Below are 101,666 nucleotides of genomic sequence, written 5' to 3'. Positions count from 1 at the left end.
GATATTGATTAAAAAGCAAAAGTTATGAGATTAGGGTAATTTTGGCATTGCAATACTTATGTGAACTTTTTAAAATCAAATGTCAATATTTTACCTTTTGCTTTTTTTACAATGTTGATTAAAATGAATAGGTTAATATTTTGATTGGTCTTAAAGCATTGGATTGGTAGCTAATTGCAAGATGTATGTTGTATTTGATTTTTTTTTTTTAATTTTCAATATTTTACAATTTTGAATGATAATTGTATTACTTTAGTGGAGTTTGAATATCTTAGATATTCATTCGTAGTGAAGTAGGTTCTGAGAATTCTGTGTGCTGCGGTGATAACGGAAGATTGAGAACTTGCATGTCTTAGTGAAGTAGGTTCTGAGAATTTTGTATGCTGCGGTGATATATGGATGAAAACTTGTGTGTTGTTTGATTTTTTTTACATGTTGATGTTGAATGTGACAGATGGCTAGGCTAGTAAATTAGGGGATATGTTGTCCGATTTTTTATAGATGGTGACATGTTGGCTTTTCTCTTTTTCTTCTATTTTTAGTGCAAGATGTGTATTTTACCGTGTTTTAATTTTCATGTAATATGTTTTTTTTTGTAACCTATTTTTTTGTTAAATTTTCATGTAGTATATTTCTGTTAATTGATGTTGTGCTTTGCTCAGTCAGATTATGTTGTGTGATTATATCATTATAGTAATTTATGCATGTTCTACAATTTTCTTGCATAGCACCTTTGAGCATATTTAGACCAAGCCGGATATTTTTGCGCCTAACAGTACCTACTTCCAGTCTTCCACTTATACAAAGCCTTAAGCTCTTCTTTTTTATCCAATGGTTCCTCATGCAAGCCCAAGGCCTTTCTTTGTCTCTTTTGTAAACACAAATTTTTTATTTAAATTGTTTTTAGCAAATTTATGATCATGAGTATCATGTGGAATGTGTTCAAGAGAGTCCATGAGTTTTAGTTAGCCAGTCGTGGTTGCTTAACTAACTTTGTTACAACAGCCATGAGATGGATTGTTATTTCCATTTTGGGTTCTTGAGCTTTATATAGTCTCTTGTGCACTAATGAGAACTAACTTTTTCTATCTTTTCTCCAAACAAAACAAGAATGATATGAGAATATATATTGAATTATTTTGTATATTTTACTTAGAACCGAACAAAACAACTCTAATTACATGATCAATCAACAAAAATTATTGCATATACTTACATTACATGATCAATCAACAAAAATTATTGCATATAGATTTCTTTTCAATCAATACTCCATTTCTTTTCATTCACTATATCCACACACATATATATATATATATATATGTAGGAAAAACATAACTTATATAATACTTGAATAAACGCAATATGATAAATACAAAATTTATATCTACTAAATTAAAGATACATAAATATTATAGATATAAATAACTTATAATATATATAACAACATAATATTATAATTATAAATAACTTATAATATATATATAACAATATAATATTATAATTATAAATAACTTATAATATAACAATATTATAATTATAAATAACAATATATAAATAACTATAATATAAATAGCAATTATAAATAATTTACACAATAATTATAAAGAACAAAATTAAAAGCCGAGGCCTGTGTAACACACAGTTTCCTTAAAACAGATTCGTCGCCTCTACGAGGTTTCGACGTCTATCTCCCAGGATACAACGGTGAACGACAAGTAACTCAATTACTTCGCCGAACCAAATATGCCCGAACTCTATCACACTAGAACAGATCTAAGAACTATAAAGAGTAAAAGAGAAAAACAATATTGAGAAATTATATATATCTTTAATCTTCAAAGGAAGATAAAATATATATAAGAATATGTTTTGGTGTAAAAATAAACTAAGACCACTATGGTCTATATATAGTTTCTAACTATGGAGATTTTTCATTCACAAACATTGTGGGACAAATAAAAATTACTATTCACTATTGATTTTTCTAACAATCCCCCACATGAATGAAAAAACTGACTCAAGAAAAATCAACAGATGGTTTAGACCTAGGTGTAGAGTTCAACGTTAGAAACCCGCATAGGATAGGTAGGTGTTACCCTTTGAACCTTCCCTTGTGTAAGTATATTTACTTTACTGGCTGATCAGTAGACGCGATGTCTTTGAACTGTTCTGCCGTTCGTGTAAACGATGATATACCACACACAGGAATCTTCCTGACATATATTGGTTCTCAATATTATGTTCGTTTTGGCCCTGAACATTTCCCTGGTTCTGCAAGAGATATTCTAGGAATTGAGCCCTTATTCAATCCCTATAGAAGCGGCCCATCTTCTCTCTCACATAGGTGATTTTCTTAATTAAGAGTAACCCGTATTACTCTGCTCGACATTTCGACGCATAAGAAATCATTAAAAGCATAGCTTAACCTTTTCCTTACGGTTATCACTGTTTCATCATAGGAATGGACAATGAGGATAACCCCCACAGTGATCCAACATAGTCTTTACAGTTTTAGTTGTCCCTTTGAACCTAGATCTTGGGATCTCCAGTCAACTAGGTGGGGTGTCTACTGTATTGACTTAATTCATTCATGGGCTTTAGACCCATTCCCCTCGATGATTTTTCAACCAACTCTCTATTTAACCCTTTGGTTAGCGGATCCGCAATATTATCCTTTGACTTCACATAGTCAATAGAGATAACTCCAGTTGAGAGTAGTTGTCTAATGGTATTGTGTCTACGATGTATATGTCTAGACTTACCATTATACATATTATTATGCGCCCTACCAATTGCAGATTGACTATCGCAATGTAAGCCAATAGCTGGCACTGGTTTAGGCCATTTTGGAATATCTTCTAAAAATTGACGAAGCCATTCAGCTTCTTCGCCACACTTGTCTAAGGCAATAAACTCAGATTCCATCGTGGATCTAGCTATTACCGTTTGTTTAGAAGATTTCCATGATACAGCTGCACCACCGAGTGTGAACACATATCCACTCGTAGATTTTGAATCTTTCATATCAGATATCCAATTAGCATCACAATACCCTTCAAGTACTGCTGGATATTTAGTATAGTGCAGCCCATAGCTACGAGTAAATCGTAAGTACCTAAGTACTCTTGTTATTCCTTTCCAGTGGCCAGACCCTGGATTACTCGTGTATCTACTCAGTTTACTAACTGCGTAGGCTATATCAGGTCTTGTACCACTCATTAAGTACATTAGACTTCCAATAATTCTAGAGTACTCTATCTGAGAGACACTCTCCCCTTTGTTCTTGAACAAATGTAGACTTGAGTCTATAGAGGTTCTGGATACACCAGAATCTTCTTTGTTGAATTTCTCAAGAATTTTGTCCACATAATGTGACTAATTTAGAATGATCTTATCAGATGTCCTTGAGATTTGAATCCCCAAAATGACATCTGCTAGACCCATATCTTTCATGTCAAATTTCGAGTTCAACATACTCTTGATAGATTTGATCATCTTATCACTGCTTCCAACAATGAGTATGTCATCTACGTAAAGACACAAAATGACATAGTCATTATCTGTTTCTTTAACATAAATACATTTATCGCATTCATTGATTTTGAAGCCATTTGCCAACATAGTTTGGTCAAATTTCTCATGCCATTGTTTTGGTGCTTGCTTTAAACCATATAAAGATTTCACCAATTTACATACTTTTCTTTCTTTTCCTGGGGAGGAAAAACCCTCGGGTTGTTCCATATAAATTTCTTCATTTAAATCCCCATTTAGAAAAGCAGCTTTCACATCCATTTGATGTACATCAAGATTGCGTAATGCAGCAATAGCAAGTATCATCCTAATGGAATTTATTCTCGTCACAGGAGAATAAGTGTCAAAGTAATCAAGGCCTTCACGCTGCTTATAACCTTTAATTACAAGCCGTGCCTTATACTTATCAATTGAACCATCAGATTTCATTTTCCTTTTGAAAATCCATTTAGCCCCTAAAGGCTTACATCCTGGAGGAAGATCTACTAACTCCCAGGTGTGATTTTGAAGTATGGATTCAATCTCACTATTAATAGCATCTTTTCATAAAGAGCCTTCAGTGGAGTTCACAGCTTCATCAAAGCTTTGAGGTTCACCTTCTAGCAAATAGGTCAGAAAATCTGGACCAAAAGATTTTTCTGTTCTAATCCTTTTGCTACGTCTAGGTTCATCCTCACATTCTTGACTTTGATCTTGACTATTTTCAGCAATAGTCTCATGTGTTCGTTTCAACGAACTTGAATCCTCTTTTGATCTAAGAGGAAATACGTGTTCAAAGAACGACACATTTCTGGATTCCATTATCGTGTTTTTGTGTATGTCAGATATTTTAGACTCATACACCAAAAACCGATAAGCACTACTATTATGTGCATAACCAATGAAAATGCAATCAATAGTTTTTGGGCCTATTTTTACCATTTTTGGTAAAGGTACAGCCACTTTGGCAAGACACCCCCACACTCTTAAGTATTTGAAGGAAGGTTTCGTTCCTTTCCATAACTCATAAGGGGTCTTATCTTCTTTCTTTTTGGGTATCTTATTTAAAAGATAATTAGCTGATAAGATAGCTTCTCCCCACATGTTCTACGACAATCCAGAACTAATCAACATCGCATTCATCATCTCTTTCAATGTACGATTTTTTCGTTCAGCAACACCATTTTGCTGAGGTGAATAAGGTGCAGTGGTTTCATGGATGATTCCATTTTTTGCACAGAATTCACGAAATGGTGATTCATATTCACCACCTCGATCACTTCTCAACACCTTAATCTTTTTGTTAAGTTGATTCTCAACTTCGGTCTTATAGAGAACAAATTTCTCTATAGCCTCGTCTTTGCTTTTCAGCAAATACACATAGCAATATTTCGTGCTATCATCGACAAAAGTAATAAAATACTTATTGCCTCCCCTTGTTTGAACAAATTTTAAATCACATACATCGCTATGGATTAAATTTAGGGGTTTATTATTCCTTTCAATCGTTTTGAAGGAAGACCTTGTTAGTTTTGCCTCAACACAGGTTTCACACTTATGATTTGAATCAATGTGGAATTTTGGTATGTGATTCAAGTTAATTAATCTACGCAGAGTATCATAATTAACATGTCCTAGTCTACCATGCCAAACATTGGAAGACTCAAGCAAGTAAGTAGAAGAGTTATTAACTTTATTGATGATTGGTTTAACAACCATTACACTGAGTTTAAACAACCCATTAGTTACATAACCACTTCCCACATACATTCCACTTTTGGACAGAACAACTTTGTCTGACTCAAATACAATTCGGAATCCGTGTTTGTTCAACAGTGAACCAGACACTAGGTTTTTTCGGATCTCTGGTACGTACAGTACGTTGTTTAGAGTCAGCTCCTTTCCAGAAGTCATTTTTAGGATCACACTTCCTTGACCCGCAATTTTAGATGTGGCAGAATTTCCCATGAAAATCTTCTCGCCATTATCTACCTGTTCAAAAGATTTGAACAGACTCTTGTCTGAGCATACATGTCGAGTGGCACCAGTATCAATCCACCACTCCATTGGGTTGGAATTGACTAGGTTTATCTCAGACACCATGGCTGATAGATTTATTAGATCAAACTTAAAGAAAATTCTTAGGTTAGCCTGGAAGGGTAAAAAACCCAACCATTCGTGGTCTAGCCTCTCGTAGAATATTTCTATTAAGTATTTATCCAGCCTCAAATATCTCTACTAGATAATTTCCAAAGAACACTAGAAGAAGGGTCTAGCCCCTGCCTCAGTAGTCTAGTTTCTTTGAAAATATTCAGTTCCCAGAACTTCTCTAGTGAGATTTAAGTTCAAACGAACTTTTCGCAATAACAATATCTTTCAATATATAGATATAGAAATATCACTAATATATTCAAATATTATATTTAAACAATAATCTGTTTTAAGATTGTAGGAAAAACATAACTTATATAATACTTGAATAAACGCAATATGATAAATACAAAATTTATATCTACTAAATTAAAGATACATAAATATTATAGATATAAATAACTTATAATATATATAACTATATTATAATTATAAATAATATAATATAAATAACTTATAATATATATAACAACATAATATTATAATTATAAATAACTTATAATATATATATAACAATATAATATTATAATTATAAATAACTTATAATATAACAATATTATAATTATAAATAACTATAATATAAATAGCAATTATAAATAATTTACACAATAATTATAAAGAACAAAATTAAAAGCCGAGGCCTGTGTAACACACAGTTTCCTTAAAACAGATTCGTCGCCTCTACGAGGTTTCGACGTCTATCTCCCAGGATACAACGGTGAACAACAAGTAACTCAATTACTTCGCCGAACCAAATATGCCCAAACTCTATCACACTAGAACAGATCTAAGAACTATAAAGAGTAAAAGAGAAAAACAATATTGAGAAATTATATATATCTTTAATCTTCGAAGGAAGATAAAATATATATAAGAATATGTTTTGGTGTAAAAATAAACTAAGACCACTATGGTCTATATATAGTTTCTAACTATGGAGATTTTTCATTCACAAACATTGTGGGACAAATAAAAATTACTATTCACTATTGATTTTTTTAACAATATATATATGTAATTAATTAATAATGGTCACATCTGTGGAGATTCCCATAATTTTCCATGAACGATCGAAAGGTTAGAGTTAGAAGTATATATTACTCTAACTCAGAATCTTATATTTTATATACTAATTAAGTATTTTTTTTAGGGAAATTATTCTGAGTTATTATTATCATGATTTTATTAGACATATCATTATCATCTCAGTTCAGTTATAATGTATACTTTTTTTTATTCATGAATTGGTGAAAACTGAAAACAAAATAAAGTTGGGAGCGTTTGGACCACTATATATATAAATATATTCGGTACATATATTACTTTATGTTTTAATTTAAGGCATTATTAATCACACATATAAGTCTCCAAAACTGTAGAAGAACATCAGGGAAGGAATGTTTGGCATAGTATACTCAAAAATTGCTTTTTATTATAAAAAACAAAAAAATATTCTTGGAGAGAAAATTAGAGTGTTTAACATCATTTTGAGATAAATTTTGTATAAAAAAATAATATGTAAATTGAAAAAGAAAAAATTATTTATGTGTTTTCCTGGAAAGCCTCAAAAATTATCTTTTACATGTATGGGCTTTCAATTATTTAATTGCTTATGCAATTTTTTTTTTATTATGACTGGGAAAACTTTATCATGAAATAATCTATTATGTAGTATCAAAAGAAACTCGTTTCTTTAGTTCTGTTTTGTGCCATTGGATCTAATTGTTTGATTGGTTTGATTTTATTGAGCTTCTGTTTAGTATACAACCTTATATGCTCATTTTCAAGTTTCTTAACAAATCTGAAAATGTATTCAAAGTTCCCAATATTTGTGTTGCCAATGAGGCACATGTGAACTTTGTACAATTAAGAATGACATCTTTACTGATGGAAAATGATTCTCTATTTTATTTGTCTTTCTTTTACTTTTGAAGATAAATTTACATAAGAGAGTGTTGTTGAATAACTAATAGGCTAGTATATTTGTCATGGTTCCATTTCATTGTGAAAATATTGTTGGATATCTGTATCTATCCTTTCTCTAAATTTGTGAATGATTGTAGAGGTTTGCCATGTCAAGCCCAACACTTTTATTTAATCTTGAACTTAAGACAAAATACGGTAATCTTTAAAAAGGTATTGAGTGACTCTTATTTCTTTTATTGTTATTTGTTCTTACTTGCATCAATTTGCATTACTCTCATGAATATCAATTTGATGTATCATGTTGGCTTCTTTATTAAAATTTGTTGTGCTGCACTTTTAGATTTTTGGTGCTTTTCTTGCTTAGTGCTGCCCCATAAATGTTATTAGATGAAGACCACATAATGGGCTGTAATGAGAAAGGAATTATCTTGAGTATTTTGCTTGTTATGCATTCTTTTGTTTACTTAGATATTAAGAAACAACTATTATTAGAATAATTGGGAATGGAAACCATAGATTTTTCTTCATATATATAGTGCTCCACCATTTCTTTCTTTCTATTATTATTTCAGTATGAAGTATTATTCTTGGGATTCAAAAGGGTGAAATAAAAATATCACTTAATTAGACTATGTTTTTTCATTTATTTGATAAATAAATACTTTATCTTATATAAATATATATGTATGTTATTTACCTATATTATTCTTTTTATTTTGTATTTAATATGGCAATATAGGGTCCAAATTTTTTGTTTTGTTGTTTTTTTAGTATTTTTTTTTCAAATTTATTTTAATACATTTTGGACACTCAAAGGGATATATTTTTTTAAATCAAAATGAAAATTGTAACAATTGTGAGTAAACTTATTTATGTACATTACAATAAAAATCTAGTTATAATTTTTCATGTTCGGTGTATTATAATGTGATTTTTCATGTTTCAGGGATGATTTTAGAAAGAAATTCATGGCAGCCAATTCTTACTTTGGAAAGACAGTGACAAGGGTGAGTACAAGGACAAGAAGAAGAAATATATGTTGTTTGACAATGAATTTAGTGTTTTATTATATTTGTAATTTTTATTAGAGTAAATGATTCTTGTTTGAATGGTTAATTATTTACCTTGAATTTCGTTATATATTTTTTAAGGTCAAGACAGTTATACTTTTAATAAGTTTTGTTATTTTAATCTATAAATTTTTAGATTAATTTGTAAATAAATGTTTAATTTAAATCATAATTTTTAATTTAAAATAACAATAAATAATTTTTTTTAAAATTAAAAATATAACTTTTAAGGGCACCCAAAGAGTCCTAAAAACCTTACTTAAAGGCACTCAGCAAGATCTTTTAGGACTCGCGGACATTCTTTTAGGACTAAGTGTTTTAAGGATAAAATACAATGAGGGGTAAAACGGTATTTTAGTCTTGTCTCATTATAGACCGTCTATAGAGGATTGAGTGACAATTATGGTTGTAACAATGGATAATTAATAGTGTATCTATATTTTTTATAAAGTGATTGATGAATTCAAGAGTGCAATTCTGAGTCTTTAATGGAGTCACGACGAATTAATAAGTTAGTAAATTTATTTGTTAGATTTATGATAACTTATTGGAGCTTGATTTCATAAGCCCATGGTCCCCACTGTACCTTGGATAAAATCATCTAGATAGTCTCAATTAATTGATTTAATTATCAATTAGAATTATCAAAGTTGACCAGGTCAATTTTGGATAGTTTCACAGAGTTATGTTATTTTGAGAAGAAAAAAGAAATTATGGCATATTTATTAATTAAGATAAATTGGTATCTAAATTAATAAATAAGTTTAAATCAAGGTTCAAATTATAAATAATTAATTTGATAAAGGATTTAAATAATTGTTTAATTAATTAATTCAATAGAAAATAATACATACCTTGATTTTAAGTCCAATGGGCCTATAATCAAATGAGAACTTTCACGAGCCTAAAGCCCATGATAATTTTGACCGAGGACTATTAATTGGCTAATATTTTATTGATTTTTTAATTAAATAAATGATCTAAATGAGTCTATAAAAGGAATATTAAGTGAGAGTTGAAATCAGATGACAGACACTGGTTTTCTTATAGGTTTTAGATTCTCTCTAAACATAAGTCATTTTGTAAGCCTCATTGTTCTTTTCTCTTCTTCTCTTTGTGTCTATCTCATGTGTTGAGAATTGTTCACTCTAGTCTAGGTGATTATAAGGATACTTTGGAAGGCTGTGAAGAAAATTGAAGATCGGTTCAGTTTCTTGGTAATACTCTGCGACAGAAATGATACAAGGGTTAGAGAAACTGAAGGAATGACTCTATTATTCCGCTGCGTATAATGTAAGTATTCTTATCATTATTTCTCTTTGAATTCAATTTTAGAAACATGTTATAGGTTGTCTCATATTAATTTGTTTAATATTAGATCTACATGAAAATAAATGAAGATCTTGTATAAGTTTTCCCAACAGCTAGTGCCCCAGAAACTAAAATATTTATGCTAGAGCGACCACGCCAAATGCCCCGAAAATGTAGTTTTATGAAATTTTGGGGATTTAGCTTGGGCCTTCTAGGATCTAATTTTGGGGCCTACTTGGGGGCTCGATGGACGATTCCATTACCTCGTTGAATGGAATTGGAGGTCCCGAGAGCTAGGGTTTAATTTTGGAGCCCGTCATTAGACTTAGACCCCATTAAGCATACCATTTATATGTTGTGACTAGGGTTCCTGCGAGGGTCGGGAAAATGAGTGCACTTGAGGTTGTCCTGTCTTAAACACGAGACTCGAGGTAAGAAAATTGGCACATGCACCTAGAGTAGGGCATTGGCCCTGACCCTTGAACGAGGTTATAACCGTGCGCTGAATTTGGTTAGGGTTATGTACTCTTGTTTTATTATTCTATATGTTTGCCTTATAATTGTCTATGATTGCTTGACATGGGTCGTATTCGGCGATAATCATGCAGAATGTAGGCTGTTATGGTAGAGCCACTATAGGGGTGCGGTACGCACTCACTCGGCATAGACCATATAAATTGTTTAAAGATTGACATGAGTTTGTTTATAATATAAGCATGTTGTTTAATATTTATGTTTAATTGAATATTTATTATGCCATGATAGTTTTCTTGTTGGGCCTTGACTCACAAGTGATCTATGGTGCAGGTAAGGACAATGGAATACTTTTGAGGGACTTAAGGTATAAGTTTAATTTTGTCTCTTAGGCCGACTAATTTTGTAATTTTGGTTGTAACTACACTTAGTTTAAAACTCTTGTTGGGATCCCCGGTAAACATTTAAAGTTTTAATGGAAAAAATTTATATGTTTTGACCAAAATTTTTAATACCTAGGGCATTGCATTATTCCAATTTTATAACGAGTTAAATACCATTTTAAAAACACAATATAACGGTCATGATTACAAGGTCATCAATTACATTATTCTTTATACTTTATTTATTATTATTATTTTCTTTTTAGAAGAAGAAAGGGTGGACTGGGAAGGGATTAGGTAATTGGTGAGGGGTTGTCTGGAAGGGAATCAGATAGGCGGGATGGAAAGTACTGGGCTTGAAGGAAGATGATAAAGAGTATAGGGGTAGCCATAAACCCCTCAGATTGACTTTGACATTGTCAAATGCAAACATCAATGCCTATAACCACAACGATCACAACTATCTTAACTTCTTTCAATTTTAATATTTCTCCAATTTCAATTGTTTGTAGTATAGTCATTCATATTATATATATATATATGTATATATATTAAATTATAATAAAGAAATGAGAATTTTGTACACACTGTTGTGGCCACTCAAATAACAAGGTTTAAGGAGACCCGTAAAACTCATCAGAGAAGATTACACTTGATAAACCAAACACCATATTTATATTCTCATCCAAAATCATTTCGTTTGGTTGGCTGAGTTGAGTTTGAGACACTGCAAACCAAGTTGATAAACAAGAGATAACAAATCAATGAAAATAATGATTCTGGTTGGTAGTGGCTCCGCCTCATTCTCTCTTCCTTGTCTCTTTTTTCCCCTCAAATTCATTTTTAAAAGAACCCAAACCTCCCGCTTGGAACTCGCACCCTTCCCATCACCGGCAACCTCTTATTTGTACGAAAATAATTCTCCAAGCTCGATCGTCCATCCTCCGCAACATTCACCCCAAGTACAAATGGATTTGTGTAGAAATAGAGAATAGATGAGATCAGACCAGATCGAATTGGAAAGCTTAGAAATGGTAGCCATGGCAAAAAGGCAGAGAGAGAGAGGAGTAGAAAAGGGTTTGAGGAGGAGATGGTTAAGGACAACAGTTTGAATCCACTGGAGCACTGCCTGAAGATGAAAGGCCTGTTGACAAAGACGACTCTAGGCTAGAAGATAGAGGCAAATTAGGCAATTATTAGAAACGGCGCTGCACACTTTTACTAGTGTGTGTATAATATCATTCAAATATCAGCGGTCTAAAAAACAGCTGCACTGATGCAGTTATTTCTCACGCCCGTAATTATGTATATACATTCTCCCTCGTGAAAGCAATGCAGTCAATCAAAGAGTATTCATTAACAAAACCACTTTCAGTTATGAATTGTTTTCTTAAAAAATTATTTTAAAAATGACACACAGCATGTATGTATATTTTTATTCAGTAACCATTCATTATAAATAATACTCCGGTTAGAATGTGAAAAGTGGTGTATGATAAGAAGTATGAGGTTCCATCTCAAAATCTATTTGTAAATGATCATCAGTTGATATAATTAATTAATACTTCGAAACGATATTTAACTAAGTATTAATAAACATATCTGGTCTAATTTTATATATTCTCTAATATATAAAGTACATCCACTAAAGTGTCCTACTACACTAGTGATTTAGATCTAGATCACATGTATTCATAATATTAGTGGTGCTATTTTCGCTCACCAATCTTGGACAGCTCGATCGTAAGTGGTTCTTTCACTCTTTTGGCTCACTATCCCCAAATCACAAGAGCTCTTTTTGGCTCTCTTTTTAGATTTGGATCGTGTTTACTCAGTAGAGTTTTCTTTGGCTCATGATACCATGTTAGAATGTGGAAAGTGGTGCATGGTAAGAAGCATGAAGTTCCATCTCAAAACCAATTAATGATGAGTAGAGTAACCTATACTCTTATAAATTGTTGAATATACCCACATACTTTCCATGTGGGATATTTTCTCTAACAAGCCCTACCCTTACTTAATAGCCATTTGAATTTTCGTTGTCACTTTTAGAGCAATCCTACTGTTCTAAAATTATGAGGAATCACATTCCTCAAAATAAACTCACTTTATTTTATACTTTTTAGTTACTAAAAATAATAGGGGTATTTGCGGCATAAATACCACATGTTTTTGGTTTTATAGACTTATATGCCACATCTTTTTTTTTACGGATTAAATACCGAATGTTACGTTTTTGTTACATTCGTCACTACCAAGTTCGGTAAGTGCTGACATGGTTGTTATGATGACACGTGTCTCACTACCATTCGACCACTTCATAATAATTTTTTTTAATTATTAATTTATTTTAAAAATAAATGTAAAAAATAAAAATACTAATCCATTAAAAAAGAAATGACTTTTATGATTAATAAAAAATAATTAGAACATTATTTAAAATAAGAAAAATAATAAAAAATAAATGTAATTAATTAAAATCAATTAATCAATAAAAATAAAAACTAAAACAAAAATCTAATTAATTAAAAACAATCACTAAACTTTCTTCTCCTTTTTGCTCTCCTTCATCACATTAATTCCCATAACCAAATAATAGAAACCATCATCTTCATCAACAACAAATTTCCAACAAAGCAACAAACCAAATTTAAAACAACAATCATCTACCTATTTTTTACCCAATAGATCTGTTCAACCTTGTAGAACTAAAAAAAATAACCAATTTCCAACAAAGCAACAATCATCTACCTATTTTTTACCCAATAGATTTGTGTCAACCTTGTATATCTGAAGGAAATAACCAACAAGCAATTTCAGCAACAATCATCTACCTGTTGTCGTCCTTGAACCCCAGCCTAGCCCCGCCGTTGTCGTCCTTGAAGCCTCCTCGCCGTTGTCGTTCTTGAAGCCCAACCATTGTTGTCCCTGAAACCCAGCCCCATCGTCGTCTTCCCTAAAGCCTAGCCCTGCCGTCGTGGATCTACCATAGACGCGGATGAGGTTGAGATGTCGGATGTGAAGTGCAAATCAAAGAGAAGGGGTCGGGGTTGTCACGATTGAAGAGAGAGGAAAATTTTGAGGTTTAAGCTTTTGGGTTTGGGTGATCTGCAGAGACCACAAAGAAAAGAAGAAGAAAAAGAAGAAGAAGTCGGGGGGAAGAATTGAATGAGAGAGAAAAGAGAAAAAGAAAACGGACGAGGAGAGAGAAAAATAAAAAGAATATTTATTTTTTATTTTTTGAATGGATTAGTATTTTTATTTTTTACATTTATTTTTAAAATAAATTAATAATTTTTTTAAAAAAATATTATGAAGTGGTCGAATGGTAGTAAGACACGTGTCATCACAACAACCATGTCAGCACTTAACAGACTTGGTAGTGACGGATGTAACAAAAACGTAACATTCGGTATTTAATCCGTCGAAAAAAAAGATGTCGTATATAAGTCTATAAAACCGAAAACATGTGGTATTTATGCCGCAAATACCCCAAAATAATAAAAAGTAATGATAGAATTATTTAAAAATAATTTGACAACGAGAACTATAAATAGTTATATATATCCTTCTTTTTTCTTCTGTCCGCCAGCCACCAGTATAATTCTCCTCTGCCATTGCTGCCCTCGCCCCTTCATATGCCGCCACTATACATTGATGCTTCCCATCGCCACCACTTTAGTCATTGTAACGCCCTAATTTCTTGAAACGTTAACTGATTCTTACAATAATTAATTTTGAAATAAAAATACCCTTTTATAGAAAATTCATTGTTAATAACAAACCAAACATTTAAAAAAATGAAACTCTGGAATTTCGTAATTTTCGTAAGAAAATTAAATAAAGCAAACTTTATTCCGAACAATAAAACTAAAACATCATTCCAAAATACTTAATAAATTTCCTTAGTAGACTTGATCCCTTATGATCGTTGCATCCTTGACATGTACGCCATTCGCCAAAACTCTCCAACTTATTGCGTTGTAATCACATATTTGCCTTTACCTGCAGCACTGTGTACCCATGAGCCAAAGCCCAGCAAGAAGAGTTGTGTAGGACGCACCCCATAACTTTAACCAGGAATTTATTTGAATAATAACAATAAAGACGAACATAACATAAAATAAAATATCACAGCCCAAGTTGAGTTGGACAAGTGCAGTGAGCACATTATAACGTAAGCATGCAATTCCAACATATCATAAGCATGGAGTTTCATAACGTAGACATACATTTTAAAACGTAAGCATGTCATGCAATTATCACATATACATACAAAACAAATAAACCACAATTACATGTAAGCTTTTAACTATAATCATACTCTAACATATTCATTCATTAACATAAACATATCATATAAGACAAATTATACCATAAAAGTTGTTAGGCTAATTTTAGCCTCGTTTAGAAAGAGTATTTGAGTTCAAATTAAGGTCGTATTGAGTTGTTTTGGAGAGATTTTATGCTTGTTTTGCTTTGTTTCAGGCTCAAGCATGTTTAATAGGGATTGGAGTAAAATGTGTAGAAATCATGCGAATCTGAGTGAAAAATGTTCAATTTGACAACTTCGGGAATTTAAGATACTTGATGGATGCTGATTGATTACTCGGCGTTGGTTCGGGCTCGAAGTTGCAAGTTTTGGCGAAGAATGAATTTGGGTCGCGACGCTCAGGTTTTGAGCCGCGGTTGTCACACAGTTAAGGGCCATGACACTGAAAAGTCCAGAAAGCAATATTCAAAATACAATTAGAGCCGCGAAGCTATGTTTAACAGCCGCAACGCTTGGGGAGCCAGAGACAACAAAAATTCTGGCATTCAAAGTACGGCCGTTGTAATGCCCAAAATTTCCTAATAAGGTTCAGGACCTTAATTAGGAGGCCGGGAGGGCCATAATTGATTTATTGTGCTATTAAATGATTATATGCATGTTTAGGTGTATTAAATATGCATGTGAACCCATTTTTGAGTAATTGGGTGATTTTCATATTTTGGCCATTTCGGGCATATTTGGCATATATGTGATATGTGTGTGGTGCTTTATTATTGTTTCGTTATGTCAGGGTTACTCAACACGAGACGATCCTAGGAGGTAAGCTAGTGGGAAAGTCACAACGGGATTTATGCTTGACTCGGAGTGAGTCAAGGGGTATTTAGAGCAATACCGGGTTATTGGGTAATGAGAATGAATATTTGGTGATGAATTGGGAGTTAGTAAGATTAGGGGGAAATTCTGGAGGTTTTGACTATTTTGTCCCCGGGGGTGTTTTCGGGACCTCGAGCGTTAGGATTTGTTTGAGGCTACTTAAGCTTGAAGTAACCTTTTAGGAAATAAAAAGAATGTTCTATACGTTCTCTCTCCCTCTAAGTTCCATTTTCATCTCCCGATCGCATTTTCAATGGAAACTTGAGTTTTAGGACTTGGATTCAAGCGAGGATCGAGGCATAGCGATCATAGGAAAGATTAGAAGATTTTTAGCCAGAGGATTTAGTTGGAAACAACTCAATTGGAGGTAATTCAAGTTTTTAAGTTTTTAAAGATTTTAAGCTTGAATTTGACTTTGTGTTTTGATGAGTTTTTGTTAGATTTGAGGCTTAGGTTTTGTTGGTTTTGGATGATAAGGATGTTTGGGAACTTTGATTTTTGAGTTTGGAGATATTTGGATAGGTTTTTGGAATGTTTTAAAAGGTTGAAAACGGGGAAAAATGGTTGGTCCGAGGTTGGGCTGCAGTCCTGTTCTTGGGCGCTGCGGCCTAGGCTTGAAGAAGCAGGTGGAGGTTCTATTTGGCCTGAGGGCCGCGGCGCTTGCCGGGAGGGCCGCGGCGCTTGATGTCATTTTTGGCCAAATTGATGTTTTGGTTAGGGGAACTCAAACCATAGGCCTCGGGATCGTTCCTACTACCTGGTTTAGTGGAATTTGATGTCTCGGAGGCTAGGTCTTGGTTCCGGGATTGGTTTTAGAACTTGAACTCATTGGATCACCATTTGTGGTTGTGAGTAGGTTTTCACTAGAGGATTGGAATCAGGATCGTGCTTGTGGCTCGTTTATTGGTAACTTGTGCTTGGACCAAAGGTAAGAAAACTACACCCCATATGTGACATGCATGGTTATTCTTGATGCATGTTGGATGTTTAAATGTGAACATTGATAGCATATCAATTGCTTAGCAATCTTGCTCATTTGTGTATGGTTATTATTGAGGCATGTCGGGTGTTTAAATGTGATGCATGTAATGCACAAGAAACATATGTTTAGGGCATGCCATGAATGTTGAATATGAGATTGATCAGAGCTTGAGTCTCTGTATTTATGCATGATCATAATTGTGCTAGTAACTGATAAGTAAGCATGTTGAATGCCCTATGTTTGGATATTTGACATATGATATATGCCCGGTAGCATTGCTTACTTGTGCATGGCACTGACTCATTAGTCAAAACTGGCAATGGTGTCAGTATCAGCTGTGAACCTGTGACTCATTAGTCAAGTTCGGCAGTGGTACTGAACACTAGTCACATGATATTGACTCATAAGTCAAGAACGGTCTTAGCGTGTTTAACGCAAACCGATAAAAGATTATATCTAATCGACATCTTCATTGAATGACTCGAATGAGCATTAATGCCAGACTGACCTCAAGTTCGATGAAAATTAAAAGCGCTTGTCTAGTCTAAGGGCTAGTTAATTAGAGCCAGAGCCAGAAAGGCTAAGGTGACCTACATGTCACAAGGCTAGGAGTGTAAGGGACCTCCAGAGTGTGACTCATTTGTCACCTATACAGGGTATGACTCATTAGTCATCCACACAGAGATAGACTCATTAGTCATCTATACAGAGTGTGACTCATTAGTCACCTAGACAGAGATGGACTCATTAGTCATCTACACAGGGTATGACTCATTAGTCATCTATACAGAGTGTGACTCATTAGTCACCTATGCAGGGTGTGACTCATTAATCACCCACTCCGAGATTGATTTACTAGTCATCTATTCAGGAAGCAGGTCCCCAGAGATTGATTCATTAATCAACTATTCAGATGCAGGACCCCATAATCATTTGTTTGCACCTGCTTGCAGGCATGATGAAGGCTATTATTGCTAGGCATGCACATTATGATTTTATGACATGTTAATACTATTCATGAGCATATTGAGTTTTCTTGCTGGGCTTCGGCTCACGGGACCTATGTGGTGCAGGTAAAAGCAAAAAAAAGCTGGACCATCCTTGAGTTGGAGAGCTTAGGTGACGACGTGGATATATGCGGCTGCTCGACCGCCACGAGCGAGGGTTGAAAGAGGAACTAGGGTTAAACCATGTTTTGCCGCTTAGATCGGCTGATTGTAAATATTTTCTTATAATAAACCTCTAAATTATATTTTTGGGATCCCAATGTATACAGTAAATGTTCTAGTGAAACGTTACATCTTAACCAAAAATTTTAATCCCTAAACCGCTAATCATACCTAGTTACACGTTTATGGCCAAATGACTCGATTAGCGAGTTTAGCACTGTTTATAATGTGCACCGTAACGGTCCCTGAAGTTTAGGGCGTTACAATTTTGGTATCAGAGCATGCCAAGGTTTATGGTTCCTGAAGGCAAGCTGGGCATGTACACTCGTCACTGAAGATAGCTTCACTCAGGGAATGGTAACTATTTCTGTAGTTATGTGCTTAACTGGTTAAATAGAATGCAAATGCTTTACCTACACATTGTATTAGAGATCATGAGATTCTGATAAAGCCTGGCTCTTGACTATATGATTATATGCTTCGTGAATATATATATGAATTTGATCATATGATTACCTGCTCCATGAATATATAATTGTGATATTTGCATGCTAAAATTGGAGGCATGGTATGAATGTTGGAAGAGCAGGGATTATGATTGATGTATGAATGCCATGGGCATGTTTATAGCACTGCAAGTGATTTGTGAATGTGGTGTGGTAAGATTGTTCCCGTGGGGAAAAGTTCTTGATATGCTCATCATGATTAATGGGTCGGGTTATTGACTGTAGATTCAAACAGCAGGTTTATAGCCAAGGTAGATAATGAGGCATGGTGGTGGTTATACTGAGGCTAGGAGTTTCAGCCAGGGTTTTAGTTCTTCATCTGCTCCTGTGAATTTTCAGCAGATGTTCATGGATTTGTAATCAAGATTGCAGAGGCATGAGGAAGAGATCAGGTGTCTGAAGTAACAACGGAACCTGTCGGGAAATACTTCTTCCTTGGTTGTGCCAGGAGTGGCATCAGCTTTGGCTTAGCCTAGGGTTGAGAACGGATGGGAATTTCTCTATGGAAGATTCTAGGAGTATTACCCTCTAGTCTTCAAGGGAGGTCTAGATCCATTCAGAGTTAAGCAATGGATGGGCATGATCAGTTCCATTCTTGATAGTATGGGGCTGGTAGGTCATGATAGGGTGACCTGTGAGACGTGTGTATTTCGGGATGATGCCTGGACATGGTGGGAGGTAGTATCCCAGACACGAAACACAGAGTGTGACTCATTAGTCACCTAGACAGAGATGGACTCATTAGTCATCGACACAAGGTATGACTCATTAGTCATCTATACAGAGTGTGACTCATTAGTCACCTATGCAGGGTGTGACTCATTAGTCACCCACTCCGAGATTGATTTACTAGTCATCTATTCAGGAAGCAGGTCCCCAGAGATTGACTCATTAGTCAACTATTCAGATGCAGGACCCCATAATCATTTATTTGCACCTGCTTGCATGCATGATGAAGGCTATTATTGCTAGGCATGCACATTATGATTTGATGACATGTTAATACTGTTCATGAGCATATTGAGTTTTCTTACTGGGCTTCGGCTCACGGGACCTAAGTGGTGCAAGTAAAAGTAAAAGAAAGCTGGACCATCCTTGAGTTGGAGAGCTTAGGGGACGACGTGTATATATGCGGCTGCTCGACCGCCACGGCCGAGGGTTGAAAGAGGAACTAGGGTTAAACCCTATTTTGCCGCTTAGATCGGCTGATTGTAAATATTTTCTTGTAATAGACCTCTAAATTATATTTTTGGAATCCCAATGTATACAGTAAACGTTCTAGTGAAACGTTATATCTTAACAAAAAATTGTAATCCCTAAACCGCTAATCATACCTAGTTACACGTTTATGGCCAAATGACTCGATTAGCGAGTTTAGCACTATTTATAATGTGAATCGTAACGGTCCCTGGAGTTTAGGGCGTTACAGTCGTGGCGCCACTTTCTTGAGCCACGGAGCAATTTTTTGTACGTGCGTTTTGACTTTATTTAAGCGAGGGAAGAATGGAAATTTTGACGAAAAATGATTGTAAAATCTAAAAGTATCGCTTTGGAGACATATAGACTGGTTGGACTCAGAAAATAGAAGGTGGAGGCTAGAGATTGAAGATTGGGTCAGATCTAGAGTTATCTTCTTCTTTCTTCAATTATTTTTATGTTAAAATGTCAGTTTATGTGTTATTTTAGATTGACTATGAACTAATTCCTTTATTAGGGTTTCTAATTGACTCTCCTGAAACTCTATTATGATTTAATGTATTTGTCTATTTCTTCTTCATTTATAATTTACTCAATTTGTGTTTATTATGTATGTGATTGATTGCGCACCTTTTACATACGATTAATGAATTTGAATCAAAAACTGAAAAGTGAAATTTGAATATGCTAAAATTGAGTAGACGTAGATTTTAATTTAGAACGAGAGTATCAAATTGGTCTATGTGATTTAAGGTTGTATTTATTGCTTCCTATTGTTTGAATTGACCATAGAAATATAGGGAATTCACATTAGGTCGAGTTTTCTATTTCTTAATTTGAATAGTTAATACTTTTATATGCCTATCATTTTAGTGAGAAGAATTTTTAGTGGTAATTGCATTAAAGAATAATAGAGTGGATAGTAAGGAAGATTAGAATTCCTAATTGTTCTCGTTTGTGAATTTCATTCTTGTGTTCTTGTTGTTAATTTATTTGTACGCTTTACATTTATTTATGCTTTCTTGATTTTAAATTTTACAAATCCAATTTTCGTCGCCAAATAGAAATCGAGAAATAATTAATTGATAATTGATAAATTAGACTTCGTGGGACGATACTTGGTCTTACCAAGATTTATTCCAAATTGCGATTACGTATACTTGCGTAGCATAACATCCGCAACAAAAGTACGTCAAGTGTACATCCTGTGTACAAGTATCTACTCTTCTTACCTCAAAAGCAGCAGTGATCTACACACCCTAACGTGCCTCTTCAAGTATCCTTAGTGACCCTAAACATGACACATAACATCAAAGTTTAAAACCTCAAACCAAACCATATTAAGATACACTCATATTCTTTTTAAGGCTAAGTCATCTCCATAATACCATTAAGAAAGTCTTAAAACTCTACTGCATATAAAGCTCCAAAAAGGTACAAAACTCATATCTAAAGGGTGCGTTAAAATCCCCAAAATTCGTGTTTCTGGGCAACTGGCTCGGTCAAGCTCACAGAGTGCTAGGACTAACTAGCCAGGTAACGCGATCTCACTAGGGCTGGGTGCGGTCGCGCTAGGTCCTTATTTTGGAAATCGCAGATGGGATTTTTAAACTTAGAAATCAACCCAAATCGCAAAATCTGACTTTGAACCACTACCAAATCAATCCTAACATGTTTCTAACCTTAATAACTCGTAAAGATTCAACTCTAGACATGCAACGAACCTATAATTCTCATCTAACACCATTGATAACCCATTCTACTTCAAACCAAAATTTAACAAAAACTTAAACAGTAAGGTTTGAACACTTACAAATCAAAATTCAGCCACAGAGCTTAGATCCTTGCTCTTTGTGAGATCTTCTAGCCCTTCAAAACTCAGATCAAGAACGAGAGGATTGTTCTTGGTTTGTTATCCTTTCTTATATCGCAAAAACCAGAAGTCTGAAAAATTCGTACGATATCTAAATCTATTTTATTTATTATTTATTTATTTAATATGATTTTAATCGTATAAAAACCAAATTACATCACTATCCTCAACCTTTACATTGTATTACGTGACCTCCAAAGCCCTTACTTGTCTTTTACTTAAACTAATAGTTTTACTTTTTCTTAATTACACTTTCTACTACAAATACTTATATTTCTACTTTGACCCCCATATCATAACTATTATTACTATTTGATCCTCTAATACTTGAATAAACAAATGTGTGTGTAATGTCTGACAGAATACATAAAATAACATACGCCATAATTCATACATATCATAGTTCATATAATTAAACATATAAAAACATACAATTTACCATAATTCCTTGACTAGGAGAATCAGATATTACAGTTGCTGTCGTCCCCCAAAAACATCTATCTTCATTTTCGCTCTATATATGGTCCATAGTTAAAAAAGGAAAAAAGGTGATGCTGCAACCGTTTCTTATCATTTTTTTAGAGTAAATTGCGGCTAAAATATCCAATGTTTTTAAAATATTGCACTTTTATACTCAATATTTTTTTAGTGGTAAATATAGTCAATATCTTTAAAATGTTGCACTTTTATAACCAAAATTTTTTTGCGGTAAATATTCCCAATATTTTTAAAATGTTGCATTCTTATACCTATTTTTTTATTATATTGAGAAATAATAAGAAAATAAAGGAAAAATATAAGTTTTTAATTATTTTTTAAAATTTTAAATTATTTTCTCTTTCTTATTCTTTCTCAAAATAATTATTTAATTTAAAAATTAATAAATATTTTATTAAAATTAATAAAAATAATTAGAAACGTATATTTTCCATCACTTTAAAGTATATTTTTTTTTAAATAAAGTGAAGGAAAAATATAAATTTTAATTATTTTGATTAATTTTAAAATATTAAATTATTTTTTTATTATTTTGAAAAAGAATAAGAAAGTGAGATTAATTTAAAATTTTAAAAATAATTAAAAACTTATATTTTCCCTTTACTTTTTTATTATTTCTCAAAATAATAAAAAAATAAGTATAATAGAACAAATTTTAAAAAACATTAAGTATATTTATTGTCAAAAAAAAATTTGGGTATAAAAGTACAATATTTTGAAGATATTGAATATATTTACCGCTAAAAAAAGATTGAGTATAAAAATGTAACATTATAAAAGAAACACCTTGTACACATACAAAGAAAAGATAAGAGTTGACATATATTTATAGGGGAATTCTCCTATAACGGCTTCATTTTAAGCCCTACCGGTAAGACTCTCAGTGTTCTCAACTCGTGAATAGTTTTCGGTGCGAATTTTTTTTATGACCTTGTATATTGTAGCTATTTAGAGCATCCTGCAAATTTTCATAAAATTCCGAATAATTTACAGTACCGAAAACTAGGTTCAAACATGTGCACGCGTGACTAATTTTTTTTATGCGTGTGGAAAAAACCATGTTAGAACCTAGTTTTTGGTACTGTAAACTATTTAGAATTTTTTGAAAGTTTGCAGAATGCTCTAAATAGCTACAATATACACGGTCATAAAAAAAAGTCGCGCCAAAAACTATTCACGGGTCGAGAAACACTGAGAGCCCTACTGGTAGAGCTTAAAGTGAAGCTCGTAATTGTCCTATATTTATATATGTATTTTAAGAACCTTAATTAGTTGCGACGGCATTAAGCTCATTGACTAGCTTTGACTAGAAACATCATCTCTGGTTTTTGAAGCAAAATCTTGAGCATTTGTTTTTTTTTTCATGTTTTTTTTGTTACTAATTTGTAAAGTTTATCAATAATAAAGCCATAAGATTTTTTCTCTCCTTTAATTTTTTAAGAGCTTTTATTCATAGTAAAGCTAAATATTGCATAAAAAAAATGGGATTACATTATTTTGGACACTATGTTTTCACAAATTACTTTTTAGATCTTGTATTTTACAAAATAATTTAAATAATGAAATAAGACGTAAATATACATATTTTCCTATTTTATTATTTTTTTTGTAAGCAAGCAAAATTCATTAATCAATAACCTCCAATACAACCTACAGCAACCCAAAAGGGAAACCAGAGCAAAAAAAAACAAACAAATTCTATATAGTTAACTCCCCAAACCAGATTTTATCTATCTCAGAAATTCTATTATGCAAAAAAAAATATTTCCTCTAGTTTTAATGTCCCGTTTGATATGTCTAACTGTACAATCAACACTCAGAACTAGGACTGGCAATTTTCGATACGACACGATGACACGACTCGAAAACGACACGAAATAAATGGGTTTGGGTAACACATTTAATTTTCGTGTCATAATCGTGTCGACACGTTTAACACGTTTATTAAACGTGTCATTTTTGGGTCAACCCGCTTAACCCGAAAATGACACGTTTAAGATTATATAAACATTTTAATTTATTTATATTATGTTAATCGTGTCAATTTCGTGTCGTGTCATTACATGTTTAATTGTGTATTAATCGTGTCAGTTTTAGATTTGTGTCAAATGAAAAATTTATTAAACGTGTTATCGTGTCGACACGTATGACCCGCTAAGATAATCGTGTCGTGTACGGGTTTGGATTTCTGACACGAATAATAATCGTGTCGTGTACGGGTTTACTCTAATCGTTTCGTGTCATAATCGTGTCGACACGATTATGACACGATAACACGAATTGCCACCCTTACTCAGAACTTTGTCCTCCCACAAAGCAGTGTTTCACACTCTTCACAAATAATAGGTAGTTGCAGCCAAACTAGAGGCATAAATCTCTCTCCTAAAACGGGAGAGACCCTTCCCTCTAGCTAGCCATCTCAGAAGGCCTTCAAAATTCTCAGAACTCGAATGCCAACTCAGCCAATGTTTTACCTCTGTGATACACTTCCTGCTATAACAACAAGAGAAAAATAAATGAAAATTATCTTCCTTAGCAGTGTCACAGATCAGACAAGATGATGTACTCGCTATTCCAATGTGATGTAATCTAGCCCTTGTTTTCAATCTATTCAGATTAGCTAACCAAGTAATAAAAGCATGCTTAGGCACTACACAAGCACTCCAAATAAATCTGGTCCAAATCAAGTTCCCATTCTCAGTCAATCCCATAAATTTGCCATAAACTTCTTGAATGCTATACCGAATAGAGATAAAGGAGTGATAAGAGTAGTAGTTTTTCAGCCTATTCTTTACTGCTACCATTTTCTTCCAATACCAGCTGGAATGTATAGGAGCCTCATACTCCCACCAATTCTCTCCCCTAAGGTACACCGAATGAATCCATTTAATCCACAGGTTCTCCTTATTTGTTGCTATAGCCCAAACATATTTTCCCAAAGCTGCAAGATTCCAAATTTCAATATTTCTAATGCCCAAACCTCATTTTTTCTTGCTTTTACACACTTCTTCCCAGGCCACACTTCCTGGACCTCCATAATCAGCCACACCCTTCCATAAAAAGGCTCGACAAACCTCATTAATTATACTAAAAACTCTCTTAGGAAGAACTACAATTTGAGCCCAATAAGTGTGCAAAGAAACTAACACAGAATTTATGAGGGTAAGCCTCCCAGCAAAGGAAAAAAGTTTCTAGTTCCAAAGCCTAATTCTAGCCTTCATTTTGTCAACTAAACCTTCATAATCACAAGATGAAATTCTCTTTGCATTAATAGGGATGCCAAGATACCGAAAAGGTAAGTTACCTGTCTTCAACTTGGAAATCGAGAGCATTCTTTGGATCTCCTCTTCTAAAATACCACTGCTAATGAACTCTGATTTGCTGTAATTAGCTTGCAAGCCGGAGGATTGAGAGAATAATTCAAACCCTTGTAATAATCGATATACTGATTTAAAATAACCATGAGAAAATAACACCACATCATCAACAAAACACAAGTGAGTGAGTTGAAGGTCCATGCATCTCTCTTGGAACAGAAAGTCTTTTCCCTTCGCAATTTTCTTCAGAATTCTAGACAAATACTCCATACCCAAAACAAACAACAGAGGATACATCGGATCCCCTTGTCTCAGCCCCAGATTAGCATTAAAAAAACCATGCAAGGACCCATTTAGCATGATTGAAAACTTAGGAGTTCTCACACAAACCATAATCAAGTGAATAAAGTGATGAGGAAATCGAAAAGCCTCAAGCATTTCTTCAAGGAAATCCCATTATACAGTATCATAAGCTTTTCTAATGTCCATTTTCATAATGCAATTCGGCTTACCTCCTTTCCTCCCATAATGTCTAATTAAATCTTGACAAACCATCACATTATGCCCATTATATCTGCCTTGAATAAAACCTCCTTGATTGCCCGCAACCAGGTAAAACTTTTCTCAACCTACTACATATATATAAGCTTGGCAGCCACTTTATATAGCACATTGCAACAAGAAATAGGCCGAAAGTCACTTACAATTTCAGGACAATTAACTTTAGGAATTAGAGTAATTGCGGTGGCATTAATCTCCTTCAACAAATTACCAGTTGCAAGAAAGGACAAGACTGCTTTACTTACCTCCTCACCAATTAAATCCCAATGATGCTGAAAGAAAAAACTACTTAAACCATCCGGGCCCGGAGCTTTGTCACCAGGGATCTCAAAAATGGCATCCTTAACTTCTTTCTTCTCAAAAGGTTGCAAAAGTGTTTGAATATTAGCTGAGGAAAGAATTGTCCCTTCATCCATGACACAGCTTTGCACACGCCTTCTTCTATGACACTTCCCGCCCAATAAATGCTGATAATAATCAAGAAAAGCATTTTGGATTCCCATTTGAGTATCATGCCACTGACCTTGTTCATCGCGAATAGCCATCATAGAATTTTTCAACCTTCGTTGCCGAACCCTCCGATGAAAAACTTGAGTATTAGCATCACCAAGCTGGATCCAACTCAACTTCGCCTTTTGACTCAGAAACTCTAGATACGCATCCCTAAGCTGAGTATGCCCCTGCCTGCAATGCAATTCCTCAGTGATAAGTTGAGTATTTTGAGGGTCATCATGCACTTGCTGTTGAATTTTTTGCAAAAGTTGTTCAGAATGAGAGTAGGCAACACCAATATCTCTTACTAAACAAGTATTCAATTGTTTCAAACCAGCCTTGACATGCTTGAGTTTAGTCACCACTTTGTACATAAGAGTGCCATAGACCGGAATTTTCCAAGCCTCACTAACACATTGTTGGTAACTCGAAAACCTTTGCCACATTTTGAAATAGCGAAATGGCTTCTTCCTCAATTCCATATTCTTACTCAAAGAAAGGACAACCGGCGAGTGATCAAACAAACCTTCCGGCAAAAAGCAAACATCCGCATTCGAAAAAACTTCCAGCCAAGTTTGATTACCAAGCACTCTATCTAGTTTTGCAACAATCCGATCAGGTGGAGTCTGCTTATTATTCCAGGTGAAGAAACAACCAGTATAAGGAATTTCAAGAAGATCACACTCTATCAAGCACTCACTTATTTTATCATTTAGTTTTTCTTAATGTGAAATGATTTATTTTAAGGGAAATATCACATATTATGCATACAAATAGTGTCCCTCTAATTATTATATATGCCATCGTAACTATCAATCCTCAAAATAATTCATTTTGTAATTATTGGACTTAATTGCCCATCCCATTAACATCCTCAATTTCTCTCCCTAAAACTATCTCTCAAACTCTCTCCAGTCCTCTCTCATTCTCTTCCACAATGACACCACCACAAACACTTCCTCAAGGCGGTTAAACACCACCACTCCACGCCGCCATTAGCATCGTCCTCTCTATTGAAGCCGTCAACATCCACCATTGACGACGCCAACTCCACCACCATTAAAGCATCCCATCCAAGCTCTCTCTATTTTTTTTAATTATAGTGATGAAAAATATAATATAAAATATAAACCCAAGAAAAAAATGACTTAAGATACTAATTTATAGATTTCAAAAAATTATGTACAATATTTTTTAGTTTTATACACTATTGAGACACCATGCTAAAGATCGGCTCACGCCAAAATTAGTGTCGGTGGTACTTAAAATTCATACTTGGATTTGCACAAGTAAATACAAAATTGATTATTTAAATAATAAACAAATTAAAAATAAAATTTTCCGACAAAAAAAATAACATTAAGTTTCTTTATTGAAAAAGTTACGCTACAAAAATAAATATATAGAAAAAGTTAAAAGAAAATTGATCATAAATGTGATATTAAACCTAGCATTTACTAAATAAATAAATGCTAGCAAAATATGTAGTTTTTCTAAAAACAATTGCACATAAAAGAGAAGCAAGACCATACATACAAATTTCCAACTAAAAGATTGTAAAGCCCTTTACGCATGTTTACATGTTTTGTAATGATTCTCATTTACTATTAATTAATAATATGAGAATTTTGTGGGATTTACTCAATTAAGGAAAAATGAATCAGAATAGTTTTTTTCCATCTTTTTGGAGAAAGACATTATCAATAAAGTTTTTTTTTTCTTTTTTAATAATTAAAAGTTAAAAAACAAATTTACCCTAAAAAAATCTATCTCATCTAACTCTAAAATAAAATAATATTTACTCTTCTTCTCCATCTTCACTGGGCCTTCTTTTAGCAAAGTTTTGTAAAAATCTACTTAACTCTTCTTTTCCATCTTCATTGTGCATTCATTTATCAAAGTTGTGTAAAAATCTACTCAACTCTTCTTTTCCATCTTCACTGTGCATTCATTTATCAAAGTTGTGTAAAAATCTACTTTTACTCCAAAGTCGTAATTTTTTACAAACATCTAAGATTTTATAAATTTTTCTCAATTTGAATGATGTATATTCTAATTTTTGATAGACTTAATATATATTATGTTTATTTATTGTATTGATTTATTTCCCTAAAACGCCATTGAATGAATGCATTTTCATTGCATGTTTTTGTTTTATTGATTATATCTTGAACTTGTGCCTAGGAATTTGTTTTATATTATCTTACAAAAATTGGCTTATGCTAGAGGAGAAGATGAAAATGTAGTTTTCGTTAAAAATATAAATATATATATTTAAGGAAATTTTTATACTATAGATGAAGATTTCTTTAAAAAAATAACTTAATAATTTTACTATTATTGTGTTCATATATATATATATATAGGGATATTAGTAAACAAGATAATGCTAATAACATTCTCATTCAATTTATTTCTTCACGACGTAAAGGAAACATGTTTTATTTTAATCAATAAAAAGGAGAAAAGAACAAGTCCCCAGTTAAACCTGGTTATATAAAGTATCAATAACTTCCTCCCGACAAAATATCTACAATAATAAAAAGAAACATCAGTAAATTAGAGAACAAATTAAAGTTAATAAAATTAGTTTTTATCAATATATATAATAATCATAAAATAAAAAACATCAGTCCATTAGAGATCACATAGAACTGTCAGCAGACTAAGATATAATGCCAATAAAAATTAGCTTTCAACTTCCTCAACGTAAACGACACATGCAGGCTTACAAAGCCTATATTTAATAATCATTCATTTGTAATATATATGCGAGGTACGTACTATTGATAACTTCATTACAAAAGACACAACAATAATAATAATAATGATAATAATAATAATTCAGTAATTAACCAAAAGGTGAGTTTTATATAAGCAAGTAAGCTTCACAAATGCATATGGGATTAATTGCGGATAGAACAAGAGTAGTTTAGGCATATAAAAACTACTACTTCTTCAGAGCAGAGAGGGAGCAATGTCCATAGGAAAAGGGTTCCCCAAAACATTGTCCATGTAAAAGTGATGAGGATGAGCTGCATCCATTACCACAAACTGCATATCTTCCGAAGGTTTCCAGTGCCTCTTCCTTTGGTTTATGAACCAATTGTTTATTTGTTTCTGATCTAGACCAGTGGACTCTGCCAGGGCCAGCTTCTGGGACTCCTGCACCAATTAATTTTATTGTGTATTAAAGTACGTAGTTATATTATTAGTAATCAACAAGGGACTTGATTTACTAAAAAATGGCATATTAGATTATATTATATATACTTACCGATGGATAAGGCCATTTGTAATGCCTGCTCCACCAGTCAAGCAGCTGTTGCCTGGCTTCTTTAGGCAGCTTCCCTTTCTTCCTTTTCTTCATGAACTCTTGTTTGAGACTGCCTAAGTATCCACTATACTTGCGTAAAAGTTGACCTTTGAGTTCTCGATCTTCTGCTTGTGGATCTATGAAGTTGTTGTTCACATCAATCTCCTCTTCCGAAGATCCATTCTGATCCATATTTCCCTCTCGACAACCTGATAAAACATAATGAGATCATCCCCACACACACACACACACACACACACACAAAAATGCATTGTTGGTATTTGTATGTTTTACCAACTTAAATTAATTTGGTACAGCTAGTACTACTAGCAACATGTGTGTGTACATGATAGTCCTAGAAATAGCAAAAATGCATGCATGCAACAATGTCAAAATAATTTCATTGAATAAATAACATTGCATTTGCACAAGGCATAATTAATTGAATGTAGTTAGTTATTAAGTTCCTTCACATTTTGTCCTCTTCTCATCATTAAGAGAATCTAACAAAATAATTAATTGACAGCTGGCATAATAAACAAGTAATTAACCAAAAGGTGAACTTTATAGCTGTCATCTTTATACATGTCAAGTGATCATCAACAGAAACTATGAGATTTGCCACTGTCGAATCAGATGTGCTTTTTTCTTCATTAATTTCTAATAATGAGAAAACAAAAACTTGTATCTACCAGATATAAAGTTTGTTTCACGTCAGTTAGTCAGTTCATATAATGCGTAATATAGTCACCACCAGCACATATTATTTTTCAAACATTTTTCATACACATAACATTACGTGGAAATCTCAAGATTAAAAAAGTAAGGAACATATATCAAATTTCAATAGTTTCTGAGAACATGCATCATATAAGTTTTTTAACAATAAATTATCCGAACTACGGATTTTCTTTACCCTCATAAACGCATATTATTTTCAAAACTTTTTAACTAAATTACAGGAAATTTATAATGAATAAACCAAAAAATATATTTTCTAATAATTAATTTTTGAAAAGTGTCTGATAGAGACAAATTAAAGCTTTGGTAGAGAGTGAATAAACTCATGTTAGAAACATAAATTTACGCATATGGATACGTGGCATTATGTGATCAAGGGAGTCATAATTTGAAACAGAAAAACCAAAACCAAAGATGCCGACAATTGTATGCAAGAGACTGTTAACAATAGAATTCAGCAAAATTCAAAACAGTGTGAAGGTTAGAATCTACATACGAAGATTATATCATGGAAGTAACGAACATATACTTACCACTTTTAAGATATCATGGTAAAAAAGAAAAAAAAAAGTGAAACGAATCAAAGAGTTCAGTACAGTAAACAAATTCTTTAGAGAAAATAAAATAAAATAGAGAAGATAACATCTTGAATACATCTTTTCCCCTACCTTGTTTCACTTTCAAAAAAGAGAAATCAAGTTAAAGTGTGTCCAATTAATATGGACTTTAGTACAAGTGATCTAACATATTTGCCTTAGTCATAGGCGTATATGCAGAGACCAAATAAACAATAATCCTATTAATTCAATCAAAAAAAGTAACATAAAGAGTTTAAAATAAAACAAATCTCATATTAGTTCTAATTAATCCATAAAATCTAACATTTGACGTATTCAATTCCACATCTTTAATAACGTAGTAGAGCACATAAGATTACTTTTATTACTATATCACAATGAAAGCATATTAGTACATAGACACTGAAAAAATATACAAGAATCAATAAATACATATATCCCAGATATAATATCCAAAGAGATACTAATGCAACAAATTATTTTGAGATGAAATTTCAAAACATGTACAAGTTAGATTCCAGGTACTTTAGTAAAAGGATAGAAATTAACAACTTGTACTATCTAAATAATGGTAGTTATAATTAGGGCTACAAAAGCATAACCTATCTTTAAAGTTTGTCCCATTGATTTTCAATGTCCAACTCCTTAACTTGTACTCGTAATGTGCCGCTTACAGTACCAAATTAAAGAATAATAATACTTAGCTTTACTCAAGCTCATGTATTCATCTGGATTAATATCTAAATACCTACAGTACCAGAGAGCTTTCAGCTTCGCATGATCATTATAACAAATTCAATGATCGATATTAATATGTAAATACCTAGCAGCATCACAAGTGCTTCGAGTTTCTACCCTCGTACTGAAATACAGATGCAAAAAGAAAGCAAGACAAGAAAACAAAACAAAACGAACCAAGCAAAACCAAAAGGGAAGAGACTAGAAATAGAAAAAAAAGAACAAGGCAGTCAAGCACCAGCTTCGCGGAACAATCTTTTCAACATATATTATTAAATTAAACCTATATATATATATGTGGTTCTTGGAAACAGACATACCTAAATGGCTACTGGCTAACCACTCAAAAATATTATTTTATATGAACCAAGTAAATATATCAAAGTCAGTCAAAAGTTGGAAATCTACCAAAAACAAAATGCTAATAATTAACCAAATCAAAGAGATGGGAAGTTATATGATCACCAGAATCCGAAGAAAGCGAAAGAGCTTTGAATTGACACTCGACCCTCTGAAGAAAAAGCATGGCTTCCTTAAAGGGTTTTGAGAGCTCTTGCTCGTACTTGGTCAACATCTCGCAGTATGCCTCCATGAACTGATCCAAAGCCGGATCTTCGCCGATGCAGCCGGTGCTCATGTGGCCCATTGCGGCTGCTGATGAGCATGCTTCTTCCAGTCTAGCAACCACCTCGGGCGGTGCTCCAACCTTTGTATATACACATATTATTGAATCTATCAGTGTGCTTGAAAGGGTTTTTAACTTCCACAAGCAGTTCCATTTTTTGTTTTTCTTTTATATTGGCATTTTGCTCCTAAAGTAATTAGTACTCAAAGGTGTGACAGCAACCAGACTCAAGAATTTTGATCATAAATGTTGATGAATTAGTAAATCTACACTTCCAAAAAGGAAAAAAGCATGCAAAAACATGGAGGACATATTAATATGTGTAATACATATATAGTTCTTCCTTCTGTTTTTTCACCTTCTGACAATTGACATAAGCAGCCAAGAGACGGGGATAGTGAGGATGAGCCATGATCTTAGCCTTGAAAGAAGAAATATTGTTGGAGTCGTTGTTGTTGTTGTTGTTCTCGGCCATGAAATAACACCCACCTGTAGGATTAGTATTGGTATTGTTGTTTTGATGTGAATCGTCGACCATAAAAGAAGATGAACCGCTACTAGTGCTATTACGGTTTCGATGATCTTGATTGTTGGGGGGTGGTAGAGGAAGAAATATTGGACTGCTTGAATTAAGATTAGGATTGATAGGATGATGATGATGATGATCACGATGATCTTGATGACCATGATGGGAAGTCATTAGAGGCATCATCATCATCATTGGACATATTCCATTACTGTTTTCTCCATAACCCATCATGCAAGAAGTGCCATTAGAACCACCTTCCATTATCTCTCTCTCTCTCTCTCTCTCTCTCTCTCTCTCTCTCTCTCTCTACTCTCTCTCTTATCCTTAAAATTTCCTAAGTTTCACTACTACTCACTTTCACACTACTAAGAGACAAGTCCTTTTTGCTCTAAAGATGCAGGGGTGAGTGAATATGATCTCCAGGGCTCTCCCGGATTTTAAGCTACACAAGTTCCAGGCTTTTTCGCAGGAAATATGCATAGACAAACATATAAACGTATCCCAAACAGTAACAGTGGTCAGTTTAGGTTAGTATTATTAAGAATTTTCTTTCTTGGGTCGACTGGTCTGGCAAAAGCCTGCCCTCTCACATACATTTTTTCCTTCGGAAAAAGCAAAAGAAAGAAAATGCTTGTCTAGTTCTAATGATAAGCTAATGGCAGAATATTTAAACTCGGTCGAAACAGAGATCAGTAGAGTATAGATGATAATAAGTAGGGCTTAAAGAAAGAAAGAAAGAAAGATACAAGGAATATATTGAGAGAGAGAGAGAGAGAGAAGAGGGGCTGTCTCGTGTGAATGTAGTAGTAAGTGGTGTGTGCAAAGCTAATTTTACCTTCCCGATGAAAACTCTCTCCCTCTTTTCTTGCACTGCAACTGAGGCACTGCCATTACTGGCAAAGAATAAGAGAGAGAGAGAGAGACGAACGATCAAATCGAGGGAAGAAGAGTCCAGGCGTCAACTGGTGGTGATGGAGAGAGAGATATAGAGAGTAGGCTAATGGTTCTTAGGGGCACGGAACCACTTCTCTTATTATTTCTCTCTACTGTGCCTTAATTTGACCCCTTTTTTTCACAATAATAAAAATATATATATAATTATTAAAAATAATTTTGTTTACTGCTAAGCTTTGATGGCAATCTGTCCACTCGTTTTTTTATTCGCACTTTTGTGTGTTGTCTTCATTCTCTCCCCCATTCCCAACCCCAGTTAATTCTGCCCCACTTTTTGTGCCTCTATCTCTCTTTCAAAAATACCGGTAGGGTTTTCTGATTTTAATCCAATTTTTTATATATATTTTTTCTTCACCTTATACATTTATAATAAATTTTATTTACATGCGAGATTTTCCTTTTGTCTGAATCTTATATTTTAAGAAGGAAAAAAAATCTGAAAGATTTAAATAAAAAAACCCTATCATCTAAAATTTATAACAACTATTTCAGAAAAATCTTATAGAAATTTTACAAAATTACTGTTTTTGCCCTTTTCTTTCTTCACACAAAATTTGTCTTAAAATTTATAGATTCAAGCCTTTGTGTTGAAAGATTTTCATTTGAGCTTCATTCAAAATTGAGTCTATTTCTTTATTATATTTATAATAGGTAGTATTTTATTTTATAATTAAATGTTTCACACTCATCTTTATAATTCTCAACTCAAACCACATTATAATCTACACTTAGCAACTTTTACACTAAATATATTATTTAGAAAGAAAAAAAGTCTCAATTTTAGAATTAGGATAGAAAAAAAAACATGATGGGAAGATTCAAATATAAGCAATTATTAATACAGATATATTTTTGGGGAATTTTATAGTGCACTCCTTAAAAATAGATATATCAGTGCAATCATTATTTTTTGGTACTATTTTTTTTTTTATGAGAGTATACATTAAAATTATTTAGAATATCATGTATAATTTTTTATAAAATTATAAATAATTTATAATATAAAAAACAAGATTCAAATATGCATACTTCTTTTGTAAAAAAAACATGCATGCTTTTTTTATAAAAAAAATATAAACATAGATGTATTTTTCTATGCCCATAAAAAAAATAATGAATATAATAAATTTTTTAATTATTTTTTTATTATAAATTATATAAAATTTTCTAAAATTTTATAAAATACTTTAAATAATTATAATGTACATTATTATATAAAAAAATTAAATTATAATTATTCAATATCAAAATCACGTAAATATATATATACTTTAATGTATACCAAAAAGATGGTAAATGCCCCATAGGTAGTTTTTTTAATAAAGAAAGGAGAGTGGATAAGAAGAAGTAAAGTGTTGTTAAGAGAAAAACAAGGGGGTAATACTTGTTTAATCTTATAAATCATCATGAACTGTTAGATTGCAATAAAAGTAGTATCCAAAAATATTCCTCAATTAGAATATAAAAAAAATAAGATAGAGAGAGTGCCTTACCATATAATTCTCCCGTATATATTCGTTGTGCGTAATAATTAGGAGGTTAGACAATTAAACATGATACTTATTTAGCCCTATGAAAATTCAACGATATACCCTTTGAAACATAAGAAAAAAGATTTTGCCCCAGAATTCCTGATTTTGCCTAATGGTTCTTTGTTCTCTCTCTTTACTTCATGGGGTAAAAATGCCAAAGTTTATACTGACAAAATCTCTTCCCAAGTAGTAGTCATAGTATAAATATCTCTTCTATATCTCATTATTAGTCACAGTCATAGCATCTAATCCGTAATTATATACCATTGAAAAAAAAAAGTAATGTTCTCAGGTTAAAAAAAAAAAAAGCTGATAAAGTTAGTGGGACAGTCCGAATGTCTCTTCCTCAATCTCTCTCTAGTCTCTATATCTATAGGCTTCATATTTTCTCTCTCCCATTAAAGGTGAAAGGCTGAAAAGCTCTTTTTCACAGAATTCACAGGAAGGAGTCCCTGGTGATAGAAATTGTGTCTATCTATACATCAATCCTACCTATACCAACGACATCATAAACCCTTATCATCTCATGTGTGTTTTCTTGTTTAATCCATAATATATGCACAGCTTTAAAGACGTTAATTAATTATTTATTAGTAACGTGTAATGATTGAGTTATAGTTTTAAAAAAAAAAGTCACATAAAAGAAAAATATTATATAATTACACTTGCAAACAGGTACACATCTAGAAAGTAAAGAAGAAACAATATGGATGTAATACTCCCTACATTAAAGGCCTAATTTATAGTGCAGTGGAGCTATGTATGTAATAAATAGTAATAAAATAGCAAAATGGGGGCACTTCTCTGCAATTGTTTTAATTTTTTTTTTTTTAAATAGCAAAATTTGCTGCTTATAAATACCATAGTAGATTTGAAGGAGGTCCTTTCTTTTGGATTATCTAACTAAAATCATCAAGTCTGAGTTTGGTTAATCGGGTGGTACATAATAAAAGATTTCAGGGAGATCGATCGATTCCGGCCAGTAATAAAAAAAAAAAGCAAATAAACAAACAAACAAGAAAGATATATATATATATATATAAACGTATATATTTTTAAATCAATCATCAATATACTGTTTCTGCTCCTCTATGTTGTCAGCCATGTAGATTATATGGACATTTGAAATACGAGATCTAATATAATATACAGCTCAAAGATTCTTGTCGTATTCTGGCACAATGCCAAATTTGTCTTGCAATGGCAAAAGAAACTGTAAACGACCGATGTCGTAAAAGATCAAAGAATATATTGTTCTTAACACGTAGAGAAATTTTGCTTTAGTAACTTCATATCAGTAAAATTCAGAACACTGGATTTCATTGAGTATTGTTCATTCCCAACAACAGAAACTAAACACGAGTAAAGCGACGTGAGTTCAGTTCTAGCTACCACTTCAAAGATCTTGTCCTAGATTTTTTTTTATGTGTGTTGTTTTGTTTCAGAATACTTTCATGAGCATATATTTCTGTCAAATTATTATGTTCAATTTAACCTAAAATTAATTATTATAACAAGTGGTTGACCAAGATACGAACACTTGACCAGTGGGTCCAAGATCTCCTGATGAGAAATTTCTACAGCTGGAGTGCAATGTGCAAATGAATAAACCCATGAAATCAGCATAATTATTAATTGTGACTTGACATTATTAATAAACAATTTTTATATATATTTTTTTACTCAAGAAAATGGAGTCGTCATTCAAACTGATTTTAAAATCCCTATAGCCTCCTTTGCAAACAATTTTGTTTTTTTTTTTTTCATTGGGTCTTGAAAATGGTACCGTATATATTTTAGCGAAATTATTAAGTTGAGGTGTGATATATAGTATACATATGGACGGATGGATGGTTAGGGTTTAGGGTTAAACAGTTATAAAGGGACTGTAGTAGCTTCAGTCAGTGATGACTAGGTTTAGGGTTTGTAAGGAAGAAGAAAAGAAAAGAGTACGCGAATCCGTCACAACAGCGTAAGAATAAGAAGCAAGCAAAGCAATTAAAGCAAAGGTGCAATTGAAAAGCATCGAGAGACGTCAGAGTGAATAATGTGGATGGAGGCTATTGGCTATCGTTAGACTACTTTAGAGGGACAAAAACGCTAGCCCTACCCTTTTCCAAGCCAAAGTTTTTTATTTTTCTTTGCCTGATTCACTTTACGTCACGTCCATCACCAGTTGCATGTATATGTCTTGAGTGTTTAGATGTTATGTGTATAATATATAATATATAATATATATATATAAGAAGATAAAATAAGATGATCATGGTAGCTACAATATTGTGTTTTGACAAAACTTTGATGATTAGTAAATATGAATTTTTATCCTCTTTATCATGGCTATATAGCGACCCTTTTTCATGTTTTTCCTTTTGTTGGAAAAGTTTAAATCTATTAATTATATAACTAGTGAGTTGTTTATGTTGTCACTTAATTTTTATAAAGTAATTAATAATACCTCTTTTGGTAATATTATTATTGCCTAGCATCAACTCATCACTTTTCGCGTTCCAAAATTAGAAAGGAGCTAGATTGATTAACTATTATATAGCACTTTTGTTTTGTTGTTTTATTAGATAATACACATACTTTTTTTCAATTAGATTATCATTAACTTTAATCGCAGTGCTCCAGACAAGATGATGAAACTATGCAAGTACAACAATATCTGCTAGATTCTCAGACTGGGCGAAGCAACAATATAGTTAAGTTTGCACGTTGCAGTAAAAGATCAAGAAAAGGGTAAGTTATTTTTTTAATATTTGACTACATTATTTTTTATTATTTATGTAATGTCACACAATGCAAGGCATACGCCTAACTATATATATCTATTTATATATGACATGAATCTCTCTTATGTTTTACTCTAACATTTACTATATAAAGAAATGACAGTTTGTATAATTGGTTGAATTGAAAGAATGAGAATGACATTGAAGCTAAGTGATATGATGGAGAATCTTTATTTTTTTTACACGTTAGGTCAATTTATATAATTTTCTATGTTCTTAACAAGTCGACATTTATAGTACCAATATGCATTGTTTATGAGTAAATATATACATAGCCGGCATTCTTGCTTTCTATGCCTTGTTGTGGCAGTGAGATGCTGTCAAAATTTGACCGGCACAATCGGATTGGCTTAATATAATAAACAGTTTAGTTATAAGGAGAGTGGTGATTAAATGATAATAACATAACCACAATCCTATCTATAATATTGAGTCAAATTGTGCAAGTGACTCGTCACTGCATCAAACAGTTATCGATCGATGAAGATTCGTACGAAATCACAGCTATTTCCTTATATTTTTCTTTTCAATCTCTTCATCAGGCTTTTTCATTTTTTTTTTGGGTTGCAAGTTCTAGCCTTAATTTGGCTTTATCTTAGCTTGTACTTTGGTCACAAGAGGAAATAAAAAAAAATGTAAAATACACTCTCTTTTGTCTTTTTTTTAATAAATAAATGACTTGTGTAATCCATTAAAGATTTTAAAATTTATTAAAATACAAAAAAATTTAATAATATTCCCATATTATGTTTGGATAAAAGAGATTATAAGAGATAGCGCAATAGAGAATTTCATTACCACTCCCCTCGATCACATTAGAAAAAGAGATTAAACCTTTGGTTTGATTGGATGGTTGGTGGAGCACTATTTATGAGTTAATTACAATGAATGGGGCACATATAGGTGTAGCTGACTAAAATGAAGTTTATTTTCTATAACAAGATGTAAATTTTCCATTATACTTTTTTTAACATGCGATATAATTTATAATATTATCATAGTGGAATATGTGTACCTATATATATATATATATATACACTTTCAATGCTCCTAGCTTTTTATTGTAATGTATATATATAAATAAAGGCTCCATATATCCAAGTCTATAGAAATTTGGAGAAATGAAATTAGGTGCATGTGAATAGAATATAAGTAAAGCTTATCTTCACTAATTGCTATGATATTAAGGTTTTTGCAGTAAAATTTACTTGCAACTTTTTTTTAACCATTTTGTTCATTTATACAGAAAATTGTTTAAGTGACAGTAAATAAGTAGCTAGGTAAATTTAGTTTTTATGATGGGTGCTCATCGATCAAAATAATTAATCAGAGAGTTAATAATATGTATACAAATTTTTTAACACAAAAGTAATAGTTAAATTCAAAATAATATTTTAATTTTATATAGAATACAACACAGCACAGCACATGTTTTAGCATGAAGGCATTAACATAGATCGGTAATATATATACATATTTAATTATATATAAAACAATATTTATTATATGAATTCAATCTCAATTTGATAACTGGCAACCTCATGCAACATATGTAGCGTCCTACTAATCTATGAGTTTACATTGTATGTTTAAAATAGTATTTAACTCGTTAAGTAAGTCATTTGGACTAAAACGTATAATTAAAATTAATTAAAAGTTAAAATGCTAAAAAATTGGTCAAAAGATTTTAAACTTTTTCATTGAAACTATCAATATTTACAAGTGATCTCATAAAGAGTTTAAACAAAATATTATTACATCATTGTTCTCAAAATGAGTCGACCTAAGCGACAAAAATGAACTTTTTGACCTAAGTCCTTCAAATAACTTGTTGACGTCGTTTTTCGTCAACTTAAATCTGAAGAGCACTAAACAAAGATTTAGAAAATAAGAGAAGAACAATAAGATTTTTACGTGGTTCAACAGTTAAAATATGCATAGTCCACGAGTCAATTTTATTGATTCGTGATACTCTCTTAAAGCTTTCTCAGAGCAATTCAACAGAGTATTCTCAGTACAATATTGTGCGTGCCTACAAATGAAAAATACCAAGCTATTTATAGGCCTGGTTAGGAGAATATAATCCACTAATTCAAGGAAGTTACATTCAATTATAGAGATTTGTAATAAATATAAATAAATACATTAAATGCATAATATCCCATGATAATTGGGATTTAATACCAGATAACAACAAATCTCTAAGGAATAGGGATCTCCTAACAGTTGTCGTGTGCCGAAAGCGTTGCTGGCCTCAAATGCAAGGCTAACGCGCTTTCGAGATCGACTAATACTTCGAGCTCGCTATTCCAGTCAGCCTCCTCCTTAGCCAATGATTTCATCAAGCTTAATCTTCGGAGACCAATATCAATATCTTCGAGCTTACAACTAAAGCTCAAATAACACCCTGTGCATCGGAGAAGATTTGTTCTTTCGGGTTTGATGCTTAAGCTCGAGCCTTTTAAACTTGTGCTCGATCGCCAATAAGAACAAGTTAGAAATCATGCAAATTTTACAAGTGTTCAACCATTGATTGTTATCTTCGAGCTTATGCTTTACGAGCCTACATTTCGAGGCTCATTTATGATGATGTCAAAATCTGGGTGTCATATTTTGCTCCCTCAAAAGTGTTGGTTCGAATCTTATGAGAAGGAAACTTTTGAACTCCGTTTTCGGGAATCGTGTCACCTACCACACTCGAGTGTGGACAATCGTCACTTGGGGATTGAATACCCAGAGTACTCGAGTACTCTATTTTTCTGCGCACGTCCCTTCCAATTCTTTTTGCCGCCATATTTCTAGAATCAAACATGATCCCTTGGATCGTCTTCTGATGCAAACCATCGACCCAAATCGATTCAACTTTTGGAATGCTGACTGGGGTATATATATACCACTTCTCCATCTTCTCCATTCCCACTTTTATTCATCAGAGAGCACGGACCAGAGAAAAAAAAAATAGAGCTTTCTTTGCATGTTCTCCAAGCCTAAAAAGCAAAACACTCTTTCAACATTTAGTTCGATGAGATCATTCCTGCAACCACTCCTTCAATCGGCAATCTCTTCATATTCTCGGTCTTCTTCGCGTAAGTACTTTGATCTTTCTTTGTTATATACACATTTTTTCCATTTTACGTGTTTCTTCTATCTATGTGGATACCTCTCGTTTTTTGCCAAATTGTTATGGCTATTTTCTTGCATTAGGCAAGTTTTTTTATTTGAATAGTTTTGGCATGCTTAGAATCACGATTTAAGCTAAAAAAAAATCTGGTAAAAATGGAGTTTTTTTGGTAAGGGAGGTTTTTTGGTCATATGTTTCGTGTAGCTTAAGAAATAGGGTTTTAGTTTAGGGTTTAAATGCACGAATCGCAAAAACATCGCCTTTTTGCGTAACTGTCAATTTTTTCCCTAGAAATCTGGTATTCTTTTAAATCGATAATAATCGCCCCACTCTCACGTGGGTTCACTCTCGATGTCCGGACTTTACAACAGTTCGAGATAGAATTCTGAGTCAATCTCGCTCTTTCGAGCCTTCAGTCTCGATTGAGGCAATCTCGTTATCTCAAGCTTTCGAGCTCGAGTTATCAAAATTTTAATCCTTTCTTATTATTTTCTATATGATGAGCCCTCACCTTTTTCTTCCTTGCTAGGTGTTGCAGTACTCTGAGAATCAGTGGGGGCCTAAGTTTGCTATCCCTTACCACCCATCAACTCCAAGTCCTGAATCGCCTTTCACTCGAAACCAGTGATTGATCCACGAGCACAAAGAGCGGTGTGAGCAAGAAGTTATACGAGACCATTTTCAACGTCAGATCGACGAGGTCGAAGAGAGAAAAAGGAAGAGACTCTGAGTGGCAGCTTTCCTTACCCAAACCCTGAGATCAGGCCTATCCCACTAGATCCTAAACTTAAAGTCACTGTAGCCTTTCCACCTGGTGAGCTCGTATTCAACTTAATGGACGGTCCTTCTAACGAACCACTTAAAGTTCCCAAACCACTTTCCATCCTGGTCTCAGAGAGTTCTTTCTTCGAGGTTAGACATTATCAAAGTTCCATAACCTCAACCCGAAAAATTTCCGAGCTCATTTATCTCCACGGGTTGAAGCTCTCCGAAAATTTGCTTTCTTGACTTGCCAGCTCCGACAAGAGAAGCTACTCTGCACCTGGGGAAGACAGCCCAGATAGAAAGGTTAAGCTGTGAGCACTTATGAGCTGGGGCCTTGATACCCCTAAAGGAATACTTCCGAAGCTTTCTCGACTATGCCGGCATAGCTTCATTCCAACTCCAGACGAACCCTTATAGGGTTCGATCTATGCTGGAGTCATTATACAAGGAGATGAAGTGGGAGGATCCCACAGCACACGAGATCTTGTGTCTCTTTTGTCTTAAAAGCAACCCTTCCAGAGCTCATGGCGGGGATGGGTTCTACTATCTGTACAACTACCCAAAAGAGAAGTGCCTGTTCGAGGACATTCCAAACCACCATCCGAACTTCAAGATCGCGTTCTTCTGGACAAATGGTCTCGCTCCTTCTCTTTTCTACTCCTTCTGGAGAATTCGTAAGTCCCTCGTATTTTTTGGCTAAATTCTCTTTTAATTTATGAGCCCTGTTGACTTACTTAAATCTTTTATATAGCCATCTACCACCGTCCTCAGCCTACGGATGCCATGTAGGAACATAAGGAAACCATCCTCAAGCTTCACTATGGTCGACGATCCCTCTCTTACCTCCTTCACGAGGACAAGCTTAGGCTGTGCAACCTCCTAAAAGAAGGCGAAACCACTGACGACTCCAGGAACCGCAAGTATGCGAGATGGGAGGACATACCTGTGCCCACCACCAAGCTCCCTGAGAGAGGTAAACATGCAGGTCAAATCTCTCGGGCCCACCGATCTCATCCTTTCGAACACTGAGGCTCGGGAAATGAGGCACAGGATGAGGCCTCAACGAGCTCATCAGGAGGTAAAGTCATGCTTGATTCATCCATGTGGTCTCCTTCATTACTTAAGCACGAGCCTGACGTAATGATCCTCTTTGAGGACCCCAGGGATAATTTTTTTAGCATGGTCGATGGTAGACCTTAGGGTTCGTACGTTTGATAGCTGGCTAGGTAAGTACCAAACCATGTATAGCCTAAAAAAGGTTTGGGATGGGGTAGCAATGCAATACGACACAAACGATTATAAGGACCTCTCAAGGATGTCCCCCACTTTTAGGGAGGGGACTCCCATAGCCTCATCGAAATAAAAGAGAATTTCCTGGTCCCCAGGTTCGAGCTCTAGTGAGTCTTCTTGTTAGGTTCTTGTCACTTAGTCATTTTTACTTATAAAAATATGTATGAATTTTTTCTTTCCCGGCTTGACAAATATACCTCATATTCTTTAGGTGACATGGAGTCAGATCTGGACAGCCCCCCAAGCCTCGTGGAACCAAGTGAGGTCACGTAACCTCAAAGAAAGGGGCCGCCTCAAAGTCGGCCAAGATTGATGAGGGTTCCTTTCCTTCAATGCCCGCCTCTTCCGAGCCCAAAGCCCAAGCTTTTGGAGCTACAGCTGTGGTATTTGACACTGCCCTCACGACCTCGTCAGTTGCCACCACCGAACCCCTGGAGGTTATGCCACCTCCTCAACATGTTGGGGACAAAGGCAAACAAGTCGTACATCCTACAGCTCCCAAGCCTACGGGTGCCCTGACGGTGTTCGAAAGTTTGTGGCGTCGTCCCACGTTCGAGAGTACCCTTTGGAGAACGTGGCAGGGACCTTAGGAGCTAACCTGTGCTCGGATATGCTGTCTCGAGCCACCCAGGCTTGCAGCAACGTCGACGCCAATGTGTGGCAATTTTTTAGAGGAGAAAATCCCACATGCTTCACTAACCAAACGATGGAGCTCTCGGTCTCAGTAAGTCTAGTTTTCTTGTCTTCTAATTTCTTTGGTCATTTGTTTATTTTCTAACCCTTACAAACATTTTTTGTTCCAGGCCCTTCTTGGTGTTCTTTTCCAAAGTTCAGTGTTCTCCATGAAGATGGCAACAGCGGAGACCCTGGTTTACGAAGCAAACCAAGCTCTCATTCGAGTCAAATATGGTCTGAAGGAGGCCAAATGAGCCCAGACCAAAGCCGAGGCTGAACGCCTGAGGGAAGAGAAGGATTCCGCCTTCAGAATTATTGAAGACGAGAATAAGCACCAAACCGAGGAGTTCAAGACCAAGAAAGATTGGGCTATAGACCAAGCTATGTACATGATATGGTCTTTGAACCCCGACATCGATACCTCGTTCCTTCAAGATAAAGAAAAGGAGTTCATCTCCAAATGGAAAGCTCAGTTGGCTGAAGACGAGGTCATAGCTATAACCTAGGATGGCAAAGGCAAGGAGGCTGAGTCTGGTTCAATCGATTAACAGTGAACTACTTCAAACAAGGCCGCTTCCCTTAGAATTTCTAGTAATTATATTTTTTGTGCCCTTGGGGCAATGAAAACTTACAGCTCGATTCTGAGCTATTTTAATTATCTTATGACTTTATATTTTAACAGTAGTTTATATGCTTTCAACTTTTTGCATATTAACTACCTTTAATTTTTTTCCTCAATACCATGCATCATATTTTTAGGTCGAAATATTTCGAGCATTTTATGTTTAAGGACCTGCTTTTTGTAACACCCTGGTTAGTCAAAGACCGTCACATTGTGTACTTTAAATAGTGCTTAACTCGCTAAACGAGTCATTATGTTATAAACGTGCATCTAAATGTTATTAATAGGCCAGGGTAAAAAAAATCGGCTGAAAGGAATGGATATACTTTATTTAAAATATTAAACTATACATGGGATCCCATAAAAGTGTTTATAAAGTTATTTACAATCCGAAATGGTCATTACAGTATAAAAGTTACAACCCGTCGAACTAAGCGGCAAAAATAGGGGTAAACCCTAGTTCCCCTGAGAAACACCTTGGTCGTGGTGGTTAAGCGGCTGCATATGTACACATCGCCACCTAAGCTCTCCACTCAAGGCTGGGTGAGCTTTTCTTTCCCTTTACCCGCACCACATACTAAGTCTCTCAATCCAAATTTCCTATCCCAGACCCTCTTGTTATAATATCCCGTAGCCTTTTGCTGGTATTCAGCGTTTTTCAACTGGGCTCCATCTCATCTTTCTTCGATGAGGTCTAAACTTTCTTCGAACTGGGTTTGGTTCGAGGTTTAGTCATATACGTCGCGCCTTATGGTTGGGATTTCAACCTCGATGAGCAACATGGCCTTGCACCATAAGCCAGGAAAAAAGGGGTATGCCCCGTCAAGGTTCTTGCCATTATTCTATATGCCCACAGGACTTGAGGTAGCTCCTCTGGCCATCTCTCCTTTCCTTCTTCTATCCTTTTCTTCATAGAACTTTTTAAAGTCTTGTTCACTGCTTCAACCTGGCCATTTGCTTGTGGATGGGCCATGGAGAAAAAATATTTTATTATCCCATTCTTTTTGCAAAAGTGTGTAAACAAACCACTGTCGAACTGAGTCCCATTATCCGACACAATCTTCCTGGGCATCCCATATCTACAGATGAATTTTTTCACTACGAAATCTAGGACTTTCTTCGAAGTGATGGTCGCCAAGGGTTCGACTTTGATCCATTTTGTGAAATAGTCGACAATGACTACAACATATCTTACTCCACCCTTTCCAGTTGGTAAGGAGCCTATGAGGTCGATTCATTATATCGCGAATGGCCATGGGGAGCTCAGCATGGTAAGCTCGGTGGGTGGGGCTCACGGTATCTAGGAAAATCATTGACACTTATCACAGCGTTGGACGTACTCTAATGAGTCTGCTTTGACTGTTGGCCAGAAGTATCCTTAACTAATCACCTTTTTTGACAAGCTATGCTCCTCATTGAAGGACCCATCGACGTAAAATCTCCACACCTCGCGGGTTGGGGTTACGACTTCCTCGTTGGAGATCCCTGTACACTTGACAATGAAATCTTTCAAAGCATGTCCTTTGATCGTTGTTGTAGGTTGATAGGTGATCTCGAACAGTACGAGCTCAACAACCCATTTCAACAATCTCCCGGATGCTTCAGGCTTGGATAATACTTGTCTTAACGGCTAATCAGTTAACACAAGGATATGATGTGCTTGAAAATAGAGTCGGAGATTTCAAGATGCATGCATTAGGCTCAAAGCCAGTTTCTCCATCAGTGGGTACCTCAATTATGCCCCCAATAATCTCTTGCTGACGTAGTAAACAGGCTTTTGTACTTTCTAATCCTCTCGAACAAGTATTGCCCTAATCGCATGCTCGGTTGTGGCGAGGTATAGTATAAGACTTCCCCTGCGAATGGTTTTGACAAGATCGATGGTTCGAAAACGTGAGTTCACACTCGTCCGACCATTCGAACTTCTTGCCCCCTCTCAAAAGTAAAGAATGAAAGACACCGATTTGTAGATTTCGAGATAAACCTACTTAAGGTCGCCATTCGTCCAGTTAACCTCTGAACATCTTTATGTTTTCACAGTGAGGGCATGTCAATTAACGCTTTGATCTTGTCGAGATAAGCCTCTATACCCCAAGCATTCACTATGAATCCAAGAAACTTACCCGAGGATACTCCAAATGAGAATTTTTGTGGGTTGAGTCTCATATTGTATTTTTGGAGCACAGTAAAACATTCATCGATTTTGTCTCCATGGTTACTGTTATATTTGGACTTGAATAACACATAGTCCACATAAACTTCCATGTTATTCCCTATCTTCTCAACAAACATCTTATCTACCAATCTTTAGTATGTGGCTCCAGCATTTTTTAGACTGAAAGGCATTACATTGTAGCAGTATAAGCCTTTATCGGTCACGAAGCTCGTATGTTCTTGGTCAGGTGCATGCATGGCTATTTGGTTATATCCAGAATAAACGTCCATGAATGATATAATGCCATGGCCTGCAGTGGCATCTACGAGCTGGTCGATTCGGGGAAAGGGAAAGCAATCCTTGGGATATGCCTTGTTGAGGTCCGAATAGCAATGCAGGTTCGCCACTTGTCATTGGGCTTCGGGACCAGCACAGGGTTGGCTATCCAATCAAGATAGAAAGCATCTCGGATAAACCGATTTTCTTTTAACTTTTCGATCTCCTCTTTCAAGGCTTTGTGTCTATCGTCATCCAGGAGCCTTTATTTTTTGTTGCTTCGGGGGAAAGCTCTTATCTATGTTGAGTGCGTGACTCATAACACTCAGACCAATCCCTACCATATCTATGCACGACCATGCAAGCACTTCCTGGTTTTCTCTTAAAAATCAAGTTAATTGCTATTTTGTATTTTTGGAATGATTTTTCCCTATTTTTACCACCCTCGTGGTATCTTTCTCATTAAGCTTCACTTCTTCAAGCTCCTCCATTGGTTTGAGATCGACCCTCTCTTCAACCTTAAGGTCGATCTCTTCTTCTATCTCAAAGACAAACTCGTTCATCTCTACAATAACCACAAGTGATTTTGCACTTGTTTGGTTCTTCCCTCTCATGGAAATGCTATAGCATCACTGTGCAACAAGCTGGTCTCCCTTCAGCGTCCCGATGCCACTAGACGTTGGGAACTTGATGGGCAAATGCCTAACAGACGACACTGCCCCAACCCAATCAGGGCTGGTCTCCCAAGCAATACGTTGTAGGCCGATGTGTTGTCCACCACCACGAACTCCATCATTTTGGTCACCGAGACTGGATAGTTTCCCAAGGTTACGGGGAGTTCGATGGATCCCGTACAAGCAATCCCTTCCACTACAAACCCATACAATGTTGTTGCACAGACTTTTAAATCTCGAAGCGTAGGTCCCATCTTTTCTAGAGTGGCTTTATAGAGGATATTTATAGAGTTCCCGTTATCTATCAAGACTCTTCGCACCCTTTTGTTCGCGAGCTAAAGTGTGATGACTAGGGGATCGTTATGGGGAAACTGGATATATGAGGCATCTTCTTCTGTAAAATTAATGGGTTGAGATTCAACCCTTTGTTGCTTTGGAGCTCGTGGTTCAAGTTCGTAGGGAGAACCGTCTCCAGTCTTGAGCTCGTTTACATATCTCTTCTGGGCATTTATGCCCGATCCAGCAAGGTGTGGTCCCTCGGAGATGGTTACCACATCCTCCCCATCTATTGGGGGAGGTTGATCATCCTTTCTTGCTCGGGAATTATTATTCTGGTGGGCATGTTACATAGACGCTACCCTCTGTCCAGACGATGCTTGATTGGTATTCTGGTTTCAGATTAAGCATTCAATCTCGTCTTTCAGTTGTCGACACTCATCAGTGGTATGTCCGACGTCCCAGTGGAATTTGCAGTACTTGTTGGAGTCTCTCTTTGACTTCTGATTTCGCATTAGGTCAGGTCATTTAAATGGGACCTAATTCTCATTTGCAAGAAAGATATTTTTCCGAGTCTCATTGTGCTCGGTGTAAACTGTATAAACGGAGAAACACTTGTCTCCCTTCTTCTTTTCCCCCCGTCTGACTCTAAGTCATTCTCTTCATTTTTCTTCCTTTTTGAAGGGTTATCTCCTGAGGGTCGTGACGTAGATGGGGTAACCGAGGTCGAGGTTGAGTTAACATTCGTCGTTGTAGTTATTGTGGGTTGAGGGGTCAATTTTAATGCTGACCCCGCCTCCTCTACATTGACGAATCTCTGAGCCCTTTTGTTGAACTCGGTTCTTGTTCTTATCGGTTTTCTCTTAATATCATCCCAAAGAGGACTTCCTAGTAATATACCAGCTAGAACAGCCATAAGATGACCATTGTCATCGACATTGTGGGCTCGCACCACCTCTATGTTAACCTCGCGATATAACATTTTAATGATTCTCTTGGTTGTTGTCTGACATTGGTCAAGGTCGAGGCTTCAGGCTTGACGCCTACCATGGCTTTGAACTGATTTTTGAATTCCTTTGCCAAATGATCCCAAGATGAGATCGAATGTCTTATTAATTTTTAGAACCAGTTTTTTGCTGGTCCTATCAAAGTGGTTGGGAAGAACATGCACTTAAGCTTGTAGCCAACGTTGTTAGCTCGCATGATGGTATTAAATGTGCTCAGGTGGCTGTATGGGTCTGATTTTCCGTCAAATGGAGCTACGTGGGGTATCTGGAACCCATGAGGGAATGGCGTGTTTGAAACATGTGGAGTGAAAGGCTCGAGCTCCTCATCAAAGTCGTCGGCCTTGTCCCTGTTCCTTTCATCGTGAAGGAGCCTGAACGCTCTTTCGAGCTAATTAATTCTCTCCTGGACTAAGTCCACTGGAGGTTGATCTTGTGCTTGGGTTAGCCGGTTATTGTTTATAAAAACTCCAGCTCCATGCCCCGGCATAGGATTATATTGATTCCCATATACTGTCTGCACAAGTTCCTTTCGGCTATTCAAATGATCGCGTAAATCGGGGTTCGCGATATTGGCCTGCCCCCGGTTCTGGTTCATATGATCTTGAAGATTAGGATTATTGCCATAATTCCCAGTATTCCTGGGTTCGGTATCATATACGCTTACAGACCTAGTGAGGTCTAAACTCCTACTCATAAAACCAACATTTCTTTCTGGTTGATGGGCTCAATGGTTACAAGGTGGATCTTCCACCGGCCCTCTTGCTCCAATTGTTTGCGATCTTGACATATGGCTTCCTGCTGGTTGGGCAGCCCTATGTCTTCTGGTCGCCTCTCGCTCGCCCCCGTGTCCAAGTCGAATTTGACAGTTCCTGTCTCAGCTGCCACTACGAGATGACCTTTGTGGTGCAGGCTCCCCTGCCTAGTTCCTATGAGGAGCTCGCTTAGGTGCCTCTCGGAGTAGTGAGGGGTACCTTATAGAAGATGGTGGATGCCTTATAGGCGATGGTTGTGACCTCCCATTGTTGGGCCTGGAAGGCCCAGAATTGGCTTGGATTGGTTCTGTAACGCCCTGGTTACCACAGAATAGTTACGATGAACCGGAAATTTGACTTGCTACCTGAGTCCTTTGGTTAAAAACGTGCATCTAAGTGTTATTAACAGGCTAAGGTGGAAAACCAATTAAAAGGAAATGATATATTTTATTAAATACATAAAACTGTTCATGGGCCCATCAAAACATTTATAAGTTATTTACAACTCAAAACGGTCATTACTGTTTCAAATTTACAAACTCCGCCGACCTAAGCGGCAAAAATAGGGTAAACCCCCTAGTTCCTCTAAGAACTCCTTGGCCGTGGTGGTCAAGCGGCCGCATATGTACACATCACCGCATATGGTCAATCTCTGACCGCTTCAATCTTTGCTGGATCTACCTTAATCCCCTCCTTACTGACAATGTGCCCGATAAAGGATACCTGAGATAACCAGAACTCACACTTCTTAAACTTTGCAAATAGTTTGTGTTCTCTCAGTCTCTGTAGAACCAACCTCAGATGCTGTTCATGCTCTGACTCAGACTGAGGATATACCAGAATATCATCAATGAAGACAATCACAAACTGGTCCAGATAATTCTTGAACACTTGGTTCATCAGATCCATGAAAGCAGCAGGGGCATTAGTCAATCCAAATGACATAACTAGAATCTCATAATGCCCATACCTGGTACGAAAAGCAGTCTTCGGTATGGCTCCCTCCTTGACCCTCAACTGATGATAACCAGAATGAAGGTCGATCTTTGAGAATACCTTCTTACCTTGCACTGATCAAACAGATCATCTATCCTTGGCAAAGGATACTTATTCTTAATCGTCACCTTATTCAGTTCTCTGTAATCAATACACATTCTCAGAGAACCATCATTCTTCTTTACAAATAGAACTGGCGCACCCCAAGGTGAGAAACTAGGTCTGATAAAACCCAAATCCAACAGTTCTTGCAACTATACCTTTAATTCTTTCAACTCAGCTGGGGCCATTTTGTAAGGTGCTCTAGACACTGGCTCTATCCCTGGTGTCAGTTCTATAACGAACTCAATTTATCTGTGTGGTGGAAACCCTGGCAAATCCTCTGGAAACACATCCAGAAATTCACAAACTAATCTGGTATCTTCTGGTCTCACTGGCACAACATGAGTGGTATCAACCACATTGGATAAGAATCCAATGCAAAATCCTTGCAATAAATCCCTAGCCCTCAATACAGAAATCATAGGTATGCGAGGTCCATGCACAGCACCAACAAACACAAAATGATCCTCACCTTCAGGCTCAAAGGTGACCATCTTCCTTCTACAATCAATGGTTACCCCATACTTCCCTAACCAATCCATACACAATATCATATCGAACTTAGTCATAACCAACTCTATCAAATCCACCAACAACTCTCTGCCCTCCACTGTCCCTGGCAAATACCTGACCCATCTCTTGGATACCACTAATTCTCCAATGGGTAACAAAATTCCAAACCCCATAGCATAAAAATTACAGGGTCTACACAGTCTATCAATAATACTACTAGCAACAAAATAATGTGTAGCACTAGAATCAATCAATACATTATAAGGGGTTCCAGCACTAAGAAGCTGACCTGTAACAACTACGGGAGAAGCCTCAACTTCTGCTTGTGTCAATGCGAACACTCGAACTGGGGCCGAGCTGTCCGCTTTCTTGGGTTCTTCTTTTCATGCCTTAGGGAAATCCTTCTTAAAATGACCTACTGCTCCACATAAGTAGCAGGCCTTTGCCCTACACTCTCCCAAATGACGCCTTTTGCATCTAGGGCATTCAGGACAAGTCTTCCAGGCTTCACTACCACCTGGACGACCCATTGAAATCCCACGGGGCCGCCTATCAGGACCTGGAATTGGGAAGGTGTCAGGAACCTTCCTCTTCTGCTTACTCGGGCCTACACCCCTACCAGAACCCACAAATGGAGAACCTGTCCTCCTGAAATCCTTTCTGGCTGCACTGTCTCGCCAGATCTTGTTCTCTACACTCTCAGCTGTGAGTGCCTTCTCAACCACCTGTGCATAGGTAGTAACCCCAGCCACAGTGGTGATACGTACATCACATGCTAATATGGGTTGTAGCTCCTAAAGAAATCTCTCTCTTCTGGTCCCATCAGTGAGTACCAGTTCCATGGAAAATTTCGCCAAACGATCAAACTTTAAGGCACACTCAGTGACTGACAAACTTCCCTGAAGCAACCTAATAAACTCCTCAGCTTTAGCCGCCCTGATGGCATCATTGTAGTATTTCTTGTTGAACAGAGTCTGAAACTCTTCCCAACTCAGGGCATTAACATTCTTGGTTTGGGTAATAACCTCCCACCAAATCCAGGCATCCTCTTGAAACATATAAGTGGCACAGGCCACCCTCTCATTACCAGTTACCTTCATGAAAACAAGGATAGTGGTAATCATACTCATCCACTGCTTCGCCTTGGCAGGATCTGCACTGCCCTCAAATACTGGAGGTTGCTGCTTCCTGAACCTTTCATAGAGAGGTTCCCATTTATTTCCAACCTCAGGCAACTGCTCTACTACTAGCACTGACACAGGGGGTGCCTCTAATACCCTGGCCACTACAGGCGCTTGCTGCTGTCTCAGGAGACGAAGCTCTTCTCCCTATCTCAACATTGTTTCTTGCAGATCATTAAACAACTGCTGCCAGTTTACAGGAGCTGGCTGTGGAATCTATGACTGGTCATTTTCCTGACCCTGATTATTGTTATTATTCTGGCCTTGATCACTCTGGCCATCTGGAGTACTTGTCTGCCCTGGATTCATTCTTATCTATTATACCTTGCTGAAACAACGATCAATACGGCCAGTCAGGTAGTAATAACTAAACCTCTTGCCGCCTTACGGTCCAAGAACAAGCAGACAATTATCATATTCCACGGTCATACAATTACACAAGCAGATACATGTTTATAGCATTTAGCACTCTGCATGTATCACATAATAATTCACAATCAACCATACTAATAAGTATGTTCCAGCAATCTCAGTACTAATTAGCACACATTTGCTGAGGATGTGATATTCCAGGGCACAAGTTTAACATGGTGTCTCATGCATACAGGTAAAGCATATATATACTATATTTAAGCAGTTATACATATAACTACATAAATAGTTACCAAACCATGAGTCGAGCTTGACTTCAGTGATGTGTGTACATGCACAGCCAGTCTACAAGAACCTTAACCTTGGTAAGCTCTGATACCAAGTTGTAACGCCCTGGTTACCCTAGAATAGTTACGGTGAACCGAAAATTTGACTCGCTACCCGAGTCCTTTGGTTAAAAACGTGCATCTAAGTGTTATTAACAGGCTAAGGTGGAAAACCGATAAAAAGGAAAGGATATATTTTATTAAATACATAAAACTGTTCATGGGCCCATCAAAACATTTATAAGTTATTTACAACTCAAAATGGTCATTACTATTTCAAATTTACAAACTCCACCTACCTAAGCGACAAAAATAGGGTAAACCCCCTAGTTCCTTTGAGAACTCCTTGGTCGTGGTGGTCAAGCGGTCGCATATGTACACATCACCACCTAAGCTCTCCACTCAAGGCTGGGTGAGCTTTTCTTTCCCTTTACCTGCACCACATAGCACCCATGAGCCAAGGCTCAGCAAGAAAACACAATAATGCAAATAGATATTAACAACTAATTATTATTATAATCACACAGAGCTTATGGCTCTAAACAGATGAGTGAATATTACTTGAGGTTCTGGTAAACCATACTGAGTGACTGACAAGCAAGTCACTATTTTAAGCAGATGAGTGACTGCTGGGTAAGTCACTAGCCTTAACAGATGAGTGACTGCATGGGTAAGTCACTAGCTTAAGCAGATGAGTAACTGATGGATAAGTCACTAGCTTAACAAATGAGAGACTGATGGGTAAGTCTCTAACTTAACAGATGAGAGACTGATGGGTAAGTCTCTAACTTAACAGATGAGTGACTGATGGGTAAGTCACACAAGCGCTATTTAGTTTTCATCGAACTTGAGGTCAGTCCATCATTAACGCTCTTCTGAGTCATTTAATGCAGATGTCGATTAGATCTAATCTTTATTGGCTTGCGTTGAACACGCTAAGACTGCCCTGACTTATAAGTCAACACTGTGTGACCAGTGACCAGTGCCCAGTACCACTGCCGAACTTGACTAATAAATCCCAGCTTCACAGTTGATACTGACACCTTCGCCAAATCTGACTAATTAGTCAGTACCATGCACAAGTGAGCAAGATTTGCTAAGCATTCAATAATCAATCCATGTCCACATCTAAACATTCAACATGCCTCATGAACAACCATGCATATCACATATGGGGTGCAGTTCTCTTATCTTTGGTTCGAACTAGAAATATAATAAGAACGATCGACCCTTTTGATTCCATAGCGGTTACCTAATCATAACCAATTATAACCTCCATTAATGAAAATCAACAATGAAAGGGTCTTAACCTAAACCCCACTCTCGGGACCTCGAAACATGCCCACACGGTAAATAGATTTGATCCCGGGCCTTAAGGATTGAAACCCCGAGCCAAAAACCCTTCAAACACTCAAAACGAGATTCTAGAGGAACAGAGTAGTGCTACAACGCTGCTCCCTAGCGCCCCAGTGCTATACTCAGAACCCCCAAACCGCCCACAGAAATCCTGTGTAGCGCTACAGTGCCCTCTGATGGGCGCTGTAGTGCTACCCTCAGACCAGCTTTCCCATGAAACCTCCTTCTTTGACTCCTTCAGTTCTAACTCGATTCCAATGCTTCCAAATCCAATTTTTGATGCCAAATGAACCCAAAACCATCCTCACATACCCTAAACATCACAACCATAAGAACCCTAGCCAAAACTCCCAACAAAACCAAGCATCCAATATAGAAACCCCAACTGAAAACCAGAACTAAAACAGGGCAAACCAGGGAATTCAATGGCTAGAAACTTACCTCAAGCTCATATTATGATGCTAATCAATGGTGGAACACACTCCCAAACTCCCAAGGTTTACTTTCCAAGCTTAAATCCTCAAGAATGGCTCAAAAATCACAAAGAGAGCTGAAGGAAAATAGGTACGCGAAAGCCTAAAATGGCTTATATCTATCATAGGGGTAAAAAGAACAAAATACCCATTGGTCAATTAAGGGTTTCTAGAGGTTCCCAATGGCAAAATTGGTATTTCCCACTTATCTTGTTAATCATAATTAAAGCTTTCCAATTCTCGCTATTCTCAATATTCTCAAACACCAATAATTCACATCCCGTTACCCTTTAATTCCTGGTAATGCTCTAATCATTAAAACCACCCCGAGACTCATCCCGAGCCCGAGACTTAAACCTGTTATAACTAGACCGCTAATTAATATTCCAAGATCGCCTCATGCCGAATAGCTCGAACAAACCACATTATAATGTGGTCTCAACAATAGGTCACCGACATGCATACAAATATACAATTATGCCCTCGACGGGCCAAATTACCAAAACACCCCTGAAATGAAATGTGGACCCACATGCATGCATTTAACATTATATGATAATATAATTCACATAAACATGCATATTATCATATAATGGCATAATTAAACAGTTATGGACCTCCCGGTCTACTAATACAGCCATTAAACCGCATTAGGGATTTAAGAGGATTACAAGTTTCGGGTTATTCCTGACAGATTCAGGGTTAAAGCTCTAGCTGCTGGGGGAGCTCGGTTATTCCCTGTTCCTGCAGTTACCTCCATAATCGGGTTGCCAAGAGTATTGGCTTGAATATTCCTTCTAGGGCGTTCATCACCAGTATTTTCCCTTCGCCTTGGCTGGGACTGTTGAGTCTCTTGTTCGGCCCTTCTGGCGGTCGTACTCCCACTGGGACATCTTTTGAGCCTTCGGGTTGGTGCTTGGACCATAGTGGCCTACCTGGCCAATTCTTCATTGCGCCTTGTGGCCTCTACCAATTACTGACACAGTTGGTGATTCTCCAGTTCCATGATGGGAATATACCTCTCAGGATTATAATAGAGGTCCTTGTCAGGCCTGGGAACAAGCGACCCCCAGGAGTCAGATGATGCACTCCCCTTGTCAGGGTCGTGGTCTATCATTGGTTGTTTCCCAGGCCTCCGTGGGTAATCTTTAGTGTGAGGAGTTTGTTCCTCAGGTATTTGGGGCAATGGTCTCGCACCAGCTTCTAGGTTTTTCGCAGTGACCATTAGTAATGTAGGAGGTTTTTGACTAAACAATCCAAAGATTTGCTTAATTCTCTTAATGAAAGCACCAAACTGTTGACGCCATTTTTCGTCAACTTAAATCTGAAGAGCACTAAACAAAGATTTAGAAAATAAGAGAAGAACAATAGGATTTTTACGTGGTTCAGCAATTAAAATCTGCCTAATCCATGAGTCAATATTATTGATTCGTGATACTCTCTCAAAGCTTTCTCAGAGCAATTCAACAGAGTATTCTTAGTACAATATTGTGTGTGCCTACAAATGAAAAATATCAGGCTATTTATAGGCCTGGTTAGGAGAATATATTCCACTAATTCAAGGAAGTTACAATCAATTATATAGATTTGAAATAAATGTAAATAAATACATTAAATGCATAATATCCCATGATAATTGGGGTTTAATACCAGATAACAACAAATACCTAAGGAATATGGATCTCCTAATAGTTGTCGTATGCCAAACGCGTTGCTGACCTCGAATGCAAGGTTAACGCGCTTTCGAGATCGACCAATACTTCGAGCTTGCTATTCCAGTCAGCCTCCTCCTTAGCTGTTGATTTCATCAAGCTCAATCTTTGAAGACCAATATCTTCAAGCTTACAACTAAATCTTGAATAACACCCATGTGAATCGGAGAAGATTCATTCTTTCGGGGTGATGCTTAAGCTCGAGCCTTTTAAACTTGTGCTCGATCGCCAATAAGAACAAGTCAGGAATTATACAATTTTACAAGTGTTTAGCCATTGCTTATTATCTTCGAGATTACGTTTTACGAGCCTACATTTGGAGGCTCATTTATGACGATGTTGAAATTTGGGTGTAACATAACTCATCACAATAAGTTGAGCAGGCCAACATATGCATGCCCTTAAATCCACCATAGAGCACCCACGAGCCAAGACCCAGCAAGAAAACCCAACACTGCATAATAAATATCAAATTAGACACAGAATAATTGTTATATTATTTTATAATATAATGTAATATTATATTATTTTATAGTATAATGTTTTAGATTAAATAATTGTGACATAGAGTGTCACATATTGTAGCATATAATAGAGAGTTACATTATTTGGATATATGTGAAATATCCAAACATGTAACATATTTGGTGTTACAAATTCATCACAAATTTGTAACTCCTAAATATCACCCATTATTGTGTAGATTTGTTGTTACACAATATTGAGATGAATTTCTTAAAGCCATATGAGAAATGGCTGATAGAGATGTGATTTTAACTCCCATATTGTGTATGGAAGTTACAAAATCAAGTGGGAATAAATTGGAACGTTTTGGAAAAAACTTAAAAAATTGGTTGCTGAAAATGACCAAGGGTCGCGGCGCTTGAAACAAGCGCCGCAGCCCTAGTGGCTGACAGCTTCATACAATTTTGGTTTTTATCCAATTTTGAACGATTCCAACAGCCAAGTAACTCCCAAATCTCTATTTTAATTCCATAAAACACTCAATTAATCATTGGTAACAGCCATGGGGTTGGTGGAATTTGAAATTCAAAGGGTGTCTCTAAACTCTATAAATAGAAGCCTAATGCTCACTTGTAAGACACAACATTTATATCCATTAGAGCACTTGGCTAGAAACACCTTGAGGCTTGATAATTCCATAAAGCATTTCCAAAATCTGAGAGAGATCCCTTAGTGCTTGAGTTAGGGGGAAATAAGCTTTTGGACAAAGGTTTCAAACCTTGTTCAAGTTGGTGATCCCCAACACTCTTCACTTTGGTTGTGTGAGTGAGAGTATCTTATTATTTTGCTCTTGTTCTTATTTTCTTCTATTGTTTTTCTTCATATCTTTTTTGTTGTATTTACTTGTATCTTTGCTTAAGAGTTGTAATCTCATCTACATCTTTCCTTTTACTACCTCAAGTTTATTTGTATCTTTTTGTCAAGAGTTGTATTTTCTATTTCAATCCTCTTCTTCTTCTTTCTCTAATCTTATTTGTATTTTCAGTTATAGAGTTGTAACACTTTATTTAATCAATCCTTGTCTATTGTAATATTTTGCATAGAGTTTTAATATTTTCTTACCATTTCCATTGAGGCAATACATATTTTCCTAACAATAATTAACATGCTTCATAGATTATAGACAACCTCATTTCAATCATATAAACAATTAAACACGACCTATGCCGAGCAAGACGCATCACTCGGGCACCGAGCCTATGGCCTATGTAATGCCCTGGTTACCCCAGAATAGTTACGGTGAACCAGAAATTTGACCCGCTACCCGAGTCCTTTGGTTAAAAACGTGTTCTAGGTGTCATTAATAGTCTAAGGTGGAAAAATCAATAAAAGGAAAGGATATATTTTATTGAATACATAAAACTGTTCATGTGCCCACAAGAACATTTACAAGTTATTTACAACTCAAAAAGGTCATTACTGTTTCAAAATATCAAACCCGCCGACCTAAGCGGCAAAAATAGGGTAAACCCCCTAGTTCCTCTGAGAACTCCTTGGCCGTGGTGGTCAAGCGGCCACATATGTACACATCACCACCTAAGCTCTCCACTTAAGGCTGAGTGAGCTTTTCTTTCGCTTTACCTGCACCACATAGCACCCATGAGCCAAGGCCCAGCAAGAAAACACAATAAAGCATGATATAATATCAACAATGATCGTAATAATCATTCAGGACCATCAGTTCAAACAAATAGGTGACAGTCGCAAAAGTCACTAAAATGGGTCCAGCTCCCTTAGCCTTGTGACGATAGGGTCACCGGGGCTTTATAGATAAGTGAATTTTTATTAGTTCGAACAGGATAGGTGTATGGTGACTGGTCGCCAACATAACCCTCCTCATGACTTAAAGTCATAACCCTGGAACAGCGTTCCCTAGCCATGTGACAAGCAGTCACCGGGGCTATAAGCCCTGGCTCTAGTAACTAGTCTTAGACTAGACAAGCGCTTATAAGTTCATCGACCTTAGGGTCAGTCCAGCGTTAATGCCTTAGAGCCATTCAACGCTGATATCGATTAGATCTAATCTTCATTTGGCTCGGCGTTCATGACGCTATGCCATTTCTGACTCTTAGGTCAGTGTCCCTGACTAGTCAGTACATATACAAGTATACAACATTCGCTAGCATTTAATAGGAAATCCATGTCAACATTTATCAATCAACATGCTTCAATACAATCATACATGTCACATATACACAGGGTGCAGTTTTCTTACCTCAGGTTCGAGCGAGAAATAATATAAGAACGACCCTTGAGAACCATCAATCTTTAGATTCCTTAGCGGTTACCTAATCACAACCGATTAGAAACCATCAATAAAGTAAATCAATGAATGGTTCACAATCTAAACCACACTCCCGGGATCAATCCCTCACTCTGAGGACTCTCAAACTACTCAAAAGGGGCAAAGGAACCAACCCCCGAGCCTTATAAATAACTTTCCCTGAAACTGACCTAGCGCCTAGGCGCTGCCCACCAGCGCTGTGGCGCTGCCCCAGAAACAGAGAGGGCTGCTCTCTGCCCTGCATAGCGTTGGGGCGCTAGGACTGGCACTGGGGCGCCAGCTTCAGACCAACAGCTACACTGATTTTCCCTCCTTGCGATTCCTCTTGAAACCAACCTTCCAAACCAATCCCAAACCTTAGCAAAACACCCAATTCAACCCCTAAACCTCATCTACATCACCCCCTCACCAAAACCCAATCAAACATACATAAAAACTCTCCTGATTCTAACTTTCCACATCAAAATCTATAGACTGAAAACTAAAAGAAAAACAGAGTAACACCTGAAATTCATGGACAATTCCTTACCTCCAGCTGGTTTTGAATCCTCCTTAGTAGATGAACTAAGTCTATAACCTCCAAGATTTGATTTCCTAGCTTTCTACTTCAATTTGGGACCAAAAACTTCAAGGAAGATAGGGAGAAGATTATGTACAGGAAGGAGAAGCTTGCTCTGTTTTTGTTCTATATGCTTCTACAGCCAACTTAAAACATATATAACCCAAGCCAAATGACCTTAATGCCCCTAGGTCATTTAATGCTTCTAAAGTCTCCCCAAGGGTAAAATAGTCATCTTTCACCTATTTCGTTAATCATAATTAACTCTCTCGCCCTCCCGCTATTCTCAAAATTCTCAAACTCCAATAATTCATAACTCGTTACCCTTTTACTCCCGGCAACAATCTAATCATTAAAACATCCCGAGACTCACCCCGAGCCTCAAACTTAATCCCGTTATGACTAAACCGCTACTTAATATTCAAAGATCGTCTCATGCCGAATAGCTCGAACAAATCCACATTATAATGTAGCCTCAACAATATATCACCGACATGAATACAAATATACAATTACGCCCTCAACGGGCCAAATTACCAACATACCCCTGTCATGAAATGTGGACCCACATGCATGCATTTAACATCATATCATAATACAATTCAGATAAACATGCATATATTCGACTAATGGCATAATTAAACAAGTATGGCCCTCCCGGCCTACTAATCCTGCCATTAAACCATATCGGAGAATTCGGGGCATTACAGCCTATGTCGGGCAAGTGTGTACAATACTCCCATAATGGTCCTACCACCACACGATTGAACTTGGTTGGAATCTCTCCAACTGAAATTTGGGTGGTTTCTCCAACCAGGGTTGTACGTATGGGAGAATGGCTTGTTATATGCACCTAAGGCATTGCATTGCTCCTCATAAACCCCCCTCATTTCATTCAAAGCTAAGCAGTCCTTAGCTAAGTGCTCCATCCCTCCACAAACAAAGCAAGGTTCTTGTGGTTCCGCTTAAGCGATCATGTGCGACTTTTGCCCATTTTTTGTCATTAAGACCTCAAATTGCTTTTTCAAAGCTTCGAGTTGGGCCTTAATACTATCCTCTTCTCGAAGTTGATAGATCCCAGATGGTTTGTGTCGATTGGTGCTGTCAGTAGCACTTGGACCAGTCCAAGTGTGAGACTTTTTCGCGGTTTCTTCGAGATATTCAAGAGCATCGTCTGGCACTTTTTCGAGGAATTCACCATTGCATAGCATCTCTACAAACTGGCGCTCACGACTCGTGAGGCCTTCATAGAAGTAACTGACCAAGCGCTAGTTCTCATAGCCATGGTGCAGGCACTGATTTAACAGATCTTTGAATCTTTCCCATACTTGATAGAACGTCTCATTGTCTTTTTGCGAAAATGTGGAAATCTGTCGTTTTAGACTATTGGTCTTATGGCTGTGGAAGTGTTTCAAAAAGAAAGATTTGGTCATCTCCTCCCATGTTCCAATCAACCTAGATCTCAAAGAGTACAACCAGCTTTTGGCTTTGTCCTTCAAGGAGAAAGGGAAGAACTTCAGTCGCACAGCATCGGCATTGTCGGCTCGGTTATAGAACGTGGCTACCACCTCCTCGAATTCTCTGATATGCACGTATGGGCTTTCGTTTTCCATTCCATGAAATGTAGGCAGGAGTTGAATCATACCAGGTTTAAAGTCTAATGCAGGCATATTAGGAGGGAAGATAATGCATGAAGGCGTGGAAGTGCGAGTAGGATGGAGGTAGTCATTGAGAGTTCTTGGTTGGATTTCATCATTGCAAGCCATTGCGAATGGGTTATTATCAGTGAAAGTTTGTGGAGAAGCTGGATTGGTGGAAGGAGTTCCGGAAAGAGTGGCAGATGAATTGGAAGAAGTGTCACTGGAAGTTTCGTGATGATTCATCCACCCTCAGAAATCAGAATTAGATTTATTTTATGTCTCTTTTTATTTTTATTTTTTTTATTGAATTTTTTATTTTTTTTTTGTTAAACTTGTTCCCAGGTAGATTTGGAGGTTTTCGGGTGATCTCCAACGCCTTACTAGAACTCCCCGAGGTTACTGAGTAAGTATGGTGGATCACAAGTCAACCTTTTCGACCAAACAACCTTTAAGCAAAGTGAAATTGCTTATTTTGACAAAACAAGCTTGGTTTTATTATAGTAATAAGTTCAACAATTTAATAGTACAAAGGTAGATGCTCGAAATGTTCCCAGGCCGATTGGGAAGGTTGCCAAGGTACCGCTTTAGACCCACACTTGCCTAGACAGAACTCCCCGAGGTTCCCAGGTAAGTGTGGAGGGTGACGCTCTCACAAACCTTATTTAACAACCAATCTTTCTAGACAGAACAATATCGGTTTCTACCATTTGTAATATTACACAATTGTTCCCAATACTAAGTGTTTTATGATTGAAATTTTATGAACAATTTTATGCAATTTTTATGCTTTTTTTTTTTTGAAAAAAATTAAATTCTAAGGAAAACTAAGGCAAAAGAAAAGAAAAATATAAACTAAGTAACAAAATAATAAAAAAAAAACACACAAAACAAAATAAAATAAAGAAAAGAAAATTAAAGTGAAGTGAAGAGAAAATAGCAAGCTTAATCTATTTTTTTTTTCAAATATGTATTAAACTAAAAAGGAAAAAAAGTGATTATATAAATATATATATGGTTTTTTTTTTTAAATAAAAGAAAGAAAATTTAAGATAAGAATAAATATATATAAAAAAAAATTGGAATTTTTTTTTTATAGTTATGTATATATGTATATGAATGTTTATAATATAAATATATATATTACCGAAAAAAAAGAATAAAAAAAAAAGAAAAAAAAAGATATATATATAAATAAAGGATTTTTTTTTTATGATTGTCTTTTTTTCTTTTTATTTTTGTTATAATAATAATAATTAATTAAAAATTAGTAAATAATAAAAACTATACTAACACAATATTTATTCTAACAAAAACACAAATAAAGTTACTAATATTTTTGTAAAAAATTCACTAAACCTTTGAAAATTACCTCCCCAGCAACGGCGCCAAAATTTGTTTAACGCCCAAAATGTGACAACCACTAAGCGGTGGTTGTAGTATAATCGAGCGGTCGATCCACAAGGAAGTAACCTAAAATCAAAAGATTAGTAGAAAATAACACAAAAAGTTAGTAACAAGAAATAAATAAAATTATAAATGGAAAGAGGTTTGAAATTTTGGTATTGTATTTTTGATAAAGTGATAAAATGAGATAAGTGAAATAAATGTAAGATGTAATCAAGAGTTTGAGAAAATGAAAGGTTTCAAGAATCATCCATATGCTTGTTTAGTTATTTGGTTACTTGATTTACAAAAAACACACAAGTAAATAGTTCACATCCCAACATTTACTTGGAAAATCTAACATTAAAGTCCATAGTTTTTTTAACAAAAGTTCATTTGAGTTATAAAGTTATTTACTTTAAAAGCACAATGTTAATCTTATGAAAAATCTAAAAATGACAAAATATCCAAGGGCAATAATGCAATAAAAGATTAGACATAAAATTATGTATCAATATTACTTTTACTAATTAGAAGCACATAGAAAGAGCATGACTAATCCTATATACTATTAGCATAAGTAAATAAAGATAGAGATGAAAGAACATAAATAACTCAAATATATTGCATTAAAAACATAGTAAATCAAAGTAGCAAAATAACATCACTTGCATATGGAATCATTCCTAACCTTCCTAGGAAGATTAGGCCATTATGCTCATGATTCTCACAAAATTCTAAGAAGAAAATATAAGAAGAAAGTGAGTGGAAATTTTGCTATAGTTTCTCTACTCTAAAAATTACATACCTAATGTGAAGAAATTGTCCCTATTTATAGATGGGGAGAAGGACTAAAAAGAAATTAAACAACAAAATGGGGTGTACAAAATAAATCTGAAATATTAATAATAAAATATGATTTTGAAAAATCAAATCTTATTATTAATATTACCCTAGCTATTTTTGTGTATAGTCAAAATGCTCCTTCTCTAAAATACCACAAAAATATGAGCTTTAAAGCTCAAAATGGCAATTTTACAAGCCCAATACCCACAAATTATGGCTGGTGACACAAGAGGGTTTTGACCCATTTTTAGCCAATAGGGGCATGCCACGTGGGCAGCTGGTTGGAGGGAAAAAAAGGGCTGAGACAAGTTGGGGAGTTGATGCACTTGGGCTGGTGTGGTGCTGAGTGGTTCACGTTGGGCTTCAGGTGGGCTTCAGCTGATGAGGAAATTGAAGCTGGCTTGGGCCTTTGATTGAAGGGGAGACTTGATGATGGCTGAGTGTGATATTGAAAGAGTAGGGAGCTTGCATGTGGCTGGTCACGTTGGAGGCTTGGGAGATCACATTGCTGAAGGGAAAGCTGGTGGTTGAAGGAAATTGGGCTCAGCTGGGATGCCGACAAGTGGCAGCAGGGGTGTTGGAGCTTCAGCGTGGGCCTGCGGATTGGGCTGGAGTCTTGGGCCGAATGGGCCTGATTTCTTCAACAAAATATCATTTTCTTCCTTTCTTTTTTCAGTTTTAACTATTTCTCTATTCTCCATTTTTATTAGTATCCAAATGCAATTTATTTCCTGAAAATTAAACATAAATTAAATTAAAATTAATAGTTTCAATTATAAAATATATTACAATAAATTCATGAAAATATTAATTAAAACTTAATTTATTTTACACTTTAGAACTAATAAATTTGCATTTTTTGAGCACTAATCACCCTATGAGTTAAACCCTAGCTCTTAGGACCTTTGATTTTACTCAACAAAGTAATGAAATTGTCCTTTAGCCCCGAAGCGGGTCCCCAAATCAGATCATAGGAATCCTGATTAAACTCACAAAAATAAGAAAAATGCCATTTCGAGAAACATGGCGCGGTCACGCCTATGGAAAAATTAGGGTTTCCAGGGCTATAACGAATCCTTACTTCACATACATATATATATATAGTGTAAAACAAAATGTATACTTTAATACAGAAATACTGAAATTCTGAATTTACAAAATCTTTATTAAAATACATAAATTATTATTCGTAACTTCAACCATACAATACTCACACCCAAAAACTTTATTTTACATACTACATTTAATAATTTTATGTGACGTTATTTGTAACATCCCAAATTCCCTAATGTGGCTTAATGCCTTGATTTGGGGGTCAGGAGAGCAATAACTGGTTAATTGTGTTAATATGTGATTATATGCATGATTATGTGAGTTATATTATTATATGACTGTATTTGTATACATGTGGGCCTGTTTCTTATTAGAATGACATTTTCGTAATTTTGGTCGTTGAGGGCATATTTGTATATTTGTGCATATATGTGATATATGTGTAAGATCACATTATCATGTGGATATATTTGAGTTCCTCAGCACAAGACGATCTTAGGGAGCAAGTTAGCGGTGTAGTCATAACGGGATCAAATGTCGGGCTCGGGGTGAGCCTAGGGGTGAATTGGTACTTAGCACATTGCCGGGATTGAGTGAGTAATGGGTAATTATTTGAGGATATTGGAAGTAACAGGAATTGTAAGGCGTTTAATATGATTAGCAGGATGTGAGACAAATGACAACTATGCCTTGAGGGCATTAGAGGACCTAGGCTTGACTAAGGGGTATAATGGTCATTTCCTAGCCTAAGGGAGGATATACTCATAACTTAGTGGAATGAAACACTCAGAATTCTCAGATGTTCACTCTCTCTCTCTATTAGTCTTTCCTTTTCTCTCTCTCGGCTTAAATTTGGGGCAAGGCTAGAGGAATTCTTAGGATTTAAAGCTTGAGGTTTAATATTTAATTGCTGCAACTAAGAGGCTTCAATTCATAGTTGACGTAAGATTGTAACCCTGTTTTTAAATATATTTTTGTTGTGGTTTTTATTGTTCTTGAAATTGAAATTTCAAGGTTGTTGGTTGAGTTTTTGGTGGTGTTTTGAGTGTGTAAAAGCTTGGGTTTTGCTACTGGAATAGTGCTAATGTTGTGCTGGGATTGAGGCGTGATGTTTGAGATGGATTGGTATTGATTTTTGGTGAGTTTTGGGCTGAGGAACACAGGGATGGTTGGGTTCGCAGGGTCGCGTCGCGCCCTGTTCTTGGACGCCGCGACCCGTGCGAACCGCAGGGCCTAGGTGGGGGCTCTGTCTTGGTGGCACGCCGCGGCCTTCAAGGTTATGTCGCGGCCCGTGCCCTGGACCTAGACAGGAGGGCTTTCTATCTGGGAGGCGCGTCGCGACCCGCTTGGCCATTTTTGGCGACCTTAGGTTTTATTGACGAGATTTCAAACCTAAAGGCTCGGGATCAAATCTAATACCTGGTTTGGTAGAATTCAAGGTCTCTAAGGCTAGGTATTGGTCCGGAAGCCTTTAGTTGCTCGTTATTGACGGGATTCTATATTTGGTTATGACTAGGTTACCGTTAAGGGCTCAAGATCAGGGTGGTGCTCAAGGGACGTTCTTATTTTACATTATACTTGGACCTGAGTTAAGAAAACTACACCTATTATGTGACATACATGATTAGGGCTTAGCTCGAATGCTGAATATAGTTTTAATTGGGCATTGGCCCCTGTAAATGCGCATAATTATGATTATGCCTATGGATTATTGATTGAGCATGTTGAATGCTTTGAATATGGATATTTGTCATATGATGAATGCCTGTTAGCATTATATACTTGAGAAAAGCATTAACTCATGAGTCAAGGGCGGTAATAGCGCGCTGAGCGCTGGTCGATATGATTAGATTTAATCGGGAGTGCATCATACGCTTGTTCGACCCAATGGTCATAGAAATCTAAAGCGCCAGGTACGTTGGACCATCTCCAAGGCTGGTTATACAGAGGATAGGGCAATGGGCCTCGGGGTGACTTATTAGTCCCCGATCCTAGGGCGCTGAGCCCCGGTATGATTTATTAATCATGTAACTTGGGAAACAGGCCCTGATATGATTCAGTCAATAATTTATTTAGGGCATTTGGTCCCATATGACCTTGCACTTATTTATGTGAATGGTATACGTGCATGAGTACGGTTATTAGTTTTGGGCATGTTTATTATGGTATGGAAATGTGTTATTCATTGCTTATGAGCATGTTTAAGTTTTCTTGTTGGGCCTTGGCTCACGGGTGCTACGTGGTGCAGGTAAAGGGAAAGAAAAACTGGATCAGCCATGAGTTTGAGAGCTTATATGGTGATGTGTACATATGCGGTCGCTTGACCACCATGACCAAGGTTTCTAAGAGGAACTAGGTTTTAACCTTATTTTTTCCGCTTAGGTCGGCGGATTGTAATTTTTGAGTTTTAATGACCATTTTTGAACTGTAAACAACTTTGTAGACGTTTATTATGGGATCCCATGTACAATTTAATGTTTTAATGAAACATTCATTCATTTTAATCGAAATTTTTAACCATGGACCATTAATTACATTTAGATGCACGTTTAAGGTCTAATGACTTGTTTAATGGGTTAAGCACTATTTAAAATACATAGTGTAACGGTCTTGGTTAACCAGGGCATTACACTATTACACATTAACGTATAACGATGGTTGTATCAAGCCAATAAACTTTAAAGCTTTATGTATAATATAAAGTTCACAAAATACTTTTAAATAAAATATAAATATAAAATCAAGTTCCTCGTTTATTCATAAAATAGCATAGCACAACTCCACTTCCCTCAGGTCAGCCCCATATGTACATTCATGATGGTTTCACGCATTCTCATCAGCAACTTATACTAATGAAGTGCCCATAAATATTATAGTTGCATTTTCATTAGCTATTCTTCAACTTTACTTAATAGGTCTAGCCTTCAATTAGCATTGTATTGTACTCAAAAGTATGAATACAATATATTCTCTATTTTTTATTCTTATAATACATTTGTAGAAAGGAGTGGGAGTTACAAGGGCACTAGCACGCCAACTCCTAGTGCGGTCGCGCTAGGTCCCCGGAAATATAAATTGTGCTCAGAAATTTTAGAAATCCTTAATTGCGATCCCTTGCGATTTCATCAGACCCTAAAACCTAGCAAATACAAACCCAAAATCCAATTTTCTCCAGCCCCAACTACCAACTTAACCATAAAACAGTTACATCACTAACATATACTCTCTAGGCATCAATTAAACACCAATTTCAAGCCTAAAACTAACAAATTCAGAAATTAGGGCCAAAATTTCCTCAATCCGAAAATTCAAACAAAAACCATATTTTCAACAGGAATTCAAACTTTAGATCAGTTACAAATAGGTTTCTATCATCATCATACACACACAAATAACCAAACATCCCTAATTTTCGAAAATCAAACCCCAAGTCCCACGTTCCACTTCAGAACACAACAACTAAAGTGATGAACATGGTGGGAAGTCTATACCTTTTGAATTTTGAAAATTCTAGGTGGAAGATGCCCCTTTGCTGCTACTAATCCCTCTTCTTAGAGCTAAATACCTTCTAGAATCCTTAAAGTTGAGAAGCTTTGATCTTAGCATTGGTTGCTTGGTGTTTAGGAGAAGTTTGAAGAGGGAATTAGAAGAAGGGAGAAAAAGCTAGAACGTGTAAGGGAAAGTGCTTCAGCACTTAGCCTTTTTTTTTCTTTCTAAATTTAGGGTCAAAATATCATTTTACCCCTCCCACTAATTAGCCCTTTTTCCACCAACAAGGGCATTTTGGTTGTGTAGCTTAAAATTCTAATTACACCACAAATCTCTAATTTATCAACTAATATCCATCAAACACAAATACCCTATCCATTAATTTTAATTTTCTCATATTTTTAAAATACTAAAATTCCCAAAATATCCCTAGGCTCGATCCGCGCCGAGTATTTTTCCCGTTGTGACTTTTCTGCTAAAACTGCTTGAAGGGATTCACTCATGCCGAAAATATCACATACCCACATAATAACGTGGTCACCATGCACATAATACATAATATTTACAGTTATACCCACAGCGGACCAAAATTACGAAAATGACCACTTTGATTAAAAGTAGGACTTTAAACACACATATAATGAAACATATTCAATTATATAATAATATAATTCACATAAATTTCGCTCATGTTCTCCCGGCATGCTAATTTAGCTATTAAACCTTATTAGGAGTTGTGGAACAGTACTACACAAATCCTTATAGTATATATTACATGTATTAATGAACTTTATGACTTCGAATTTTTATAAAGATTGCATATGTGTGTGTGAATATAAGCTTTCAGAGGGTGTTTTGTGAAAATTAAGAGGAAAACAAATCAAAACGTTCTCATAATTAATTAAATAAATATTGTTTTATAAAAATATACAATGCATTTTTGCTTAGTTTATTTATAAAATTTATTAATTATTTTTATTATTGTCATATAAATTTTAAATTAATGAGCAACATTATATATATAAAAAATAACATAAACATATTCAATGAAAAATTAAACTAAAACATTATTTATGATATTTTTAAACATAAATGATAATTTTAAAAAAATTACGATTATCTAATATATATTATTATTATAATGATATTTTATAATATTTAAATTTATATTAATATAAGTATTACATATTTTGTCTTGTATTAAATATTATAATAATAATATTTTATAATATTTGAATTCGTATTAATATAATTAGTAAAAATTAGGATTATATAATATTATCATAATAATATTTAAATTTATACTAATATAATTATTAAATATCTAGTCTTGTATTAAATATTATTATAATAATGATATTATATAACATTATTTGATTTGGATTTATATTAATATAATTATTATATATGTAGTGTTGTATTACATATTATTATAATAATGATATTTTATAACATTTGAATTTATATCAATATAATTAATAAATATCTACTTTTAGTTAGTTTTAAAAGTATATTTCGTTAAATATTTGGAATATTCCATTAAAGTTAACAAAAGAAACTGTTAAAACAAAGAATTTATGTTATCTACACACTTTTATATAGCAGTTTAAGATATGTTTGCGGCAAAAGTATTCAAGTAATAAGTAAATTTCACAACATATAGACGAACTTAACGGTAAAATAAACAACTGCACTAAATTACACCGACACATGGACAAAATACACTTTCGCCGCCAAAAAAATAACTTAGGTCCTTAAGTGCAACAAATACAATAATTTAGGTATTTTTGCCGCAAATATCTCTTATTATAATAATATTTAATTCAAGACTAGATATTTATTAATTATATTAATGTAATTCAAATGTTATAAAATATCATTATTATAATAATATATAATACATAACAAATACATTATATATAAGTGTCGTGTATATAAATAGTATAACTATGTTACTAAATAAGAAATTAGAATAATAATTTTCTTTTGTCAAGAATAAACAAGTTTATTCTTCATAAATTGAAGTGTGATTTGAATAATATCATTAATATTTTATATCTTCAATAGGATAGTTTGTGATAAAAAATGCTATCATATTTAAAAAAAAAAAAACTATAAACAATGTTTTGGATTATTTTTTTTAACATGTTTGTGTCATTTTTTTTATATAATATTGTTTATTTATTTAAAATTTATATGACAATCATAAAAACTTAATAAAAATAACTAATAATTTTTTTTTAAATAAAATTAAACAAACTTCCTTTTTGTGTGGATAAGATGTATTATAACCAAGCTCGATATGATGTATATATATACTAAATACAAGCAACGTGCAATATGTACGTTTGCTTAGTTTTATTTATAGAATTTATTAATTATTTTTATTAAATTTATATTAATGTCATATAAATTTTGAAATAAATATCATATTTTAATTAAAAATTTTATTTATTTTTATTTAAGTTTATGTTTGTTCTAGTTTTTGAATTTGGGAGTAACAATAAGAGATTATATATTATATATTTAATGTAATATTAAATATTATATGTTTAATGTAAAATTAATTATTACACTTGGATTTTAAATTTAAGTTTCTTTCTAGTTTAAAAAAAAATAATTTGTTACTAATTCACAGTAGATTATATTATATGTTTAATATTATATTATTCTAATAAGTGAGTTTAAGTTTACTTAAATTTTATTTAAGTTATAAAACGTATGACTTTATTATTTTTAAATAATTATCATGCTAAAATATCTCAAAAATATCATATTTTAATTTGTTTAATTATTTATTATTTTTAAATAATTATCATTGTAAAATATCTTATTTTATTTTGTTTAATTATTTATTATTTTTAAATAATTATCATGGTAAAATATCTCAAAAATATCATATTTTAATTTTTTTATTTTATTTTATTTAAGTTTAAATATTTACAAATTACTGTTAAATATAAAAATATTATATTAAATATAAAAATATTTTATTAAAATTAACATTAAAAAATAAAATCTCTTAAAATAAAAAAATTGCGTTATCTACGTACTTACTATAATAAGAAGATTTATATATATATATATATATATATATAATATTAGCTTGGCTGGGGTATATCTCATCCGCACAAAAAAGAAAAATAATAAAAATAAAATAAAGCTGAGCCCTGCAGATGTTCGTTTCTCTTTTTTACTGCTTTTCCCTTATTTATGCAATCAATTACTTATTAGTGTTTATTGCCAAAAAGAAAATTACTTATTAGTGTAATATATGTTTGGGGCATGTAAACTATTCTTTAGTCGCATGGTCCAATATATTATTGTCAAATTAATAAAGATAGGTAAACTACAAACAAAAAAAAACAGTGAAAATTAAAATAATTTGGAGAGTATATTGCCATTCAAAGACACAACACAACGACAGTTTTGGAGTACTTCTACAATAATTCAAGATAATTTGGACTTATCCAATAATTGACCATTATTGCATTTAGTTCCAAAGATAAATTTGTTTGAGACAATCGAAATGCCAACATTTAATTATTGTTTCTTTTCTTAAGCATCTAAAGAAGTTAATTATCGTTCTCTTAATAATCTTCTTTATACACATAAATCATCATTAATCGTCAATAACAATTAAATCATCAGTGAATAGTTAAGATATCTAACAAATTTAATAATAAAGTTCTACGTATACTTATCTCATAAAAACCACATATAACTATATCCATATAACAATAATGCAATATATGCAATGAACATTTTTAAGTGAAAATATTTTCTTTTGTCAAAACTTAAATTCGGTAATTAAGAAAGACTTGAGACTTATGACTTTATACACCATAGCTAGACAAAGTTAGCGCCTGAAGCACGCTGAGTTGCAGAGTTAATCCATTATTTGTCTAAAAAAAATGATTTGGAATAAGGATAACGACGAAGGACATCAGCATATCAGTGAGACCAAGGACGAAACGAGTTCAATATATATGGTGGTTTCGAAAGCTCAAAACAAGCCTCGGAACACACTAATTTAGAGCTACCATGGCAAGATCCTACGGCGCGGTGCCTAGATGTGGTCGAATCAAGAGAAAGAGGGAGAGAATTTAGGGGACTATCTTGTAATTTCATAAATTAAATGTTTTTCTTTTATACAAGCCAAACTTGACTTAGGTGGGGTGTTTGCTATGGAGGTTTGGTTTTGTGGAAATAAGAATATTACCCATGTTTAGTAAATTTATTTTTAATAGTTTGGGAGTTTGTATTTACAAGTAGGTCCTATATTTTTAGTGTTGTATTGCTGTGATGACTGCAAGCTTCTTTACTAAAAAAACAAAATTGAATAATATCTTTGTGTTGGAAATAATGAACTCTTGAGTGTACATTTATTTTGTTCATATTTATTACTCTAAAAATACATTGATTTTTTAAAATATATTTTACAAATAAATATCATTATTATAGTTTATGTTTAATTATCATATTCATTATGTTTACCATTCAAAATAAATACTCTAGCTTATTGAATATTTTTTAATACTGTTACACCCCAAGATAAAGATTGAACATCTTTCCTTTAATAAAGTAGAGACTAACTGATCAAGAACTCTAAGAGTCCCAACGATGTCTTCATAATACAAATTCTTTATAATATTTGCTAACACTCATAAAAACTTATTCCATTAGTTCTTTTAGGGTAGGTAACCATTTGGTACCTTGTGTTTTTACAAAGTATCATTTTGGTACTCTCTATTTTCAATAATGCTCATATGATACCCTGTATTTTAAAATCGTACATATTTGGTACCCTAAACTCAAATTTAATTAATAAAATTTTACTAATTTAATCAAACTACTATTAATTAGGTAAGTTCCAAATTTAAATTTAATTACTTAATCACATATAACTGATGACAGTTTGATGATATAGACAAAATTTTATCTATCAAATCTGAGCCTAGAGTATCTGTTATACCCAAAAATTGGAGAATGCATCCTAGGAGGCTAAGGAGAATGCATTCTAGGAGAGCTAAGGGGAGTGGTCCTAGGAGACCCCAAGGGAGTGGTCTTAGGAGAGCCCAAGGAGAAAGTGGTCTTATGAGACCCCAAGGAGGATGTGGTCCTAAGAGACCCCAAAGGGTGTGTAGGAGGCAAGCCTCCCAAGGTTTCCTAAGTGTTGGCTCGAACGTGTCCAAGGTAAGTAGCTAAGGAGGAGGAGTCTCATGTAAGAGAATGGAGACTTAAATTTTGATAAGGAGAGCCTATACAATGTTCGATCGGACATGTTTGGGAGATGTTAAAGGAGGTTGCCTCAATGTTGTCCAAGGTGAGGTTGCCTCAATGTTGTCCAAGGTGAGGTTGCCTCAATAATGTCCAAGGTGAGGTGCCAAGGAGGTTGCCTCGGACCACCTTGGTCCGAGGAGAAGCAAGGAGATTGGTTCAAGGAGGAACATGACATGCTAGAGGAGAGTGTCATGTTAGAGGAGAGAAGTGCATGTCCTACTACCATGCACGTTCAACCCACCAAAAACATGTCCTACCACCATGCATATCCTACCACCATGCGTGTTCAACCAGCACTTGCATGGGTAGTGAGTAGGAGGTGGACCAACTAGCTAGATGAGACTAAGTCAGACACAACCCCAACAACGTACGCGAGAATCTCTCATTCTTCCCACAAATGGGGGGTTTGTTACATTTCGAATTTTGAATGTTTAAATGTAATAAATATAATAAAATATCCCTATCATAAGGGGATATCAGTTGAGGATCCCAGGCCTATAAATAGAGAGTTTATGGGATGAGAGAGGGGCTTCCTTCTGCTTCTTCTTTCTAGAGAGAGAAAATTGGGAGTGTCTATTCTAGAGAGAGAAAGTGCTGAAATAAGAGAGAATTCTTGTATTTTTGCAATCTGTACTGAAGAAACTCAGTTGGCTCAGTCCATCTGATCTTGAGTACGGGTCTATAAATCACAACTCTAAGTGGATTAGGCTATTACCGACAATCGGGGCTGAACCACTATAAAAATCTCTTGTGTTATTTACTTTTCTTGTTTTTACCGTCTGTTGTCGTTTTTATTTCTCTTGAAGGCTTGTCGTTATTGACGTTCTCACGTCGTTGGCTAAAAACGCAGTCAACAGTATCAAATATGTATAATTTTAAAATACAGGGTACCATATGAGCATTATTGAAAACAGAGGGTACCAAAATGATATTTTGCAAAAACATAGGGTACCAAATGAGTAAATTCCCGTTCTTTTATACATATATTTCTAATAGCTAATCACAAACTCAAATTAATTCATAGCTACATTGATATAGGTGTTGTTTGGTAACACTTAAAAAAATAGTTTTTTTATTTAATTAATTGAAATTTTAATAATTAAACATAAAATCTGTTTGATAACTCTATTTTTATTTATTATTTTTTTAAATTTTAATTAAAATTTATTAAATTTTGAAAATAGAATTTTTTCACTTTCAAATTTTTTTTAAACACTTTTCAATTTTTCCTTTCTTTTTTTCTTCTTTTCTTCAAATCAACACCTTATATTATTAAACAAAAAATAAAAATAAAAGTTATCAAACGCATTTATTATTTTTTGTTTTTAAAAACAAAAAACAAAAATAGTTACCAAACATATTTTTATTTTTTAAAAGTAAAGAAACAAAAATAAAATAATATTTATATTTTTGTGTTTAAAAAATTCAAAAACAAAATTTTTACCAAACGGACCCATAACATTTACATATTCTTTATATAATTTTATAAATTTTTTTCTTTATAAGCTTTTTTTTCTTCTATTTAGTATATATTTATTATTTATTTTTTCTTTTTTAATTATTTTATTTTGTTTTAATTAATAAAATTTATTTAAAGATATAATATTTAAATAATGTAGAAAAAAATATAGAAAATATGATATATAGTGTAATATAAAAATTTGAGGTAATAAAGTAAAAAAAAAAAAAAAGATTTGATGAGGTATTTTGAAAAATATAATAGAGTACCCATTAGGAGTGGTGCAAGCTGAATGTATCTTTCCATCCTATATAGAGTTTGAAAATGGTCTACGCGAAGCTAGCCACAAACCTCTTGTCATGGTAGACTACTATATTGACGTCGAGATATCTCTTACTTTAAAAAATATGTTGTTGGTCTTTTTTTTTTTCGCTTCGACAATCAGCCTGAGGTAAGCTAAATCTCACAACAAGAGCACGAGGCCCGAAGATAGCTTAATCTCACATTGGAATGTCATTTTAATGTATTAGATTTTTCACCATTTAGTTGGAATGGTCATTCTTTTCATATATGGAAAGAAATGTCATTTCAATGGACATTTTAAAAAAATTACTCATTGATCAAGCACTTCATCGTAACATCCTTGACTTGTACCACCACAATATTTCCCCTCATATTTTCCTCGGTAACCTGAGAAGACCATAGAGACTAACATAATGATGGCATAATTGAACCTAGCCTAACGTTAGTATTTAGATCTTCAGTGCTTAACAAATGACAAGTGTCTCAAGCTTCATCCTCGTATTTCTTCATAGTGTTGAGACAAAATCTTGCACTAACGATTATTAGCTAGGTTATATAATGTTTTGTGATCATATAAACGTGCCATATTCATACAACTTAATTAATTACATTACTAGAAAATACATTTCAGCATCGACTCAGAACCAGAGTCGTATGGTCTATGATGTCCACTCAGAGCCCACGCCATAGGTAAATATATATATTATAGCAAACCACACATTCTTTCTTCCAATAGCCATACACACACAAATCTTAATTCAATATCAAATGTCCCATAAACTCGAATTCATCACAAATTGCACAAACCATATCAAATATTTATACAATGAAATAGATCCAAACAAAAAATTGACAAATCTAAACCCAAAGTAAAGGGAAAATTTGAATTTTTATGCTTAATGAGGGGTTCTAAGTAAAAAAAAAATAGTAGACATTTAAATCATTTCAAAAAAATATCAATTATTTTGATAATAACCAAAATACTTCTCTTATAATTTTTCTCATCCACCTCCCATTCTCTCTTCCCTCTCTCTCCCTCAACCCATTTCTCTCAATTCCCTCTCTAGAAAAAAAAATTCATAGGTAAGGTAAAATATAATAGAAATCAATGTAATAAGTATTCTTCACTTAGGACACTAAAATACTACATTTCGAACAGAACTGGGCATGATTTTTGGGTTTTTTTTGTGATTTTTTTCATATCTGAAACTTTGGAATCTGTAGAAAATCGACATGGTTCGATGGTGGTTCGATGGTGCTCGATGTCAGCTCGATGGGGCCTTCAAAATTATGATTTTCATGAAAAAATCGATGTTGCTCGATAGTATTTGATAGAGGTTCGATGTTATTCGATGCGATTCTTGCAAGATATGTAATTTTTCACTCGGATGTCTGTTTGGGGTGACTTTTTTTTATTTTGGGTATTTTTTCAAGATCTACACATTTGAGATGTGTATATACACATTTTGGAAACGTAAATCTTGAAAAAATGACAAATGCAAAACATACCTCATGTTCAAGATATGTGTTGACCGCGTTTTTGGCCAATGACAAAAAATCCTTCAAGAGAAATATACGACACATACAATTTTTATAGTGGTTCAGCCCTAATGTGTTGGTAATAGCCTAGTTCACTTAGAGTTATGATTATAGATCTATACTCAAGATCAGATGAACCTGAGTCAACTGAGTTTCTTTAGTGCAGATGAAATGAATACAATATTTCTCTCCAGATACAAATATCCTGAGCCTTGTATTTATAGGCTCAGGATCGTACAAATGATGTCCCCATATTCGCTATTCTCACTATATTTAATTAATAATAATATTCAAAATAAAACAAAACACTATATTTGTGGGATAATCTAAGAGATTCATGCGTAGGTATGACTGATTCTTGTTGAAGCCGTTATTGGGATCCTTTGTGTAGCACTGTTTTGTCTAGTCGCCCCACATCACACTCAGGAGGAGAACTAAAGAACCAAAATTCCTCACTGGTCGGGCAAGACTAGTGACTGGTCGGACAAGCACCTGACTTGGCGGACAAGCACATGTCTGGTTGGCCAAGGACAGGACTGGTCGGACAAGCACCTGACTGGGCGAACAAGCACCTGACCGGGTGGACAAGCACCTGACTGGGCGGACAAGCACCTGACCAGGCGGACAAACACCTGACCGGGCGGACAAGCACTTGACTGGGCGGACAAGCATATGACCGGTCGGACATGACACTTGACTGGTCAGTCAAAAATCTTCACTAGTCTACCGGACCACTCCTAAGCCAGATTATCCAACCATTCCTTGCCATTTGTTACCTTTATTGCCACGTCATCATTTTCAAATTTTGGGGATAACAATATGTTTTGGTATGTTTTCAAGTTCTAAGCTTTGAAAATGTGTATGTGAATATCTAAAACGTGTAGATTTCAACAAAATACCCAAAAAAAAATCATCACAAACGGACACTCGAGTGAAAAATTATGTCTCTTACACGAATTGCATCAAACCACCATCGAGCAACCATCGAATCATTGTCGAGCAACGTCGATTTTTTCATGAAAATATTGATTTTGAAGGCCCCATCGAGCTAGTATCGAGTACCACTAAGCAACAATCGAGCAAAGTCAATTTTCTACATATTTCAGAGTTTCAGATTTGAAAAATAACTCAAAAATCATGTCCAACTCGATGGTTGCTCGATGGTGTTCGATGCTACCTTGATGGGGCCTTCAAAATTAATATTTTCATGAAAAAATCGACGTTGCTCGATCGTGGTTCGATGCAATTCTTGTAAAAGACATAATTTTTCACTCGGGTGTCCGTTTGGGATGATTTTTTTTGGGTATTTTTTTGAGATCTACATGTTTTAGATGTTCACATACACATTTTCAAAGTTTAGAACTTGAAAATATACCAAAACATATCTTGAACATGAGGTATGTTTTGCATTTGTCATTTTTTTTCTTCAAGATTTATATATTTCCAAATGAGTATATATACATCTAAAACGTGTAGATCTTGAAAAATACCCAAAATAAAAAAAAAATCACTCAAAACAGACACCTGAGTGAAAAATTACGTATCTTGCAAGAATCGCATCGAACCTCAATCGAACCACCATCGAGCAACATTGATTTTTTCATGAAAATATTGATTTTTAAGGCCCCATCGAGCACCATCGAACCACATCCATTTTTTTTTGCAGGTTTCAAAGTTTTAGATCTGAAAAAAAAAATCACAAAAAAAACTCAAAAATCATGTCCAAGTCTGTTCGAAATGCAATATTTTAGTGTCCTAAGTAATGAATATTTTCTATTACATTGAGTTCTCTTATATTTTACCTTACCCGCGAATTTTTTTCTAGGTGGAGAGTTAAGAGGAATGGGTTGAGGAAGAGAGAAAAGGAAGTGGATGGAAAAATTATGGAATGAGTATTTTGGATATTGTCAAAAAATTTGGTATTTTTTTAAATGATTAGAAGGGCTAGCATATTTTTGACTTAGTACAGCATAAAAACTCAAATTTCCCAACTAAAATTTCAGTCATATCTCAAAACAAAATAAAAACATATTTCCAAATTTTTCTTAAAATTGTAGTTTAAAAAAATATTAAAAAATTTATAATTATGTTGTCAAAATAGAACAATGCAAGCATATTGTGATTGCCAATTGAGGCTAGCCTTGGGTGGGAGTGTGAGTGTGTTCGGGGAGGGATTCAAACCACAATTGCATGAAAAGATAAAAGAAAAAAGAAAAAGGAAAAAAAGCATATTCACATATACTAATAAAAATGAGAGAGAAGATATTAAATTCTCAAATGACCTCATAGTATCTACATTAATTGTGGTTCTCTGTAGTATTTGTCTAAAGTTAATAATCATTAATAGGTTTATCATAATTAATAACCATTCTAGATGTTATTAGTGGCAACAAATACATGGTAATGAAAGGGATATATATAGAGAGAGAATGGTCTGGTCTGGTCTGTGGCTGGAATTGACTGGGAAATCAAAAAAATATTTTGTGATGATGATGATTATGAACTAATCATGGAGTCAACTATAGTAGATTTTTAGATAAGGGAAATGTTCATGCGCCACAAAAGATGAGGTAACCCCACCTAATAAATCACTTTATTACCTTTCATCCACAAGGCAATAGTACTTTTTAACAAAAAATACTAAAAGTGAGCAAATATTAATGTGATGATATGACTTAATAAATTAATAATTGTAAACTAATTAAACATTACAATGTAAGGTGGGGGTGTTGGACAGCACCCAGTGGATAAAAACAGCAAAGGTGGGGTGTGGAAGGAATAATTGATGTTTCTCACCGCACCGCACCGCACTAATTGGTGGTGTGGTTCATTTCAAAAGAAAAAATCAAACAAGGGGTATTGCTGTTTGCTTTTGCGCAAGCAAATAAATATCATACCCCTTTTAAAAAAAATTAAATAAATATAGCACAGCATAGCAGCTTATCTATCAATCAACCTCGACCCTTCGTGGCTTTTTTGTATTACGCTGCTTGGCTTGGCGTGATCTCTATTCTCTCTTCAAAGACACTCTCTTCTCATGCCTTTGTTTTTCTTATTGTAAATTTGGCCGACAGCGTATCTTTTTTTTTTTCTCTTCTTGATATGAGGTAAAACTCTAGCAACCATAGTCATCTGATGCTTTTGCTTCTCTTTTCTTGCTCAAGTAAATTGCATTATATATATATATATATATGTAAGACTTCGATTCTGTTTGGTCATAATCATCTGATCAATAAGTAAATTGGTCACAGGAATATTAATAATTTATTTTTTAAAAATAATTATAACTAATTATCGAGGACTCTTAATTAATTGCAAATGAGAGTCTTATTTGGTGCGAACCTTGAGCTTAAAATAAAAATAAAAGCAGGTACAATGTTTACTTTCCACTTTTAATTTTTATTTGATTTTTGGTTTGGTTTGGGTTATTCTTGCTTTTATATTTTGACACCATTTGCAAGGAAGCACGAATGTTGAGTTACATCGAGAAGTCCTAATTAGTGGGGTATGTTTTTTTTTTCAGAATTTTAAACATAAGCCTCGGAGGTAGTTGTTAGTCAATAAAGACGAAAAAAGTCTCAAATATAGTTTATATATCAAAAGTTTATCGCCAAATTCAGCCCAAAAAAAAAGGGTTTTGTAATTTGACACAAGCACATTAAAGTGATTGACGACTACTGATCTTCAATCTTGAGTGGCATGCAATTTCGACGACTACGGATAGCGATATATGTTGACATTATTTGTTTTCTGCTTTGAAAACGGGATAGAAAGGACAAAAATGGTTAAACAGACTTTTATTCAAGTAAAATATATAAAAAAGAATTAAAAAAAAACTTACAAACCAAAATCCTCCTACACCACTTTACAATAATCTTTTTTAGGGAAAAAAAAAAACTTGTGTCTTTATATATATATGTAAGAAATACATTTTTTGTTAAATGTATCTCATTAAAATAAATCAAACACATCCCTTCAGTTGAAATAACATCTTCACGTCCTTTCTATATGGTTCTCAATTCACATAGGCCAGGCCAGAGTAACAAGACGCAGGCTAGAATTTCTGAATAACAACCGAATTGGCAAGACCCGCCTGCTCTATTGTTTGCTTTGGGTCGCTAAGAAGCTTGGGAGGAAACCCCATCACCTGCAACTGATAATTTCTGGAATCCCCAGGCCTAGATCCATCGATGAAGGAACGAATATCATTAATGGTATGGTGGTAGTTAAAACGTCCAATCGTCCGGGTTCCATCAGCCAATCTAAGCTGAACTGAAGTTGAGGGAAGTGTTTCATCCAGAATGACTTCAGCTGGAGGGACTGTTACAGCAGCAGAAGCAATGGTTGTCTCAGCTGAAGCAGAGGTACTGCCTAGAGTTCTTCCCACGCCCTGAAATGAAATGTGTCGCTTCTCTGGCTCCTGCAATGGGAGGAAAAGAAGCGTTGAATGGTAAAACCAGAATTGAATGCGCTTATAACCAGGTAAATGCATCCTTTATGTGCAATATAATTTCACAAGAAAACTTTTACAACCTCAATAGTCAATAACCTGAATGCAGAACAAACTCATCTAAATGCTGACAACAGCTTTCGAAGTTTGGACATTCAATTTCATCCTTCTCATTTTATTTGAGAAAAGCAAAGGGGGAAAAAACAGAGCAAAGAAAGTACTAACCGGGCAGTTTTCATTCATCTTTATCAGATTGACATGAATTGAGGACTTCCTATCTGCAGGTTCTAGCTCTTTTGGACACTCAGACTTCTTGATACTCTGCATTGAATTGTATTACGAAAAAAGAAAAGGAAAAAAAAGAGTATAAAGCAATCATTGCTAAGATCACCAAAAAAAGTATATTGAATCATCTACAAGAAAATAATAATAATTCCAAATGAACACACTTATCAACCCAAGAAAATTAAACGCATTATGCATATTAACAACGAACACTATTCTTTCAGCAAATGACATTTTTGTCTAATATTTATTCAGAGTCTACCTAATTTTAAAATTACCTCCAGGAAATTTGCATTTTCAGGATCATCCATACTCCTCAAAGGGCCATCATTCACAGTGAAACCATTGCTCCAGAAGACAATGTTGTGTACAAGCTGAGGAGTAGATTGTACAGTTTCCCCTGAGAGCAATCTACCTGTACCAGTAAAGCTCCTTGAGCTTGAAGGCGGAACAACAGGCCCTTCTACAGCTCCCAACTGCCTAGCTTGGTCAAATATTGCATCCACATCATTATCCTTTGACGGATCTTGAACAATCATTCCACTGCAGAATTAAAAATAACAGATTTTAACCACAAAATAGTGAAAACAAAAAGGGTATGTAAAATATGAAAAACCATTAAAAATATTTCAGCCTGCAAAACAAATTACACTTAACTATCTACAGAGGGGCTAGCATCCAACACTCATTCCTGACTAGTCTCCACGCAATAAACCAATCATGTACCCAAAATATCTGATTGACAGTTTCAGCATCTATCTACTTGTTTCTTTTATTTATTCAGAACATAATGGGAATTTAAATAGCAAGATTAACATGAAACCATAATGGTGAAAATACCAAAAAGAAAGTCCCGGTAGTCTTTAGAGATTGTGTTCATGAAAGATTGCAGTAAAGAAAAAAGAAATCAACTGTCATACTTTCCCCCAATCCCCCCTCTCTTCTCTCTCTCTCTCTCTCTCCCAACATGAAACTAGAATGGCCAGCCTCCCAACAGACCAAACTCATTTTCACAGAAAGATTGTCCCATTAGTCTTGAGAGATTGTGAAGGAGCTTAGGAAAGGTTTGAGCAAAGAAATAAGAAATGTATACCAGTATCTAAATAGAATCCCACAGTAGTTCCAATCTGGAAAACATCATATATATATCCCAAGTTATTGTCTCCAATTGACAAGTCACTTAATTTGTTACAAAAATAGTTTTTTTTCTTTTTCTTTTCTTTCTAGCTTCTCTTTTTTTCTCCATCAGGAAATTGGGGACAAAAGACTTCTATTCCTCCCTCCATTTCTATAGATATTTTAATGAAAATGCTAGTAAAAAACCTTCAAACTACCGAAACTTCTATTCCAAAATTTGTAGGGGTGAAGAAATAAACCCCTCAACTGCATATAAACAAAACCGAATTGCGCTGGTGCCGTTACTTTGTTCAGAGTGTATGTGTTCAAATTTTTCCAATAATGTGTATATTTGATTTTTTTTTTTTTTTTGAAATAGATGTATATATTGATTTAGGAACATATATTCATATAAATTTCAACATAGCAAATTTTAATAGGTTAGTTAGTGTATAAACTTAAAAGAGCACATGTGAAAAGTTCTTTTTATTCAAACAAATTAATATCAATGAATTCTTAGGTCAAAAATTATTTTCTAAGTTCTACTGATAAGCTCCTCTCCTCTGCATAAATTTCTTTCTAAAACCTCAGATATTCAGATTTATATGTGTCTATATACAGACACTGGTTTTAAGGTCTGTTAAAAAAAAATCTTAAAATGATACTGCCATACCCGCACCTTGACGGTTTCACATAGAAATGAACCATTCACATAGCACTAATATTTCCCCAATCAAACATGTCATCAATTTCGAATGAACAATCCCAATCTATCTCCCTCTTTATTTCTCCAAAACTTAATGTTCATCAAACCCTAATTTCAAAACAATAATAGTCTGGTATAAATATAATCACGGGCCTCATAAACCGAAGTAGAATTCAATATTAGAAAAATATATATTATATATATGAAGTATAGTAGGGTTTCGAAAAGTACCTCTTTTCTCCACCGGTATAATACTCTTGAGGGCCATCGGAATCGCTGTCGGAGTCGGCCGAAAGACGATTGAGATCAGAAAGAGTACGAATACCACCAGTTCTACTGCTTGAAGCCTTTGAACTTCTCTTGTCCTTAGATGCCATTGATTTTTTTGAGCACTTAAAACATAAACACAGAAAAGCAATCTCTAAAGGATGAAAAGGAACTCCTCAAATTGCTTGACTTTGTTCTCTGCCCATTATTTCTATTATTCTCTCTCTCTAACTCAGTATTAGAACCCACGCACTTTTAAGCGCGTCTGTCAGTACTGCTACGCGCCTCCATGTCACGTTGTCGTTGATATTTTTTCAATTTCTCAAAAAGAAAAAATAATAATGATATTGATAATTTTTATGGTAGAGGTTTGACATAAGATTTTGTCTGGTTGATTTTTTTTATTACTTTGTACATTGTATTTATTTAGAATATTTTTTAAATTTTTAAAAAATTTTAAATAATTTATTTAGTTGAAAATTAGTTTAAAAATAAATTATTGCACACGTAACTAATTTTTTTATGCCGGTAAAAAATAGTATGTTTGAACCTAGTTTTCGGTATTAGAAATTATTCAAAATATTTTAAAAATTTGCGCTCCAAATAATTATAATATACAAAATTATAAAAAAAAAATCGTACAAAACATTAATCACGAGTTAGAAATACAAAAGAACCACATCGGTAGGGCTCTTTTTGAAACCCTTATCGTAGAATACTCTAATGATATTTACATTAAAATTTTTCACTACAACGTTACATGAGCTGATTTAACACTTTTTTAAATAATAGGGGCAGTCTAAAATAAATGCTATGGTTAAAAATCCAGATATTATTACTCTAAAATAAATCAATACTTCCACGAGAAAAATATTATAATATCTTTCAAAGGCAAAAAAAAACAATATTATGATTTATAAATATGTAATTTTCTTAAATATTCATCAACTATATATATAAAAATAATATATTATCAGTCTCTTTTACTTTTATTGCCAATACTTTTTTTTTTTTTTTGACAAAAGTTGCCAATACTCTTTAAACACCTACAAATTAAATCAAGTGTCATTTTAACAGCTAACTTTCTCAACAACAAAAAAATATCTTATCAACAAGAAAGAATATCACCGATCCAAGATAATGTTATTCTTTTGTTAAAAATAATAATAAATTGACTAAAAAGGCAATTTGGTACAAGAATATAGGTAAGGAATGTTATGATTCCACACAGCAAAGTTTTTTTTGTATGCTAAAATGTATCGTTAATGACTGAATGCATAGTATTCCCTTCCCTTCCCTTCACTTCAAAGGAATCAACACGTTATTTCCATGCACCTATAATTACCTTACTACAACCTCTATTAAGGTATGTGTCTAAGTCCTAAGTCCTGACCCAACTGAAATATATAAAAAATATTAAATACCTCTACAAATTCAAACAAATACTACATTTAAAATAACATTGATTAATTTAATACCGTTTGTTTTTAAAATTAGAGTGAATTTAAAGAGGAAAAAAAAACTTTTCTTTTAGCATAGACCTATGTAAATAACAAAAATAATTAGTTTTAACAATTTATTTTGTTAACTTTAACTAAATATTCTAAATATTTAACAGAATATACTTTTAAAATAAATTAAAAATAAATATTTATTAATTATATTAACTAAATATTAATTATATTAATATAAATTCAAATATTATAAAATTTCATTATTATAATTAGATATTCATTAATTATATTTATATAAATTCAAATATTATAAATATTATTATTATAATAATATATAATACAAAATTAGATATTTATTAATTATATGGAATAAATTCAAATAATATAAAATATCATCATTATAATAATATATAATATAAAATTAGATATTAATATTAAATAATTATATTAATACAAATTCAAATTGATAAATATTATTAATATAAATTTAAATGTTATAAATATTATTATTATAATAATATATAATCTTTTATATAAAATTTTGTTAGAATAAATATTTAGTAATTATATTAATATAAATTTAAATATTATAAAATATCATTATTATAATAATATTTAATAATTATATTAATTTAAATTCACGTGTTATAAAATATTATTATTACAATAACATATAATATATAATATATAATAAATACATTATATATAAGTGTCTTATGTGTACAAATAGAATAATTGTGTAACTACATAATAAATTAGATGGTTTATGCATTTTTAGACCATGTATTTTGCCTTATTACATGTTTGGACCCTGTGTTTTGACAAATTACTTTTTGGACCTTGTGTTTTCTAAAATATTTCAAATAGAACCCTAAACACGATTTTGATCAAAGTTTTTTTTAACTAAAATCACAAATAATTCATCAAACTAACAACTCAAAACAAAAATACAGTCATTCTGCCTAATAATTGTATTGTTATATTCAATTTTTTGTTAATCAAAATTAGGTTTAGGGGCCAATTTGAACCATTTTACAAAACACAGGGTCTAAAAAATAATTTGTCAAAACACAGGTTCCAGACAGGTAATGAGGCAAAATCCAGGGTCTAAAAATGTATAAACCCTAAATTAGAATAACATTTACCTTCTATAAAAAATAAATAAATTTATTCTCCAAACTAGATATTTAATAATTATATTAATATAAAAATATATATAAATTCATATGTTATAAAATATTATTGAGTCACAAGTAATAAGTAACAAGAAATAAAGAGTAAGTGAGATCGTTCCCACGAGGACTGTATACTAAGTACCAAAACTTAATTCCTATATCTACTTGGCTAACAATAATTGAGTCACAAGAATTAACTAAAATTATAAAACAAAAATATCAAATTAACTTCAAGAACTGAAAATAAAAAACGTTAAGAAAATTCAATGGATTAAAAACTATGGCAATCAATTTCATCAACCATCCTCTTTAATTCTCCTTAACACAAATCTTACTATTCAATTCCTCTCTTGTGATAGCAGGTCAACAATAATAACTTATATTCGTATTAGGATATATAAGTCTCAATCTTATGCAAATTTTCTACATCTCTGTGATAAATAAACATAAGATAGGCATTAAGATTAACAACCCTAAAACTACACAGATCACACAGGTACTCTCGTCCTAATATGAAATCTATGTTTATTCAATTACAGCATATTCAATTCTCACTTCTCAGATTTCGAATCAAAATCATATATTTCATGTTAATGGTGATCAATCATTCACAAGCATTAGGTTCGCATTGAATAAATCACAAGATAAAATTGAAATCATAAAACTTGCATTAATTTAAAATAAAGGTTCAGGAGAATCCATTAACACCCTAGAAAACTAGTTTAATTCATGATCAAATCCATAATAACCATAGAAGAAATAAAAAGCATCCAAAATACAGAAATTCAAAGTAGAAAAGAAGAAAACTGTGATGAATTCTTCAATTCCGCTTGCAATCCTCCACAATGTGCCTTCAGCCGTCTCCTCGGGTTAATCTTTTCTTAAAAACGTCATTAAGAAAGCTTTTATAATCCCTAATTAATTATGCGCGAAAGGACAAAATTGCCCTTGAAAAATGCCCTAACTTCGGCTTCCGTACGGACTGGCGCCGCAGCTCTAGTGCAATTCGCGATCCAATTTTCCTCTCTGACTTCATGTAGCGCCGCGGCCCCAATTGATAGAGCCGCGACTCAAATGACAAATTAAGTTCCTGCCTTCTCTGTAACTCTCAGGGCCGCGACGCTAGTGCATAGAGCTGCGGCTCAAATTGCATTTTTTTTACCAAATCTTCAATTTGACCCCCGATGTCACTAACTTCCATTCCTTAGCCCGTTTAACACCGTTTCTTCAAGAATTAAGCGCTTTTTCTTCAATTTCAAATTTTTTTCTTCATAACCACATTTAATCCTGAAAACACAATAAACACCGGCATAATATCGCACAAAACCAAATAAAAGATTAAAATTGCCTCTTAAAACATGCCATAAAATATACCAAAACTAGTCTTAACACCAGGGTCTAAAAATGTATAAACCCTAAATTAGAATAACATTTACCTTCTATCAAAAATAAATAAATTTATTCTCCAAACTAGATATTTAATAATTATATTAATATAAAAATATATATAAATTCATATGTTATAAAATATTATTATTACAATAATATATAATACATAATAAATACATTATATATAAGTGTCATATGTGTACAAATAGAATGACTATGTAACTAAATAAGAAATTAGAATAACATTTATCTTCTATCAAGAATAAACAAGTTTCTTCTCCAATCATTGAACTAGATATTTAATAATTATATTAATATAAATTCACATTGTACGCCCTGATTTTCCAACGGGCTATTAGCGAGCTGAGATATGGCCTAATTATATCAGCCACGTGGATACCCCATGATCGGAGCTGCCGTCGTTAGGTCCTACCTCTTTAGCTCGAGGTAGCCAAAGGTTCACCAAAATTACTCAAGGGCCGAGTCAGGACTATGAAGGCCGCAGGTCGAGAAGGCATCTAGCTCGGGGTACGAACTGGAGTTGGAAGCTATGACCTTTTATAAAGTCAACTACGCAATGTAAACGTGCATATATCAGACATCACGTGTCTGATATATCCCTGAATTCTCGGACACGCAGCATGAACGTGCGTATTCAGGCACCCACGACTGGGTTGGGCCGTGCGGCCCATTATCCCCCTTACCTGTTGATTAGACCACACTTCATTTGTCAGGTTTTAGGAATTAATCATGAATGTCACAGAAGTGACATGATGGGTAAGAAGGTCACGGGATGACCCCCCTTACCAACTTCTAGGTGCCCTCTCCTATAAATATGGAGACCCTGGGAGTTGCAAGGGGTTGGATTCTATTATGTAACAAAGTATCCTGTAAAGAATACCAAAAGATAGCAATAATATTGGCTGGTGGAGTAGAAGGATTTTTAACCTTTGAACCACCTAAAAACGTAATTGTGTCATCAGTCCATTTAAAGATCATTCATCTGTTTCGGTTCATTATTAAGCACTAATCTCTTTCTTTTATTTTCTTAATTACCTGTTGGCGAAGAACCACGTCAACACACATGTTATAAAATATTATTATTACAATAATATATAATACGTAATAAATACATTATCTACAAGTGTCTCATGTGTAAATAAATAATAAATTAGAATAACATTTATCTTCTATCAAGAATAAACAAGTTTCTTCTCCAATCATTGAACTAAATATTTAATAATTATGTTAATATAGATTCACATGTTATAAAATATTATTATTACAATAATATATACTACATAATGTAACGCCCTGGATAGCCAAGACCGTTACACTGTGTACTTTAAATAGTGATAGACTCGCTAATCAAGTCATTTGGCCATAAACGTGTAACTAAAAATAATTAACAGAATATAGTTAAAAATTTTGGTCAAAATGAATGATCATTTCATTAAAATGTTTAAGTTTATGCATAGGATCCCAAAATAAACATTAAATGATCATTTACAGCTAAAAATGGCAATTACAACACAAGCCGGCCTAAGCGGCAAAATTAGGGTTCAACCCTAGTTCTTCTTTGGATCCCCAACCGCGGTGGTCGAGCAAGATAACATCCCAAATTCCCTAATATGGCTTAGTGCTTGGATTAGGAGGCCGGGAGGCAATAATTATTTTAATTATGTGTTAATATGATATGAGCATGTTATTATGTGAATTATATTATAATATAATTATTCTTGCATGTTAGAAATGTTAAATGTGTATGTGGGCCCGCTTCTTATAAGAAAGGCATTTTAGTAATTTGACCCACTGAGGGTATAATTGTAAATTTGAGTTTGTGTGATTGAGACCAGATTATTATGTGGATATATTTGGGTTACTCGACGCAATGCGATCCTGGTGAGCAAGTTAGATATAAAGTCACAACGGGGTAAAATACCCGGCTCGGGGTGAGCTTAGGGGTATTTTAGTAATTTAGTACATTACCGAGAATTATCTGGTAATGGGAAATTAAATGATCATTATTTTGAGATAGTTGGGGATTTAGAGGAACACTCGGGGATTCTCGGGTGGTGGCAGTTGACGGAATTACCCTTGGAGGGCTTTGGAAAGATTGGATTAGCCTAGGGGCATTTAGGTCATTTGTGCCTAACTAAAGACATAGCTAGATGTTTCTTCAACTGAGGAAAAACTAAAAATAGAGCAACAAACCAGAACTATTTCTCTCTCCCGTAACTCTCTCTCCCTCTTCTTGGTGGTTTAAGGATTTTGAGGAATTTGAAGGAATCAAGCTTAGGAATTGGAGGATTAAGCTTGTGAAACTTAGGGATTAGCTGAAGGGCGTTATCATCTCAGAGGTAAGGGTTTTAATTCAATTTCTCCTTGATGTTTCTGTGGTTTTGGTTGGAGGCTTTAGCATTTGCATGTTTGTTAATTTGGAGAGTGAATTTTGGGATTGTTGATAAGTTTTAATCTAGTAATTAGCTAGGTTTTGTTGCTGGAAAGGAGTTATATTGATTATGGGGATTGAATTGAAAGATTTGAGTATAATTGGATTATTTTTAGTTGGGTTTGGTTAAAGGAAAAATCCAGAATTATGGGTTCGAATGGGTCGGGTTGTGGCCCTGTTCTTGGTGTGCCGCGACCCTCTAGAACAAAGGGGAGCCATGGTGGGCTTTGTGGCGAGGGCGGGTCGCGGCACCACATAGGCTGGACCGCGGCACGTGTCTGCAATTTTGGGGAGGCTGAATCTCTGTTTGGGGCGGGTGTTGTGTAAAATCGATACGCAAGTGCACGTAATCGTAACAAGTAATAAAGAGTAAGTGAGATCGTTCCCACGAGGACTGTATATTAAGTACCAAAACTTAATTCCTATTTCTATTTGGCTTACGATAATTGAGTCTCAAGAATTAACTAAATTGTTAAATCAAAAATCTAAAATTAACTTCAAGAACTGAAAATAAACAACGTTCAGAAAATTCAATGGATTAAAAACTAGGGCAATCAATTTCATCAACCATCCTCTTTAAGTCTTATTAACACAAATCTTACTATTCAATTATTCTCTTGTGATAGCAGGTCAACAATAATAACTTATATTCGTACTAGGATATATAAGTCTCAATCTTATGCAAATTTTCTACATCTCTGTGATAAATAAACATAAGATAGGCATTAAGGTTAACAACCCTAAAACTACACAAACCACACAGGTACTCTCGTCCTAATATGAAATCTATGTTTATTCAATTATAGCATATTCAATTCTCACTTCTCAAATTTCGAATGAAAATCATATATTTCATGTAAATGGTGATCAATCATTCACAAGCATTAGAATCAAATTGAATAAATCACAAGATAAAATTGAAATCATAAAACTTGCATTAATTTAAAATAAAGGTTTAGGAGAATCCATTAACACCCTAGAAAAAGAGTTTAGTTCATGATCAAATTCATAATAACCATAGAAGAAATAAAAAGCATCCAAAATACAGAAATTCAAAGTAGAAAAGAAGAAAACTGTGATGAATTCTTTTAATCCACTTGCAATCCTTCACAATGTGCCTCTAGCCGTCTCCTAGGGTTAATCTCCTCTTAAAAATGTCATTAAGAAAGCTTTTATAATCCCTAATTAATTATGTGCGAAAGGACAAAATTGCCCTTGAAAAATGCCCTAACTTCGGCTTCCGTACGGACTGGCACCGCGACTCCATGTGATAGAGCTGCAGCTCTAGTGCATTTCGCGATCCAGAATTCCTCTCTGACTTCTTGTAGCGCCGCAGCTCTACTTGATAGTGCCGCAGCTCTAATTCAGATTTTAATAGAGCCTCAACTCTATCTGATAGAGCTGCAGCTCTAATGCTGACAGATTTGTTTTTCCTTCTCTGAAACTATTAGGGCTGCGGCTCTAATTCCAACTTTTCACCAAATCATCAATTTGACCCCCGGTTTCGCCTAGTTTCCATTCCTTAGCCCGTTTAACACCGTTTCTTCAAGAATTAAGCGATTTTCCTCCAAATTCAAGCTATTTCCTTCATAACAACACTTAATCCTGAAAACACAATAAACACCGGCATAATATCGCACAAAACCAAATAAAAGACTAAAATTGCATCTTAAAACACCCTAAAAACATACCAAAACTAGTCCTAACAGCGGGTCGTGACACAGGTGCATGGGGTCGTGGCTCTAAAGGCTGGTTGAGCTTCTCCTTACCTTTATCTGCACCACAAAGCACCTGTGAGCCAGAAGACTCAGCAAGAAAACATAATCAACAATTCAGTGAATAAAACAACCATCAAACAGTAATAACTGAATCCAGCGCATTCATTAAATTCAATTGGAGACTATAGAGTCACACAAGCGCATGTCGCACTTTCTATCAAGTTGTTGGCATCCGAGCCAGTCAAGTGCATGTTGCACTCCCGGGGTGGCCCAACCATGGTGGCCTGCACTCCACGTGCATTATGCCAATCTTAGCTTATAAACTAAGTTCCTTATGCCCTTGACTTATAAGTCAAGCCACCACGTGCCTCCAACTTATAAGTTGAAGCCTTGGGATTCTCAACTAATAAGGATCTCCTAGAGCCCATCATATTCTCAACTAATAAGTTGATCTCCACTTAACATCCTAATGATACCCTAGTCTATAAACTAAGCTTCACAGTCATAACAGACAATCACATGTTTCATAAAGCATACTTATCAAATAGTCACACAATGCATTATAGTACATTCACTCGACAGTCATAAGCCTAATCATAATTATGCACGTTACAGCATACCTAATTAGACATTTGCAACATAATTATAATCATGTTCATTACCTTAACTAAGCTCTAATCAAGCATTCACATAACAGGTGCAGTTTTCTTACCTTTGATCCGTATGCGGGTTATTAGCGACGACCCTTTGAGTACGACCCCCGATTCAAGCCCTTAGTGAAAACTTAGTCACAACCGCGATAAAGAAGTTCCCATCAATAATAGGTAAATAACCACTTCCAGACCAACTCTTAGCCTTTGGGACATCGAATTCCACTTAATAAGGAAGTAAAATCGATCCCGAGCCCAAATGGTTAAGTTCCCAATCTAAAAATCTCATTTAAGCCAAAATTCCCCTTAAGAGCCGCGGCCCCCCACACCCGAGTCGCGACCCGCCTCTAATTCCAGAGGCTCGGTGTAACGACCTCCTTTCTTAACATACATATATATAGTGTAAAAACAAAGTTTTACCTGAATATAACAATACTGAAATTCTAAATATACAAAAACTTTATTAAACAATACATAAACTAATGTTCATAACTTCAAACCATACAATACTCACAACTAAATAAAAACTTTATCTTACATACAAATCTTAATACTTCTATAAATAATTTTCGTGGCGTTACTACACCTTAACGTAGAAATGAAGATGTATCCAACCGATAAATTGAAAAGCTTTATGTAAATTACAAAGTTCATGAAATACTTTTACAGCTTTAAGTAATTTATAAAGTTCACAAAATACTTTTTATGAAATATAATTATAGAATCAAGTTTCTCGTTTATTTATAAAATAGCATAGCAGAACTCCACTCCCTTCAGGTCAGCCCCATATGTACAGTCATGTTGGCTCCACGTATACTCATCAACAATTTATATTTGGGGCCTCTTACCTACAATACAAAACATTTTCTGATGAGCTAAGGCTCAGTAAGTAGAATAACTACCTCATATGCATTAAAATAAACGTGCAACATGTTATGTATTTTCTTTCTTTCACTTTCCTTTCTTTTGGGCCCTAGAGGATGCTGCAGCCGACCTTACATAGGGAATTTCTCCCTCATAAACATTCATTATATAGGGAAGTACATCTCCCTCCTTACATTTTTGGGACGTAGGTCTCCCAAGCAGCACCTCTACTTTAACGCTTTCAATAACTTGTTTGTGAACATTAAGCGTGCTTATGCATAAGAAACATAACATTCTTAAGAATAACTTATGCATAACAACATGGCAGGATAACATATAAAGCATATAAATGCACATAAGACACATAAAAGACTTGTATTGTAGATGAGGATTCTACTTACCTTGCGTCTTGATAAAACAACCAAAATTGTTAGCTTCCTGATAAAAACACAAACTATTAACTTACATAAAATCTACATAATGTAATTTTAGTTTATAGTTGTTGTTATTCTTTTTTTTCTTTCTTATTTTATTGTTTATTTTATGTCCAAGCATATGGTCATACTATAATTGTCCATGGCAAGATCCCGGTCTAAAAGTCGTGGTCATGGTCATGGTCATACGGAAATGTCTAGGTCATAGTATCAGTCCAAATAATAGGGAATAAGGTCATATAATAAAAGTCTAAATAGTCCAAAGTGTGACCATAGCCTATATAAGTTTAGTATTATAACGATACATAAAAAAAATAGTTTATATTTCAATTTTTTTGGCATTGTAAATTATGACGACATGGTAAAATAATATATATATAAATTTTAGCATTTTAATGGCATAGTAAAGTAATCTATATAACTTTTGGCATTATAATGGCATGGTAACATAATCCATATATAAATTTTGGCATTATAGTAAAATAATCTATATATAAATTTTGGCATTATAACGACATAGTAAAATAATCTATATATAACTTTTGACATTATAATGGCATGGTAACATAATCAATATATAAATTTTGGCATTATAGTAAAATAATCTATATATAAATTTTGGCATTATAACGGCATAGTAAAATAATTTATATATAACTTTTGACATTATAACGACATAGTAAATTAATCTATGTATAAATTTTGGCATTATAACGACATAGTAAATTAATCTATATATAAATTTTGGCATTATAACGGCATAGTAAAATAATCTATATATAACTTTTGGCATTATAACGGCATAGTAAATTAATCTATATATAAATTTTGGCATTATAACGACATAGTAAAATAATCTGTGTATATATAATAACTAAATAACTGAAATGAAAGGCTCGGGAAAGAGCTTACCTAAAAGGTTTTCGTAGGCTAGCGTTACGGACAGAACTTCGCCTAAATCTTCGAGGTTTAGAACTTTAGAATGGTGTTAAGAAGATTTTTGGGTAGAGTAAGAAAATGAGGTTTTGTGATTCAAGATGAGTTTTGGAAGGGCTATTTATAGGAAAATTTTGGGTTACTATGCTAATAAATTATTTAAAATATCAAGCATAGTGGAATAATAAAATATTCAAAATATAAGCATGGTGGTTTGCTAAAGTCATCATTGTATCACTACTGCATCATCATGTGGGAACCATGGGGTGGACCCCGCTGTGGGACCCATGCGGACCCCATTGTGGGACCCACTATGAATAGTAGCCGGTGATTAGTAAAAAAATGAAAATTTCTCAATCTTCTTATATTACCTAGTCCAACATTTTTGACTCACAAACTTTTCTGAAAATGTTTCTCTAACATCCATAAATAAATTATTCTCATGTGTTAGTTACTTCAACAACTTAGAATTGTTAAAATCCCACAATAGAATACACCTATATCCCCAATGGTCAAGTCACTATTCACCAACAGTCATAACGGCTAGTTTTTGTCCTATAAATACTTGTTCCTTCAACCATTTACTTGTACAACTTCTTCATCTCTTAACCTTGTATATAGAATTCACCATTAAAACATGAATTTCTCTTTATTGTTCATAACTTTAGTGATTGTTTGCTTGTACTTAACATCATTCTATGGGTATTATACTAATGAAATGCCCATGAATATTATAGTTGCGTATTCATTAGTTATTCTTCCACTTTACTTAATAGCTCTAGCATTCGATTAACATTGTAATGCACTCAAAAGTATGAATAAAATATCTTCTCTTATTTTCATAATTGTTATAATGCATTTGTAGAAAGAAGTGGTAGTTACACTCGGCCTCCCTGGAAACCAATGCGCGTCGTGGCGCGCCCCTGAGGCGCCACGGCCCGCCCCTGCCTCTGAGCCTTGCTGGCTCAAAAATCCCTTCGCAGGTCGCGACTCCCCACCACGAACCCAGAAATTTCTGGGTTTTTCTTCAACTGAACCCACCTAAAACCCATCTAATTCCACCCTAACCTTCCAATTCAGTTCCCATAATTATCACAACCCTTCCAAAAACAAAACCCAGCCATATACCATAATAAAACTTATCAAAACCCATAAACTCCACCTTCCAACTATCTAACATGCATAAACCTTAAACTTCAACCAACAATCAAAGAATCACCAAGAGCAACTGGGTTAAAATCTTACCTCGGAGATGAAGAACGCCCTTGAACTAATCCCCAAGCCTAACACCTTGATTTCCCAAACTTTGATCCTCTTCAATTTTCCAAAATCTCCTCAGGCTTCCATGGCACCTAGAATAAACGAGGGAGAGAGAAAGGGAGCTGTTGAATTCTTTTTTCATGTAATTTCCTAAACTTTCAGTGTATATCCCATCCAGCTAAATCCTAAAGCTGAGTGGAAAAGACTAAGTTACCCCTTGTTCTTAGCTTATACCTCAAATATCCACAAGGGCAATTTTGTCCTTTGCTTTAAATCCCGCTATCCACAATTTGCATTCTATAATTTCTGCTACTTCCAATATTCTCACACGATTACCAATAATTCCCATTACCCACTAATTCCCGGTAGTGTACTAAATTACTATAACACCCCTAAGTTCACCCCGAACCGGGTATTTAGACCCCGTTGTGACTTTTCCGCTAACTTGCTCATCGGGATCGCCTCTCGCCAAGTAACCCAAATATGTCCACATAATAATTTGGTCTCAAGCACACAAACACATATTAGCATTCATACCCCAAACGGGTCAAATTACTAAATACCCTTCTTATAAGAAACGGCCCACGTACACATATTTAATATTTCTAACATACAAGCATGATTATATTATAATATAATTCACATAATAACTCAATTATTGCCTCCCGGCCCCCTAATCCAGGCACTAAGCCCTATCTGGAAATTTGGGATGTTACAGAAAGGTTCACTTATCTGTTAAGCCCAGTGACCCTATCGTCACATGGCTAAAGGGAGTTGTACCCACCTTAGTGACTTTTCCTCTGTCACTTACCTAATTTGGACTGAAAGTCCTGAATGATTATTATGATCATTGTTGATATTATATCATGCTATATTGTGTTTTCTTGCTGGGTCTTGGATCATGGGTGCTATGTGGTGCAGGTAAAGGGAAAGAAAAGCTCACCCAGCCTTGAGTGGAGAGCTTAGGTGGTGTTGTGTACATATGCGGCCACTTGACCACCACAGCCAAGGAGTTCTCAGAGGAACTAGGGGTTTACCCTATTTTTGCCGCTTAGGTCGGCGGGGTTTGTAAATTTGAAAAAGTAATGACCATCTTGAGTTGTAAATAACTTGTAAATGTTTTTATGGGCCCATGAACAGTTTTATGTATTTAATAAAATATATCATTTCCTTTTGATTGGTTTTCCACCTTAGCTTGTTAATAACACTTAGATGCACATTTTTAACCAAAGGACTCGGGTAGCGAATCAAATTTCTGGTTTACCGATCACTGTAACTGTTCTGGGGTAACTAGGGCGTTACATTGGCCGTGGTGGTCAAGCGGCCGCATATGTACACATCGCCACCTAAGCTCTCCACTCAAGGTTAGGTGAGATTTTCTTTCCCTTTACCTCCACCACATAGCACCCATGAGCCAAATCTCAGCAAGAAAACTCAATACTGCATGAATATAATATCAAATGATGATCATAATAATCATCCAGAACTTATAGCCCTAAACGGAGGAGTGACAGTTGTAAAAGTCACTAATGTGGGTTCCATACCCTTTACAAATTAGTGATCAAGTCACTAGCTTAAACATGATAAGTGACTGATGAGCAAGTCACCGATGTAAACCAACTGAGTGACCATGGAGTCACTAATGTGGGTTCCGTACCCTTAGCCATGTGATGATACAGTCACCTGGGCCTTCTGGCCCTGGCTCTAAGTAACTAGGCAAGCGCTTTTAGTTTTCATCGAACTTGGGGTCGGTCCGGCATTAATGCTCATGATGAGTCATTCAATGCTGATGTCGATTAGATCTAATCTTTTTCAGCTCTGCGTTCATGACGCTTATGCCACTCCTGACTCATAGGTCAGTATCATACGACCAATGCTCAATACCGCTGTCGAACTTGAATAGTAAGTCACAGCTTCACAGACGGATCTGACACCATTGTCGATTCTAACTAGTAAGTCAGTACCATTCACAAGTAAGCAAGATTTGCTAAGCATTTGATATGCAATCACTGTCCACATTTAAACACTCAACATGCCTCAATTATAACCATGCATGTCACATATAGGGTGCAGTTTTCTTACCTCTGGTTCGAGCGAGAATTAGTAAAAGAACAACCCTTGAGAATGATCAACATTTTAGTTCATTGACGGTCACATGGTCATAACCAATTATGGGATTCCATCAATAAAATGAATCACAAAAGGTTCCCTGACTAAAAATTAGCCTTCGGGACATCGAATCCTACTAAACCAGGCAATAGGAATGATCCCGAGGCCTAAGGTTTGCTTCCCCAAGCCAAAAACTCAATTTTGGCCAAAATGCCACTAAGGGTCGCGACCCTACACCACCATGTCGCAGCCCACCTCCTCAAACAGAAGCGGCCTCCCTTCAAACCCCAACACGGGTCGCGGTCCTCCTTCTCCATGCCACGGCCCAACGGCCCTTCAGCTCCACCCTTCCTCTGCAACAAGCTTGGGCCGTGGCGCTCTAGAACAAAGCCGCGACCCCACCTGGAACCCAGCCAAAAACCCTTGTTTTTCCCCTTCGAACTCATTTCAAAACCTTATTAAAACACTCCCAATATCACAAAGCAAAGCCACCAACTATCGCCATAACTTATCTACCATCTAACCATTAAAACCTAAGCCTTAAACCAATCCAAACTTCATCAAACTCTCATTTCCATGATCAAAACTCAAGTCTCAAAACCAACCCAAAAACATAGCAAGGAACTATAAAAGTGGAACTAAAACCTTACCTTGAGCTTGAATTGAAACCTCTTCAATGGCTGAACACTAGCCTAAGACCTCAAGCTTCAATCTCCAAGTTTGAATCCCCAAACTTGCTTTAAGATTCAAGGGAAAAGAGAAGGGAAATGATAATTGTGAGGGAGATAGAATAAGGCTCTGTTTTGGCTAACCTTCCACAGCCTTCAATGTAACGCCCTGGCTACCCCAGAACAGTTACGGTGAATGGTGGACCGGAAATTTGACTCACTACCTGAGTCCTTTGGTCAAAAACGTGCTCTAAGTGTAATTAGCAGGTTAAGGTATAAAACCAATAAAAAGGAAATGGAGATTTTCATTACAAACTGCTCTGCAGAGCTAAACAAAACATTTACAAGTAGTTCTCAGTACAAAAAGGTCACTATTGTTTTAAATTTACAATCTCGCTGACCTAAGCGGCAAAAATAGGGTAAACCCCCTAGTTCCTCTGAGAACTCCTTGGCCGCGGTGGTCAAGCGGCCGCATATGTACACATCACCACATCAGCTCTCCACTCAAGGCTAGGTGAGCTTTTCTTTCCCTTTACCTGCACCACATAGCACCCATGAGCCAAAGCCCATCAAGAAAACATAATACTTTTCAATAATATTATCAAATGATTATCATTATAATCACACTGAACATTTAATCTCCAAGTGCCTATCTCATTCATCGACCCTCGAGGTCGGTCTAGCATTAATGCTCCTTGAGTCATTCAATGCTGATGGTCGATTAGATTTAATCTCCGTTGGCTTGCGTGAACCACGCTAAGACCATTCTGACTGATCAGTCAGCGCTAAGTGACCAGTGTCCAGTATCACTGCCGAACTTGACTAATCAGTCACAGCTTCACAGCTGGTACTAACACCTTTGCCAATTCTGGGTGACCAGTGTCCAGTATCACTGCCGAACTTGACTAATCAGTCACAGCTGATACCAACACCTTTGCCAATTCTGACCAACGAGTCAGTGCAACGTGACCAGTGCCCAGTACCACTGCCGAACCTGACTAGTCAGTCACAGCTTCACAGCTGGTACTAGCACCTTTGCCAAACCTGACTAATTAGTCAGTGCTATGCACAAGTGAACAACATATGCTAAGCATTCTATGTTCAATCCATGTCCATATTACACAATCAACATGCCTTACAAATATCCATGCATGTCACACTTGGGGTGCAGTTTTCTTACCTCGGGTCCGAGCTAGAACGAAATAAAGAGTGACCCTGAGAACGATCGACCTTTTGGTCCTTTAGCAGTTACCTGGTCATAACCAATTATGGGATTCCATCAATAAAATGAATAATAAAAGGTTCCCAAACCAAAACCTAACCTCCGGGACATCAAACATAACTCAACCGGGTAGTAGGTTCAACCCCGAGGACTTAGGTTTGAATCCCCATGCTAAAAACACTTTTCTGGCCAAAATGCCCTGTTGGGTCGCGGCCCTCCCCAGCCGCGCCACAGCGCGCCTCCAAACGGAGGCGGCCACCCTCCTGACAGGCACCTTGGGCCGCGGCTCACCTATGCCAGGCCGCGGCTCACCTATGCCAGGCCGCGGCTCAATAAGCAAAAATGCCCAGAATTCAGCACGCACCAGCAAGCATCCTCCTGTGTTTATCCCTAGAACCAGCCCTTCAAATTAACTCAAAACTCCTTCCAAACACCCATTTAAACCTCCAAACATCACCCATAACTCCCCCTCATCATAACCCAAGTAAAACACCACAAAAACTCCCCTTGATTCCAACTTCCCACACCAAAATCAAGAGCTGAAATCTTAAAACGAAAACAGAGTACAACCAGAAAACAATGGATAAAACTCACCTCAAATTCAAAACCAAACCCTCTTCAATGGCTGAACTAAGTTTACAACCTTAGCCCCATGATCTCCTAGCTTAATTCCACCCTTTGAGCTCAAAACTCCAAAGAAGAAAGTGAGGGATAAGAGCGTACGGGAAGGAGAAGGAGACGTCTCTGTTTTTGCTCTGTTCAATTCTGTTTCTACAGCCATCTAAACCTCACATATATCCTAGCCAAATGACCAATATACCCCTAGGTCTTATAAAGCCTCTAAAACCACTCCAAGGGTAATTTTGGCATTTTCCACCTATTCCGTTAATCATAATTAACGCTTCCCAACTCCCGCTAATCTCAATATTCTCATACACCAATATTTCACATCCCGTTACCCTTTAATGCCCGGTAACATTCTAATCATTTGTAACGTCCCTAAGGTAGGGTACGCCTGCCACATACTCGTAATTCTAGGGTTTACGAGTATGTAAGGCACTTGACCAAAAGAATTAAATAAAATGATACGAAGAAATACAGAAAAATTTAAACTTTTATATAAACTT

General features: G+C 34.9%; 2 protein-coding genes and 1 non-coding gene across 3 annotated transcripts; 1 reads left to right on the top strand and 2 right to left on the bottom strand.

Annotated features, from left to right (window-relative positions):
- Positions 1-29,213: 29,213 nt before the first annotated feature.
- Positions 29,214-34,125, bottom strand: LOC133794865 (homeobox protein SHOOT MERISTEMLESS). Its single transcript, XM_062232294.1, has 4 exons — positions 32,926-34,125; positions 32,408-32,648; positions 29,847-30,094; positions 29,214-29,734 (listed from the first exon to the last, which is right to left on the bottom strand). Exons 1-4 carry the CDS (start codon positions 33,355-33,357, stop codon positions 29,528-29,530), a joined length of 1,128 nt encoding a protein of 375 aa, XP_062088278.1. The 5' UTR covers positions 33,358-34,125; the 3' UTR covers positions 29,214-29,527.
- A 27,542-nt stretch (positions 34,126-61,667) lies between these two features.
- On the top strand, positions 61,668-61,774 carry LOC133798999 (small nucleolar RNA R71). The gene has a single exon (XR_009876209.1). It is a non-coding gene; the product is annotated as a small nucleolar RNA R71 (small nucleolar RNA).
- Positions 61,775-81,166: 19,392 nt separating this feature from the next.
- LOC133794864 (plant UBX domain-containing protein 4-like) lies at positions 81,167-84,416 on the bottom strand. Its single transcript, XM_062232293.1, has 4 exons — positions 84,173-84,416; positions 82,398-82,662; positions 82,060-82,155; positions 81,167-81,804 (listed from the first exon to the last, which is right to left on the bottom strand). The coding sequence occupies exons 1-4, from the start codon at positions 84,316-84,318 to the stop codon at positions 81,439-81,441; spliced, it is 873 nt and encodes a 290-aa protein (XP_062088277.1). The 5' UTR covers positions 84,319-84,416; the 3' UTR covers positions 81,167-81,438.
- Positions 84,417-101,666: the final 17,250 nt, after the last annotated feature.

This window comes from Humulus lupulus, chromosome 8, assembly GCF_963169125.1.
Source record: "Humulus lupulus chromosome 8, drHumLupu1.1, whole genome shotgun sequence".
NCBI lineage: Eukaryota > Viridiplantae > Streptophyta > Magnoliopsida > Rosales > Cannabaceae > Humulus > Humulus lupulus.
Note: the sequence above shows the minus strand (reverse complement) of the source record. Positions and strands in the feature narration are given on the sequence as shown.

Excerpts from the sequence above, each read along its gene's own strand:
- LOC133794865 (XM_062232294.1), bottom strand. The coding sequence starts at position 33,357 with ATGGAAGGTGGTTCTAATGGCACTTCTTGCATGATGGGTTATGGAGAA. Across the intron at positions 32,649-32,925 it reads CTTATGTCAATTGTCAGAAG|GTTGGAGCACCGCCCGAGGT; the intron begins GTGAAAAAACAG and ends GTATATACAAAG. Across the intron at positions 30,095-32,407 it reads TTCGCTTTCTTCGGATTCTG|GTTGTCGAGAGGGAAATATG; the intron begins GTGATCATATAA and ends ATGTTTTATCAG.
- LOC133794864 (XM_062232293.1), bottom strand. The coding sequence starts at position 84,318 with ATGGCATCTAAGGACAAGAGAAGTTCAAAGGCTTCAAGCAGTAGAACT. Across the intron at positions 82,663-84,172 it reads TATACCGGTGGAGAAAAGAG|TGGAATGATTGTTCAAGATC; the intron begins GTACTTTTCGAA and ends TTAATTCTGCAG. Across the intron at positions 82,156-82,397 it reads AAAATGCAAATTTCCTGGAG|AGTATCAAGAAGTCTGAGTG; the intron begins GTAATTTTAAAA and ends AATTCAATGCAG.